At 35.4% G+C, this 144,179-nt stretch overlaps 1 non-coding gene across 1 annotated transcript; it reads right to left on the bottom strand.

Moving 5' to 3' along the window:
• Positions 1-38,435: 38,435 nt before the first annotated feature.
• Positions 38,436-38,541, bottom strand: LOC131161117 (small nucleolar RNA R71). The gene has a single exon (XR_009138276.1). It is a non-coding gene; the product is annotated as a small nucleolar RNA R71 (small nucleolar RNA).
• Positions 38,542-144,179: the final 105,638 nt, after the last annotated feature.

The following is a 144,179-nucleotide window of genomic DNA, read 5'->3' as shown; positions in this document are numbered from 1 at the left end:
AAGTTTATACAGATTTACAGAATTATGATTATATAGTTTTTACAGAATTATGATATACAAATTATACAGTTTTATTTACAGAACTGTGACTATACAGTATTTTACAGAATTTTAGTTTACATGTTTATACATGATCATGACATACAGTTTGCACAATTCCATGAAATTTAGATTATAGGATCATGAATATAAAGTATTTTATAGAATTATAGTTTACTCGTTTATATAGAATTATGACATAAAGTTTGCATAGTACCATGAAATTCAGATTAGAGGATCATGAATATACAATATTTTACAGAATTATGAATATACAATGTTTTACAGAATCATGATTATACAAAGTTTTACAAAACCATGATTATATAGAGTTTTATAGAACCATGATTATATAGAGTTTTACAGAACCATGATTATATAGAGTTTTACAGAACCATGATTATATAGAGTTTTACAGAACCATGATATACAGAGCATAGAACCATGACATAGAGAATTACAGATGATACAGTTATACAGTTATTATAGCGTCATGGTTAATACAGTTGATACAAAATCATGGTAAAACAGATAGATATTATATAGAAATAGTATTATATAGTATCAGACCCTGATGGAACAAAGAAGTTTACAGATCACGATACTGTAGCTATACAATATAGAAAGTGTAACCATACGTCTTAGATAGAGTATGGTATTGGAAGCTGATTGTGCCACAGGTAGGGTAGAGGACTCCCTAGCATCCAGACCAGGTGGAGCAGGCCTTTCGTGCTATATACATGTACATAAAAACAGTTAGACTAGCACTGGTAGGCCAACCAATGTTTAGTCCCGCCTACAGGCCGCACAACCCTGTGTCATGAGGGGTTAAACCATGACATACAACCATCTAGGGAAGTTTTCAGAACTATAAAATAGAGATTATATATTACAGATAGAAGTATGATTGAATAATTAACTCAGAATTACTATATTTTAAATGACATAGATGTGGGTTATAGTATAGATACTTTTACATGATATCTCATTTATAGTTTTAATAAAAGACTATGTTTTGCATATAAACTCATATACCACACACTGGTATAACATGTTTTTCCTTACTAAGAGGTGTCTCACCCCAGCATTATAACATTTTCAAGTAACCCAGAGAGATGTGCAGGGCTGGCTCAGAGATAGAGAAGACAACTGAGTCGACATGGCTCTAGGGTGAGTTTTGGGCTGAGTTGTAGATCCCTTAGCATTTTGGGATTTTTTGAAAAGGTGTACATACATGTATATGGTGGATCTATAGTACTCTGGTATTATGTATTTTGGGTTATGGTTTGGATATTTATGTTTTTCCGTTGCATAGGTATTATATATGGAATGCACAATTTACCACGACACCCACTCTGGGCCCGTGATGATGATATGTATATGTATACAGGGTATCAGATTTATGAAATACAACTTGACTGTGTAAATACAAAAAAAAAAAATGGTATGAATTTTTGGGTTGTTACATCAACATTATAGATCTTCACGAACTAGATGTTGCTAATCATCTTATTATCTCATTTTGTTGTAAAACATGTCCTTACATAGGCAAATACATTGGCATCTCAAAAGTTAACCACATAATGAACCATTATGTGGGCATACCAAAGATTGTAACCTATTATCTAGATAGTCATCCACATAAATGTACGTGTGTTACAACATTTCCCCTTGGATGACTATACACTATGAATATGCCTCATTAAAATCTTTGCTAAGGAAAACCTTGCAGGAGAATACGAAGTAAAAAGAGTACAATATTCATACTTCCCCTAAAAAAATACAATCATTTAAGAAATGTCTTTAAGTTGTCGCATTCTAATGTTATGTACATACTTCTTGAAAAGTAAAGTTGACAATGCTTTTGTGAATAGATCTGCTGAGTTGTCACTTAAACGAATTTTGCAAATGTCAACATCTCCTTTCTTCATAAGTTCACAAATGTAAAAAAAATTGCTGAAATATGTTTAGTTCTATCACCTTTATGTACCCACCTTTGATTTGTGCAATACATGCTGCATTGTCCTCGTACAATATTGTTGGCGTGATGTTCTCCAGTGATAATCCACTTGTCCTTTTAATGTGTTGGATTATAGTTCTTAAACATACACATTCACGACTTGCTTCGTGAACCGCCAATATTTTTGAATGGTTTGAAGAGGTAGCGGTGATCGTTTGCTTTATAGATTGCCATGAGATATAGCCTGTTTGTGATCGAGCTTTATAAGGATGAAAAAGATATCCAACATCAGCATATCCTTTCAACTCTGACTTTACTCCCTTTGGGTAAAACAAACCCATATCAGATGTGCCGCAGAGATAACAAAGGACATGTTTTACTCCATTCCAATGTCTCTGAGTTGGTGTAGAACTAAACCTTACTAGCAAATTTACCGCAAATATTCACTTAGACAATTGTACCACATTCGTCCAGATTGCTTCAATCCATACAAGGATCTTTGTAATTTAACAGAATACATTTGCCGTTGTTTTGGATTACATGCTTTAGGCATTTTAAATCATTCGGGGATTTTCATATATATATATATATATATATGTCATTATCTAATGAGCCATACAAGTAAGCTATTACTACGTCCATGAGGCGAATGTCAAGTCCTTCACAAATCGTTAAAATAATTAGAAATCTGAAAGTAACTGCATCCATAACAGGGTAATAGGTCTCATTATAATCTATACCAGGCCTTTGGGAGAAACCTTGTGCTACAAGACGTGCCTTGTATCTAATAATTTCATTCCTTTCATTTTTTTACGTACAAAAACCTATTTATACCCAATAGGTTTGACATTCTCAGGTGTTTGGACTACTGGTCCAAACCTTACGTTTGGCTAATGAGTCTAGGTCAGCCTATTTTGCTTCTTTCCATTTTGGCCAATCATTTCGATATCGACCTTCTTTTACAATTTGAGGCTCAAACACATTATCATTAATAATTTCTGAAGCAATCGCATATGCAAACACATTGTCAACAACAACTTCATTTCTTCTCTGCATATTTCCAAATTTTAATGAGATCTCATAATTTTCCAATACTGGAACCACTTCTGGTGTTGCTTTTGTGGAAATATGGGTTGTTGATCTATATTTCTTTGAACCTCTTCTTGAGTGTTAATGAACTCTTTTGGAGTGTCACTTTTATTCATTTCCTTTTTCTTTCAAGGAACAGTATCCTTTGCACCAATTGGTCTACCACGCTTTTGGTGCACTTTAGATTCATTAGCTGCTATTCCTATTGGGTGTTCTTTATGAACAATCAACTGGCAGGAATGTTTGCAACCGGAACAAGTGATTGAGTGACCCTTTTGGTGTCTGTAAAAACATTTGGCAATTGATTTGTAGCATTCTGCAAATGAATTATTCTTTGAACTTCAAGTTCATATTGATTTGTGTGTGTATCAAGATTAGAAAAAATTGGTGCGTTCCAACAAATTTCTTATGTTTTTAATCCTTTACCTTTTCCTTCTCTTAATGACAGGAAAACTGATTCATCAAATTGACAATCTTGAAATCTTGCTCTAGAAAGATCACCTGTTAGTGGTTCAAGATATCTAATGATAAAAAGAGAATCAAAACCAACATAAATACCAAAACGACGTTGTGGTCCCATCTTACTTCATTGTGGAGGTGCAATAGGAACATATTCAACGCAACCAAAAATTCTAAGATGAGATATATTAGGTTGGTGGTTAAACACAAGCTGTGAAGGTGAAAACTTTTGATATGCAGTTGGTCTAATTCTAGTCAAAGATGCAGCATGCACTATTACATGACCCCAAGCATATGCAGGAAGCTTTAATCACATAAGCATAGGTCTAGCAATAAATTATAAACGCTTAATGAAGGATTCCATTGAACTATTTTGTGTATGAACATGTGCAATAGAATGATCAACACTTATTCCTATTGACATGCAATAGTCATAAAATGCTTTTAAAGAAAATTCACCTGCATTATCTAAATGGGCAGTCTGAATGGGATGATAAGGAAAACTTGATCTTAACTTTATTATTTGAGTAAGAAATTTAGAAAAAGAAACATTATGAGTTGAAAGTAGACAAACATGTGACCATTGAGTGGAAGCATCAATTAAAACCATGAAATATCGAAATGGTCCGCAAGATGGATGGATTGGGCCATAAATATCTCCTTGTATTCTTTATAGAAAAATGGAGACTCTAAAGATAATTTAGATGGAGAAGGTCTAACAAGTAGTTTTCCTTGAGCACAAGAAGTACAAAAATAATCACCAGGTAAAAGAACTTTTTGATTCTTTAATGGACGTCCATGTGTATTTTCAATGATTCGTCGCATCATAGTTGAACCAGGATGGCCGAGACGATCATGCCAAAGTATAAAACTTCTAGGCTCGGAGCACTTCCTATGAAAAAAATTTGATTCAACCATCCTTATTTTTGTGAAATATAGGCTAGATGAAAAACTTGAAAATTTTTCTAATATGATCTTTTGGTTTGAAACTGTAGATGTAATAAAAAGATATTCCATATCTCCTTCATTTTTGGTTTCACATGATATCCATTACAACATATATCTTTAAAACTTAGTAGATATCTTCGGGATCTACTAGAATACAACGCATCATCAATATACAATTTTGTCCCATTTGAAAACATAATGTAAACTCTTCCAGAGCCCTCTATTACATTTGCAAAGCTAGATATTGTATTAACATTAATTTCAGTTAATGTTAATTGCAAGAAATATTTTTAACACGGAGAATTGTGTGAGTTGTGTCACATGTCATCCGCCATTTTATCAAGTTTATTTTGTATGATCTAGTAAATGAAAAGTAAAATTTAAGATTTAGGAAAGATAACAAAATATTACCAAGTATATTATATGTAAAACTTTTAATAAAAAAAAATTACATAAGTTAATTTTTTTCAAAATAAAATAAACATGAAGATAATTTAATAGTAGACATTTCTATCCCCAATCAAATGATCAATTTTGCCACTAGGATCCTTAAAAAAATCAGAAACATCAAAATCAACATCCAAAGAAGACTCATACTTAGCATCAATGGGTTCAAACAAATTCACTTCAGCATTTTTCCCTTTTCCTTTTAATATGATGCCTTGTAAAAATCAACTAGGTGTTTAGGAGTGCAACATATTCGAGACCAATGATCTTTTGTTCCACACCTATAGCAAATATTCTCATTATTTTGCACTTTGTTATTTGTTCAGAGCTTTCTTTATTCTTTGCCCATATCTTTTGTGTCTTTTTAGCACCTTTACCTTCAAACTTTGAAGGATGATCATCACAGGTCCAACAATTTTTCCTACCACGACCCCTTTTACCACCATGACCTTGTCCACAACCTTGAGGAAAAGCCACATTCACTTCAGGGAATGGTGTTGAGCCAGTGGGACGAGATTGATGATTTTTCAACAAAAGCTCATTATTTTGTTTAGCTACAAGTAAAAAAGAAATTAGTTCAGAATATTTTGTAAATCTACGCTCTCGATATTGCTGTTGCAAGAGCACATTTGAGGCATGGAAAGTCGAATATGTTTTTTCTAACATATCATCATCGATAATTTTTTTCTCCACATAACTTCAATTGAGAGCTAATTTTAAACAAGGCTGAATTATATTCACTTACAATTTTAAAATCTTGCAGTCGCAAGTGTATCCAATCATATCGAGCTTTTGGAAGAATTACTATTTTTTTGGTGTTCATATCTCTCCTTCAAGTTGTTCCAAAGGACTAATGAGTCCTTAATAGTAAGGTTCTCGATTTTTAATTCTTCGTGTAAATGGTGTCGAAGGAAAATCATTGCCTTTGCACGATCCTGCAAGGATGCTTGATTTCTTCAATTGTACTTCCAAGATTCATAACATTAAGGTGAATCTCAACATCAAGTACCCATGGTAGATAATTTCTTCCAGAAATATCAAGTGCAACGAATTCAAGTTTTGTGAGGTTTGACATCATAAAGTCACTTTGAAAACAAATAAAAATTCAAAGTTAGGTAAATATTAAATGGAAATGTTATTCTCACATATAACGCAACATAAAAATATTGAAGGACACATACTCAAGATAAGAGATATAGTTAACATATAAATATAGTTTGACAAAAAACTAAAGTTATATAGATAACAAATGTTAAAGGAAACAAAATTCTTACTTTAGAATAATACCAATGAAACTTGCTATACCATTAGAGACTTCATCGTGCTGATAACGTGTTGTAAATAAAAGAGGAATACAAAAAAATTTTGAAACTATAAAAATTCAACAGTCTAGTTCTTCTGCAACTAGATGTTGCTAATCATCTTATTATCTCATTTTTTTTTTTTTTGTAAAACATGTCCTTATATAGGCAAATACATTGGCATCCTAAAAGTTAGCCACATAATGAACCGTTATGTGAGCATACCAAAGGTTGTAACCTATTATCTAGATAGTCATCCACATAAATATACATGTTTTATAACATGAAATTAAATTTAAATTACGTGAGAAAATATAATCTAAACTTATATTTCTAGATTTACATAAATTTAAATTTCAAAATATATGCTTTCAAAACACAACCTAATTTCAGCTCTTTTACCATTAATTTACTAGCTATAATTTAATATAAAAATATATTTTCTTATTAAAGTATATTGAATTAGCCCATCTCATCATTAGTTTTTTGTATTACTTTATTTATTAATTTTTTACAAAACATGGAAGGAATATTAGCTTAAATGAAATTAAAAAAAAAAAAAAACAAGGTAAAAACAAGAACTTCACAAAATTTGCTAAATCTATTAAAACCAAAGAGTCTTGAATGTCATTCATAATATAAAAGACTACCTAATTAGTTTTAAAATTCAACTTTTCAAAGACTATTATATTCTTAAATCTTTATATATAATAGACACATGCAACTAAAGTAAGTTTGGCAATATCAATTGAAGGGCAAACATCTTAGTAAATCGGTCTCTTTGTTGAAGAGTTGAGGTATAGGTTGTGTAGACACCCTATTTTTGCTCGAGCCAAAATATAACAAAGGGATTACTTTATTATTATTATTATTATTATTATTATTATTATTATTACTTCATTATTATTAATTTTATTATTTTTATTTTATTATTACTTTACAATAATTATTTTTACTATTTCTATTTATTATTATTGGTTCTTAGTATTATCATTATTTTCAAACCTTAATATTATTATTATTAGCAATATTAGTATTATTATTATTACTATATTTATTATTACCATAAAAATATAAAAAGAAAAAAAGAAAAAGAAGAAGAAAAGAAAAGAAAAGTTTAGGGTTTAGGAAAAAGCCTTTAAAAAGGCATTAGAGGCATAGGAACATTGGGTGGGGGGGCGGGGGGGGGGGGGGGGGGGGGAGGGGGGTGAGATATCAAAGAAAAAAAAAACCTAACTGTTCTCTGATCTTCATCTTTTTCTCACGCAGGGGCAGCGGCACAGCCACCATTCCCGCTTTCTCTACACCCTTATTGACACCTACTCTCCTCTCTCTCCCTCAGTCTCTCCCTCTCCCTCTCCTTTTCCAATGGCAGCAGGCAGCCACCCTCGCCCGTCTCTCTCTATCTCTCTCTCATACCATCTTCATGACCTACCAGCTTCAACCGCGGCCTAGCCGCTGCTCTGCTGCCACATCATCGGCGTCTGTCTGGTGGCATCTCCACCGGTAACTCCACTCCATCACGACCACAACTGCAACTCCACTCCAGCAATCCAGCAAACCAGAAGTCTCTAGCCACCCTCACGCCATCGCTCCCCGCAGACCAGCACAACCATGCTCCGGCAGCCCCATCAACTTTGACCCTCATGACTCTGGCCTTCGCCTCCATCTTCTGCCATAACTTCGGCAACTCCCTCTTGTGAGCTTCTCCCTCACTCACTCACGCATGCATGTGCACTCACATCCACACACACACACACACACACAATTTTTTTTTTGGATTTTTTTAAATTATTTTTATTTTTATTTTGTTTAAAGGCTTTCTCCTATTATACTTTATGTAAGATTCATGTTTAAGTTTATGGGTCTATCAAAAGTTAATATTTATGTTAAAAAAAAAGAGTTTTATTGTTGCTTAGTTTTTATGTTTGGTGAATATTGATTGATTTCTTCTTCTTATTGCAGGTTTTTTTTCTTCTCGTAGTGACAATATTTATTCGGGTTACGTATATATATATGTAATGTATAGATATATATATCTGACATCAATTTGTTCTTATTGCAAGGTTTTTCTTCTTTCTGTAGTATTATTTATTCAAGTTTTTATTTTTTTAGGGTATTTACTATGCATGCTAGATAATGAATACATATTAGGATGCAATATTTAACATATGTTTAATGTTTAACGTTAATACGTTTAGGGAGGTATATTAATTTTGGTGACCATATTGAATAGGTGTATACTATTTTTAGAAATAAATCATTTTCATAATTTCATTATTTCCTTGGCCCCTCATTGGTTTTCATATTATTAAACCTAAGTTTAATTTGTTTCCTTAGTTAGTGGTTTACTAATATGTGTAGTGTGCATATCCTTAATTGCATGTTAGTATTTGTTAGCCTTAGTGGCTACACCATCATTGTTTAATGTGTTTTGATGATATTAACCTATGTGTTGTTCCTAGTGTTTTCCTATCTTTGCAGATCATGTTTAGTACAGGTACTCGTACATGAATTATTGGATCGAAGGCAAAGATCGGACCGAGTAGACATCAAGAAGGAAAGATCAAATGGACATGTACTCGGAATGACCCAAGCACAACCAAAGAAAGCTTAATTGTAGAATTATTTGTAATAAGAGTTGTGTGAGGTAGTATGTTTTGTAACTCTTGCGAGTGTGTTTCTTGCATGATTTCTGAGCAAGAGTTGAGCAAAGCACATGCATACTAGGACACATGAGTTTATAGGATTGCACTAAAGACATAAACACAAACTCACTTTTCATAGCTTTCTAAGTTAAAACAAGAGTTTGTCAAATGAATCCTAAAACTCAAATATGTTTTCAAAGGGACAAGTTTTTAACATCCTAGTTTTAAGAACATTTTTATACTTAGTCCCGATTATGTTAAAACAAGTTTAATGTCCTAAAGGTTCAAAGAAAGTCGAGTATATTTACAAAAGGACATACTAAGCATATAAGATATCAAAATGGGTTTTCAAACGTGTTTTTTTAATTAAAATATCTATATTCAAAAGGAAACTCATTTGGACAAGTTTTAATCTTCATTAGACTTAATATATTTCATATAATTTTGTCCAAGAATGATTTGAGTCATTAAAACACTTTTTGACAAGGAAAAATAAAGTAATCGTCACTGCCGTAGTGCAGTCTTGAGTCCTGAACACCTTACGGTATTTTGGGCATAACTTTTTCTAAAAAAGTCTAAATGAGACGATCTTGGTGTCCCTGGAAATATAAGACAAAATTCCACAACTTTTATATTGGTGACTTTTTCTGATTCAGGGACTTCGTCGACAAAATTCAGATTTCGTTGACGAATTATGGGCAGAAGCGCTCCAACGGGCGGAAAATAGCTAGTTTGCCAAATAAAATATTTTTTTCCCCCCCAACGGCTAGTTAACGGCTCCTAAGGTTCTAGGGCTATAAATAAAATCTTTTAGACTTGTATTAATATGGTTTTGAGCATTGTTGATCATATTTGTGAAAAATATCATTTTATCCAAAACCTAAGCTCTTTGCACTTTGCATTTTAGTTATTCTTTACAAGTGCTCAATCCTCTCTTACTCACTTATCTTGTAAGATTCATTCCTTGAGAGAATAGAGTGAGGATTTGGTTGTGTTTCATATTGGCTCATTTAAGGAGCATTAAATTGTATTTCCAATCTCTTATAAGGTTCTTTGTGAACCATTGTTGTAAGGTTCTTTGTGAACCGAAGCGAAGGTTCTTGGTGAGCGCGGTAGGGGTTTGTTCCCAGGTATAGGGATTTGTTCTCGAGTTGTAAGGCTTCTCCACAGGTGAAAGAGTATCTTTAGTGGATTGTGGAATCCTTGGCTTGGTGCTAAGACGTGGACGTAGGCTTGGTACCGAACCACGTAAAAATACCGGTGTTGTTCTTTCTCTCCCTTATTTTATATCTTGTGCATGATTTATATTTATATTGCTATATAATTTCTTCTATCTTGCCGAGAGTTTTTATTTTGTAGAAAAATACGTATTCCGCAAAAAGAGTATTCACCCCCCCTCTAGACTATATACTGCGGGTTGGGACTTCCAACAGTATTAAAGGTAGCTATTATATTGTTAAGACATGTATATTATCTTTATTACCATTATTAATAATATTTTTTATTATTACTATTATTATTATTATTATTATTATTATTATTATTATTATTATTATTTATCATTACTATTGTTGCGTTTATTAATGTTATCATTATTGTTACTATTATTATTATTATTATTATTATTATTATTATTATTATTATTATTATTATTATTATTATTTATTGTTATTATCACATTTATCATTATTAGTAATAATATTGTTGCTAATATTATCATCAGCACTATTATCATTATTATTATTATTACTATTATTAGTTTTTATTATTATTCCTTTTTGAAATATATGTAGATTCAATTGCGTTATTTTTAGTACTTGTATTAATTTGTTATTACTTTAGTATCATGATATTTTTATTAAATATTTTCGATTTTTATCCCTATGATTGCAATAGAAAGGGGTACGAGCTTTCAGACTTCACGTACCTTTAGTTCTGAGGGAATAATAATGTATATTTTTGTGATTAATTTCTTTGCTTGTATATTTTATAAATTCATAAAAGGAGTAATTTTAAAGATTTTTTAAATTTATCTTGGGATAATTTCATAACTAATTAGGTACCGTTCGTAAGAACGGGCGCATAGGAGGTGCTCATACCTTCCCCTCGCGTAACCGAGCTCCCGATCCCAACTTTGGTAACGCAGACCAATTTTACCCTTAACTGGGTAGCAATTAAGTGTTCTAACCACACTAAAAGGTTAGTGGCGACTCCAATATTCATATTTTTTCCTAAAAATATAAACCACAAATTTTATTTCGTCAACCTCGGGGCACCCGCACTTTGGGATATCGCGACAGCTTGGCGACTCCACTGGTGTCCATAGAGAGTCGAGCTAGTAATTAATTATATATTATCCCGAGTTCAAATTTAATAAATTTTTTAGTTGGTCCTCATTTGGTGAATATTAGTTGTAAATATTTTCTTTTCAAATTTTTAGGCAAGAATATTAATTGTAAATACTTTCTTTCCAAAATTTTTAGATAAGAATATTAATTGTAAATATTTTCTTTCCAATTTTTTTTAGATAAGCAAATTTTAATTGCAAATATTTTGTTAGCAAATTTTTAGAATAAGTGTGTTAATTTTAAAAATCTTGTTTCCATGTTTTAAATAAACATGTGATTGAAAACATTTTATTTCCATGGATGTTTAGATAAACATGTGATTAATCATGAATAAGCGTGTGACATGCATGTGGGGATAGAGGGATTACGCTAAGCTTATAAATTCACACACTTTCACTAGCCTTCTACCTGGTGTTCATCCTTTATGATTAGAAAAGAGCATAATACCGTTAGCCCTCATGGGACAAGGTCATTAGGGGCGCGTGAACCACTTTGCTCCGTTTGAACTTTGTCCAAGCCCATTGAGTGAGGATAGGGGACAGGTTGGGAACCTTTATTTCTATTTTTAGAGCCTACCCACAAGTACTTGTCCATAGTTTTCCCCTAACTAGGGTAGAGCCATGAAGAAACCCTATAAAATAGGTGTATCTACCTTGGGTTGGGATAGGATCCTCATCCTTCTCCATGTGACTTAATCCGTGTCTTTTGCATATATGTTTGGTGTTGTGTTATGCATCTTGCACCTATTTTAGACATGCATACTACTTAGCCATTATTCTGGAAAAGTCCAATAATGAAACCATGACCCATCCTTTCAAAAAAATAAAGCACTTGGCCCAAGCATTTAAAAATATGGGTCCGCCCAACCCTTTTCAAATAACACGGGCCCAATTTTTTTTTTTTTAAAACAAACCTAGGCTTGACCTTTTTCTAAGCAAAAACTGGGTTTAGGCCTGATTTTCAAAAAAGGGCCAAACCCAGATTTCAAAAGTGGGCCTCGACCTTATTACCTAAAAATCCAGGCCAACATTTTCTAAGCAATCCAAGCCCAACTTCTTTTAAACTAGGGCCTGATCCCATCATAAAATAGCTTGAAACCCATATTTTAAAATACTCGAGGTCCAAGTGAACATTTAAGTCCACAAGCTTGCATTGAACAAATCCAAAGGATTGACTAGCCTGGGTCAACCCCAAACTCATATCATTATCTAACCCTTCATAGGATCTAAGGTACATGGATCATCATCAAGGAAAGGAATGGTTGAGGGAAGAGTTGAATTAAAATTGTGGCCCATCAATGGTCATCTTAATCTTGAAATCTTTCATTAGTGGAATTTTTTCTAGAATTTTGGCAAAGTGGTTATCGAGGTAGCATTACATTCATGCATTCATGCATAATTTCATATATAGCCATGCACGATAGGCTGCATGCATTTCCATATCCCTATTTATATGTATGTTTGCATTAATTACATCCATGCATAAACACCCATTGCATCCCATGATCTTGCATTAAATACTCACATAATCATGTATTCGTGGTTCTAAAAAAGGAAGTTTTGATCCGCAGCTCGCTTAAGGAAAGAAGTCGTCCGAATAATCAAAAGCAATATTGAGACCACTACGCACTCGTACAACACTAGGCAAAAGGCAAGAGAAATGAGTGAAAAACTAGAAAACGAAGTTATAGGCTTGGAACAGGGACAAGAAGAAATAAACGATAAAATAAGTAAGGTACTGGAGCTGCTGATGAACAAAGGAAAGGTAGTGCAGGTTGATCCCAAAACAGATGCAGACGCCACTTATCCTCCAAGGTTCACCCCAGATCATGGACAAACACCAGCCCCACCACCTGGCGCCATGGGGGGTCCAATGCCAAATATACCTCCATTTATCCCTACTGTGCTAGCACAGGGGTTCCAAGTCGTAGGAACTCCCCCGTTAGTAGTTTCCGATATGGGGATAAACAAATCTGAGGCTGAGCGTCACTGTGAGTATTGGAAGAGCACTTGAAAGTAATGGAAGGGTCTAATACTTTTGATTCGGTTAATCCTAAGGACCTTTCCCTGGTGCCAAAGGTCACTCTGCTGCCAAAATTCAAAATGTTAGACTTTGAAAAGTTCAACGGAACTCGGTGTCCTCGAACACACTTAGTGATGTACTGCCAAGTGATGGCAGCTTACTCAAATGATGAAAAACTAATGTTGTACTACTTTTAAAGCAGTTTGACTGGGTTTGCTATCCGTTGGCACATTTAGCAAGATAAGGCACAGGCCTGCACTTGGAAAGACTTGGCCAATGCCTTTGTCACTCACTACCGCCATGTGATGGAGATGACACCTGACCGAATGACTTTGTAAGAAATGGAGAAGAAATCCACTGAAACATTCAAAAAATATGCTTATAGGTGGAGGGATATGTCGATCTAGGTGGACCCCCTAGTAAGTGACTGAGAGGTCATTTCTTTGTTTGTGAGCACACTAAAAGACCCCTACCGTACACATCTTCGGGGAGCCATCCCTATGATTTCATGGATATTGTGGCTGTAGGAGGGAGAATTGAAGTCGACATCAAGACAGGCCTAGTCAAGGATGGTGGCGCAGAAACCGGTATGGGGAAAAAGTGAACCAATAGGAAGAAGGTGGAAGAGGCACAAATGATATAGGGGTAGTTTAATTGGAAGAATCAGTACACAAGAGGTGCAAACCAATGGCCAAAGAGAAACTTTGTTTTTGAACCTACGGTAAATCAAACAGTGCATACGGGCATGAGGCCCTAGTTCATGGTTCCTAGGCTCATGCCAAACCCTCAAAATCAGCTAGCATGATAAGGGAACATACCCAGAAACTTTTGAAGGGTGGACCCCATTCCCATGACATTTGCCAAATTGTTTCCTCAGATGCAGGAAAGAGGAATGATATCTGCAACTCTGGGATGCCTATTGCGAACCCTTCTCCACAGTGGTATGATCCCGAGGTTCGTTGTAAGTACCATGCTAACTCTCAGGGCATACTATTGACCAATGCTGGGCCTTTAAGCATAAAGTGCAATCATTAAGAGATGTGGGATGTTTAGCTTTTGACGGCAAGCAGTTGGGAGTCCAAGGGAATCCTTTACCCAATCACAGGCAAAGAAGTAGTTAACATATTTGGAAGATTCCTGAATCAATGGTCTTACTCATCGACCATAGAGGCTAAAATACTGGATTAGCAAGCTTTTGATTATCCAATCCTTTTCATATGATGTTCTTTTGTTTTCCTTATTGTTATTTTCCTTTTGTAAGCCATTGATGCCTTTGTCTCGGAAGATTTTCTTTCATTAATAAAATGAATTATGCATTTCATTATATCACTTGCATCATGAGTTCGGTTGCCAAATTTTGTTTACTTATGTTTCATGCAGGAATAGGGAAAGTAACATTGCTAGTATTCATGAGCCGGAAAAAAATGTTAATTTTGAAAATTTAACCCAAGAGGCGGAAGTAGAGAAGGATGAAACAATCATCCTCACCCTATTGAATTTAGATGTCATAAAGAAGTATTTTACTCTCCAAGGGATTCAACGAAGTGGCTATGCTGTTCCGACAATTTCATGTTAGTTCATCACTCATGTTTTGATCAAATGATAGATGACCATCTTTGGCCGATCAGTTATCCCTAAAAAGAATCAAATGTTGATTTACCATTTGTTAACCCAGTTGAGCTTGATTGTTAAACCAATTTTTCTTAAAAGTCACTTCACCAGAAATTTAACTTGGGTTTGGGCGCCTTTGCATTTGGTGAGTCATTTGAGATAATAATCATTACCAAAAGGATGACAGACTATTTTTTCACTACCACAAGAAGTTCAAAAGAAAAATAAGTCCCTTGCTAGCCCTTTTAAGCCTGAAAAATTCAATTCTTGATTGACCTGTCAGATCACACCCTATACTAGGAAAATTTTAAAAAGATCAGTCCCAAATGAGGTCCAAATAAAATGCTAAAAAATTCCTCCATGAAAGGAAAAGCAGAAAGTGTAGTAAAAGAAGAATATGCAGGAAAAATAGAGAAAGAAAGAAAGAGAAAGAAAGAGAAAGAAATAAAAATAAGGGACATGATTCATATGTGATCTTTGACTAGAAAATACCTATGATGAGATTGATAAATTTTGAACCTTTTATAAATCTTTTTTTCTTTAACCCATACCCCTAGTCCACATTACGATCCAAATGAAAGTCTTGACCAGATTGGTATACATTGTTGTCTCAAATGATTTGTCAGACTCAATGTTGAGTCTGAACTATGTAATGACCTTATCTTAAAAAGGTATATAGGCAGCTTGTTTAAATAACAAGTTCAGTCAATTTCTTGCAAAGTGCCTCAACTCAAACTGGGGCAGAAAATGTTATTATGGGAGGGGATTTTTTAGCCTTAGTTTCCCTTTTCTTATGAAAACCTATATCCTTAAAGCCTACGTTTTGTCCCGAGTTTTAAAGACCATCTTGAGTTCAAAACATGGATTGAACCTGACTAAACTAAAGGCAACAGTTAAATAAGAAATTTATAGTGGTTTCATAGCAGAATGAGACAAAAAGGGGAGAAGTTTGCCCTCGATAAAACTGGAGCAGTCGAAGATCAGTCATTCAGTATGGTAAATTGACATCAATGACATATGACTTTTGAATACTGGTATGAATTTTCCTTATAATAATATTGGAACATGGTAAAACATTTATTTTGTGCATATGACCTTTTGATTTAGCAAGTTGATGTCATAATTGCATAATCATTCATCATTTCCAAAAAAAAAAAAAACCTTCTTACTCTTCAAAGCATTAAAAGAGGATGGATAGTTAAAGGATTGCAAAATTACTAGTAGTTTCTATAAAGAAAATACATGTGGAGAAAGAGCGGTCTAACTGGGGCAAATATCTTGTCAGGTTTCAGAGATCTGCTAACAATAGGGTCAAGATCAGTGGCAGATAAATTCGACTGGGGCGAATTTCGAGTTGAGTTTCAGTAGGTCTCATTCAAGCACCTTCTTATTAGATTGGAATATGAAAACAGGGTCAAGATCAGCTATAAATCCATTTAACCGGGGCATATTTTGTGATTTTCATTTGAGCCAAGTCAATCACCTCTATGATCGGATGAATCAAGAAAATTGAGTCAAGATTAGTTACAGATCCATTCAAGTGCGGCAAGTTTCATCTAGAAATTCGAAAACATGATAAAAGATGAGGTTATTGATCACAGGTGCTCTGGGAGAAAAGATTTATGCATTGCCATGCATTTTATACATTACCATACATTTCATACATTTTGTGCACTGCATAGAAAAATGAATGCATACATATAGCAACATATCCTTGCACTCTAGCATCACAAGTTAGAAACATATAGCAACATATCCCTGCATTCTAGCATCACAAGTTAGCAACATGCATACATATAACAACATATCACTACATTCTAGGATGATAAGTTAGCAATATGCATACATATAGCAACATATCATTGCGTTCTGGCATCACAAGCGGCAATAGAGCACCCTTCACACTTGTCTTGTTGAATAACCTTTTGCATGGTTATTTGACATCCTTGACTGAGCAATTCCTATTGTGCTAATACTCGAAACTGGGGCAGCCGAACCCAGGCATACACTACCTGGAAACTGGGGCAGCTGACCCTAGACACATATTTTATTTATTTTAAAACTGGGGCGGCAGATCCCTGGGACAAGTGGGTTCATTTATTGACATCAGGACCCTACACCCGAGTCCATTTCCCCAATAGAGTAACCATTTTCCAAACTTTGGTTTCACACCTTACTGCTTGAAGTGGCTTGGATCATCATATCCGCTATGACTCAGATTCTTACATTTGAAGCAAGCCATTGTTGTGTCATGAGGCTCGGATCATCGTATTCGCTACGGCTTGAATTCTTACATTCGAAGTAGGCCATCATTATGTACTGTGACTTGGATCATTGTATCCGTTACAACTCGGATTCTTACATTTGCAACAAGCCATTATTGTGCTTTGTGGATCGGATCATCGTATCCGCTATGACTCGGATTCTTACATTCAAAGCAAGTCATCATTATGTCTTGTGGCTCGAATCATCGTATCCACTACGGCTCAGATTCTTACATTCGAAGCAAGCCATCATTGTGTCTTATGGCTCGGATCAGTGTGTCTTGTGGCTTAGATCATTGTATCCACTATGGCTCGGATTCTTACATTTGAAGCAAGCCATCATTGTGTCTTATGGCTCTGATCATCATATCCTCTACGGCTTGGATTCTTACATTCGCAGTGAGCCATCATTGTGTCTTGTGGCTCGGATCATCGTATCCGCTATGGCTTAAATTCTTACATTTGTCGCAAGCCATCATTGTGTCTTATGGCTCGGATCATCATATTTGCTATAACTCAGATTCTTACATTCGAAGAAAGCCGTCATTGTGTCTTATCGTTTGGATCATCGTATTCGCTACGACTCGGATTCCTACATTTGAAGCAAGCCATCATTGTGTCTTATGACTCGGATCATCGTATTCGCTATGACTTGGATTCTTACATTTGAAGCAAGTCATCATTGTGTCTTGTGGCTTGAATCATCGTATCCGCTACAACTCGGATTCTTACATTCGAAGCAAGCCATCATTGTTTCTTATGACTCGGATCATCGTATCCACTACGACTCGAATTTTTACATTTGAAGCAAGCCATCATTGTGTCTTATGGCTCGAATCATCGTATCCTCTACCACTCAGATTCTTACATTCAAAGCAAGCCATCATTATGTCTTTTGGCTCGGATCATCGCATCCGCTACAACTTAGATTCTTACATTCAAAGCAAGCCTGATTATGTCCTATGGTGCGGATCATTGTATCCACTACAACTCTGATTCTTACATTCAAAACAAGCTATCTTTGCATTGCTTGACTCGAATCCTTGTATCCGCCTCGGCCTAGATTCTTACATTCAGTGCAAGTCAACCTTGCATAGTTCTGTTTGGATTCTTACATTCATTGCAAATCATCCTTGGTTGGTAGAAATAAACAACTCTTGATTAACCTGAAAACCATAGGTAGTTGTTTGGTCTAGCTAAAATAGGTGTCTTTTATCTTTGCGTGCTTGTTGCTACAAAAAACGTAAGAGAGTTCCTACCGTTACATTGAAGCAACAAAGCCTACAAAGAGGGGCAGCTGTAAACACCCTACTTTTTCCCGAGCCAAATATAACAAAGGTGTTACTTTATTATTATTATTATTATTATTATTATTATTATTATTATTATTATTATTATTATTATTATTACTTCTCTATTATTATTATTATTTTATTATTACTTTACGATAATTATTTTTACTATTTCTATTTATTATTATTGGTTATTAGTATTATCATTATTTTCAAACCTTATTATTATTATTATTACATTATTATTATTATTATTATTATTATTATTATTATTATTATTATTATTAGCAATATTAGTATTATTATTATTAGTATATTTATTATTACCATAAAAATATAAAAAGAAAAAGAAAAGAGAAAGAAAAGAAAAGAAGAGTTTAGGGTTTAGGAAAAAGCCTTTAAAAAGGTATTAGAGGCACAGGAACACCGGGAGGGGGGGGGGGGGAGAGACATCAAAGAAAAAAAAACCTAACTATTCTCTGATCTTCATCTCTTTCTCACGTAGGGGCAGTGGCACAGCCACCATTCCCACTCTCTCTACACCCTCACCGACACCTACTCCCCTCTCTCTCCCTCAGTCTCTCCCTCTCCCTCTCCTTTTCTAATGGCAGTAGGCAGCCAACCTCCCCTGTCTCTCTCTCATACCATCTTCATGCCCTACCACCTTCAACTTCGGCCTAGCTGCTGCTCTGCTATCCCATCGCTGACGTCTGTCTGGCGACATCTCCATCGGCAGCTCCACTCCATCATGACCACAACCACAGCTCCACTTCAGCAATCCAGCAAACCAGAAGTCTCTAGCCACCCTCACGCCTTCGATCCCCGCAGACCAGCACAACCACGCTTTGGAAGCCCCATCAACTCTGACCCTCATGGCTCTAGCCTTCGCCTCCGTCTTCGGTCATAACTCCGACAACTCCGTACTGTGAGCATCTCCCTCACTCACTCACGCATGCATGTGCACTCATAGCCACACGCACACACACTATCCTCACGTATAGCATGCACACACACACACACACACACACACACAAGTATTGATTTTTTTTTTTTGATTTTCTTTTTGATTTTTATTTAGTTTAAAGGCTTTCTTCCTATTATACTTCATGTAATATTCATGTTTAAGTTTATGGGTCTATCAAAAGTTAATATTTATGTTAAAAAAAAAAAGAGTTTTATTGTTGCTTAGTCTTTATGTTTGGTGAATATTTGATTGATTTCTTCTTCTTATTGCAGGTTTTTTTTTCTGCTTGTAGTGACGATATTTATTCGGGTTACATACATATATATATATATATATATAAAATGTATAGATTTATATTTGACATCAATTTGTTCTTATTGCAGGGTTTTTCTTCTTTTTGTAGTATTATTTATTCAAGTTTTTATTTTTTTAGGGTATTTACTATGCATGTTGGATAATGAATATATATTAGGATGCAATATTTAACATTTGTTTAATGTTTAACGTTAATATGTTTAGGGAGTGTATTAATTTTGGTGACCATATTGAATAGGTGTATACTAATTTTAGAAATAAATCGTTTCCATAATTTCATTACTTCCTTGGCACCTCATTGGTTTCCATATTATTAAACCTAAGTTTGATTTGTTTCCTTAGTAGTTTACCAATATGTGTAGTGTACATATCCTTAATTGCATGTTAGTATTAAAGGTAACTATTATATTGTTAAGACATGTATATTATCTTTATTACCATTATTAATAATATTTGTTATTATTACTATTATTATTATTATTATTATAATTACTTTTTATTATTATTTATCATTACTATTGTTGCGTTTATTAATGTTATCATTATTGTTACTATTATTATTTTTTATTGTTATTATCACATTTTTCATTATTAGTAATAATATTGTTGCTAATATTATCAGCAGCACTATTATCATTATTATTTTTACCATTATTAGTTATTATTATTATTCCTTTTTGAAATATATGTAGATTCAATTGCATTATTTTTAGTACTTGTATTAATTTGTTATTACTTTAGTATTATGATATTTTTATCCCTATGATTGCAATAAAAAGGGGTATGAGCTTTCGGGCTGCACGTACCTTTAGTTCTGAGGGAATAATAATGTATATTTTTTGTGATTAATTTCTTTGCTTGTATATTTTGTAAATTCATAAAAGGAGTAATTTTAAAGACTTTTTAAATTTACCTTGGGATAATTTCATAATTAATTAGATACCGTTCGTAAGAACGGGCATAGGGGGTGCTCGTACCTTCCCCTCGCATAACCGAACTCTTGATCCTGACTTTGGTAATGCAAACCAATTTTACCCTTAACTGGGTAACAATTAAGTGTTCTAACCACACTAAAAGGTTAGTGGCAACTCAAATATTCATATTTTTTCTTGAAAATATAAACCACAAATTTTATTTAACCAACCTAAAGGCACCCGCGCTCCGGGACGTCGCGACAGGTTGATCCATCTCCCTCTTGAAGAGTTAGGATATAGGTTAATCAATCTCTCCATTGAAGAGTCAAGGTATAAGTTAATCAATCTCCTTTTCTTTCAACAAAGAGTTTAGCTAGCAATTTCTAAAGGAAAAGCATAAAAACTTATGATTCTTGATTCCCTCTCATTATGACAAAATAATCAATATAGAGTGTTGGCCTAACAAGGCTTAATCTTGGTTTTGATAGTAAGAAACAAAGGAATCTAATTGTGCTTTCAAGTAAATTTGCACGTATTCTTACAAGCACAATGGTTCATATTTAAAGTTTAAAAGCCATGAAGAAAACAAGTTAAATGAAGATTGGCTAAAGTTTGGATGAAGATCAAGCTTCAAGACAAGAAGACTTAGAATTTATTTCATGTATAATGTAATAGAAGTCTCATGTAAGTACTTCTCAAGTTTAAGTTTTTTTATGAAGCTCTTAGGATAAACAATTGGAGTTAGAGACCTGTTTTAAGAACTTGAAAATATTCTTTCAAAGCTCAAATATATATATATTTTTAAATGAATACATTTGATTTCTTGAATCAAAAATAAAAATAAAAATGAATTTCAACATGTTCGAGCGACCGACGCTCAAGGTCAGTTGACCAAATGCATGAAACTAAACAACCTAGTCTGGCATCAGTGAGTTCGGGCGACCAATCTTATTGTTCAGTCGACCAAATGGGTATTGCTATTGTTAAAAGCTCAGATAGTGTTGATTCGGGCGACCGTACCAAAAGTTCAGTCAACCGAACCTAAAGTTCAGTCGACTAAAAGACTATTGCCTATTTGAAATTCATATTTTTAATTGGTTTGGGTAACCGAACTACCAATTGTGTTAATCGAAGTGTGTGATTTATTTAGCAACAATGCGATATCTTTCTGTTTTCAAAAGATATTATTTCTAAAATGATTACGCACCGAAACTGCGTAATTGGACGTTTTCAATTCTGCTTTACGGTTTATATTTTTAATTAAATGTCCAAAATTATTCAATATTTTAATAAAGTGCCAAAATCATCATTCTTGAACTTTATTGCACTATTTATGAAGTTTTGGTAATTTTTTGTCGTAGGAAAATTCCCAGGAATCAAAACCGACACCTGTTCGTATTTTGTGTATGAATTTTCCATCCAAGCTCTGATTGAGATGATTCAAATTTATAGAGAAAGAGAAAAGGATTATCTACAACTTTCATGTTTTGAGTTTTATGAGATACAGGCTCCAGAAGAGCATAATTTGCAATGAATATAGAATAAAAAAAATGAAAAAAATCAAGTTGACAGGTCAATCCTTTCCATCCGGGTCTAGGGCACCCAATGCCTCCTATTTAAGCTCCTCTATTTCTTCCCCCTAGGCAGGCAGCCCCCATGGCTCCCCATTCTCCTCTTATCCTTCTTCTTCTCCTTCTTCTTCTTCTTCTTCTTCTTCTTCTTCTTTTTCTTTAGTTTGTTTAATTTGTTCTTTTCAATTCTGCTTTGCTCTCTTTCTCTTTTCTCTATTCTCTATTCTCCTTCCCTTTATCCCTCTCTCTCTTGCTCAAACCTCTTTTACTCATTGTTACCGCAGCACAAAAAGCTCTTGCTGCACTTTGTTGCTTTCTCCGGCGGCCGCCAAGAGCACCAGCAGATCCGTGAGCCACTCTCCCGCTGTTCCTTGCTCCATGCCACAGCCGCGAACCAACCCACACACAGCCGCAGCTGCTGCCATGGCTCCGTGGATTTGTTTCTCTCTCTCTCTCTCCTTTCGTTTCTTTCTTTCTTTTATTTACTTTTCTTTGAATCTTGGAATATTGAAGAAAGTTTAGTTTTTTTTAATGTTATTGGAGTTTTCTTTCTTTTTGTTTAAGTTGAGTAATGTTGAGTATTTCATTATTTTTAAATTAATATCTTTGTTTATCTAATTGATAGTTATTTTAATTTAGCATTCTTAATTAAATTCAGATATTTTTTTTGTCGAAATTCGATTTAGTTAGGGTCTATGATTAGTAAAGGTTGTGTTTTTATTGTGTTCCGTTATTGTTTATGTCTTTTAAATTTCCGTTGAGTTCACGTTTACATTTAAATTGTGAGTCTTGATTTGATCTCTTAATTGTGCTAAAGGTTCGATTTTTAGTAGGTTCGGTTTTTTTTTAGTGTGTCTCTAATTTAGTTTCCATTGTGTGTTTTTAATTCCATGTTCTAGGTTGCCATTTTTAATTAACGCGTGTCCCAATGTTTCCTTGAGTAGATTAGAGTTTCCGTTTTTGCTCTCAATTTCATTGCATGCTAGGTTTAGAGTTTTGTTTGTTTCGTGTTTAAATTGTGATTGTGGTTGCGTATTTTTAATTCCATGTTTAAGGTTTCCATTTTTAGTTAGTATGCTTTAGTGTTTCCTTAAGTAGATTAGGGTTTTTATTATTGTTATTTAATTCCGTGCGTGCTAGTTTTAGGACTTTAATTTGTGTTTTCATTTAAGTTTCCACAATCTTGAAAACCCGAATCTGAACCGAGTTCAGTGCAGTTTTGTTTTCGATTGGACGAACGTGAAATTGAAATTAAAACGCATTCCCTGAGGAGACGATCTAGCCCTTGGGCTTAATATTACACGATGTAACTCCTATACTTGGGATAGCTTTCGGGCTGCTCATTTTTCGAGTGAGTCAAGTTTTTGGCGCCGTTGCCGGGGAATGTTGTTCTTAGTCTCAAATTTGCGTTTTTCCCGTCATCTTTATTAGTTTTAAGAAAAAGAAAAAAAAATAGAAAACAAAAACGAAAAAATTCTGAGTTCTGAAAAATGGCTGCACCTGCATTGCGCACGATAATGGATTTTTTGCAGCTTGAATATGCCACTGCATCCTCTTCCACTGTTTTGCCTTATGACGAGCTTAATTTCATGATGCAGCGCGGGAGGACGTCATTGCTACCCGAGTTTTACGGGACGAAATCTGAGTGCCCTTATCAGCACCTAGCAGAGTTTGAGTTAACCTGCAACATGTTCTTCTCTCATGCTAAAACTGATGAATCTATTCAACTGAATTTATTTCTTGCTACTTTGCAGGATAGGGCACTGATCTGGTTTCATTCCTTGAGACCTCACTCTATCATTAATTGGGTTGATATGGAGCATGAATTTCTGCATGCGTTTTGTCCCTCACAGAGAACTCAATTTTTGCAGGAACAAATTCTTAATTTTGTGCAGCATGATGACGAGACATTTGGGGCTTGTTGGAAATGATTCAAGGATCTGCTAAGTACTTGCCCACATCACGGGTTTGACTCATGGAGGTTAGCTGATTATTTTTATAGTGCTCTTACCCCTGATTGCAAGTGTTTTGTCCAGACTATGTCTAATGGAGAGCCCGTCAGCGAGGATCCAGATCAGGTATTATCATTCTTTGATTACGTAGTTGACAATATCCCACAGTGCAACACACGATACACTCAGGCACCCATGATTGCACACCCTATCAGCACAATTAGTGGCGGTGATGCATATGAGCCACCAAAATACCTAGATATTCCTCCGCCTCATTACCAGCCACAACAGATCCCTCAGAGTTGTACGCCGTCAGAATTTCTGGAGGATAGCATAACTCAGATGGCGAACATGCTCCAGCAGTTCATGCAAACTCAAGTCGATCATAATAATGAATTGCGGGATACCATTAATGCGATAAGCACACAGTTGGACATCTTAGAAAACGAGGAAACACTCGTAGAACTTCAGCCTAGTTCTCAAGAGTACCAGCAACCGCAACAATAAATACATGATGTTTCTCTTGAGACAGCAGAGGCCACCATCACCTTCAGTAGCGAGAAAGACGATCCCCAATCTGAAATGCTCATCGCCGAGCAAAAAGTTGTCCCCACACCGGAAGTTACGACTGAAACAGAAGAGGTCAAAGAAAAATTAGAGGAAACAGGGCTAGAAGTGGAGCAGTTAGTTGATGAGGAGACTGATACTCATACGGAGTACCAACCTGTGGTACCTAATACTCCAAGCTCAGAAACCATGAAACCGTCACCCCCACTTGAATCAGATGTTAAAGAGCCTAATGTGGAGGCAGACTCTTGCAGTGGTATGATGATATGAACACCCGATAAAGAGGGTGACCAGTCTGGTGAGCATATAATTTTCAAAGAACTAGATAAAACCTTTAATGTTAATGCTTCTGAAGAACTGCAGGTAATTATTCCGATCACTTTCTCTTAACCGTTAGTTCGTAAAGAAGCACATTTCCTGGACACGATGTTGAATAAAGACCCTTTTTTGTCCACACATGAGGGTCAACCTGCACACGTATTGGTTGGTATTTTGACACGCATTTATTTATTTGAGGCTGATTTTCGTGCAAGTATGACGACTGATCGATTGTGGCGGCTCAAATTTGGAGAACCACCGATGCAATTTATAGACCTGCGGCCACCAGACGAAATTCCTCCAGAGCCTCCGCCAAGACAATTGTGATGTTTTTGTTTCCCTTATTTTCCTTTATTTTATCTTATTTTATTTTTAGTTAGTTTTCAGGTTTATTTTCTCGTAGTTTGATTTTTGTTATTTCGCCACTCAGGTACGCTTTACTTTTCCCGTGCACAGTCCTTTCTATTTCCCCTATGCTTTCACATTGAGGACAATGTTCCATTTTAGTTGGGGGGGATGAGCATTCGCATGTAACATTGTGCACGTACACGTACCGGGTTTTATATTTAAAACAAAAACAAAAAAATAAAAAAACAAAAAATAAAAAAATCAAAATCAAAAAGAAAGAGAGAAAGAAAGGAGGAGCACTAAAGAATTACATTGCATTATGCCATGCTTAACACTGACTCATACCTTTTGCATACTTGCGTATAACTTAAGAATGACACACTTTGAGTCAATCATGCGTAGTTTCTCTTTATATGACTTTATGACTCTATGAAGAACTGATTGGTAGTACACTCGTGTTAATTTGGCTATATAATTTCTTGTATTTACACGGCATCTCACGAGGCTGAATAAGCACATTCACGTGATTCATTGCACTTAGGGTTTCCTGTGAGCACTGAGAGAGCACCCGTGGCGACTATGACACCTTGTGAGATATCCTTGAGCTATTTATCGTCATTTTGAGCGTTAATATCAAATCAGAGTTCATACAACTCAGTTCTCTTTTTTTGGATGATTCCTTGTACACTAGTCTCTGTTTTTGATTTGCTAGCCTAGAGGTGACACCTAGTGGGGAGATAGAAACCTAGGTCTTGTAGCCTACTCAAGATGTGAAGGCTAAGCCACCCCTAGAGATAGACTTAATTCATAAACTTCTATTTGAGCTCAATTCCCATTAATGGTATGAAGATTACAAAAGAAGCGTTATGATTGTCCTAATTGATCAAGAAAAGACAGAAAATGAAGAATGAGAAAAATAAAGAACAAGAAATACATATGCGCATGAAATGAAATGTCAATGCCGGCCCACATACATATCACAAAAAAGTCAAGGACGACACATATTTTCCACGTATGAAGATGCTTCAACCGGTTAATGCCTCAGATGTATTCATGACAAGTTTGTGAGTAAGTTGATCTAGGGTGGTCTCAGTTGGATATGGCGAGTAGGTGAGAAGATGCTAGGGTGAAGGACCCGACACCTCATAGATAGGCTAGATCCTTTCCAGACTAGTCCACTCCATATACTTAGCGTTGTTCTTTTTAATATGTGGGATGTTTGATCGCGACACTCCTCCTCACATATGATGAGTGAACCCATTTTCTTTGAGTGTTCTTGAGGGTATAACAGTTAGGCCGAGTCAAAGCGACCGTTCTGTAGGTGTCCACTGGCGTCCTAGGTGTACTGAGTCACACACATCACACACACCTCGAGAGTTTACCTGTTTATACTCGAACTTATATGATTGCATTAACTCTGAATGTGCCACTGATTAACTTCATGTGAGTATATTACTTTCAAATCACATATAAACGATGAAACTTGCATGAGTGACGTGCTTTGGAGTCATGTGCATTGAATATGAATGAGCTTGTGTGAAATTCAGTTATGTTCTTGTGTGTGAAGTGGTATAATTGTGCTGCATGTGCATTAATTTCATGATCACCGGAGTTTGTAGTTGTAGACACCGCCCTGAAATTCATTCACGTTATTTGCTAGAGACTAGCAAAATGTTAGTTGGGGGGGGTGTGATTACGCACCGAAACTGCGTAATTGGACGTTTTCAATTCTGTTTTACGGTTTATATTTTTAATTAAATGTCCAAAATTATTCAATATTTTAATAAAGTGCCAAAATCATCATTATTGAACTTTATTGCACTATTTATGAAGTTTTGGTAATTTTTTGTCGCAGGAAAATTCCCAGGAATCAAAACTAACACCTGTTCGTATTTTGTACATAACTTTTCCATCCGAGCTCCGATTGAGACGATTCAACTTTTTGGAGAAAGAGGTTATCTACAACTTTCGTGTTTTGAGTTTTGTGAGATACGGGCTCCAGAAGAGCAGAATTTGCGATGAATAGAGAATGAAAAAAATGAAAAAAATCAAGTTGACGGGTCAATCCTTTCCATCCGCGTCTAGGGCACCCAATGCCTCCTATTTAAGCTCCTTTATTTCTTCCCCCTAGGCACGCAGCCCCCATGGCTCCCCATTCTCCTCTTCTCCTTCTTCTTCTTCTTCTTCTTCTTCTTCTTCTTCTTTAGTTTGTTTTATTTGTTCTTTTCAATTCTGCTTTGCTCTCTTTCTCTTTTCTCTATTCTCTATTCTCCTTCCTTTTATCCCTCTCTCTCTTGCTCAAACCTCTTTTACTCATTGTTATCGCAGCACAAAAAGCTCTTGCTGCACTTTGTTGCTTTCTCCGGCGGCCGCCAACAGCACCAGCAGATCCGTGAGCCACTCTCCCGCTGTTCCTTGCTCCATGCCACAGCCGCGAACCAACCCACACACAGCCGCAGCTGCTACCATGGCTCCATGGATTTGTTTCTCTCTGTCTCTCTTTTCCTTTCTTTCTTTCTTTTATTTACTTTTCTTTGAATCTTGGAATATTGAAGAAAGTTTAGTTTTTTTTAATGTTATTGGAGTTTTCTTTCTTTTTGTTTAAGTTGAGTAATGTTGAGTATTTCATTATTTTTAAATTAATCTCTTTGTTTATCTAATTAATAGTTATTTTAATTTAGCATTCTTAATTAAATTCAGATATTTTTTTTTGTCGAAATTCGATTTAATTAGGGTCTATGATTAGTAAAGGTTGTGTTTTTATTGTGTTCCCTTATTGTTTATGTCTTTTAAATTTCCGTTGAGTTCATGTTTACATTTAAATTGTGAGTCTTGATTTGATCTCTTAATTGTGCTAAAGGTTCGATTTTTAGTAGGTTTGGTTTTTTTTTTAGTGTGTCTAATTTAGTTTCCATTGTGTGTTTTTAATTCCATGTTCTAGGTTGCCATTTTTAATTAACGCGTGTCCCAATGTTTCCTTGAGTAGATTAGAGTTTCCGTTTTTGCTCTCAATTTCATTGCATGCTAGGTTTAGAGTTTTGTTTGTTTCGTGTTTAAATTGTGATTATGGTTGCGTATTTTTAATTCCATGTTTATGGTTTCCATTTTTAGTTAGTATGCTTTAGTGTTTCCTTAAGTAGATTAGGGTTTTTATTATTGTTATTTAATTCCGTGCGTGCTAGTTTTAGGACTTTAATTTGTGTTTTCATTTAAGTTTCCATAATCTTGAAAACCCGAATCTGAACCGAGTTCAGTGCATTTTTGTTTTCGATTGGACGAACGTGAAATTGAGATTAAAACGCATTCCCTGAGGAGACGATCTAGCCTTTGGGCTTAATATTACACGATGTAACTCCTATACTTGGGATAGTTTTCGAGCTGCTCATTTTTCGAGTGAGTCATAAAACTTGGGCAAAAGGTCCAAATTCAAACCTGACTATTTAAGGATAACCCTAAATGTGCTAGGGCAACCTATTCGCACAAAAATACATTAATTCATCTTTCAAAAACTATTGTGTGCCATTCTTCATCATTGCAAAATATTTTTTGGTTTTGTTCTTCAATTTCTCATCTTTCAATCTAGAAAACCTAGAAAACCTCTTGAGCTTCGTTAGCAAATTGTCTTTGAGGGTATACTATTGATTTTCAAGTGTACAAATTCGCTCTTTGCGAGAGTTTCATTCTTGTACGAAAATCTGCTACTGTTTTGTTTGTAAACGATCGATTCGGGTGTGAATTGGTGACAAACAAGAGGATATTCTTTCTTGGGAGGTGCTCCACCCACTGAAAGGAGAGAGGTGCTCCACCTACTGAAAGGAGAGAGGTACTCCACCTATTGAATGGAGAGAGTTAGTAAAATCCTCACAGTGGGTTGCTTGAGGCAAGGACGTAGGCACGTTGCCGAACCTTGTTAAAAATCCTGTTGTTATTCTTTCCCTCGTCTCTTTACTTTCTCGCACTTATATATTGATATTCATCTACTGTGAATGATTCATTGTGATTTGGGAATGGTATGAATGTTTAGTTTGATTTTTGGATGTCTTGAATGATTTAAATATCTATTGTGACCAAACATTACTATAGCTGCAAATTCAGACTTGGTTTAATTTGATGGGATTGTTTGATATTATTTGATTAATTATTCAAATACAAGATTAAATATTTGTATCGTTAAACATCTTATCATCAATATTAATATACTGGAAAAATAATAAATCTCGTGGTTTGATTTCATATTTAGGATTGTTGATTGGTATAGTTGTTTGCTGAATAGTTTCTGTGGTGATTAAAATATTAAAGCACGTGAAAAATATGATTTTTTATTAAGTTTCCACATAAAATTTTTAAATACCCAATTCACCCCTTCTTGGGATTACACCATTACTTTTAATTGGTATTAGAGCATAGGTTGCAAGAAGTCCTAATAGGTAGTTGCACAAAGATCACAATGGCAAACCTAGGTGTGTCCCCATTTGGTGAAGGACAATCCTCTAGTAGACCCCCAATCTTTTGTGGTGTAAATTACACCTTCTAGAAACAAAGAATGAGAATATTCTTACAAACGATGGATTGGAGAGTTTCGAGAGTTGTAGTCCAAGGAAACTATGTTCCTACAAAAGTCACCGAAAATAAGGAAATTCCTAAGGAAGAAAATGAAATAAATGAGGTTGACATGAAACAAATGCAGATATACTCTAATGCAATGAATGCCATGTATTGTGCATTAGACACAAACAAGTCTAATAGGACAATGGGCTGCAAGACTGCCAAGGAAATCTGGGAAAATCTAGAAATAACCTATGAGGGAACTATAGATGTTAGGGATGGCAGAATAGACATGCTCACTAGTGACTATGAAGCCTTTAAGATGAACCTACAAGAATCTATATTGAGTATGTACACTAGGTTCACCCATATAATAAATTTCCTAAATGCACTTGGGAAAAACTACCCAACATATGAAATGATTAGTAAAATACTTAGAGGACTTCCATCTATTTGGGAACCCAAGGATCCATAGCCATAATTGAAGATAAAAACCTAAAAGCCATGACCTTAGATGAACTCATTGGGTCACTTCTCACATACAAGATGGGCATTAAAAGAAAGAACAACTGAAGTTGGCAAAGCTAAGAAATCTATCGCACTTCAAGCTTCCAAAGAAAGCTCGACTGATGAGGAAGATGAAGAGATGGATGATGAAGACCTAGCTTTAATCACCAGGCAACTAGGTAGATTCTTTAAAAAGAATAAGAAATTCACTAGAAAATTTTGAGGATCTAAAATAGGCGAAGGAGAAACAAGCAAAAAAGAAACTAAAGCAGAATTTCCAACATGCTATAACTACAAAAAGGTAGGTCACATTAAACCTGATTATCCACAGTTTAAGAAAGAGCCCAAGAAGAAAAAGAAAAAGGCAATGAACGCCACAACTTGGGATGACTCCAACTCAAGCAGCTCGGAAAGCGACTCAAGTGATCAGGAGGTGGCAAACTTCTACCTCATGGCGTTAAATGATGAGGTAAATTCTTATTTAAAATCGTTCATTGACTCTAGTGATGAATATTGCAATGAATCCTGTGATAGCATGTCATCACACACTAAATTGCAAATCGAATTATTCAAATTGCATAAAAAGTTTTGTTAGGGTGTCCAAAAGAAACACCACACTAAAAAGTGAGAATCACATGTTAATAAAAAATTAAAGTCAACTCACTCTATTGAAAAAGAAAAGGACTCATATATTGCTAAACTAGAAAGTAAAACTAACAAGATATCAAAAGAACTAGAGAACTTGAAATCATAAGCCACTTGTAAAAATGAAAAATATTTAAAGATCACAAGTCTAGAAAGAAAGGTAGAAGATTAGTCTAAAACATTCTGCAACTTCACAAGAGGAAAAGATAATTTTGACAAACTAGTAGGGTCTCAAAAATGTCTTTAAATAAAGAAGGCATTGGATTTAATGGAATAAAAAATATGAGGAAAAAGAATCTATACATGGACTGTTTTGTGAGATAATTTAAAAACTATGCGAGCGCATCCTCAAACAATGCATACACACACACCACATGTTTCTTATGTAAAGAGAAGGGCCATGTAAAATTTGAGTGCCCATTTAAAAGAAAGCATGTTAAAACCAAAAAGGTGTGGAAATTCAAAGAAACCTATAAAACTAACCTAAAAAGACCAAAGAAGGTTTGGGTATCTAAAGTAACTACTTGAATCCTTTTGTAGGGATGTTTTAGGTCCATCCCTTTGAAAGATAAGTGGTGCTTGGATAGTGGATGCTCAAGGCACATAATAGGAGATAAGTCCAAGTTCACATCATTAACCCTAAAGCAAGGTGGACACATCACTTTTGGAGACAATGCCAAACGTAAAATTATCGAAATCAGCAAAGTCGGTAAGGAACCTTCCTTTATAATTGAGAATGTCTTATTAGTTGAATGTTCAAAGCATAACCTGCTTAGAATTAGTTAACTTAGTGATAAAGGGTTTGACATAATCTTTAAAAAGGATAAGTGCACAATTGAAAATATGGAAAAACACAAAATACTCTTCATTGCAAATCGGGTTGAAAACGTGTATAATATAAACTTTGAAAACCTAGTATCTCAAGACGTAAAATGTTTTACAGTCTTAAATGAATCCAGTTGGTTATAGCATAGAAGATTAGGACACGCTAGCATGGACCTCTCATCCAAGTTAGCTAGGAAGAACTTAGTTAAGAGCTTACCCAACACAAAATTCACAAAAGACAAAGTTTGTGATGCTTGCCAACTCGAGAAGCAACTAAGACAAGCTTTAAAAAGAAGCAATTGATATCCACTAAAAGGCCATTGGATTTTATTCATCTAGATCTGTTTGGCCCCACTAAAACACAAAGTCTGTGCCTTCGTCATACTTGATGACTACTTCAGGTTCACTTGGGTTTTATTCTTAACCTCCAAAGATGAAGTGTGTAAAATGCTTACCAACCTATGTAAGAAACTCCAAAATGAAAAGGGTTAAGGTATTTTACACATAAGAAGTGATAGAGGTGGGGAGTTCAAAAATAAAGATGTTGAAAACTTTTGTAATGAAAATGAAATTTCACACAACTTTTCAACACCATGAACATCTCAACAAAATGGAGTTGTTGAGAGAAAGAACAAATCCCTACAAGAAATGGCTAGGACTATGCTAAATGAGCATAACCTACCTAAATATTTTTGGGCAGAAGCAGCAAATACCACCTATTATGTTATGAGTAGAGTCTCCATTAGGGCCAACCTAATTAAACTTCCTATGAGCTTATGAAAGGAAAGAGAGCAAACATTTCATGCTTCCATGCCTTTAGATGTAAATGTTTTGTCCTAAATGATAAAAGGGACCTAGGAAAATTTGATGCAAAATCAGATGAAGAGATTTTTCTAGGATATGCTTTGAATAGTAAAGCATTTAGAGTTTACAACAAAGAATATTATCTGTTGTAGAATCCATTCACGTTGTATTTAATGAAGCCAACCCATTCTCTTCTAAAACTATTGATAATGATGATCCAGATATAGTAAAGGGTTTATAAGACTTAGCAATTCATGATAGCAAAGAAGAGAGCATTGAAACTAAAGAACCATCTAATGATGACTCTTTTGAATAAGCTGAATTACCAAAAGAATGGAAATTCGTGAAGAACCACCCTAAGGATCAAATCATTGGTGAACCATCACGAGGGCTGTTCGCTCTACTTAACAGCTAGTAGACCAGATATAATGTTTAGCGTTTGTATGTGTGCTAGATTTCAAGCATGACCTAAGGAATCACATCAAATTACTGTTAAAAGGATTTTAAGGTATTTGGTAGGTACTATAAGCTTAGGTTTTTGGTATCTTAAAGACACATCTTTTGAAATGATCAACTGCTTTGATGCGGACTATGCAGGGTGTAAAATTGATTATAAGAGTACAAGTGGTACATGTCACTTTTAGGACGATCTCTGGTATCTTGGTTTTCCAAGAAACAAAATTCAATGGCATTATTTATCGCCAAGGCTGAGTATGTTGCTGTAGGCAGTTGTTGTGCTCAAGCATTGTATATGAAGCAACAACTTAAAGACTATAATTTGAATTATGAGTCTATGCCTATGAAATGTGATAATACTAGCGCCATTAACATTTCCCAAAATCCAATATCTCACTCAAGGATAAAGCACATCGATATAAGACATCATTTCCCTAGAGATCATGTGCAAAAGAAAGAAATCACTCTTGAATTTGTGAGCACGGATGAACAATGGGCTGATATATTCACGAAACTTCTTCAAGATGACCATTTCATATCTATAAGATGTAAATTAGGCCTATTGCATGCTCGGGAAATAGTCTAAGGTTGTTCATTAATTTTAGGGTTATGGGAAAAATTTTGAGTTATTCAAAAACCTTCGGACTTCGGGCGACTGAAGGGTATAGGTCATTCGACCAAACCCTCATTAGAGTGGTTGTTGAGAGTATCAAGCAGTTTCGGCAACTGAAAGCTTAAAATGTGTCAACCGAAGACTTCGAGCGACTGAACTCCATGTTTAGGCGACCAAATGCTTACTATGTTAGGAATTTTTTAAAATCCAGAAAGTTCGGGTGACCAAACGTGTAGTTTAAGTGACTGAACCGCGCAAATATAAAATCTGATTTTTGCGAAAACCCTAACTTTTAAGCACTTCAGCCACTCGAAACCTATTTCTTTCTCACCCAAAGTTGTGTCTTACCCCCTTCGACCCTTCTACCACTCGTCTTTGCTTCAAATAATCGTATCTAAGCCTAAATCTTGCTTCTCATGCTTGAATTTCTCAGTTTGTTGTGCTCTTCAGCTGTGAAATCATTCCAAGGTCAAAGAACAGCTCACAAAAATGCCTCTTCAGGGCACGATGACACAGAGAAAATCCATCGCTGGCTCTTGACTCCGGAAGCAAAGAAACTCTACAACTAACATCTTCGTTCCATAGATCCTATTCTTGGTAAGATTTTAGTCATGCATTTTATGGAAGAAAACTTCCCAAATATTCTTAAGATGTTTGCTACTTTTGGTTGGGTTCGTTTGATCCGTTATCAACCCAGAGGGGTTTCGTATTTATCTTTGTTTATCCTTATTTTACTATGTATTTGCCCAGAGTTATCATTGTTCAGAACTATGCAAGGTTTGTTTGTATTTTTAGGAAAAATAGGTTAAAGCCATGGAGTTAGGCAGTACAAGAAGCCAAGGGGGATTTGGAAGACTCAAAGCTCAAAATTAGATGCTTAGCCAAGCTTCGGAAGCTTCAGATCATTAGAGGACAAGAAGATGATGCTCGACTATGTGGTGTGACCAGCAACACACAGGGGCAACTTAGTATTCCATTGTAGGCTCCAAGGTTCAGACTGAGATCAGAATGTTGTAAGGTTTGACCAAGTCCTCAACCAAGTGACTCTCCAAGGCAACCACGTTAAGATATTGAGGCGAAACTGAGAGCAGAAATACTAAGAGTCTCGACGAAGTGTTCGACCAAGAAACCTTAATTGGCGACCATGTCGAGTTCCTGAGAATTCTTGAAGATCGAGATCCTACAAGTCTTGACCATCATCTTGACTAGCAAGACCCTGAGGTGTGATATAGTCAAAAATATAAAAGATTCGAATGCTTGATTTCCCATGAGTCTCAACTAGGGCGCACACAAGAATGACAGATGCTTGACTTGGTCAACAGCGACGATCTTCTATGTGAGATTTGCTGCAAACTTTCCTAATGTGTAAAACAAACCTTGTAAACCCTAGAGCCTATAGGTATTCGCTATGAACACAAGCTCTGAGTTCCTCTTTGGCCTCTCTTAGGTTAGTGATATACTTAAGATGTCAATGAGAGCCACTTTAGATTAGGAGTAGAGTAAATTTCAATTCCTATTTTGATTTGTGCATGAAGTGTTTGACAGCATGTGACAACCGGTGGCGTTCCTATACTTCTGTGGTTAACATCTTTTACATTTTATAATAAGGGTTTGGTAAACTAATTTGGAAGAGGTCTCATAATTACGCTTCAAGTATCCATGGATCGACACCCGACTTCCACTTTCTACAAAACTTGGGATAGTTAGGTAGTATAAATTTTATTTTTAGTAGTTAAGGAACCAAGCCTTGGGGAGCCTACAAATTTTGGCGCCGTTACCAGGAACTTGGCTACGGTTGTGAACCAACTTCTAAATTAGGGTATTGTTGCCTTGTTCTTTTGATTTGATCTTCTTTTATTTTCACTTTCTTTGTTATTTGTTATTTTTCTTGTTTGTTGTTTTTGAAGTCTGAATATTTGTGCTTAAAAGTGGGTATGTTTGGTCTACGTTCTTTGGAACCTAAGATAAGTCCCCTAGATCCTGAGATTGAAAAATCCCGTAGGTCCCTTAGGAAATCTATCTCTAATCCAAAGAAGGTTGAGTTGTCTAAACTGAAATCCATGGCATAAAATAACCCACCGGTTCCCATTGAACAAATCCCAAAAACCCAAGATCCCTACCTACCTGTGGTAAGAGTGCAACCCCTTCGACCTCTTAGGGACTACTTTGTATCTAACACATACACATCGCTGTCCTACATCCAGTTCTCAGATGTTTAGGTGGCACAATTTGAGATTAAGACTGTTAGCTTTATCGTGATCCCAAGAGGGGGGGGGGGTGAATTGGTATTTTTAAAATCTATCCCCTAAATATTCCTCCTAACAGCAGTATGTTCACAATCCTACGGTCAATCTAGTATAGGTAATATTAGAAGTTAAATAAAGTAGATTAATCAATTTACACAAACACCAGAAAGCGGTAAAGAAAAGGGTGACACACAGATATGTTATTGAGGTTCGGCCAACTGCCTACGTCCCCGCCTTGGCTAACCAGCACAAGTATTATCACAATAACTTGCTCACTTAAATGGGTGGAGCGACACCTATACAAACCAGGTCAAATTATCACAGGGCTGACCTCAACCTTAACCAATCCTTACCGGGATGGATTACTGCCCCCTCAGGCCACGCCTGGAATTTCTTAGATATACAATCAAAAGGTACAAAGTAAGAGTGCTTTCACGTAAAGCAAATTTGTACCACACATGTGCATAATCACAAACACCACAGATGATTTAAAATGTAAGCTCAGTGTGGTCTAAGTAGTTCAACTCTCAAATAGATTTTCTATCAGTGTAGTACGTATGTGAGAGTGTCAATAATAATCTGTGTATTTCAAAGTATTCAATCAAACGTGTTCACACAGAATATCAAACAAGCCTCCAGAATGTCAATCAGTAGAATATCTCAATCACACAATTATGTATATGCTTGGACTTGCAAAATATATATGATCTTTGTTTTCAGTAAAAATATATGAGTGAATAAATATTGCAACGATGTTTCACCTCAAACATAAATATGTCCTCAAATGGTTTTCAAAATAAAGAGCAATAGATATTTGTAAATGATTTTGAAAATATTTCGCAACCAAAAGCAAATATGAGCTTCTCAAGATATTGCAACGAATATGCAATCTTAGAAGACCTAGTAAAGTCTTCTTAGGAAGAACTTATTGGCTAAGTCCCCTACGAATCCTTTTGGTTCAGCTCTCAATAAAAATAGATCAATCTCACAATCAAGAGAGAGCAAACCTTCCTATCTAAACACTCAAGAACACTTACAGATGATTTAATGAGTCTTGAATGTAAGCTAGAGTGTATTTGGAAGAGTATGAGCAAATGAGAATCAAGAGAGGGCATTTTTGCTTGAGAGAAATTTTCTTAATCTTTTTGCTAATATCATCCTAATTTTCCTAAATGAAGGGATATATATAGACATACTAAAATATTTGATCGTTGGGGACCTATTAGGGATTATTAGAAAAGTTTAATGATGTTTAAAACATTTTAACCCTGTTTAAAAGTTTTAACTGTGGTAAAAAAAATAGGTGCAACTCGAGAGGTCTGGTCGACCAGAACAAGTTCGGTCGACCAGGACTCATATGGTTCGGTCGACTAGGGGAATTTTGAACTAAGTGGTCGGTCGACTGAAAGGCCTTTTCCAAAGGCGATTTTTCATTTCTTCAAGGTTCGATCGACCAGCCCTTTTTGAACTGGCTGGTTCGGTCGACCAGACCGCTGGAATTTCTCCCGAGGACCCTCTAGTCGACCAGGTAGTTGGAGAACAAAAGTGCTCGGTCGACCAGATGGTCAAAATGTTGACTAGGGGGGTTTTGATCAACTGGTGCTTTTTGAACTGAGTTGGTTTGGTCGACTGGGACCTTGGTCAACAGTTGACCCAGGTCTGGTTCGGTCAACGAGGCCATAATGAACTGAGTTGGTCGGTCGACCGAAAGTGCACCAAGTGTGCATTTCGGTCCTATCTTGACACAATCAAACCTTATTCGAGTGCGTAACAAACATATATTCAAATTTGTGTATCTTAGGGTCATTTATGTCCAAACTTAAGACACCGAAAAAGTCTGGTGTCGGTCGACCGAAGGGAAAACCCTAAGGTCACTCTAAGGTCATTTTGCATTATAATTGGTTTGAGCTCACAAAATAAACCATACATATGATGTGTATGCTTATTACAAAACGAATACCCTAATTACTATTACAGACAAATTTCACTACAAAAATATTACAATTAAGAGCATGAATTTGTCTTCAAACTTTGAGCTTTCACGTGCCATTGATGATATGCTAATATGAACCTGCACATGAACTAGATATTTATTAAATACAAGAGTATTTGTCATTACCAAAACCAGGCGTGACCTATAAGGTCAACAAAGACTTCAATCATCTTAATGTTGCCCAACTTTCATGGGAAATTCAATGAATATCCTTATCAAAATCTAGATGAGTTCTTGGAGATTTGCTTCACCGTCCATATACCTAATTTTAGTGAGGACGTCCTTCATCTTAGACTTTTTCCATTCTTTCTGAAGGATAAGGCCAAATATTTGTTGACATCCTTAGAGCTTAACTCGGTGACCAATTGGGCCACCATGCAACATAAATTTCTAAAAAAGTACTTTCCAATAGGGAAGACTAACTAGCTGCGGCGGGCAATCACAAGTTTTGCACAAATGGATGGGGAACTTTTCTTTGAGACCTAGGAGCGTTTTAAGGACCTGCTCCGTAGATGGCCACATCGTCAGGTTCCTAAGTGGCAATTAGTTCAAACTTTTTATGAAGGGTTAGCTGAGAGAGATAGGTCCATGGTTGATGCATCGTGCGGAGGTACTTTCCTCACAAGGCATGAAAACGAGGCTTAGATTCTCTTTGAAAATCTGGCTGAAAATTCTTAGCAGCACATGGTTGCCATTTGTAGAATGCCCAATCCATGAACCTCTAAACTTAAGGGAGTCTACGAGTTGGCTACAAGCCAGGACCTAGCATCTACCTTGCATGCCATATCCAAAAAATTACACCAGTTCTTGTCCTTAGGACTACCAACAATGGTGTGTGCAAAGGTTTGTGCAATCTTCTTTGACCCTTCTTATACATGTTATAATTGCCCCCATACGCATTCCCAGCTTGAGTTTGTGTAAGAGGAAGTGAAGGCCATCCACAATTGGTATGATAAGCCATCTTATGACCCTTATTTGAATACCTACAACCCTGGGTGGAAACAACATCCTAATTTCTCTTGGAGGCCGCAAGCTCTATGTTTTCAATCCCAAAGACCTCCACAAGCCCCTAATGCTTTGCCTACACACCCATACCAAAACTTCCAAAATCATTCTGATTTAGCCCCTAGATCTTCAACCGTTCAGCACCCTCCTCCACCTAATTATAACACATTTCAAGAGATAGTGCTGAGAATCCTTAAGAACATTGAGGCTGATCGCTAAGTAGACCAACAATTCCTTCACTCTCACTCCCAATCCATCGTGAAGCTAGAAGCCACCTTGGGGCAACTAGTTGCTACCGTGAGCTGGAGAAATGAGGGCAAGTTGCAAAGTCAGCCCATAGTAAATCCTAAGGGACAATATGAGGTGAAATTTGAACTAGATGCTGGTCCCTCATCATATCCTAAAAAAGCCCAGGTGGTAACCACCCTCCAGAGTGACAAAATGATAGATAAACAAGGCAAGGAGCGACCAAGCAAGGGAGAGAATAAGGATGATAAGAGGGTGGTGCCTAACGCTGACTCATGCACCCTCTCTTCCTCTAATTGGGTACTCAAACCCTTAATTCCCATATTTGCAGCTGGAAGGACCAACCCTCACTGTGCCCCCCATAGGGATTTTCGTGGCTCCTCTATGGCAACTCCCGCAACCACCCTTAAACCTTCTATATTTAGGAAAGAGGCATCAACTGAGTCCATGTGGGACATGTTTCATCAAGTAAGAATTGACAAGCCTCTCCTAGATGGCATTAAGCAATCACCTACATTCACAAAGTTCCTTAGGGACTTATCAACGCAGGAGCTAGGGTCAAGGGTGCACATGGATGGTTTAGTTAAGAAATCCAAGCACATGAGCTCCATGATACTAGGCACGTCGTTCCTAAATTGAAAGACCTTGGGTCGCCTACTATTTCGTGTGTAATTGGCAGTTACACCATTGATAGGGCTCTTTTAGATTTAGGAAGGAGTGTGAATATCCTTTCATACTCGGTCTATCAGAAACTTAAACTAAGAGAATTGCAGCCCACCTCAGTCACTTTGTGTCTTGTTGATTGATCTCTTAACCAACCCTGGGGTGTGATAGAAGACGTGGTAGTCAAAGTGGGAGATTTCCACTGATACTGTTTACTTCATCATTTTAGATATGGAATCTTCCACAAATCGGATCTCTATCCTTCTAGGATGGCCATTCCTAGCCACAACTAATGCTTATATTCAATGTAGGACAGGGATTATGGACATATCATGGGCCCATAAGCAACTTAGGCTGAACATATTTAATGCCTCCCACCATCAATTTAATGCCATCCAAGCTGTGGGCGAAGACATGATTCACTTAAGGAAGCAGCCTCTTCAATGCTATGGAGAGACCCTTTGGATAGTGCACTTCAACTTAGCCATCCCACCACTTCTGGATTAGAGGACCTTTTTGAGCAATTTACAGCAACACATGATTGGGTCCCCAATTTTAATAAGAAGTTAGGGGTATACAACTTCGGGTGTGAGGAAGAGAAGGTGGAAACCATTTTTAATTTTGAACCAGGATGAGTTCAGAATGAGCTTTAATGCGTCTAGATGAAGATGGTAAACATAGCACTTCCGAGAGGCAACTTGATAGTTTTTCTTTTCTTTTTGAGTCCTTAGGTTGTTTAGGATAAACTAACTAGAAAGCCAAAGCCCTTAGAGCAGGTTTTAGATAAATTGGGGGTGCGACTAATGGGGCGACCATTACGCATCCAATCCCTGCACTGTATTAAGATGTGAACAATACTGCAAAGGTCGACCATGCCCGCGACCAGCAATGAGCTGGGTGTGCCATGGTAAAAAACATCGAGAAATCGTTTAAAACCTGTTCCGCACCTGACCCTTCTTATCTCGCCTCTTTCATAATCCTTCGTCTTTGTCATTATATTCCATGCCACAATGTCTTCCCCACCTACCCTAGGGCAAAGTTCCTCCCCAAACTCCTCTTTAGACTGGTCCCATGCTCTATCACTGACTCCTCCTATATCTCAGATATGGGAGGAACTATGCCTTCTGTGCCAGGAATTTGAGTTCCCCCGATCCTCCATTCCTCAATCCTACACCGAGTTATGGGAGTGGTTTGCACAGGGGATTCAGTCCATCCTCACACTTATTCATTATATTGGCTCCAACTCAACAACACTGAACCCACCCTCGTCTCTTGTTTCGATGGAGGTGACTATCTGTGGGTCGGAGGAAGCTCTGCCTGCTCTTCGTGATGGGTCTAGATAGCTTTATTCAGATAATGGGGTAGGCCACCAATCTGCAGACTTCAAGGATTTAGGAAGTAGGGATTTGAATGGCCATTCCCAAAGGGCAGCTGACGATGAGTAGGATAGAGTCCTGACAGGTCGGTTAAAATATTATGTGTATACCTACACTATGTACTATGCTTCTGCGGCACACTTTTGTTTTGTTTTCTTTTCCTTTATGGTGTCCCACCATGATTTTGTGGCATCTTCAATGCTTCTAATGATTTTATCTACTTTGTAATGCCGTTTTGGAAATGAATGAAAGTTTTCATGGTGCTTTTGGCTACCACGTGTCATTTGTTCTATAGTGTATTTTTGCATGCATGATCTTTCTAGGTATTATAATTCGTAGGTAGGGCTAAAAACACACTTACATGTGATTTGTAGCACTTAGTGTTCTTTGAGAGCACTGAGAGAACAACCATGGCAACTATGACACCTTGTGAGGTACTGTTGAGCCATTCATTCATTTCTCGAGTTTTCGATGTCAAACTATAAGTTTATAAAACTCAACCTTCCGTCTTTTGGTGGATTTCCTTTGTCAACTAGTCTTTGTTCTTGCACTTGCTAGCCTTGAGGTGACATCAAGTGGGGTATAATCTATCTAGTTCTTGTAACTTACTTAAGACATAAAGATTAAGCCACCTCTAGAGACAGAATTTTTCCATGGGCTCTTATTCGAGTTACATTCCCATTGGAAACATGAAGACAATATATGAGTGTAATGATTATCTTAGCCGACCATGCAAATAAAAAGAATGAACGAGGAAGAAAAAAATGAGTAGAAAAAAATGAAAACAAAAACATACACCTGCTCTGGAAAAATACAAATAGGTCAAGCTAAAGACATGACACCATAATTCTACACGTACAAAGAATCTTCTGCTGACCAATGCACTTGCTAAATTCACGCTTAGTGTGGGAATAAGTTCATATAGGGTGGTTTTGATTAAATGTGGCAAGTAAGTGAGAGGATGCTAGGTTGAAGGACCCGACACCTCAGTAAAGGGTGGATTCCTTTCCTATAAGATTAGTCCACTCCACATTTCTAGTGATAGTTCTTCAAATATATGGAATGTTTGATTATGACACACTTCCTCAGATATGAGAGTGAACCCATTTTCTTGAGTGACTTTTGAGGGAATAAACCAGTGAGGTTGAGTCAAGATGACCATTCTGTAGGTTTCCCAGAGCACTCTGAGTGAGACAAATGATATACCTTACACATGCCTTGTGAAATTGTCTATTCATACTTGGATTTACATGCTAATATTAACTCTGAATTATAATCATGGGTTAATTCTCTGTGAGTTATGTCTTGAGATAGTTGTGTTGTGTAGAGCTTTGCATGATTGAATTGTTGAGGAGTGTGTGTATAATAGAGTCATATATAAAGGAATTTATGTGTAATAAGGTTATATCTCTGTATGTAAAATGGTATGATATGCTGCATGTGTTCTCATCTTTTATTTACCAAATGGGTGCTTATGTGTATCGCCCTAGAAATTCTCACGAGACTAGAACTCGTCCACTAGGATCAACCTAGGGGTTTAAAGCCTTATTGCATATGGTAAATGCAACCGTATTTCCCGCGAAAGAGAATGTAGGTAGGATTTGGTAGTTTTCTTAGATTTTGATTTGCTCGAGGACTAGCAAAGTGTAAGTTGGGGATTGTGATGAGTCCCTAAATACATGATTCTAGACCCTCATTTATATTTTTTTATCCTCATTTTACTATGTATTTGCCTAGAGTTATCATTGTTTAGAGCTATGCAAGGTTTTTTTGTCTTTTTAGGAAAAACATGCTAAAACCATGGAGTTAGGCATTACGAGAAGCCAAGGAGGATTCAGAAGACTCAAAGCTCAAAATCAAATGCTTCGCCAAGCTTTGGAAGCTTCTTATCATCAGAGGACAAGAAGATGATGCTCAACCATGTGGTGCGACCAGCAACACACAGGGGTGACTTAGTCTTCCATCGCAAGCTCCAAGGTTCAGACTGAGATTAGAATGTTGCAAGGTTCAACCAAGTCCTCAATCAACTGACTCTCCAAGGCGATCATGTTGAAATACTAAGATAGAACTAAGAGGAGAAATACCGAGAGTCTCAGTGTTCGACCAAGAAACCTTAAGGGGCAACCATGTCGAGTTCCTGAGATTTTTAGAAGATCGAGATCCTGCAAGTCTTGACCATCATCTCGACCAGCAAGACCTTGAGGCACGACATAGTCAAAGATATAAAAGATTCAAATTCTTGATTTCCCACAAGTCTTGACTAAGGCACACACAAGAATGACAGAGGGGTGACTTGGTCGATAGCGACAATCTGTTGTGCGAGATTTGTTGCAAACTTTCCTAACTTGTAAAACAAACCTTGTAAACCCTAGAACCTATAAGTATGTGCTACAAACACAAGCTCTGGGTTCCTCTTTGGTCTCTCTTAGGTTAGTGACAAACTTAAGATGTCAATGAGAGCCACTTTAGATTAGGATTAGAGTAGATTTCAATTTCTATTTTGGTTAGTGCATAAAGTGTACGACGACCTGTGACAACCGGCGGCCTTCTTGTGCTTGTGTGTATATTACACGATCTTCTTTTTTACTTTTTGGTGTTAGTGATAGACATGATGAATGCAAAGGGATGATGTTTTTACTTGCTTTCATTTACAACTTTCCTTTACCGCTTTCATTTATGGTTTAGATCGTGATTATGTTTAGTGACAAGATTAGCACCTCTATTGCTTCAGTCAGGTGCGCGTATTAGGCTATAGTCTCCCATAGAGGTTCTCGTGATGGCTTGTGATAGAGTATACTCCAATTCCCGATCGTGCTTCGGACGACTGGTGCATCCTTGCTACTCTATGCCATCGAATGACTCCTTGGATTGTTTAGTCGGGTTTCGGTTAGTTTAGTATGGTAACCTCACCGAACTTGGAGTAAGAAAAACAACATCTTAAACTATACTCATGTCTAAACATTGCTTAGTAGGAGTAGAGTTAATTTAGAGTTACATGTTTTCATTTAATTGATTTTTGGTAGTGGGATAGAAAACACCTTAGAAAATATCATCTTTTATTTCTTTTCATAATAAGGCTTTGGTAAACTAATTTGGAAGAGGTCTTATAACTACTCTTCAAGTCTTTATGGATCGACACCCGACTTTCCCACTTTCTACAAAACTTGGGATAGTAAGGTAGTATAAATTTTATTTTTAGTAGTTAAGGGACCAAGCCTTGGCGAGCCTTCCACCCACAAACAATAGCTTAGAGATTTCACATTCAGTATGGGGATTTTGAATGTCCAAACCTAGAACAAACTTGGTTAATGGATCAAGGGTTTACACCCAAGCATTTTTGCCCCTTATTTTATCTGAACTGCCTATTTCTTTTGGTCATCCGCCTTTGCATAGGCAATTAACTCTTAAGGCCAAGATCGTCCACTTGCTTATAATATATAACATTCTATCCAGGAGTTGGTCAAGAGACCATATTTCCTATTTAGACTGTTTTGTTTTGTGGTGTATTTATAGAGTCAATCATCTTGATCTTCCTACTCTTATACTAAAATGGATGATCACTAAGGAAGAAATTAAATGAGTCATACTCCCTTATGGAGGGATTCTAAACCTTATTTTTGAGAACCTGGGTCTAGTTCGTTATTTCACTCTCTTTGTCAAATGGAAAAACTCGGATAAATTTTTATCAACCACCATAAAGCTAATGGGATATGAGCATGCTGAAGCACTTGGTTGGATTCCAAAATTTCGACCACATACAAGAGATAATATAAATGTAAACATGGAGGGACATGAACGTGCTCAAAGGAATGCTTCATCCCAAGAAGTGCCAACTCCTTCTATTGGTGCTGCTATTGATCCTCCTATATGGTTTTTTGATTATCGTTAGGACATGGATGCACAATTTAGTGCTATTCTTATAGATATGGAATCTAAATACCCTGCACTTCAATAGACATTCCAATCCAATATTAGTTTATTTGATAAACGACTCACTCGAATTGAAAGCAACATAGGTAGTGTTTCCTCATCCTGAGGAAAGGCTCCCATGGAAGTGAGTTATTGACCCTATGAGTCTTATCCCGTTTTGATAATGACAAATCACATAGTATCTTACCTATGCATTGAGATTTTTAACAGGACCATTACCTAGCATGCACGAAAGGTAAGGATGTCATGGAAGCCATAAGGAACTTAAAGCATATACAACTTGGCACACTTCATGGAATTAGAAGAGTAAAAGGATGAAGAAGCTTCAAGTTTTTCAAGTGTAATGGGTATTTAGTATTGCTTGTATTTACATATCTCATATGATGTAGTTGGGAGCTCAAAATAAAAAATAGATGGCCCTTAGGATACATGCATTTTATGAAAATTTAAATTCACTTATGCTAGGTTGAATCGAGCTAAAAATAAGGTAGCTCATCGACGAATCCTTGGCCTCGTCAATGAACACATGAAGGCCACACGGTGATGAATGTTTTGTTCTAGTGACGAGAAAATACTGAGACCTCTAAAATTTCAAACAGACCACTCGGCGACGAACCCATGCTCCCATCGATGAATGAGTGTAGAACAATCATTGATGAACATGTGCACTCATCGATGAGTCCGTCGGGTAGAATGATGCTCTAGTGTGCAATGGGAAAAATTTTTCTTAACAAAAATATACCCAAATTGATCCAACGATCAAGATGCTCCCATTTGCCGACCATGCATATATATATATATTTCAACCTAAAACCCTAGTTTTGTAAGATGGTCAAAGAGAAGAACGACAAGAGCTAGAAGAGAACAAGAATGAAAGATTTTTGCTATGCTTGAACCTCTTGCCTACACACTATTGTATTTATATTTTTGGGCATTCATTACTCTCACGATCAAAGGTTCTTTGACTTATATTTTCGTAAGCAAGATCGTGTCACACCCCATAAATTCTGCTATGAATTTTTTTTTCTTTTCATATAATAAAAATAATAACTCTGATACCATAAAACATAAACAAAGTCATCCCGGACCCAAAGGGATACCGGGGATATACATGTCCATACATACACGTCAACTTTGCAGTGGAAACCATGATATACCTAACCTTATGAACAATACCAGAGTTTTACTATACTCATAAATTCACATATACAACCCCGAAAGGACTATAAATATCCTAGGGATTACACAAAATCCATCCTGGTCTCAACTCAATTACTTATCTTATAGCTAGGGTAGTACTAAAACCTCTTCTATGTTGGAGCTCGCTCCGCTCGTCTGTTTGAGTTTCCTATAATATTTAGATTTTGGGGCGAGACTCCTCTCAGTAAGTTGGATATGTTAACATCAGTGTGTGGCCATATAAGTAATATTGTGTTATAATATATACTGTACATAATTAACTGCATTTGGCAAATAAGGTAAATCTATTATGTATAAGTATGAGCAAATCATATTTCAACATAACATACTATGTCATACTAAATTTCTGTATACATATAAATCATCTGCTATATTTGTATAATACTGAAATCAAACCTTGGATGCATAGCTAGCTGATGCCATGTATTACCCCCACATGACTGGGTTGTGCGGCCCGTAGGCAAGACCTAGCAGTGGTTGGCCTACCACGCTAAGCCAAAACTAAATAGTCTGTTAGTACGATTAACCTACCCAGCTTGGTTCGGATTGCCAGGGGGGCACATTACTACACTGGCTCAATCGACTATCTACTCCCACACTCTATCTGAGACGTGTGGTGGCACTATCTGAACTTATAGCTATGGTACCGTGCTCCGAAACTAAACTAAGCCATCAGGGTTCTGCTATCATATAGTATATTTCATAAATAATTGTAATATAACTATTTTATGATTCTGTGTAAAATATGTTATAATAATATTTATGAATAAATTGTTATAAATATATCTAGTCACGACATTTGTGCCGGCTGAAATGTCATGGCATTTGAGCCACCTGAATAATCATAGCATCTGGGCCGACTAATTAAACACGGCATCTAGGTCGGCTGAAAAATCACGATACACTCAAAATATAATAATTTTCTATACTTTTTATGACTTTCTAAAAATTCGTTATCAAATCACGCCTATTCTGTTTAACCATAAAATATTCTGACATGATAAAATCTGCAGTAAAAGTATTTATATTCATGCCACACAGTTGAATGCTACACTATATTATTCTATTCATATGGGAAAGTGTGTTTTTGGTGAAAAATAATGTTAAATCTGTTTCTAGGGTTTTCTCAAATCAACATTAGTATTAAAAAAAAAACTACATTAATTCATATATATATATATATATATATATATAATTTCTGGATCAAATACTGTATTTAAAAAAGTGCACTTTCTAAAAATATCAGACTTAACCTATCCCCTTACATGTTTCTTGAGAGGTCTGCTAAAAACCCTAAATCCACGCCTACGACATTTGGAACTCCAAACCCTGAAATTACATTTTCCCTAGTTCAATCAACTCAACCCTAGAATATTTATCATTTAATACATTTCCTAGGCCCACATACTCCAAAAAACCAGGGAAACCCTAAAATATCTTACTTGCCCTTGTTTTATAGTGGTGCCCACGAAGCCCAAATTAAGAATTTGCTCTGATTAACTTGTAGAGAATCATCCCTAGATCTTCATGGTGGAGTTTGATCATTGATTCAGGCTGAAATCAGGCCAAAATCGAAGAGAGAAGGGTGAGGGGCTGACCCTAGAGAGAGAAAGTGAAGGAGTGATAATTTTTCTGAAAAAAATGACTTTCAACATATTTAGAGGCTGTTGGTCCATGTGAACTCGTTGATGAGAACAGAATATTCGTTGACAAGTTACAAAAGTACATTTGTTGCCGATGACAATGGGTTCGTTGATGAGTCATTAAACCTGAGATTTCCTGGCTCTCAGGATCTCCTTATCAACATGCACAGGGCACTTGTCGATGAGGCCCTGCTGTGTTCCCCCTTCAAATTTTCCTCCTTCTCCTTTTCTTTCTTTTTCTTTTCTTTTTATTTTTCCTTTATTATTTTTATTGTTATTGTTTTTTCGGGTCTCTACATCCTCCCTCCTTATAAAAATTTTTTCCTTGAAATTTGTAATTTTTCCCTTGCACCAATTCCTTAGAGAAAAAAGTTGAAATTTTATTAATTGCCCTCACCTATGGTAGAGGAATACCGTGATTACATTTACGGTCCTGAGATATTACAATAACAAAAAAAAGCTCTCCCAAAACCATCAAAATAGAAAAATACTACATACAATTGATTAACCGGCACAAAAATCTACTTACATGATTTCTTACCTGAACCAGTACCTTCCTTTTTGACTAATGCTGGATCCCACTAAATAGTTGTTGGTACTTCTATTGCATTTCCTCCTATAACTCCCACAAGGCTTCCTTAACTATATGGTTCCTCCAGAGTACTTTCACTAATGGGATTTTCTTGGTGCATAATTCCCACTTTTTATGATCTAAGATTTGAACTGGTATTTCATCATCCCACGAGGCTTGCTCAGCGCTCGTCGATGGATATCTGCATAGCATTTATGTCGGCTCTGAGCTGTTTTAATCCTTTCCTCAATAAGCTTGATTTTCTCATAAGCCCACTGTACCATATTTGGCCCCACTATCCGCTTTTCTTCAATTTCATCCCAATATAATGGAGATCGACATCTCCGACCATAAAATGCTTTGTACGGGGCCATCCCAATACTGGTCTGGTAGCTGTTATTATAAGCAAACTCGACTAGTGGCATAAACTGTATCCAACTACCCCCGAAGTCCAGCACACATGCTTGTAGCATATCTTTTAATATTTGAATAATCCTCTCAGTTTGTCCATCGGTGTGAGGATGAAAGGTTGTGCTAAAAGCCAACTGGGTTCCCAAAGCTCTCCATAAGCTTTTCCAGAACTGAGACGTGAAACGCGGATCCCAGTCATAAACGATGGACACAGGGACTCTATGCAATCTGACTATTCCTTGTACATATAACTCTGCCAATCTATCCATGGAGTAGTTAATTCTGATAGGAAGAAAATGGCCAGCCTTCGTCAATCTATCAACAACTACCTAGATGGTCCTGTCCATGCAGTGCTAGAGGTAATCCCGATAGAAAGTCCATAGAAATATGCTCCCACTTCCATTATGAAATGTGAAGTGGTTGCAATGGCCCTATCGGTCTCTAATGCTTAGCCTTCACCTGCTGGCATGTCAAACACTACTCTACATAATCAGAAATTTCTCTCTTGACATATTGCTCCACCAGAAGGATAACCGCAAATCCCTATACATTTTTGTACTTCCTGTCTGTACATATAGAGAATGGTGCACCTATTCTAGAATGGTTTTTTTAGTTCTGGTATCATCAGGTACACACAACCTACTATGAAACATTGGAGCTCCGTCATCAGAAATATTAAAATCAGCTCCCTATTCCCTTTGCACTTTAACTCTGATTTTTCATGATTCTGCGTCTCACATCTACGTTGTAATGACCCAAACAATATTGATATTTAAATAATAAAGAGGGGAGAAAATGGAAATAGTAGTAGAAGGAGGCAGTGTTCATCGACGACATTGCATTTTGGAGGTGATAATTCCAAAAAATTTCCTTGGCCTCATCGACGAGCACAGGGGTTTTGTTGACGAGGGTTCTTTAGGATCTCGTCGATGAGGTCCCGTCTCATCGACGATAAGATACTAAGAATGATCTTTGGAAGTCTGAAATTTGTCAACAAGAGTGCAGGTTCATTGATGAACTTTCTACAGGAATCGTCGATGAGGTGACATGGCTCGTCGACGAATCCCACAGTATAAATAGTGCTTAAACTCAGTTTTACGCAGAAATTTTAGCAAAGACTCTCTCTTCTCTCTCCTCTATGGCCCTTCCCCCTTCTCTCTTCAATTTCAGCCCCGTCAATTGCCGGATCAATGATCTGAGGCCACCATGACGCTTCTGGCGGAGTTCTCTTCAAGTATGCTAGGGCGGATCATCGGTGGAATCGAGTCGAATTTCATCCCAAATTCAGGGTAAGGCCTTTTAGTCCATTTTTGGCCTTCTAGCAATTGTCGGAAATGATGCAGGAAAAGAAAGAATGATATTCTGTTCTAGAAAATGTGGTTTTCAAGGTGTTGAGTGGAGAACCCTACGGGTGTAGGACCCACTATAATAGGGAGATTTTAGCAGAAATTAGGTAAGGGAAATATGTTATGCTAGGTTATTCAAGTATGATTTCAGTATAAAATTATATATATACAACCATATTATTATTCATAGTAGAAATTTATACAGTTTATCAAGTATTATTAATATGTATTAAAAGTACTGTGTGGCTTGAGAATATAGATATTGTACAGAAATATGCTTTACAATATTTTTCAGTGTTATGTTTTACAGAATATAGAGACAAAGGAAATATTTTATAGTATTTACAAAATACCATGATTATATAGTTGATACAGATACAGTTTTTAGTACCATGACTTACAGATTATAGTTCAGTTCAGAGATATAGTTGATACAGTTACAGTTTATTACAACGTCATGGTTTATACAGTTATTACAGAATCATGGTAAAACAGATAGTTGTATATAAAGATGTATTATATAGTATCTGACCCTATTGGACCATTACAGATTACAGAGCATGGTACCGTTGCTACATACAGTATCTAAAGTGCAACCACCTATTCAGATAATACGTGGTATAAAGGTCGATCGTATAGAGCCCACGAGTGGACAAGCTCCCCATCAGATATGGGTTGAGGAGGGCTGATTAGACCTATGGAGTATAGTGATTTATTCCTGGTTGGCCAGCTAGGGTAGAACCCGCCTTCAGGCTGCACAACCCTGTCATGAGGGGTTAAATCATGACACACAGTTATCCACAGGGAAGTTTTCAGTTGTTACTATGTTTATACAGATTTACAGAGACATAATATATATATATATATATATATATATATATATGTATTTGAAGTATTTTGAGTAGAAACCTAAATTAAAGAAATGTTAAGCAACAGGAGAAAAGTGATGGTTATATTACTGGTATTGTATTTTACAATTTCAGTCATACATGATTATATAGTAATAGATTTTCATAGTATTGTAACTCATTTGCCACACACTAGCAATAACATATTTTGTCTTACTGAGCATTGGCTCATCCCATTACTTTAACATTTTTTAGGTGATCCAGGTAGGCGAGCAGACCAGGCTCGTAGATAGAGGGGCCTCAGTTTCGCCCTGACAGTAGAGTGAGTACATTGGGAGTATTTTTGTTTAGCCTCAGCCAGTTGAGGGTATTTTGGGAACATTTATTTATGTATATTGTGGGAAACATTTTAGCACTTTGGTATTGTATATAATTATATATGGATATGTTTATTTGATTTACGCTTCTCGCTACTAGGTTGATGATTGGGTTTAATTCAGTTTGGTATCAGAGTATTATAAATGTTATAAAAAAAAATTGACAGAACTAGAAAAAAAATAGCAAGTCGATACATACGCAATCTTAATTCTTTCCAGTAACGTCAGCTGAAGTACCAGCTTGGCAATAATTTCTTGGTGATTACCCTCAACAAGCTCCACCCCACTTTTTTACAAATCCATTCTGATTTGATGTGCATTACTATCGACGATACAGATGTGCACCCTGATTTACAGCTCAACGCATCAACTACCACATTTGCTTTTCCTGGGTGGTCACTAATGGTGCAATCATAGTATTTAATTAACTCTAACCACCTGCTTTTCCTCCTGTTCAGCTCCTTCTGCTTGAAGAAATATTTAAGTCTCTTTTGGTCTGTGAATATCTCACACCTACCACCATATAAATAATGCTTCCAATTCTTTAGTGCATAAACCACCGCTACTAACTCCAGATCATAGGTAAGGTAATTCTTTTCATATTCTTTAAGCTGTCGTGAAGCATAAGCCACAACCCTCCCCTACTATATCAAGACACAACCAAGCCCTTTATGTGACGCATCACTATAGATTACGAAACCCTCTTCTCCCGAAGGAATTGTCAAGATTGGTGTAGTGACGAGTCATTGCTTTAATTCCTGGAATCTTTGTTCATACTCATCCATCCATTCAAACCTTACATTCTTCTTGGTTAGCCATGTCAAAGGCCCTACTAGCCTAGAAAATCCCTCTATGAACCAGCAAGAATATCCCATTAGTCCTAAGAAACTTCTAATCGCTTGAACATTTCTTAGTTTCGTCTAATCTACTACTGCTATCTTGCTTGGATCTATAGAAATACCATCCACGGATACTACATGCCCAAGGAATGTAACTTACTCTAACCAGAATTCACACTTCTTAAATTTGGCATACATTTTATTTTTTCTAAGTATCTGAAGTACCAGCCTTAAATGTGTCTTATGCTCCTCGAAACTCCTCGAATAGACCAATATATCATCAATAAAAACCACTATGAACTGGTCCAAGTACTAATGGAAAACTTTGTTCATTAGGTCCATGTTCATTAGGTCCATGAATGCAATAGGAGCATTCGTCAGTCCGAATGGCATAACCAAAAACTCATAATGGCTATACCAAGTTCGAAACACTGTCTTGAAGACATCCTCTGCCTTGACCCTCACTTGATGGTACCCAGAGCATAGATCAATCTTAGAATAGACCTGTGTCCCCTGGATCTCATCGAACAAGTCATCTATACGAGGAAGAGGATACTTATTCTTAACTGTTACTTTATCTATTTCTCTGTAGTTGATGCATATCCTCATTGTCACGTATTTCTTCTTTACAAATAGAGTTGGCGCTCCCTAAGGCGATACACTGGGTTTAATAAATCCCTTATCTAATAATTCCTACAACTAATATTTTAACTCTCTCAACTCTGCTGGAGCCATTCTATAGGGAGCTTTAGAAATTGGTGCCGTCCCTAGTAGAAAATCAATAGCAAAGTCAATTTCACGGTCGGGAGCCAATCTAGGTAGCTCCTCTGGAATGACATATGAAAATTCCTTCACCATTGGAATATCGGTAAATTTCAATTCTTTCTCTGGCACTTCCTTTACACAGACTATATATCCCTAACATTTGTCTAGGAGTAGCCTCCTCACTTAAATGGCTAACACTAGTTGTGGTGAGGAATGCACGCGTGATCCCACAAATATAAACTCCCGCTTTCTAGGAGGTCTGAATATCACCTCTTTCTGATGATAGTTGATGTTGGCATAATTAGTAACTAAACAGTCCATTCCCAAAATCATATCAAACCTATGCATATCCAACACTACGAGGTTAGCTGGTAGCACTTTCCCCTGAATCTCCACTAGATACCCTTTAAGTACTCTTCGACACCTCACTACTGACACTGTTGGTGTGGCTACTGATAATTCGGTGTCTAACAATGAAGTTTCTACCCCACATAATTTGACGTACCCCATAGACACAAAAGAGTGTGTGGTCCCTGAGTCAAATAAGACAATAGTTTTAATTGAAAGCATTTTAATAGTACTTGTCACCACATCGCCAACTACCTCAACATCTCCTAGTGTCAGTGCGTAGACCAATGCCTGCATGATATTTCTTTGCTGGCCGCCTCGGTGTGCCTAGATGTTTCCCCAAGACTGTAGGGGAGCGGGAGCATTACTAGGCTACACATGATAGTCTTGAGCCAAATGACCTGGTCTACCACACTGGTAGCAGACATTTCTCCCCACTCGGCACTCTCTCACATGTCTCTTACCACATCTAGGAAAAAAAGGATAATTTTGCTCGCCTTGAAGCTCACAGCTCCTTATCTCTTGCCTTTATGCCCCTCTATATCCACCTTTTCTCCATAGGCCTCGGCTAGAACCCGCCTGAAATCTAGGAGGTGTGGGTCTTTTCCTTCTAGCCCTGCACCTCAGCACTCCTCTGCCTGCTCGCCTCTGCCATGACGACTCTATCCACCAATTCTACAAAATATTGAACTTTCAAAACTACCACCTGCTCATTAATTTCTTGCCTCAAGCCTCTCTCAAATTGTATGGCCTTCTTTGCCTCATCAGAAACTATATACAGGGCAAAGTGGGACAGTTCAATAAATTTTACTGTATACTATTGGACTTTCAAATGCCTTAGTTTAGGTTCAAGAACTCCTCCACTTTAGCTTCTTTAGTGGTGGCAGGGAAATATCAGTCAAAAAACATCTCTTTAAATTGGCTCCAGGTCATGGCTACAGGTACCGGTCCCTATTCCTCAAAGAGTCTCACAGCAAACCACCAACGCTCAACCTCCCCTATTAGTCTGAAGGTGGCATACAATACTCTCTACTCATCGGTGCAACGTAGTACAATCAGTATCTTCCATTTCTTGTACCTAGATTTTTGCCGTAGTCAGGTCTGAACTCCCTGAAAAAGGCTAGAGGATTCATCCTGGTGAGCTGCTCTATAGTGTAGCTCTAGTCCGCTGTTCAACATCCTTACTCCCTAGAGCTTCGTGCTATCTCAGCCATAAACTACTGAGCAACACCATGCATGACTGCATCTGAATCACTGCCGCTCACACTAGAGGGCCCATCACTATCATCACCACTGGCGCGAGCGTTGCTATTCCCAAGGTCCATCCTAAAAAGAGAATAAACATAGTCTAAGGACCCTATCTTCATAATATAACTAATACATTTATCTAACGAAGAATCTCATATCACATATTAACCTAACGCCCTTATTCTCAATTTAAGATTCAGTCCTGAAATTTAGAAACAAACCCGACGATAGTTTACCATGGTTTTCCTGAAATCGTCATTCTAGGGAAAACACAGAAACCACCACGAAGTTCCCACCTTCAGATTGCAGAACCAAAATCCTAAATTCTCATATTAATTTCAAACATAAACTCACTAAAATCTTGATCTACTCATCTCCCATCCTCTTTAAGATCTATTCCTACGCTCTGGTATTGTTTTCCACTGTGCACTAAAGTCTACAAAACCTAGCAACCTAGGCTCTGGTACCACATTTGCCACATCTGGTAAATTTGGCTATAATTTTTTTTTATTTTCACATAATAAAAATAATAACTCTGATAGCATAAAACATAAACAAAGTCAACTCGGACCCAAAGAGATACCGGGGATGTACCTGTCTATACATATACGTCAACTATGTAGCGAAAACCATGATATACCTAACCTTATGAACAATACTAAAGTTTTACGGTATTCGTAAATTCACATATACAACCCCAAAAAGGACCATAAATATCCTAGGGATTAAATAAAATCCATCCTGGTCTCAACTCAACTACTTACCCTGCAGCTAGGGTAGTACTAAAACCTCCCATATCTCAAAGCTCGCTCCGCTCGTCTGTCTGGGTTTCTTGAGATGTTTAGATTCTGGGGTGAAACATCTCTTAGTAAGCAACATATGTTAACATCAGTGTGTGGCCATATGAGTGTTATTGTGTTATAACATATACTGTACATAATTAACTGCATTTGCCAAATCAGGTAAATCTATTCTGTATAAATCAGAACAAATCATATTTCAACATAATATACTATGTCATACTAAATTTTTGTATACATATAAATCGTCTGCTATATCTATATAATACTAAAATCACACCTTGGGTGGATAGATAGATGATGTCATGTATTACCCCCACATGACTGGGTTGTGCGGCCCATAGGCGGAACCTAGCAATGGTTGGCCTACCACGCTAAGCCAAAACTAAATAGTATGTTAGTACAATTGACCTGCCCAGCCTGGTTTGGACTGCCAGGCGGGCACACTACTACACTAGCTCAATTGACTATCTACTCCCACACTCTATCTGAGACGTGTGGTGGCACTATCTGAATTGATAGATATGGTAACATGTAAAATCTGCCATAATAATATTTCTGAATAAACTGTTATAAATATATCTAGTCACGACATCTGGGCCAGCTGAAATGTCACGACATCTGGGCTGGTTGAATAATCATGGCATCTAGGCTAGCTGAATAATCACGGTGTCTGGGCCGGCTAAATAATCACGGTATTTGGGCTCACTAAATAATCACGGCATCTGGGCCAGTTGAATAATCACGGCCTGTGGGCCAACTGAATAATCACGACATCTGGGCTAGTTGAATAGTCACGATATACAAAAAATATAATAATTTTCTATACTATTTATGGCTTTCTAAAAATTTGTTATCAAATTATGCCTGTTCTATTTAACCATAAAATATTATAACATGCTAAAATTTGCAATAAAATTATTTATACTCATGCCACACAAGTGAATGCTACACTATATTATTCTATTAGTCTTGGAAGCCATATTTTTGTTGAAAAGTAATATTAAATATGTTTCTAGGGTTTTCTCTTATCAACATCACTATTAAAAAAAAACTACATTAATTTATATATATATATATATATATATATAATTTCTTGATCAAATACTGTATTTAAAATAGTACACTTTCTAAAAATATCTGATTTAACCTATTGCCATACCTGTTTCTTGAGAGGCTTGCTAAAAACCCAAAATCCATGCCCGCGGCGTTCAGAGCTCCAAACCCTGAAATCACATTTTCCCTAATTCAATCAACTTAACCCCAGAACATTTATCATTTAATACATTTCCTAGGACCACATACTCCAAATAACTAGTTAAACTCTAAAATATCTTACTTACCCTAGTTTTGGAGTGGTGCTTAGGGACCCCAAATCAACAATTCGCTCCGATTAACTTGGAGAGAATCATCCCTAGATCTTCGTGGTGGATTTGATCATTGATTCAGGCTAAAATTGAAGATAGAAGGGTGAGGGGCCGAACCCTAGAGAGAGAAAGCGAGGGAGTGATAATTTTTTTTGAAAAAGATGACTTTCAGCATATTTATAGGCTGCTGGTCCACGTGGACTCGTCGACGAGAATAGAAGATTCGTCAATGAAGACAATGTGTTCGTCAACGAGTCATCAAACTTGAGATTTCTTGGCTCTCGGGATCTCCTCATCGACAAGCATAGGGCACTCGTCAACGAGGCCTTGCTGTGTTCCCTCTTCAAATTTTCTTCCTTCTCCTTTTCTTTCTTTTTCTTTTTCTTTTTTCTTTTCCTATATTGTTTTTTTGGGTCTCTACATATATAGATCTTTATTTTCAAAGTGCTTATACTCTCACAATCATATTGTTATATATTTTGAGAGCAAGAACGTGAGTTGTTCATATATATATATATATATATATATATATATTAAAGGGTTTATTAAAGCTTAAATCTTTGAAAACATTCAAGTTTATATTTTATTCAAAGATTTTATCTCAGTTTCATTATTGTAAAATTGATTTGATTTAGATCTTTGGAGCAAAACTATTTTACATATATTTTTATAAAGATCATATAGTTGGATCAGATCTTTGGAACATATTTGTTATACATCTTTTCTTATACAAAGATCATTCAATTTTTATTACTAAATATTTCATCAAACATCGTACATACATTCAACTGAGCTTCGAGTTATATCATTTGTGTAACGACCCGGATTTTAAATGAAATTTAAATAATAAAGAAAAGGAAATTGGAAAAAGGAATAGAAGGAAGCTGCCAAGCTTCGTCGACGAACACAAGGTTTCGTCGACGAAGGCTTTAAGAATTTCATCGAAGAACATAGGGCTTTCTTGATGAGAAAATATCGATAGGGGGAAATGAATCAACTGAATTTTGTCAAAGAAATTAATGAGAATTCGTCGACGAAGGTCGGGCTCGTCGACGAATTTCGCTGTTCTATATATATGGAAATCCGGATTATTTAAGCTTCTTAAAGAAGCTAACACTCTCTCTCTCTCTCCCCTTCGGCTCACTCTCTCTCTCTCTCTCTCTCTCTCTTCATTTTTGGATTATTTTTACGCCGGATCGACGATCCGAAGTCACCACGACGCTCTTGGCGGAGTTCTCTCTGAATCTACTGGAGTGGATCATTGGTGAAAGCAAGGTGGAAACCATCCCAAATCCAGGGAAAGGCTTTATACTCAATTTTTGGATTTGTGACAGTTGAGAAAAGTGTTTTACGCGATAAAATATTGAAATTTAATACTGGGAGTTTTCGTTTCCAGGGGTGTTGATTGGGAACGTAGGAAATCATCCCTGAGTTGAGGTAAGACTTTTAAGCTGAATTGGACTTAATGGTAGTTATAAGAAATGTTATACATGTTGAAATACTAAAGTTTAATTCTGTGAGTTTTCATTTTCAGGGTGTTGAGTTAGGAACCCTGTGGGTGCGGGGAGGATTTTCTTAGGGGCTGTTCAGGAATCAGGTAAGGGGATAAACTAAACTAGCTCTATTTTTGAGAAAATGCTTATATATATACTTAGCATTTGATTTACAGAAAATGTATATGTTTACATATATGTCCTATATTTGCAAAATAGTGTGAAAACGATCGTTTGATTTAATATGTGAAAATCTATTGTGTGGCATGAGTAAAAATGTTGTGAAATACTGTTTTCTGGGAATGTGATTACGATATGAATTTTTATGATGGAAAACTGGCGTACGGGCCGAGATGTTTATATATATATATATATATATATGTGTGGATATGTTTGCCGGCGTACGGGCCGTGCTATGTGGATATGTTTGCTGGCGTATGGGCCGTGCTATGTGGATATGTTTTCTGGCGTATGGGCCGTGCTATGTGAATATGTTTGCCGGTGTACGGGCCGTGCTATGTGATTTGCCCGCGTACGGGCTGTGCTATGTGATTTGCCGGCGTACGGGCCGTGCTATGATAAAATGTGTAGTACCGGCGTACGGGCTGATGATTTTCATGATACACGTATATATGTGAAATGATATGATTGATGTGAAAATAAATGATATGAGATATATATGTATCACGATTTTAGTATATGTATATGATATCAGAACCTGGTTGGCTTGGTTTAGGCTAGTACTTGCACGGTACCACTGCTATGTGTCCATGGTCTTCGTGATCATGATATCTGTGTTAACACTGCTGTACGGAGTGGTGTGAGATTGGATGGTCGATGTGGTTATTTTCAAGTAGTGTTCTGTTATCGCCCCTGCTGTACGGACCAGTCTGGGTAAACCCATCGGACCTACAGACTAGACTATTGACTTGGTAGTGGTCGGCCAACCATTGTCAGGTCCTGCCTTTGGGCCACACAACCTAATCATGTGGGGGTAATACATGACAACAGCCAGCTAACCTACCAGGATTGTTTTTATGTTATTATTATTATGATATGAGATGAGATATGCTTATGAAATGCAGTATGTTCTGCCATATTTTGATATTCATATGTTTTCCCAGATTTGATAAACAGTACTGGATATGATATGTATGGTATATGTAGAACACGGTGTACTCATGTTGCCACACACTAGTATTAGTTTATTTCCCTTATTGAGAGGTGTCTCACCTCTAAATCTTATTAACTTTTCAAGAGCTCGGATAGGAGAGTGGGAAAAGCCCCGCTGATATAGTGTGGTTTATCTGCCCTTTTTGAAGCATAAGTTTTTGGTAGGGATAGTATGGTTTTGTGGGAATTGTCCCTAGATTGCATTTTGGGATGTATATATATGGAAGTACAGTGATTGTAGTAACTCTGGTACATTATGATGTATGATATGATGGTATGAATATGATTGTACATTTTCTGCTGCGTAGGCTTCTGCTGTATGTTCTAATATATCCTTGGTACCCACGGGTCCAGGTGGATTGTGACCTGCTGAGTTAGAATGTGAGATGTGTAGTATTGATTTTATGATGATATTATTATTATAAAAAAAAATTGAAAAAAATAAGCAGGTTGTGACAATTTGAGTATGTATTAGGATTTCAATTGTACTCATTAGCTTGTCATCAAGCATTCAAGTTTGTAGAAAATTGTAATCATATTATTGTATTGACGGTTCAGGTTGTGAACCAAAGTGAGGAGGAAGCTACGCCTCTTGTAAGTAGCGGACTATAACGTGAAGCTCTGTCCCAGTTAAAGGAGTGGGATTAGTGGAATCCTTGAGTGGGTTGCTCAAGGCGAGGACATAGGACGAGTTGGATGAACCTTGTAAAAAGTTTGTTTGCTTCTCTCTTTCCCTTAACTCTTTTAATTTTCGCTTGTACTTAATTATGTGGGTGTTGTGTATGTGTTAATTGTTTAGTACGTCAGTAAAGTAATTGGGTAAGATTGATTGATTAATAAAATCACACATTAAAATTGATAAGTTGAGAAATAATGAATTGCTTGTCATCTAAGTTGTATGTGTATGGTTGTAAAGTGTTCAAAATTAAAACTTGAGTGACATAAATTTTAAAATACCCAATTCGCCCCTATTGGGATTACACCTAAATTAACATTTGGTATTAGAGCGAGGTTACACTAGACTTAAATGTTCTTTTTATAAAAGATCATGATGAACACATTGGTGTAAACCCATTCGGTGAGGGACACTCATCCACACGACCACCCATATTTTGTGGTGTTAATGACACATATTGGAAACTGAGAATGCAAATCTTTCTACAAAACGTTCATTGGAAAGTATGGAAAGTTGTTTCTAGAGGAAATCATATTCCTATGAAAATTGTAGATAAAGAAAATATACCTAAAACTGAAGATGAGTACACAAATGAGGACATGAAAGCTCTTCAAATAAATGCTACTGCAATGAATCTGCTTTATTGTGCTTTAGATGTAAATGAATTCAATAAGGTCATGGCATGTATAACTGCTAAAGAAATATGGGATAAATTAGAAGTCACATATGAAGGCACTAAAGATGTAAAAGATAGTAGAATAGACATGCTAACAAGTGAGTATGAAGCCTTTAAAATTTCTTCTAGTGAATCAATCCAATCTATGTACACCGTGTTCACTCACATCATGAATTCACTGCATGCTCTTGGTAAAACTTACCCCACTTATGAAATGATCAGGAAAATTCTTAGGGGATTACCACCGATTTGAGAGGCTAAGGCTACAACCATAGTAGAAGGAAGGAACCTGAAAGCAATGGTACTAGATGAGTTGATCAGGTCACCTATCACATACGAGTTGATAATAAATGGAAGGCTGAGTGAGCAGAATAAAACTAAGAAAGTAACAGCCCTTAAAGCATCATCTAGCAATTCTAGTGAAGAGAGCTGCTTATAATCAGAAGATAACATGGCTCTTCTAACAAAGAAGTTTGGAAAGTTTCTAAAAAAAGGATAGGAAGTATACGAGAAAATTCTAGAACTCAAAAATAGAAAAAGGAGAGTCAAGTAGAAGGAAGCAAAAGGATGATTCTCCTATGTGCTACAACTGCAGAGAAGTTGGGCACATCAAGCCAGAATGTCCACAACTAAAGAAGACTTGAAGAAGAAGAAGAAGGTGCTAAAGGTCGGTTGGGACACTCATAGTACCAGTAATTCAGACTTTGAATCTAGCGACGACCAGATTGCAAATCTATGTTTGATTGCTCATGAAGACCACAAGGTACAATCTTTTTGTTCAGCTTCATCGTATTACTCTAGTGACTCCGATAATGATGATAGTATAATGTCGTATGATGAATTGCAACCGGAATATCTGTATACTCTTAAAAACCTTGAGAAAATGACAAAAAAAAATTTTGATTTGAATTTAAAGCTAGAAGAATTTTCAAAGTTGTTGGAAAGACAAATTGAATCTCATACATCTTTAATGAAAGACAATGATTTGAAAATTAAGAAGTTAGAAATAAATTTGGAAGGTAAATCTAAAATTATTTATAAATTCACAGAGGGTCAAAATAATTTTGAAAGACTCCTTGGATCTCAAAGAAACTCCCTAGATAAGGAAGGTCTTGGCTTTAATGGAAAAGAAAATGTTAAAGAGAAACACTTTTACACGGGTCACCTTGTAAGAGAGTCAAAATTTTATGTTCCAACTAAAGAGTCTTATAGATATATTACATGTTTGAAATGTAAGAGGTTAGGTCACATAAAATTTGATTGTCCATTTAAAAACAAAGATGTTAAAATTAAAAAGGCTTGGAAAGTCAAAGGAGAGTCTAGCACTAACCCCGATAGACCCAAGAAAATATGGGTACCAAAATTAGTCAATTGAATGTATACTGCAGGTGTGCTTGAGATCATCCTCTTCAAAGGATAGATGGTATCTGGATAGTGGATGTTCTCGACATATGATCGGAGATAAAGCCAAGTTTGCATCCATCACACTTAAGGATGGAGGGTTCGTCACCTTTGGCGACAATGCAAAAGGTAGAATTATTGGAGTTAGTAAGGTTGGTAAGGAACCTTCCCTTGATAGTGTTATTAGTAGATGATCTAAAACATAACCTATTAAGTAATTCAATTGTGTGATAAAGGTTATAGAGTTTCTTTTGAAAATGACAAATGCACTACAGAGGAAAAATCTGAAAACAACATATTGCTTACTGCTAATCGTCATGAAAATGTCTACACCACCAGCTTTGATAATCTTGCTTCTCAACATGTAACTTGCTTTTCTGCTATAAATGAAGCTTGTTTGCTATGGCATAGGAGATTAGGAAATGCAAACATGGACTTATTATTAAAACTAGCTAGAGGAGAATTAGTTAAGGGATTACCTAAGACAAAATTTGCTAAAGATAAAATATGTGATGCATGTCAACTAGGAAAACAAATAAAATCTAGCTTTAACAAGAAGAAAACTATCTCCACCACTAGACCACTTCAAATATTGCACCTAGATCTATTTGGTCTTAATCCACCTCAAAGTCTATGTGGTAAATTATATGCTTTTGTCATTGTTGACGATTATTTTAGGTTCACATAGGTACTATTTCTTATACATAAAGATGAAACTCGTGAACAATTTATTGGTCTTTGCAGAAAAATCCAAAATGAAAAGGGACACAAAATAACATATATTAGAAGTGATAGGGGAACAAATTTAAAAATGATGGTATAGAGAACTATTGTGACATAGAGGGTATATCTCATAACTTCTCAACACCTAGGACTCCACAACAAAATGTGATAGTTGAGAGAAAGAATAGAACTTTACAGGAAATGTCTAGAACTATGCTTAAGTATTTCTGGGCTGAGGCAGTCAACACTGTCTGCTATGTATCAAATAGAGTTCTGATTAGATCCACTATGAATAAAAATCCATATGAATTGTTGAAGGGTCATAGACCAAATATTTCATATTTTCATGTCTTTGACTGAAAATGTTTTATTCTTAAAGATAATGAACACCTAGGAAAATTTGATGTCAAATTAGATGAGGGTATCTTTCAAGGTTATGCCTTAGATAGTAAAGCCTACAGGGTGTATAACAAAATAACGTTAATTATTATTGAATCCATCCATGTAGTGTTTGATGAGTCCAATCCCTTCGCCAAAAGGCATGATGAGGATGAAATTGAGATAAGTAAGGGATTAGAAGAACTATCTATTGAAAATAATTTACCTAGGGAATGGAAATATGTTAGGAATCACCCCATTGATCAAATCATAGGTGAACCATCACGTGGAGTAGCTACCCGATCTTCACTTAGAAGTATGATTAGCCATTTTGCATTCTTATCACAAGAAGAACCTAAGAATGTGAGTGAGAAAATTGAGGATGAATCATGGGTGATATCTATTCAAGAAAAATTAAATCAATTTGAGAGAAATAAAGTCTGGACATTAGTTCCTCAACCTAATGATCAAAATGGATATATATGAACAAAAAATATGAAAATGGAATAGTAGTTAGAAACAAAACTAGACTAGTAGCTCAAGAATACAACCATGAGGAAGGAAGAGATTTTGAGGAAACATTTGCTCATGTAGTTAGAATGGAAGCCATTTGGATGTTATTGACATATGCTGCTTTTCAGAATTTTAAATTATATCAAATGGGTGTGAAAAACGCATTTCTAAATGGCTATATGAATGAGGAAGTCTATGTTGAACAACCCCTAGGGTTTGAAAACCACAAATTTCCAAATCATGTCTATAAATTGACTAAAACTTTGTATGGATTGAAGCAAGCTCCTTAAGCTTGGTATGAAAGACTTAGTGATTTTCTTCTAGATAATGGGTTTACTAGAGGGAAGCTTGACACAACACTATTCATAAAAGTTAAAAATGAAAATTTTCTCCTAGTACAAATATACGTAGATGATATCATTTTTGGAGCAACCAATGAAGAGTTGTATAATGAGTTTGCCAGCTGCATGCAAAGTGAATTTGAAATGAGCATGATCGGTGAACTCAACTTTTTTCTAGGACTCCAGATCAAACAGGCAAAACATGGAATTTTCATAAACCAATCAAAATATATTAAAGACATGCTCAAAAAGTTTAACATGGAAGATGGTAAAATTTTAGAACACCTATGAGTTCCTCCATAAAATTAGATCAGGATGAGCAAGGTATACTAGTGGATGTTAAACTCAACCGTGGAATGATAGGTAGCTTATTATAATTGACTGTTAGCAGGCTTGATATTATGTTTTTGTGCGCAAGATTTCAGGCTGCACCTAAAAAGTCACATTTGTTAGTAGTTAAAAGAATAGTTAGATACCTTATTGGAATTATTGAACTTGGATTTTGGTATCCTAAGTACGCTTCTTTTGAGATTGTTAGTTATTCTGATGCTGACTTTGACAGTAGTAAAGTGGATAGAAAAATCACAAGTGGCACTTGTCACTTTTTAAGACAATCCTTAGTTTCTTGGTTCTCCAAGAAATAGTATTTAGTTGCATTGTCCACAGTTGAGGCAGAAGACATAGCGGTTGGAAGTTGTTGTGCTCAAACGCTATACATGAAGCAACAACTAATGTACTATGGATTGCCCTATGAATCTATTCCTATAACGTGTGACAATATGTATGCAATTAACATCTCAAAAAATCCTATATCACATTCATGAACTAAGCACATAGAAATTAGACATCATTTTCTACGTGACCATGTGCAAAAGGGGGATGTGGAACTTGAGTTTGTGTGCACAGATGAACAATGGACAGATATATTCAAGAAACCACTTTCTGAGGATAGGTTTATCCAAATTAGATGTGAATTAGGCTTGATGCACATTAGAGAAGTTGCCTAGACATATATTAGAATACATAACTTAGGGGGAGCAACTTAAATATTTTATGGATATATGATACATGTTGATGTGCACATGAATTTTAAACTTTAATGAACTGAATTGCTTGCATGTATCAGTGTCAATTGGAATGTTGGGAAGGGATAAATTACTTAACACAGGGGGAGAAATAAATTTTTTTTTTTACAAAGGGGCGGAATATTTAACGTTGTAATATCATTGTATTCCTTTTTAATTGATGTCAAAAGGGGGAGAGAATATTTATTAGATCAAAATGTTCTTTGTAATATTTTCTGGATTACATTGCCATATTATCATAAAAGGGGGAGAGATTATTTATTTTTTCTCGTGTATTTCTCATCATAAAAAAGGGGGAGATTATTGACTTTATGAGTCTAATCCCGTTATGATAATGACAAATCACATAGTATCTTACCTGTGCATTGAGATTGTGAATAGGATTATTACCTAGCATGCACGAAAGGTAAAGATGTCATGGAAGCCATAAGGAACTTGAAGCATATACAACCTGACACACTTCATGGAATTAGAAGAGCAAAAGGATGAAGAAGCTTAAAGTTTTTCAAGTGTAATGGGTATTTAGTTTTGCTTGTATTTACATATCTTATATGTTATAATTGGGAGTTCAAAATAACAAATAGATGGACCTTAGGATACATGCACTTAATAAAAATTTACATTCAATTATCCTAGGTTGAATCAGGCTGAAAATAAGGCAGCTCGTCGACGAATCCTTGGCCTCATCGACGAACGCAGGAAGGCCACTCATTAATGAACATTTTGTTCTCGTCGATGAGAAAATACTGAGACCTCTAAAATTTCAGATAGGCCACTCGGTGACAAACCCATGCTCCCATCGGCAAATGAGTGTAGAACACTTGTCAATGAACGTGTGCACTAATCGACTAGTCTATCGGGTAGAATGACGCTCCAATGCACAACGGGCAAAATTTTTCTTAACAAAAATATATGTAAATTTTTCCAAAGATCAAGATGCGCCCATCTGCCAACCATGCATATATATATATATATATATGTATATATATATTTCAACCTAAAACCTTTGTTTTTGTAAGAAGATCAAAGAGAAGAACAACAAGAGCTAGAAGAGAACAAGAACGAAAAATTTTTGCTGTGCTTGAACCTTTTGCCTATGCACTATTGTATTCAGATTTTTAGGCATTCATTACTCTCACGATCAAAGGTTCTTTCACTCATATTTTCGTAAGCAAGATCATGTCTTTGAGGTTTGGTAAATAGAACATTTTTACATATATTTTTATAAAGATCATATAGTTGGATCAGATCTTTGGAACATATTTGTTGTACATATTTTCTTATACAATGATCATTCAAATGTTATTACTAAAAATTTCATTGAACATAGTATATACATTCAACTGAGCTTCGAGTTATATCATATGAGTATGTATTAGGATTTCAATTGTTCTCATTAACTTGTTGGGAAGCATTCGAGTTTGTAGAAAATTGTAATCATATTATTGTATTGATGGTTTGGGTTGTGAACTGAAGTGAGGAGGAAGCTACGCTTCTTGTAAGTAGTGAACTATAATGGGAAGTTCCATCCTACTTAGAGGAGCGAGATTAGTGGAATCTTTGAGTGGGTTGTTCAAGGTGAGGACGTAGGTGGGGTTGGCTGAACCTCGTAAAAACTGCTTTGCCTATCTCTTTCCCTTAAATCTTTTAATTTCTGCTTGCACTTAATTATGTGGGTGTTGTGTATGCGTTAACTGTTTAGTACGTTAGTAACGTAATTGGGCAATATTGATTGATTAATAAAATCACACATTAAAATTGATAAGTTGAAAAATATTGAATTTCTTGTCATCTAAGTCATATGTGTATGGTTGTAAAGTGTTCAAAATTAGAAATTGAGTGACACAAATTTTAAAATACCCAATTCACCCCCCCTCTTGGGATTACACCTAAATAAGCATGAGTTCAAATGATGAGGACGACGATGATGATGAGGAGGATGAGAGCTCATTTGGTGGAGATGATACCAAGGAAGACTAAATGAGAGTTGTTATTAGAAAGATTTTTTGAAACAATGCAATTCTGATTGTAATTATTATTATTTTTTTCTAGTTTTGCAAACAACTTTACTAAATATGTTTGCATGCTGAATATTGAATGATTGATTATGAATTTATACTGATTGTCATCTCTGTGAACTGCATGTTGGCTGTTGATGATCTTTTGCTTACTACTTATATTTTGTTAAGTATCTTTTCGCTTATGTAAAAAGGGGGAGAACAAGCAAAATGTGTACTATATGTACTATGATGAATTGACAACAAGCAAAATATATAACTATGAACTAGGAGAACAAGAAAAAGGAAAGAAAATTAAAAATATGTTTGTACTGAGTAATATGATTATACTGAAAATATGCTTGTACTTGTAGTTTCTAAAGGGGGAGCCTTATCAATGCTACCTTATTTTGCTCTTTATTTGTCATCATCAAAAAGGGGGAGATTATTGGCCTAACAAGGCTTAATCTTGGTTTTGATAATGACAAAAAAAGGAATCTAATTGTGTTTTCAAAGTGAATTTAAAGGTATTATATCTTATAAGCACAATGGTTCATATTTAAAGTTTAAAAGCCATGAAGAAAACAAGTTAAATGAAGATTGGCTAAAACTTGGATGAAGATCAAGTTTCAATACATGAAGACTTAAAGTTTATTTCATATATAATGTAATAGATGTCTCATGTAAGTACTTCTCAAGTTTAAGTTTGTTTATGAAGCTCATAGGATAAACAATTGGACTTAGAGACCTGTTTTAAGATCTTGAAAATATTCTTTCAAAGTCCAAATATTTTTTAAAAATGAATACATATGATTTTTGGAATCAAAACTAAAAATAAAAATGAATTTCAGAATGTTCGGGTGATTAAAGCTCAAGCTCAGTCGATCGAATGCATGAAACTAAACAACCTGGAATGGCATATGTGAGTTCGGGCAACCAACCTTATGGTTCAATTGACCGAATGGGTATTGCTATTGTTAAAAGCCTATTCAGTTTTGGTTCGGCCAACCAAACCTAAAGTTTTGTCAACTGAAAGGCTACTGCCTATTTGAAATTCATATTTTTAATTGGTTCGGGCGACCAAACTATTGGTTGAGTCGACCGAAGTACATAATTTATTTAGCAAACAATGCAATTTCTTTCTATTTTCAAAAGATATTGTTTCCAAAACTTGGGCAAACGGTAAGAATTCAAGTCTAGCTATTTAAGGCTAACCCTAATCGTGTTAGGGCAGCCTATTCCCACAAAAATACATTGATTCATCTTTCAAAAGCTACTGTGCACCGTTCTTTATCGCTGCAAAATATTTTCTAGTTTTGTTCTTCATTTTCTCACTTTCAATCCTGAAAACCTAGAAAACCTATTCAGCTTCATTAGCAACTTATCTTTGAGAGTATACTATTGATTTTAAAGTGTACAAATTCACTCTTTGTGGGAGCTTCATTCTTGTATGAAAATCTATTGTTGTTTTGTTTGTAAATGATTTGGGTGTGAATCAGTGACAAACAGGAGGGTGTTCTTGCTTGAGAGGTGCTCCACCTATTGAGAAGAGAGCTCCACCTAATGAAATGAGAGAGGTGATCCACCTACTGAAAGGAGATAGGTACTCCACCTATTGAACGGAGAGAGTTAGTAAAATCCTTGTAGCGGGTTGTTTGAGGCAAGGATGTAGGCACGTTACCGAACATTGTAAAAAATCTCGGTGTTATTCTTTCTCTTATCTCTTTACTTTCTCACACTTATATATTGATATTCATCTGTTGTGGATGATTCATTTTGATTTTGTAATGGTATGAATGTTTAATTTGATTTGCGGATGTCTTGAATGATTTAAAATCTATTGTGATCAAACGCTGTTGTAGCTGCAAATTCAGACTTGGTTTAATCTATTGGGATTGCTTGATATTGATTGATTAATTGTTCAAATACAAGAATAAATATTTGTATGGTTAAACATCTTATTATCAATATTAATCTACTAGAAAAATAATAAACCTTGTAGTTTGATTTCATATTTAGGATTATTAATTGGTATAGTTGTTTGCTAAATAGTTTCCATGGTGATTAAAATATTCAGAGCATGTAGAAAATTTTTTTTTTTTTTTTAAATTAGGTTTCCACATAAAATTTTAAATACCGAAATCACCCCCTCTTGGGATTAGACCATTACTTTTATAGAGAATGGAGATTATTCCACTTTGAGGCACTACTTAATTTCTTCAATCTATTCCAAGTGACCAACCATTAAATTGGTTCTTGCATTGCATTACATAGAGAAGAACAATAATAATGTAAATTCACTTGATTCATATTTTTTCTTGACAAGCGTCTGCGCAAAATTAACTTAGGGTAATTGTGATGAAAAGTGTGTGTCTATGCACGTATGCGTATATAACAAGGGGTTTGGTGAGAAGTGGAAACTTTTCATTTCATTTCATTTCTTGAAATACAAAGTTTTGAAGTAAGTTAAGATTTAAGTTAGGTATTATTTGGAAAAAAGCTAGTTTAGCTAATATCGGGGTAGTTTTTGTGATGTTTTAATCGGGGCGATTTGAAGATGCTTGTTTTCTAGAATTATTATCTTATACATAGATTCTTTGTATTCATAAGTGATAATAGAGTATTGTTAGAGTAATCAACAATGGCCTTACTCAACTCTTGTTTTTACCCAACTTTTCATGATTTCTAGCCTTCATATTTCTCCTCATTCATCTCAATATCAAAGAAAAAATGCTTGCAAAGTGTTCAACAAATCATTAAATGCATAGGATGCAATTTCAAAATGAGTACAATAGTGAAACATATTAGAAGAACTCACAGATTTTGTTGACTTTCCAAATAAAGTAATGATTGGGAGATAAAGATGAGCAAAATTTATACATTTCTTTTGTGGAGTTTGGTTAAAAAAAATGGCATCTCTATCTTTTTGTAGCATTTTATCTTAAAATGTTAGTAAAATAGGGGTAGCTTTTGATAGTCATTTTTTAACCAAACATTTCATAACTGAGCTGAACAAAAGGAGAATTGAGTTAAAATAGAAAAGAGAATTTTGCATAGGGCAGTCAATTAGACACTTAAAGGTTATCGACTGTGATAAAGTTTAAAAATATTTAAAGTAAAATTCTTAATACTTTTGTGAAGAATATTTCACACCCCTATTACAAATGTTTGTATGGAAATATATACAAATATACAAAATTTATTGAGGAATGAAAGTAAAAAGTAAGCCTAATTGTTACAAAACTTAAACTCTTGATTTGTTTAAATGTTACAAAGCTTTAACTCATGATTTGCCTAGTTTTTACAAAGCTTTAACTCATGATTTTTCACTGTTACAACTAGATTTACAGCCTAATAATCAGGTCGTATGATCTTGTGCTTGATTTGAGGACACCTCCTTTATACGCCCTCGCAAGATGGAGCTGCCATTCTCTAAGCCAATCATGTTTTTAAGAGAATCTGTGTATTGTCGTGACCCAAGGGCTTTGTCAGTATATCTGTGAGCTGATCTTGAGTGTTAACATTGAGAGGAATGGTGTATTCCCAAAAGGGGGGTGAATTGGGTATTTAAAAATTTCTAGGTTAAGTATGTCCAATTTTAAGCCATAATTAGTATTACAAAACCTAGGGTCATTCTAAGTAGTCTCAATATCACTCAATTATTTATGTATGCCAATATTTAAAACAAATATTACATTCACAACAAATTAAACATAAGCATACAAGTGCATAAAATGAATAGCGTAGGGAAAGAGAAAACAAACACAATTTTTTTATCGAGGTTCTGCTTCTCTTGCTTATGTCCTCACCTCAAGCCAACTTGCTTGAGGATTCCACTACCTTGCTCACTTAACCGAATGGAGCAACACCATTTATAATACTCCTTACAAGGTGGAGTTCCCTTAACTCACTTAATCGGGTAGAGCCAAACCGTTTCTCCTTACGGGGTGGAGTCCCCCTAACTCACTTAACCAGGTGGAGCCAAACCGTTTCTCCTTACAAGGTAGAGTCCCCCTAGCTCACTTAATCGGGTAGAGCCAAACCAGTACACACCTTACAGGATGGTGCCCTCCTCTTCCAGCGATACCCTATGCTAGGAATAAGAAGATATGAAAATAATTTTCATACAAAATAATGTTTCTTAAATAAGTAGAGATGTACAAATTAAAACACTATATGCACTCTCAAATGAAATGATTTCAAGCTCAGTAGAGTATGTGAATTTTCTTAAGAATATTTTGCAATCTTCGAGTAAAATATATATGATAAGAACTTCAAGGATTTAAACCCAATAAATGTTTCTCCAAAAAATATTTTTGAATAAAAGGTAGGAGAACCTAGGGTTTTGCTTTCAAATGATTTTTACAGTAATATATGTATATGATCTTTGATGAAAAATGAGTGCACAATATAAGACTCCAAAGATCTTAAAATCCCAACCACCTTTTTCAAAAATAAAATTCAAAAATATTGTTCAAGAAAGCTAGGGTTTTTGCTCAAAAATATTTTTACAATAAAGAATATGTGAGATTTTGAATCTTGCAATAGAGATGCAAAAAGATTCCCAAGCTATAAGAAAGTTTCTCCAAAAATATTTATCAAGAAAAATATATGGGAGAAACTCAAGATCAACTCTTTAAAAGGATTTTCCAAATAAATACAAATAGGAGAGTAGATGAATTTTTGATGTGAAAAATAAATGCTCAATGAATGCTTTCTTTAACAACCCTCAAGTGCAATAAAGATTTGCAAGTGAAAGGAGTGAAAGAAAGATAATACTCTGTTAAAAATGATTTTCAAATGAATGAGAGAAAGAGGGTATAAAAGCTTGCTTGAATGAGAGAAATAAAGCCCAAAATATTAGAGAGGATTTTCATGATAATCAAAAGTTAATAAATGAGTTATGAGTGGGCTATTTAACAGAGTCTCTCAAAAATTTGACCGTTAAGGACCTACTGGGTATTAATTAATTTGTTTAATAAAAAATTAATAACGTTTTTGGCTTTAAAAATTGGCCAACTCGAGAGGTCCAGTTGACTAGGGAAGGCACCGGTTGGTTGGCCTTGGGCGATTTTCAAATTATTTGAGAGGCGGCATACCAGGTCAAGATCCAGTCGGCTGGGCCTTTGAAGGCCGGTCGACTGGGGTTCGGTGTGTAAAATGGTCAGTCGGGTGGGGTTGTTCAAACTAAGTCATTTTCTATGGCCAGTCGACTGGTGTTTGATAAGTTTTTAGGTGCCGGTCAACTAAGGTCTATGTAAATTAGTGTTTTGGCCAAGTGTTGAGGCTAGTTGACTAGGCAGATACAAGGCTTTAAGGGCTAGTTAACTAGGCTCAACGAAAACTTGATTTTTACCCCTCTCTTCATCCTTAAAAACATTTTAAAACCCTTGTATGATTTTAGCATTTTGGAAAAAGGTTTTTCATGAAAATGTTGGTCCCCTAAGGTTAGTCTATGGTCCGTTTAAGCTTAGCATCATATAATGCAAGTCATGCATTATTACAGACAAAATCTAAGTGCATTACAAATAAAACGAATGTCTTCTTCTTCTTCTTCATCTTCTTCTTCTTTTTTTCTTCATTTTCCTATGGGGTACGCCAGGAGTATGTGCTTTAAGCGCCTCATGGCTTCCATTTCCCTTTACCTTATGTTTGTGCTGAAATATTAAACCTACTCAAGTACTAGGCACACACATGAGATAATTGTGCTTTGTCATTATCAAAATAGGGATCAGACTCAAAAAGTCAACAGATGTGATGAACATTGAGATTGCCACATTGAGCCATATCATGAACAAAATGTACACCAATCTGAATATGCATCATGTGAGAATGCTATACTGGATTAAAACTAAGGCGAGTTGCACCCAAATTATCACATAACAGTTTTGGTGAAGCTTTCACAAGCAAATTGAGTTCTTTGAATAGTGATAGTAGCCACATAGTTTCTGAAGTTGCATTTTCAAGGGATCTATATTTAGCTTCGGTCGATGATTTTGCTACAACTCTTTGTTTTCTTGATTTCCAAAATATGGGGTTTAATCCAAGAAAGCTTATGTATGCGGAGGTGGATGTACAATCATCAAGATTGCCTGCCCAATCAGCATCGGAATATGTTGTGAGATCAAAATTGAAATTTTTTTATGTGAACGCCGTGAAAGATTGTTTGCTTCAAGTAGTGGAGGAGTCTCGTTACAGCTGCCCAATGAGTTACTCTAGTTTTGTGCATAAACTGTGAGAGTTTGTTTACTAAAAAACGAACGTCTAGATGGGTGAGAGACAAGTATTGGAGACCTCCGGTAACACTTCGAAACTCAGTACTATCAAAAGATGTTATCCTATTAACCAACTTTAGAGTTGTGTTTGTGGAAAGTGGAGTAGAAAATTCTTTAGCACCTGTCATGTTGATTTTAAATAGAAGGTCTTGAATATATTTTTGTTGTGGGAGAAAGAGATCGGATTTAGTAAAAATGATGTCCATTCCCAAGAAAAAATGAAGCTGACCCATGTCCTTTATAGAGAATCGAACTCCGAGCTGTTCAACGATATAAGACACAAAATTTATTTCACTACTAGTGATAACTAGATCATCGACATATGCCAAGAAATAGCCCAAAATAGAAATATGGTTATATATGAACAAAGAAGAGTCCGCTTTTGAATTTTGAAACCCAAGATTCACGATTTCCATTTTTAGTGCTGAGTACCTGGCTCGAGGAGCCTATTTGAGGCCATCGGTGGCCTTAGTTAACCTGCAAACAAGATTAGGTTTTGAGGCATCTTTGAATCCCAGGGGCTAGACCATATATACTGTTTCAGTCAATTTTCTATGCAAAAATGCATTGTTGACATCAAGTTGTCTCAAAGGTCATCCCTGCATCATAACAATTGTCAAAATATTCTAATAGTAGCAGGCTTCACAATGGGGCTAAAGGTTTCCTTGTAGTCCAACACAGGACGTTGATTATAACATTTAGTGGCAAACCTTGCCTTAAATCAATAAACCCATCAGCTTTGCATTTTACACGGAATACCCTTTCGCAATCCACTGGTTTACAGTTATTTGGTGGGGGATCTAGTTCCCATGTACCATGGCGCATAAGTGCTATGAGTTCTTCTGACATTGCTATTCTCTAGTGTGTTTCACGGAGTTCTTGGGCCACACAACTTGGTTCAATGGCATTTGAATGTGATGTTTGGTTGTTGAATTCAGTTGTTTGGGTTTATGTATGTTGTTCATCGACCGAGTGGTCATGGAATGGGTTTGGGTAATTTATTATGTAGGCATGTCGTTGGGAACAGATATGGGATTTATGTGCAAAGCAGTGTCGTGTGTGATAGGAAGCACATGTGAATGTGATGAGGATGCCTCACTATCATGTGACGAAAAGAAACTAGGACACAAAGGAACAAAGTCTATATTTCTAGAATTAGAAGAAGAGAAAATAAAGGCATTGCTTGGAGGTGAAGTGTTATCACCTACCATAAACATTGGTGGAGGTTGCGGTGGAAGCAGTATGTTGATGAGTGGAGCAGTTGCTGAGGAAGACAAAGACTCTGAGTTGTCATGAGGACCATTTTGGTTTTCATAAAAAATGACATGCCGAGAGTGATAGACTCTTTTGGTTTTTGAATCAATGCATTTGTATGCATTTTAGTCTAGAGAATAGCCTATGAACCAAAAGGGAAGGGCTTTGGGATGACATTTGTTGCTATTGTAAGGCCGAGTGAGTGGAAAACATAGACAATCAAAATTTTTTAACTTGAGATAAATTGGTGTTTGTTTAAATAATGCTTCAAATGGCGATTTGTTGTTTAGAAGTGGTGTTGGTTGACAATTTAAAAGGTATGTTGATGTGTCCCTAAAATGCACTATTTTAGGCCCCTATTTACCTATGTTTTGTTCTCATTTATCATGTATTTACCCTTTCTTATCATAAGTCGGAGTTATGCATGATTTGTTCATGTTTCAAGAAAATTAGGTTAAAATCAAAGAGTTAAGTAATACAAGAAGCCAAGGGAGTAATTGGGGTGCACAAAGCTCAAATTAGACGCTCAACCAAATCATCAAAGCTTCAATTCATCAAAGGAATCAAGACCCTGCTCAACCATGTGGTGCGATCAGCAAGCACAAGGGGTGACTAGGTCACAAATTGAAGACTCTAGAGTTCAAATTGAAAGTGAGATGCTGAAAGGTTCGACTATCAGCTCGACCAGGAGACCTTGAGGGGCAACCAGGTTGAGAACCTGAGATTTATTGAAGCTGAGATCCTACAAGTCTTGACCATCGGCACGCCAAGAGATCCTAGAGGCACGACCAAGTCGAGGAAGCCTGAAGTCTGAATCCTAGAATTCCCGAGAGTCTCAACCATGGTGTGACCAGGGGAAACCAAGGGTGTGACCTGGTCGACTGATGCAAACCCAACAATCTTCTATGCAATATTTTCTATAGAACTTTCTTGATTTGAATTTGAAACCTTGTAAGCCCTTTTAAGTATAAAACCTAGCTTCGTCTATATGCCTAGGGTTCCCTTTTGGCCCTTATTTGGTTAGTGATAGACATAGAGAGTCTTTGGGTGCCACTTAGAGTAGATTTTCTACTTTCCTTTCAATTCCATTATTGGTTCATGCTTCGATTCTTTGAAGGCCTATGACAACCTTCGAGTTTTGGGTGTTGTCGTGTAGATTCGTCAGTTCTTGGTTGTATTCTTGATTGCTAGTGACAAGCCTTCAAGCTGCAATTGAAGCCATTTTTAATACATGCTTTCATTTAAATACCTACACTTTAAATACCTTGTCTTTAATTTCCAAGCACTTTTACCTCTCTGATTGTGATGAGACCCTAGGGTAAAGGATAACATAGTTAGGGATTCAGTCACTTATACGTAATAGGCTATGGTTCATGTACGGGGTGTTCTCGTGATCACTGGATAGGGTATACCCTAGTGTTCGATCTTGCTTAGGACAATTAGTGCACCTTTGCTACCCTATGCCACTTGAATGGTTCATTTAACTGTGTGGCCTTATAGGGATAGCTGACCGGATATAGCTATCATACACAACAGTCTGAGCTTGATTCATGATCTAAGATATGCTTTGTATTAGTAGTGTTAATATAATTTTACTTGCTTTCGTAGTTGAAAGAAAAACAATCAAAATCTCACCTTTTTTCCTTTTTACACAAAGCATTGTAAATTAGGCTAGAGGTGGTAAACAATTGTACTTAAGTCGCTGAGGATCAACAACCAACTTACTCATTGTTTTATTGAACTTGGGGTTAGTCAGGTTATAAATTTTATCTTTGGTAGTTAAGGATCCAAGCCTTGGCGAGCCTACCAAATTTTGACACTGTTGTCGGAGACACTGTTACGGTTGTAAGCCAATTTCTCGTTTTGAGTACTACTGCTTTGTTTTTCTTTGTTTTTTTGTTTTTTTTTTTTGTTTGATACTCTGAAGTCTTGATTTTATGGTACATGTGTATATGTTGGGTTTGCACTCTTTGGATCCTAAGTTATTGCCTATAGACCCTGAAATTAAGAGATCCCATAGGTCAGTTAGGAAATCTACCTCTAGTCTCGAGTTAGTTGAGTCATTTGAACTTAAAGTCATAGCTGAATGTCTTTTGATTCCCGCCATTCAAAACCTGGAACCCCAATCTCCCTACCAACTTGTGGTGGAAGAGCAACCTTGTCGGCCTCTTAGAGACTACACCCAACATATACACCTCGTCATCTTGTATTCGATTTTCGGATGTCAAGGCGGCACAATTTGAGATTAAGATTTCCATCACCTCGATGCTTCCCATTTGGGAATTCAACTGAAAATCCATACAAGCATCTTAATGAATTCTTGAAATCTGTTCCACCATGCGTATACCAAACTTTAGTGATGATGCCCTTTGATTGAGGTCATTCCCATTCTTTCTAAAGGACAAAGCCAAATATTGACTTAATTCCTTAGAGCTGATCGGTAATTAACTGGGCCTCCATGCAACATGAGTTCTTGAAAAAGTACTTCTCGATTGGGAAGACTAACTAGCTGAGGAAGGCAATCACCAGTTTCTCCCAAATGGATGGGGAACAATTTTTCGAGACAAGGGAGCGCTTTAGGGACCTTCTGCATAATTTTTTTTTTTCACATCACCAAGTTCCTAGGTGGCAATTAGTTCAAACCTTTTATGAAGGATTAGCTGAGTGTGATAGAGCCATGGTAGATGCATCTTATGGAGGTACTTTTCTCATGAAACATGAGAATAAGCCTTGGACTCTCTTTAAGAACCTCACCAAGAATTCTCAGAAGCATGCTATTACTACTCATAGACTGTCCCAACCTTCCTCTTCCCATCCCAAGGGAGTTTATATGTTAGTAGCAGGTCATGGCCTTGTGCCCACACTGCACACCATTGTGAATAAATTAGATTAGTTCTTGCCCTTATGACAGCAACCTCAGCTTGTGGCATGTGCACAGGTGTGTGCCATCTACTCTGATCCCTCACACACTTGTCATAATTGCCCTCATCCGCCTCCCCCACCTAAGTTTGTGATGGAGAAAGTTAAGGTCATCCATAATTGGCATGACATGGCAACCAATGATCCATAGTCTAACAAGAACAATCATGCGCGGAGTTAGCATCCTAACTTCTCCATGCTCAATGACCTCAGCAATCACCCATTGCCCCACCTCCTCACCCATACCAAAATTCTTAAAATCCCCCTATGTCTACCCCTAGGCAATCAGCGTTTCAACCACCATCTCCTCCTTAGCCCCAATATGATAGATCTTTTTAGGAGACGGTGTTGAAAACCCTTAAGAGCATTGAGGCTAATTGCCAAGTTGATCGGCAATTACTCCACTCTCACTCCTGGTTTATTGCTAAGCTAGAAGCCACCATGGGCCAACTAACTACATCTTTGAGCAGGAGAGATGAGGGTAATTTGCCAAGCTAGCCTTTAGTGAACCCTAAAGGTCCATATGGGGTAGAATGTGAGCTGGTCGTTGGTTCTTCATTGTATCATGAACAAGCCCAGGTTGTGACCATTCTTCGTAGTGGTATAGAGGTAAATAATAGGGCTAGTGAGAAGTTAGACCAGGAAACGGGTAGGGAGAAGATGAGGGAAGAATCCGATGATGAACCATGTAATCCTTCTTCTGCTGATTCTGTAGCTGATACTGAGATCCCTACCCCCTTCAATGATGAAGCACTTCCCCATTATGTCCCTGTGGTGGTATTCCATGCAGCTCTTCATGGACCCTTTAAATCTAAGAAGGAAACCAATACTGAGTCCATCATGGACAAATTTAGGCAAGTCAAGGTCAATATTCCTCTCCTAGATGCTATCAAGTAAGTGCCTGTGTATGCCAAGTTTCTCAAGGACTTGTGCATGCAAAAGCGTAAGTTAAGGGTGCAGATGAACAAGCGAGTGAGGCTAATTGAGCATATGAGCTCAATTCTTTTGGCTCACATTCCTTCAAAACTTAAAGACCCTAGCACTGCCACCATATTATGTGTAATTGGCGATTACACCATCGATAAGGCTCTTTTGGATTTGGGAGTGAGTGTGAACCTACTTCCTTAGTTGGTCTACAAGAAATTCAATTTAGGAGAGCAGAAGCCCACCCCAATCACCTTGAGTTTCGCTGACCGACTTGTAAAAAGGCCCTGGGGTGTGATAGAGGACGTCTTAGTCAAAATCAAAGAGTTCTATTTTCCTGTTGACTTCGTTGTCTTGGATATGGAACCTTCCGACCCAACCATGGATCCAATCCCTGTCCTTGTAGGATGAGCATTTTTTTCTATTGCTAATGCCTGCATTCAGTGTAGGTTCGGGATCATAGATGTGTCTTTTGACAACATAGAGCTCATATTGAATGTATTTCACGCTTCCCAACATCCACCCGATGACATCTAAGTTGCAGATGTTGACATGATTGATGATTGTGTTGAGGAAGTGGCTCCCTCGATTCTATGGAGGGACCCCCTTAAGTATGTACTTTAGCCTGATAGCCCCTCCATATCTAGCCTGGAGGACCTATATAAGCAGATTATCACCATTCATGACTCAGTCTCCAACCCAGAGGGAATGCTATGAGTAAGTGAATAATGGTTTAATGAGGACGTGGTGGAGGAAACCCCTATTTTCAAACTTGGGAGAGTTCGAAATGAGCATTCATTGCGTTTGGCTGAAGACGGTAAACTTAGCCCTTTTGAGAGGCAACCTAATTGAATTTCTTATTTTTCTTTCTTATTTGAGTCCATAGGTTGTACATTATAGAGTAGATAGGGTTTAGGGTCCTTAGAGTAGGTTATAGGTTAGTTAGGGGTGCGACTAGGGCACGACTAGTAGGCACAAGTGCGACTTGGTCAAAGCCTTGAAAGTCTTCTAAACTTCCAAAGTCCCAAGAAACTCGACTAGGGGCACGATCAACACTACCTTGGCCCCACCTAGTTGAACTTTAAACTTTTCTGAACTTTCAAATTACCGAAGAGTTTGACTAGGGTGCGACCAACACTTCATTCTGGCATAACCTGGTCGAAGAGTTAGTTGTCTTGTTCTAGTTGGGGGTGCGACTAGGGCGCGACCAGCCCATGTTTGGTGCGACCTAGTCAAAAGTATTAAAAACTCATTTTAAACCCCTTCTCCCATGAAGCTCGAACCACTCGTTCTCCTTGTTCCTTGGTTTCTCCTCGTTGCACCTCCTTCCGACCTAGTACCCCAAGCATTCTCCACCATCCTAGAGCTCCGGCGACCCCTATGGAGATTTGCACTAGCTCCGCTGGCTTCCCCCTTGTGCGAAACTTCATTCTTTGCATGTGGGGTTTCGACCATTCACATTCCCTATGGCTATGGCTCCTCAATGTCTCTTCCCCTTCTCCTTCCTTCATCTTCCACCTTGCCTATATATCTCGCCACCTTCTCGACTACCTCCATCCAACTTTCATCAAAGATGCCTCGTCGTTCAGAATCTCGGGCTACTTTTAAGCAACCCCAAATCTCATGATCCACCGACAAGCTGAAAAGGGTCCAGGGTTAGTTGAGCGACGAGCCGTCATTTGGGTTTGAAAACACTTCACCTGCACTGGCAACGTCAAGGGGTCGAGCGGCCTAAAGTGCATAGACATAATCTTCTTGGAGGCCGATGGCATTGAGGATGACCCTCTAGTAGCAGATTTGACTACTTCTCTGATTGCCAGCACAGCCGCCACATCGTCTGCTCTTGCCCCAGCATCTGCTGCACCACCTATAGCACATGCTCCACCTTCTTCTTTGTCGTGTGTCCCCACTCCTTCTGCTCCACCGACAGCTCTCGTGTTGCACACTCCATTGGGTGTACCTAGGTTACCACCACCAGCTCCAGCTGTTTGCGTGCCACCCCCCCACTCCAACTTCTTTTGAATCACCAACTGTGTCTGGTAGTTTTTCTAACGAGGAGGAGGTTGCTTCGAGCCTGCACTCTAATGTGGCTTGCCGGTTTGATGAGGGCACTTCTTCCGATGCATCTGGCAATTTGGGGGGCGATGATTCTAACTATGACGCTGGTGGGTCCATTGGGGAGGATTAGGGCTGGTTGTTAGGAATATTTTGTTATGCGCTCTCTTTTGCATATGTACTATGCTCATGCACACTATTTTTTTTATCTTTTTTTATTTTCTTTGTATTTTTTATTTCTTTTGTATCACCATGCTTATGAGTGGCTGTACTTGTGCTTATCATGTATCAATTTTAAGTTGTACTACCTCCGTGCTTAATGAATACATGGTTTTTTGTTTCTATCTGTATTTTGGGCTCTATGTACCATTGCTCTTTTCTTTATATTTCTAGATTTTATGTGGATTTTACTACTGCAAGTACACTTGTTTGATCTTTGTGCACCATGCAGTTCTTCTTTCCCATGCTTCCTAGGTACTTTCTGTCTATACTTCAATAGGGACATTGAAGTTTTAAGTTGGGGGTAGTGGGGTTAGGAAAGCATAACACAACACATGTTGAGAACAAAAAATGAAAGAATTTTAAAAATTTTTAGTGAACATTGTCTATTACATGCCATGTTAACACATTTGATGCCCTTTACATACTTTTATATAGCCTTTATGTTACATGCTTAGGCCTTTAGATGACTTTGTTATGCTCACTAACAATGTAGCTAGTTGCTTGTGCATAATTTCACATGATATAGCCAATTTACTTGTTTTGCCATTCTGTGAGGGTTGACTAGGAGTTCATTCATTTTAATACTGTTGTATAAGTTCTTGCATTCATATGGTATTTCACAAGGCTAGGACGCACTTTCACATGATTTGTACCTCTTAGGGTTTCTTGAGAGAACTGAGAGAACAACCATGGCGACTATAACACTTTGTGAAGTTTTGTTGAGCCCTTCGTTTTTTGTGAGAGTCATTTACATGAACTCTAAGTTCATGGAACTCAACTTTCCATCTCTGGATATTCTTTGCATGCTAGTCTCTGTATTTGCATTTGCTAGTATAGAGGTGATGTCTAGTGGGGAGATATAAACCTAAGTCTTGAAGTATACTCAATAGGTGAATATTAAGCCACCCCTAGAGATAAACATAATTCATGAACTTCCTTTTTGAGCTTAGTTTCCTATCGGTAGCATGAAGATGACAAAAGTTGTGATGATTGTACTAGTTGACCATAGAAGAAAATATTATAAAGAAAAGAATGAGCAAAAGAGAAATAAATGAGAAAAATACATAGAATATGTGAGGAATGGTATAATCCCAAGGGGGGGGTGAATTGGAATTTTTAAAACTTTAACTAATTCACGAAATAATATCCCAATTAAAATAAAAAGTGTGTATGTAAACAACTACAGCCATTTATAATCAAACACAAAAAAAATAAATGTAAACATACACGTGCTGAAATTTAAGTGAGAGAGAGAGAGAGAGAGAGAACGTAATTTTTAATGAGGTTCAGCTATACCCGCCTATGTGCTCGCCTCAAGTAACCCACTTTAGGATTTCCTTTAACCACTCTTTCAACCTGGGCGGAGCCACCCATTACACCATCCTTCACTATGGTGGAGCCTCCTTTACACACTCCTTCAAATAGGGGAGAGCCCCCTTTTCCAAGTGATATCCCCTCACTTGGTATGCTCCTTCTAGGTGGAGCCACCTCTCCAGGCAATACCCCACGCCTAGCATGGTTCACTACCTGAGCCATAGGGATACAAAGAAAATAAATTTTAAAATATAATTAAATGCTTCTCAAAAGCTAATTTGTACAATTTGAAAAACTAGATGCACTCTCAAATTATTTTAAAATGAAGCTCTGTAGAGTTTAGGGATTTCTCTCAAAAAATATTTTTCAAGTAAAACTGAGAGTATGGAAAATGATTTTTCACAAATTGACCTTTTGAAAAATCAAAAGTATGAAGGCTTTCAAGAAAAATTATATGAGTATGAATATATGCTCTAATATTTCTCAAGAAGCTTTTCAAGTGAGTATATATAACTGAATATATGCTCAAAGCTCTCTGAACTAACCCAAAATATTTTCTCCAAAAAATATTTTCAAATAAAAGAATAGTAGAAAGTAGGGTTTTCTTTCTCAATATGATTGACCTTTGAAATATAAAATTGCAAGATGGCTATATATATATATATATAAATGTGAAATATATGCTCAAGAATTACCTGAATAACTTAAAAAAAATTTCTCCAAATAGAATTTTCAAAATGAAAAGTATGGGAGAAATTTGTTCCTTGAAAAATATCACAAGAATAAAAAATCTTTCAAGCAATATATATGAATTGATATATGCTCAAGACTCTTAAGATTAACCTACAAGATTTTCTACAAAAAGGGTTTTCAAAAAGAAAGTAGGAGAAAAAAGAATTTGATGCTTAAATGGGTATAAAAATGTTTTTGAATCAAAGAATACACAATAATAACTTCAAAACATTTTTCTAACATTCTCTAAGTTGATTAGCAAAGTATTTATCGGCAAAAACAAAATCTGATTGTTATTTTTTTGATGGGCGATATCGGAATAATTTATTTTAAAATTTTTTGACCATTGGGAGCTCAAATTGGCCTAAACCAGAGAGGTCTGGTCGACTAGATTGAGGTCCGATCGACCGACCAAAGGCAATTTTCCAATTTCGCGTGCTTCGGTCTGCCGAGGCTATGATCCGGTCTACCAGATCATCTTTCCTTGAAGTCCGATCAACTAGGCTATATGATCCAATCGACTAGCCCCTTTATAAGTGTGAGTTTTGGCCACTTTGTTCTAGTTGGTTTGCCAGCCAAAAGAGCTAGTCTATTGGCCCATTTCTACTATCCGGTCGACTGGGTTTTAACAGCCAGTCGATTGACCCTTTTGAAAAACTTATTTTGTCCTTGTTTAAAGTTTGAAACCACTTCAACTTTTTGGGTAAAAGGTTAACATTTAAAAAAAAAAAGATTTTTCATGTAACTTGGAGTCCCTAAGATCCATCTAAGGTCATGGTATTTTAAGAGAGCTTCAATTCAAACCAAATGATCATGCATGCACAATTTAAACCTAATTATATTAGAACAGAAAAAGCTATAAGGTTTTCAAGCTTTTGCTCTTCACATATCCATGGAATACGCCGAATGATGTGCTCGATTAGGTGCTTCAAGGCTTCCATTTTTGTTGGCCTAACTAGGCTATTCAATCTTGTTTTGATGATAATAAATGAGGGATATAGTAATTTAAGTTGTTGAGTGACCTTATTTCAGGATTGAATAATCAAAATATTCTCATGGTTATCACGGAAGAAAGCTTGCAATTAAAGCCAATCAAATGAAAGCTTCCCAGAGTATAGAAGCAGTGCATGCCAAAGCTTAAAGGTTATTGGGACTTGAAGTCAAGCTGAACCTCAAGAGATGGACAAAAGAGCTTAAAGACTTAGTGCTTAATAAGTTTATGCTTAGAAAGTCATTTTTAAGTATTTCAATTCAAATATTATTTATAAATATGAAGCTCAATAGGATGCAACAATGACTTAGTGACCAGTTTTTAAAAACCATTTGAGTTTTTCAAATAACAAAAGGTTTAAAATCTTAAAAAAAAATAGAAGTTTTGAAAAAATTGATTGGTCAGCCGACTGACTAGAATACACTGAAATTTCTCAACCTACTAACAAATATAAGAAGTTAAATAATTGCCCAGGTGACTGATCATTTTGACCTATGATCAGTCAGCCGACTGATACGACCAGTCGACTGACACTTTTGAACTGAGTTCAGTCAGCCGACTGACAATTTAATGGAATTAATTTCTGGCAGACGAAAAGGTCTCAGCCACCTATCTAGCCGACTAACCCTATATAAAATACTTACCTAGTCACCTGTCCAGCCAACTGACCCTACGGGATTTTAAATTTTGAACCTCAACAGGAAAATTCTAAAAATTAGTTTTTCAAAAGCGAACGTTATAAAAACTTGGTGGACACTCCAAGTAACTTGGGAAATAAGGAAAGTCATCCCAAAAAGTCTATAAATACTCCTTTAACCCAAGGAATCAAATCACCAAGCATACAATCAAGCAATCAAGTATCCTACTCTCAATCTCTCACAAAGCTCACTCTTTCAAACACTCTTGCTGGGAGAACTCTACTGAATTGCTACCGATTCATGAGCCTACGGTTCTAATCTACAATTGAGTTTCCTCAATTTCTAAAGAACCTCTAGTGATATCTAATCTTGAGCTTCATACTTTCTATCTTAATGTTTTATTGAAGTATATTTATTGCTCTAACTTGTACAAACTTGCTCTGTTTTGAGAGTGTTCTTGTACACAGATTCTTGTTCTCTTCTTGTTGTACTTTGACGGTTTAAGGCTGATTTGGATCATTGAACCAAGCCTGGGTTGATCGCTTGGAGAGGTTTCTCTTCCTAAAAAAGAGGGTTTTTGTAAAAGGTTTGCTCCACCCGGAAAGGAGCTTTCATAGTGGAATCCTTTGATAGTATTGGCCAAAGTCGAGGATGTAGGTTGAGGATAAGCCGAATCTCATAAAATCGTGGTGTTCTTCTTTCCCTACTCTTTTAAATTTCAGCACTTTTTATATTGTGTGTATGTATGCTAAGCACAGACTGCAGGGATCATTGCTAAATTAAATAGAAGACTCTTAAAACAAAGAAAGTATGTTTCAATTAATTGTTTGTGGAAACCCACAAGGGAGTACATTGGTTAATCTGTGGAAATATTGATTAAGAGAGTGCAATAAATTCATTCCAAAAACAAGGCTTGCATATCATTTACAAGGCTGCTGAAATTGCACAAAGTGTTGCAACATTGTGGTTGATTGATTGTTTATTTTAAGTTAAATTGTTTGGTTAAGTTTTTGTTAACTTGTGGTGTGTTTTATTTTTTGTTGGTGAATTGATAAAGTCCTGTGTTTAATAAAACAAGAAAATTAAGAATCATTAAAAGGAACCATAAATTTTTTAATAACCCAATTCACCCCCCTCTTGGGATTACTATTCCACTTTCAATTTTGTATTAGACATTTGTGCCTACAAAAAGATAAACTTGTACAAAAACTCAATGCACAAATGCGATGCTGTGCTTTGTCATTATTAAAATGGGATAGGACTCAAAAGTTAACAATCTCTCCCTTTTTGATGATGACAAATACATGAGCAAAATAAGATTTTTCTGAAAAGGCTCCTCCTTACAATATGCATAATTTCTATTTGATATTCAATTTCATGCAAGCATATTTGAAATGAAGACTTTAGAATTGTTCAAATTGAGAATATAAGATCATTTTGGTTCAAATGTGCACTGTGTATTTGAAGCTTTCTCTAAAAAAAAAAATATTTAGTAAAAAGCAAAGTCATATGATACATAAATGATTTCACTTTTGCAATCAGTATTATATCTTATCATTTTCTAAGTTTGAAACACAAAGGCCGGAGAATACAGTTATAAAAGAATTATAATTTTGCTCATAAACCTTCTCCTCCTTTTGTCAACAGCAAAAGGGCCAAAAAAAAAAAAAAAAATACTACTTTGTTAAGAATACTATTTAAACAACAAAGACCTTAAAATTTGTGAATTTCATGAAGAAAGAGAAATAGTTTTTAAACACAAGTCATGACTGCCTTTAAGTATATAATCAAGGGATAAGATATATCCTATATAAGTTCATTTCTTGCCAAAGAAAATTCATTCAAAAAAAAAAATTTCCCTTTGGATATTATCATTAAGTACTGGGGAGTATGCTTGCTAGATATAAAAATTTTAACACTAAGGTTCAAGCAAGCTTAAATTTTTATGATAAAAATTTAATAAAATTTCATATTTTAATTAGAAAAATCAACCATATAGATGTAAAATATTAGATAATTTTACGCAAGATCATATGGCTAAGGCTAGAATAATTGTGCAAGAAGCACCATGTTTCCACTTAAGATTTACTGTGAGAAATACAAATCACCTTGACAACACATGCAATAAGCTTTTAAAATAAGGATCTAAGCCGTAAATGGGTGAGCGCAAAAAGATAGAATCTTAATTTCAAATGCTCCTCTTATTTATCTGAGAGCTTAGATGCAATGAGCTACTTATACCAATTGTGAAGATTCTTTAAGGGTTAAATAGCATAAGCAACCATTTAAGACTTTTAAAACAATTCTATTGGTTATTGATCAAGCATTTTTATCATCCAACCAGTAAAATTATTTCTATAGAACACACATGTACCAGAAACTGCTAACATAAAGTCATGTGTAGTGTTCATATACCCTAACAACAATCCATATCAAATTATAATTTCATGAAAGTAGGATATGATGTCCATGGTTTTCAGAAGAGCCGCAGGACTCAAAAACAAAAACAATAATAACATGATAATATGATGCACATGAGTCCATAAGGTAGTTAGTTTAACGCCTTCTCTTTAAAAATGGAGCTCAGCTCTGTATATTCTTATGCACATTTAAAAGAATTTTTAGTTTAAGAATGGAGTTTATCAATCAAATCATTTGTCATACATTCATCCTTTAAAATTTTCAACATGCAGCATGCAGTGCATTATAAACATTTGGCACACATTCATTGCATATTGCATTCTATTCAGCATATGATAGCTGATCAAGGCTATACTTAATAATTATATAATAATTGTGTAGTTGGGGTTCAACATGATAAAGACACAACTCAAAAAACTCAATGAGTGTGTAAGACATAAAAACTTCCCCAATGTCATGGACTTTAATCAAGGCATGTGGTATCGAATTTAAAATAGTATGATTAGCCATTTAGGTCCTACATGAAATTCAAAATATATGTTTTTGACCAAATGGTGTCTGTAAGCTAGATTTTCCTAGGATTAGAAATATGCATATGATTTAGTCCATTCTAGGAAAATTCAAAGAATTTTAACACTACAATGATTATACGTAAGACTTCTAAAGATGTTCATTTATATGCCAGAAAGCTTATGTAGTGTTGTGTGCGTCGGTAGGTGTGCATGTTTTCAATCTAGCATATAACATTTAGGATTCAACATGCAACAACCTAAATCCAATATCATCATTCAATTCAATAGACATACAAATTTCAATAATAGTTCAAGCCATAATCAATCAGATAAATGTACCATTCATTACATAAATATAAACTTTAAGCAAGAAATGAATAGTAATTATTAGTGCTATGCAAAGGCATAAATTATGCACAAAATAATGTTTGACAACAAGTACAATGCCATTTTTCTTTTTGTCCGGTCGACTATGGATAAGATCGATCAGCTGGGCCTTCAAAAATGATTCAAATTACACAGTCTCGTCGATTAGGGATTTGGTCTGGTCAACTAGAGTGCCACCCAACTGATGGTCCGGTTGATAGAGGGGAAATCAGAGGGGTCCAGTTGATGGGCAGTCGATTGGGGCTTTGATATAACTGAGCCAAGAGGGGTTCGATCGACTGGGCCTCACTAAATTTGAAATTTATGCCTCTTTTTCACCCCTTTTTGCAGTAAACTTTAAGCCAAGAGAATTGCATTTTCAATAATTAAAATTTTACAGTTTATACTTGGACTGAATTGAGCAAAATATTCAAACAATATCCTTTCAATAAATTAATTTTTCCTTTTTGTATCATGTTAAGGGCTTAATTAAATTCTTAAACCTAAGATCTAAGGTGGAGTCATTGGGGTTCTCTTAGGTACCCATTTTTCTTTAAGTCTTGGCGGGTTAGAACCTAGTGTTTCTTTGACTCTCCAGACTTACTTGGGTTTCACACCTTTTCTCTTAAATGGGCAATCAAACTTGATATGACCCTTCTTTTTACAAAGGGAGCACGTGGTGTGAGTATAGGGATTGGAGGAGGCTCTAGCATAAAATTTGGATTCTTTTGCAAAGTACCCTAGATAAAGATTTTTCTTTTTCTTTTTTTCAATGCCATTATATAACCTATGCCTTCTTTGTCTAAGGTCATCTTTTGAGATCCTATTAGCTTATCAAAATTTTCTTTGCCTCTTGTGAATGTGGGTGATCCTAGACTAGTCCTCTATTTTTCTTTCTAGGCCTAATATTTCTAAATCTTTTATGCCCTTGTAATTTGCTTGTAATCGTACAAGCTCTTTGGCCATTTTAATAATTTTGCAATCAAGTTCAGAAATATGAAGATCCTTTTCATTTTCAATAGAAATTTGGGATCTTAGATTTTCTAGCTCTTTTTCTACCTTTTCATTCTTGATTTTTAACAAAGTATATCATTTATTTATTTTATCAAGAATCTTATGAGTCCTAATATATTCTTTTTGTAATTCCTTATAAGTAGGCATGCTATCTCATTAGATTTAGTGCATGATTCATTACTAGATTTATCACAATATATATCATAAGAATCATTAAATGAATCAATAATTGAAGTAGAAGGAGAGGAGTGTACCTCTTCATCGATTAGTGCAATAAAACAACACTTTTATCCTTCATGAACATTTGAGCTCGAATCATCCAGAGTGGTGGTTTTCTGTTTCTCGGTCTCTCCATATTTCTTTTCGAGGTCTTCCCAAATAGCCTTAGCACTATTACAAGTCATGATTTCTTTAAAAACATTAGTATTTGAGGCACAATAAAGCATGTTCATGCCACTAGAATTGATTTGAATTTAACTAAAATTGTGCTCATTCATATCACTTTCTAACTTGGGAATTTCTATATCATTAATAATTTTCATTGGCACAAAATTCCCTTTAACAATTACTCTCCAAGCCCTCTAATCTATAGATTTGATAAAAATACTTATTCATAGTTTCCAAACGGTAAAATTTTCACCATTAAATATTGGAGACCTTGTAGAGATTTGTCCCTTACAAAATGGGGATACACCTAAGTGAGCCATGCAATCTTTATGCAAAAATGGTTAAGCTTATTGCAATCGGGCTCTGATACCAATTGTGATGAATGGTGTAATCCCAAGAGTGGGGTGAATTGGATTTATAAAAACTTTTGTGGAATAATTCAACCGATTCACCAAATAATATCCCAATTAAAATAAAAGGTTTGTATGTAAACAATCATAACAATTTATAATTAAACACAAATAAATGTAAACATACACGTGTGGAAATTCAAGTGAGATAAGAGAGGGAGAGAGAGAGAGAGAGAGCGCGTAATTTTTAACGAGGTTCAGCTATACCCGCCTAAGTCCTTGCCTCAAACAATCCACTTGAGGATTTCCTTTAATCACTCCTCAAAACTAGGCGGAGCCACCCATTACACATGCCTTCACTAAGGTGGAGCCCCCATTTAAACACTACTTCAAATAGGGTGGAGCCCCCCTCTGCAAGTGTTATCCCCTCACTTGGTTCACTCCTTTTAGGCAGAGCTACCTCTCTAGGCGATACCCCACAATAATAACTTCAAAACATTTTTCTAACATTCTCCAAGTTGATTAGCAAGGTATTTATAGGAAAAAACAAAATCTGACTGTCATATGACCATTGGACAATATTAAAACAATTTATTTCAAAATTTTCTAACCATTGGGAGCTTAAATTGGCCTGAACCCGAGATGTCCGATCGATCGACCAAAGGCGATTTTCCAATTTCACGCGCTTCGGTCTGCTGAGGCTATGATCTGGTTTGCGGATCATCTTTGCTTGAAGTCCGATCGACCGTGCTATATGATCTAGTCGACTGGACCCTTTGAAAATATGAGTTTTGGCTAGTTTGTTCTAGTCAATCTACTAGGCCTAATATTCGATCTGTCGGGCCCATATAAATTTTCCAATTTCTACTATTCGGTTGACTGGGCTTTAACAGCCGGTCGACCAACCCCTTTGAAAAACCGATTTTTTGCCCTTATTTAAAGTTTCAAACCACTTCAACCTTTTGGGTAAAGTTTAAAATTTTAAATGAAAAAGTTTTTCGTGTAACTTGGAGTCCCTAAGGTCAATCTATGGTCATGGTCTTTTGAGAGAGCTTCAATTCAAACCAAATGATCATGCATACACAATTTAAACCTAATTATATTACAAAAGAAAAGCTATAAGGTCATCAAGTTTTTGCTCTTCTCATATCCATAGAATACGCCGAATGATGTGCTCGATTAGGTGCTTCAAGGCTTCCATTTTGCATTAGACATTTGTGCTTACAAAAAGATAAACTTGTACAAAAACTTAACGCACAAATGAGATGTTGTGCTTTTTTATTATCAAAATGGGATAGGATTCAAAAAGTCAACAGAATACCTGCTCCAAATACAAAAGGGTCAAGCTAGGGACACAACACACCATATCACTACATGTATGGAGCTTCTTCAGGGTGCTCCGGTGCATTTGATGTTTTCACGCCTGGTTTGTGAATTATCATTCTAGGGTGGTCTTGATTGGATGTGATGAGTAGGTGAGAAGGCGCTAGGGTGAAGGACTTGACACCTTATTACTAGGCTGGATCCTATTCTCCTGAGACTAGTTTACTCCATTTTTAGCGTTAGTTCTTTGAAGTACGAGAGATGTTTGATCATGATGTTCTTCCTCACATACAAGAGTGAACCCATATTCTTGAGTGTTTTTGAGAGTATACTGGCAAGGCTGATTCAAGAGGACCATTCTGTAGGTGTTCGAGGGTGACCTGAGTGCTATGAGTCATTCATCTTATACATGCCTTGTGACTATGCCTATTTGTACTTGAATTTATATGATGATATTAACCCTGAATTGTAATGGCTAGTTAATTCTCTATGACTTATGATTTTCTTGATGGCTATACACTATTGAGAGTTGTAAGAGTCACTTTCTTTGGAGTTGTTTGTATGATGAAGTTATGCATGGAGGGGCCTACTTGTAATTAGGTTATATTCCTGTATGTGAAATGAAATGATTGTGTTACTTGTTAATTTCATTTAATGTCCATTGAGGTTAGTGTTTGTGGATATTGCCCTAGAAACCCTTAGGAGACTATAACTCATCCACTAGGGTCACCTAGGGGTTTAAAGCCTTGTTGCATATGGTAAATGCAATTGTATTTCCCATGAAAGAGGAGGTAGATAGGATTTTGATTATCCTTTTTAGTTTTCTTAGTTTTGCTATGCTCGAGGACTAGCAAAGTGTAAGTTGAGGGTTGTGATATGTCCTTAAAATGCACTATTTTAGGCCCCCATTTACCTATGTTTGTTCTAATTTGTCATGTATTTACCCTTCCTAATGATAGTTAGGAGTTATGCATGGTTTATTTATGTTCTAGGAAAATCAGGTTAAAACCGAGTTGTTAAGCAATACGAGAAGCCAAGGTAGTAATTGGATTGCACAAAACTCAAATCAGATGCTTAACCAAATCCCTAAAGCTTCAATTCATCAAAGGAATCAAGACCCTGCTCAAACAAGTGGTGCAACCAGTAAGCATAAGGGATGACCAAGTCACAAATTGAAGACTTCAGAGTTCAGAATAAAAGTGAGATGCTGCAAGGTTCGACCATCAGCTCGACCAAGAGACCCTGAGGGGTGACCAGGTCGAGACCCTGAGATTTACTGAAGATGAGATCTTGCAAGTCTCAACCATTAGCACAACCAAAAGATCCTAGAGGCACGACCAGGTTAAGGATGCCTGATGTCTGAATCCTAGAATTTTTAAGAGTCTCAACCATGGCGAGACTAAGGGAAACCAAGGGTGCAACCTGGTCGATGGATGCAAATCTAGCGATCTTCTGTACGATATTTTTTGCAGAATTTTTCTAATTTGAATTTGAAACCTTGTAAACCCTTTTGGGTATAAAACCTAGCTTATTCCATGGGTCTAGGGTTCCCCTTTGGCCCCTCTTTGGTTAGTGACAAACCTTGAGAGTCTTTGGGTGCCACTTAGAGTAGATTTACTGCTTTCCTTTCAATTCTTGTGTTGGTTCATGCTTGGATTCTTCGAAGGCTTGTGACAACCTTCGTGTTCAGGGGGTTGCCTCGTAGATTAGTTGATTCTTGGTTGTATTCCTGATCACTAGTGACAGGCCTTTGAGTAGCAATTGAAGCCATTTTAATTGCATGCTTTCTTTACTCTGCTTTCATTTAAAGGCCTACACTTTAAATACCTTGTCTTTAATTTCCATACACTTTTACCTCTCTGATTGTTATAAGACTCTAGGGTAAAGGATAGCATAGCTAGGGATTCAGTCACTTATACATAATAGGCTACGGTTCATGTACGGGGTGTTCTCGTAATCGCTGGATAGGGTATACCTTGGTTCCCATTCGTGCTCCGAATGATTGGTGCACCTTCGCTACCATGTGCCACTTGAATGATTCACTTTACTTTTTGGCCTAGTACGAATAGCTGATCAGACATAGCTATTGTACACAACAATCTAAGTTTGATTCATGATCTGAGATCTATTTTGTAGGAGTAGTGTTAATATAATTTTACTTGCTTTCATAGTTGATAGAAAAGGAATTTCAAAATCTCACTTTTTTCCCCTTTTACACAAAGTGTAGTAAATTAGGCTAGAAGTGGTAAATGATTGCCCTTGAGTCCCTGAGGATCGATACCCTACTTACTCATTGTTATATTGAACTTGGGGTTAGTTAGGTTATAAATTTTATCTTTGGTAGTTATGGACCCAAGCCTTGGCGAGCCTACCACATGCAGTAGTAGAAAAAGCATGGGGCCAAAATTTCAAGGATAGTGAAGCATCAATGTGATAGTGTGAGGATTGTTTCCACTAAGTGACAGTGACGACGCTCAGAAACACCATTTTGTTGTGGTGTATGAGTGGTAGTGGTATAATTGCTTTTTCCATGGATAGAAAAATATTTTTTTAAAGCCACTAATTCATTGCCATTATCCGAATAAATGCTTTTGATTTTTGATTGAAATATGGTTTCAATAAGTGTTTAAATTAATAAAATACTGTTCTAACACCAGATTTTATTTCCATAGGATAGAACCAAATATATTTTGTGAAAAGATAAACCAAAATCAAATAATAACATGATTTGTCAATTCCAACAGAATTGGAGGGGCCCCGAACATCAGTATAAATTAAGTCAAGTGGTGCATGGTGTTGAAGACTAGTGGGCCGAAATGGTTGTTTGTGTTCTTTTGTTAGAATTGGTGTATTCCCAAGAAAGGGGGAGGGATTGGAATTTTAAAAATTATCTCCTAGGTTAAATGAAATACCCGTATAATACAACCTAGGGTCTTTCTATGCAATTCCAAATGCGCCAATAATATAATGTGCGGAAATTTAACTCAAGCGCATCATTCACACCATAACATACATATGCGGTAAATATAAAGTGCAAAAATATAAACAAGGCACACGATATGTTATCAGGGTTCGGCCAACTGTACCTACGTCCCCGTAACTAGCTCACAAGCCCGAGGATTCCAATAAATGCTCACTTAATGGGTGGAGCGGCACCGATTACAACGAGGTAAATTAGCACAGGGTTGACGTCAACCTTTACAACCAGGTTAATTAGCGGGGCTAACCTGAACCTACACCTTAACAAGACATCGATGGTGCACCTAACTTTCCTAACCGGGTCTAAGCCAATCCGTGATTATTTCAAAGGGCTAGTCTCCCTCTTCAAGCCCGTGCCTGGAAATACAACAGTATGTTCACAGTCAATGAAATGGTATAGTGATTTTGCTTTCAAGTAAAGCAGATATGTACCTAGTTACGTGCAATCACATACACCACCAATATGAATTAATATGTAAGCTCAATGTGGTTTAATATATCAACTCTCAGATATATATTTTCCATCGATGTAATCAGTGCATGAGAGTACAAACCAGTATGATCTTTGTATCACAAGATGTTCAATCTAAAAGCTTAAACAAAGATATTAGTCAAACTTCATGTATTTCAACCAGCAAATTTTCTCAATCATATAAAGCTTACGCAACGTATAAATTTGGTTTGCAAAAGGAGTTTAATCTTTGTATTCAGCAAATGATATAAAACAATGAATATTGCTACAAATATTTTTATCACATAAACAAATATCTTTTCAAAGGTATGTCAAGATAAATTACACAAGATATTTGGAAATGTTTTGAAAAGATTTTGCAATCCAAAATCAAATACGAACTTCACAAGATATTGCAATGAATATGCAATACTCAGAAGTTCAATAGAAGTCTTCTTAGGAGAGACTTATTAACAAAGTCCCCTAAGAATATTTAGGTTTGGCTCTCAAGAAAAATCGTATCAATCAATCAGAAACCAAAGGAGAGCAAACCTACTCAACACTCAAATCAACTTACAAATGATTTTCGGCAGTATGGGAAGGTAAGATTGAGTGTATGGAGTTTAGAAATGAGAAGTAGGAATTTTGAAATTAAGAGAGAATTTTTAATTAGGATTGCTAATCCCATCACCAATTATTCCAAATGAAGGGGTATATATAGACTATCCCTGAATTATAACCGTTAAGGACATGGTTGGAGTTATTAGAAAAGATTTAATGATATTTAATTATTTTAAACCTGTTTAACCAAGTTAATCGCAGTAAAAAAATAGGTCCAACTTGAGAGCACCGGTCGACCAGGTTAAGTTTGGTCGACCTTAGTTCTTGGGGTTCGGTCGACGGCGCCAAAAATGAATTGCCCGTTCGGTCGACCGGATATGTATGTTTGGGGATGATTTTTCAATATTTGTGAGGTTTGGTTGACCAGGGTTAATTTGAACTAAACTGGTCGGTCGACCAGACCGTTAGGTTCCCACACGTGGGAACTCAGTCGACCAGGTTGGTGCAATACAAAAAGTTCTCAGTCGACCAGGAAGTCAATTAAGTTGACTTCAGGGAGGTTCGGTCGAACGGGGGCAAAATGAACGTAAAGTTTCAGTCGATCGAAGGTGCACGTTTTGTGCATTTCGGTCTTGTTTCATTCAACAATCACTCTATTCAAAAGTTTAACACATACAAGTGAGTGAGTGAGTGTTCTAGGGTCTTCTCTAAGTCCTATTTTAGTCATGTTCCGGTTTGAGCTTACGTATTAGATCATGCACGTGATGTGTGTATGATTATTACAAACCAAAAACCCTAATTACTATTACAGACCCTTTACATAATTGAAATATATTACAACATAAAAAATTGGGTCTTCACTCTTCACTTTCTTCTATGTGTATTAAGATTTTTCAATTTTAGTTCCCGCACATAACCTCAAACACCCATTAGATATAATGAGTATTTGTCATTATCAAAACCGAGTGTGACCTATAAGGTCAACATTCTCGCCCTTTTTGGTGATGACAAATACAACAAGCAAAAATATGGGTATAAGCCTAAGAAGGCTCCCCCTATCAATGTGCATCCACTTGTTTTAGCCCAATTATTTTAGCCTCTCCATCTCTCGCTTTTGGCAACAACAAAAAGGGTCATAGGAATTAAGAACTCTAGGCAATGGGTAGCTGCAATATTTATAAATTATAAGTTTTGGAAAGTTTTTTGAAAAATTTCGGCAGCGTGCCGTTTGAAAATAAGACTTTCTAAAACAGATGCTGTATAAATAATAACCCGTTTGAGTTTATAAATCCTAATAGTTTATCAACAACTATTCAAATAGTTCCGGTATGATCAAAAACAGTAAGCAGGAGTATAACTATCAACATGCAAGAGATATAATATTCATGCATTTCAAAACATAAACAAATTCACAAAGCATGAAATAAAAGTATAACTTTTAGTCATTCAAGAGATAGAAGAGTCATACAATGCAAAATGAATGACAAAGATAACTTCAACAAATTAGCACAAAAACAATACAACTGGTCATTTAAATGATTTAAATGACATGAGAAATAGAATTAGAACATAAGTATGCACAAACCATTTCAATTGACGCGTATCATAAGACCCATGAAAATTTTGAGCTAAAAGCACACAACATATGATGTCAAAAAGGAAGTTTGAGCATATTCATAGTTTAACTAGTTCGCATGCATTTTTATGTGAAATTACCGAACCAGTTATACAACATCCTTTGTAAATTTTTAAAACAAACAAAAATAATTTTATGACTTAAATTTTTAAAGCATAGATAGCACAAGTCATGAAAGCCTTTAGCACATAAGCAAGAACAAAAACATGTTCAAATTAAAAGCATTTCTTGTTATAATACAGTAAATATATAAAATATATATGTAGGTATTAAAAATATATCCCCTTTGATATTTGCTAAAAAAAAAAGTACTGGGGGTTGCTTGCTGGAAAAATAAGATTTTAATTTAAAGCAAGCAAGTACAAGTTTTCCGGTTTGTCCATTAAGCACATACTAAAATATAACCAAAAAATCACAACCACAATGATCTGAAAGATGTCAAACAATTTAAAGCAATGATCACATGGCAAACACAAAAACATGTGGCATGGAAATATATATCAGCATAAGATTTTCACAAAGATCATTTCGATCAAGCACATGCCACAGTAAGTTCACAATAGATCTAAGCTAAAAATATTTGAGAGCGAAACAAGATAGGAATTTATGCCTAGATGCTCCCCCTTTCAATTTGAGTACGTGCTTAGATTCTTTAACTACTTATACTAACCAAAGATTAATTTCATTATGCTTAGTAGTATAAGCCATCAATCCAAATCTTTAAAATCAACTATATTAAGTACTTGTCAATTGCATTTGTCACTTGATTAGTATAGTTGTCCCTATAGATCATAGATGCATCAAAGAGTATATATTGAGGCGTGCAATAATGTTCATGACCCATGAATATTCCATATCAAATCATAGAACTTTACGTGCAGGATATAATGCTCAGGGATATCAAAAGAGCCTTAATATTTCAATAAACGATAGTGATGCATATGAGTCTTATAAGTTCTTTCTATAGGGTAGGTGCTCAGCTCTCTAAGTGCTTGATGATTATGCAAGAATGAAACTTAATTTCCAAATAGTTTTCACTCATCCTTTCAAAAATATTTTAACATTAATTTTATTATAACCATCTTTAACACAAGGTTTTATATGGGAAAATCCTAACGAAATTTCGGCAACATGTTGTTTGTATATAGGACATTTTTGCATAAAACCTGTACCTGATAGTGAGGTTTTTTCAACAAATAAATTATATAAAGCAAGTAACAACCTAATATCCACAACTAGCATGCAAATACACATCAATTGCATCCGCCATGTAGGAGGCTTTCAATACAAGCATGCAATCTAATAGTAATCAACAATTCATAAAATATAATCTATCCATGAAAGAATATAGAGAGCAAATGATAGATTTGAATTCAGTATAGTGCGGTTATTCATTAAGGCATAAAGAAATAAATGATATAAGAATATGAGAGCATTTTCATTTATATAGATATCAAGGATAAACGCTCCCCCTGAGTTATGCACACAACCAAACCATGCCTTTTCTATTTTTCAAATTCTTTAGCCAAGTGTTTTAAGATTTTCAATTATTATATCTTGGCGGTAGATGCATTGGCTTTAAAGGACTAAAGAGTCACAATCAATATTCTTTTAATGAATAAAGCCTATAACTGCCTCTTTTCTTATGATCTTCAAAATGTGAGAGGCCCAAGTTCAAATGGCTTTCCATTTTTAAAGTTCGTGCATAGGTTTCTTAATCATTTGCATTTCCATGTATGTTGAAACCTATAGCAATTTTATTAGCCATTCAACTTCTTTTCTAAGTACATAAAGCTCTAAAGGATATGACTTAATGATTTGAGAGCTTGTGAAGGGAAGATAAATAAATACTCTTTGAAAATTTTAAATCACTAATGGGTGCAGAAGAGTATTTAGGATAGACAGGACATTTTTCAAAATATTTCTGTGATGGTAATCATGTCCATGCTTGGGCAAAGAGCATATAGGATATGTGAATGTTATGAAAAATGCTCTTTGGTGATTGGAAAGTATCCTTTAGATATTTTCACAGTTTGGAACAAGGATACAAACCAAGGAAAGGATGAATCTATACCTGATATGATCGTGATTTGGTGAAGATTTCCTATGGAGGGATTAAACCAAAATTAAAGGTTTTACAATTTAAACTCAAAGGGATCAATCCCCTAGTGGATGCCTCTAATTTAGTTATAGCTATGAGAAACACTCAATATATATTAGTCATTTATGATCAATAGTGCTTTAAGCCTAGAGTGATGACTTGATTTTGATTTGGGCTTTTCATATTCAAAAGTGAGTTTAGGGTATAGTGATATATGATATAAGATAGAACCCTAACACTCAATTTTGTGCAATAGACAATAGTTGCTTAACTTTGTGATTTTCATGTTAGCATGGGTTAAGCATTTAGAATTAAGTACTAGACATAGATGTCATGTCCATTTGGAAGTGGATATTAATCTTAGTATAACAAAATAATATATAGAGAATGCAAATACTAAGTTTCGAAATTTTAAGCATAGACCACTTTTGAACCTTTTAATCATCACTACCCCCTAAATCTAGTCCTAGGGTCTAAGGAGAAAAATAACTAATTTGATAATTTTAATTTAAATCAAATTTTCCTTAAATCCAACGGGGTTTGCTTTGCTGATTATCCATTTCATTTCCTTTTTTAAGCCTCTAGCACTTTTAAGTAAGCAATTAAACCATATGTGCCACATAGTTTTTCTAAATAAGCAGGTATTTAATATACATAAAAGATTGTGCTTATTTATTCTATTTTTCTTCACTGAGGCTAGACTATTGGATTTAAAGGATGAACCCTTCTTGAAAATGTTTTTCTTTTTAACTCTTAAGGGTTTATTATGATTATTCTTTTCATTTTTAATTTCGAGTGAAGTTCTAGAATAATCATCCATTTCTTCTTCTAAGGAGATAATTTTCAATACCTTCTTAATCTTTCTCTTTTCTAAGATGGCATAATAATCTTTTATTTTTCTTAAATACTTTGCCATGCTTTTGTTTTCATTTTTCAAACTAGATTTCTGCTTAGATAACCTTACTAGAAATTTATTAATTTTCAATAAGGTTTTATCTAGCTTTTCATACGAGGTCATGCTTTCATTTATCAAATTAGCACATGATTCATCACACAATTTGACACAAGAATTATCATATGAATCTGTGCATGAATTTTCAGCCGAAACATCACATGAGCAATCCAATGATTCATCACAAGATTTTTCATAGTAAACATCGCATGACCCATTTACAGTATTATGAACAGATGATTCAGTATATGACACATCACAACATTCATCACAAGAATCATCAAACGAGCTAGAGTGAGAATCTTATACCTCCTCATTGATTTCTAGCTCATGATTTACCTTCTCCTGATCATTTGAGCTTAGAGCATTCGAAGGAGTTACGATCTTCTTCTCCTAGGATTCTTCGTATTTCTTTTCTAGTTCATCCCAGATTTCCTGTGCACTATGACATGCCACACACTCAAGTAGAATATTAGAATCTAAAGCACAGTGTAATAAGTCCATGGCATATGAATTCACATGCATTAACCTAATATCATTTTCATTAAAGGGCATACGAATCCCATTAACAATCACCCGCTAGGCCATCCAATCCATTGATTTTATAATTATGCTCATTCTAATTCTCCAAGTGGTGTAATCGACACCACAAAATACAGGAGGCTTAGAAGGTGACTGTCCCTCTCCAAATGGGGATGCACCAAATTGAGCCATTGCAATCTCTTTGCAAAAAATTTAAGTTTAGTGCAATGAGGCTTTGATACCAATTGTTAGAATTGGTGTATTCCCAAGAGGGGGTGAATTGGAATTTTAAAAATGATCTCCTAGGTTAAATGAAATACCCGTATAATACAACCTAGGGTCTTTCAATGCAATTCCAAATGCGCCAATAATATAATGTGCGGAAATTTAACTCAAGCGCATCATTCACACCATAACATACATGTGCAGTAAATATAAAGTGTAGAAATATAAACAAGGCACACAATATGTTATCGGGGTTCGGCCAAATGTGCCTACGTCCCGGCCTCTAGCTTGCAAGCTTGAGGATTCCACTAAAGGCTCACTTAACGGGTGGAGCGGCACTTATTACAACCACGTAAATTAGCACAGGGTTGACTGCATCCTTTACAACCAGGTCAATTAGCGGGGTTGACCTCAACCTACACCTTAACAAGATGGTGCACCTACCTTTCCTAATTGGGTCTAAGCCAATCTAGGACTATTTCAAAAGGCTAGTCTCCCTATTCAGGCTCATGCCTGGAAGTACAACACTATGTTCACAATCAATGAAATGGTACAGTGATTTTGTTTTCAAGTAAAGTAGATATGTACCCAGTTACGCACAATCACATGCACCACCAATATAAAATAATATGTAAGCTCAATGAGGTTTAATATATCAACTCTCAGATATATATTTGCTATCGATGTAATCAGTGCGTGAGAGTGCAAACCAGTATGATCTTTGTATCACAAGATGTTCAATCTAAATGATCAAACAAAGATATCAGTCAAACTTCATGTATTTCAACCAGCAGATTTTCTCAGTCAAATAAAGCTTAAGCAACGTATAAATTTGGTTTGCAAAAGGAGTTTAATCTTTGTATTCAACAAATGATATAAATCAATGAATATTTCTACAATGATTTTTATCACAAAATCAATTTTCTTTTCAAAGGTATGTCAAGATAAATCACACAAGATATTTGGAAATGTTTTGAAAAAATTTTGCAATCCAAAATCAAATTCAAACTTTACAAGATATTGTAATGAATATGCAATACTCAAAAGTTAAATAGAAGTCTTCTTAGTCGAGACTTATTAACAAAGTCCCTTAAGAATACTTAGGTTTGGCTCTCAAAAAATATCCTATCAATCAATCACAAACCAAAGGAGAGAAAACCTACTCAACACTCAAATCAACTTACAAATGGTTTTCGGCAGTATAGGAAGGTAAGATTAAGTGTATGGAGTTTAGAAATGAGTAGTAGGAATTTTGAAATTGAGAGGGAATTTTTAATCAGGATTGCTAATCCAATCACTAATTATTCCAAATGAAGGGGTATATATAGACTACCCCTGAATTATAACCGTTAAGGACATGGTTGGAATTATTAGATAAGATTTAATGATATTTAATTATTTTAAATCTGTTTAACCGAGTTAACCGTGGTAAAAAAATAGGTCCAACCTAAGAGCATCGGTCGACTAGCTCAAGTTCGGTCGACCCAAGTTCTTCGGGTTCGGTCGACTAGGCCAAAAATGAACTGCCCATTCGGTCGATCGAACATGTATGTCCGAGGGCAATTTTTCAATATTTGTGAGGTTCGGTTGACCAAGGTATATTTGAACTAAATTGGTCGGTCAACCAGACTGTTGGGTTCCCACACGTGGGAACTTGGTCGACCAAGTTGGTGCAATACAAAAAGTTCTCGGTCGACCAGGAAGTCAATTAAGTTTAGTTCAGGGAGGTTTGGTCGACCGGGGTCAAATGAACTAACATAGTTCGGTCGTTCGGGCCGTGGTCAACCAGTTGACTCAGACCAAGTTCGGTCGACTGGGGACAAAATGAACGTGAGGTGTCGGCCAACTGAAGGTGCACATTTTGTCCATTTCGGTCCTATTTCATCCAACAATCACCCTATTTAAAAGTTTAACACATTCAAGTGAGTGAGTGAGTGTCCTAGGGTCTTCTCTAAGTCTTGTTTTAGTTATGTTTCGGTTTGAGATTAAGTATTAGATCATGCACGTGACGTGTGTGTGATTATTACAAACCAAAAACCCTAATTACTATTACAGATCCTTTGCATAATTGAAATATGTTACAACATAAAAAATTGGGTCTTCACTCTTCACTTTCTTCTATGTGCATTAAGATCTGTCAATTTTAGTTCCTACACATAACCTTAGACACCCATTAGATATAATGAGTATTTGTCATTATCAAAACCGGGTGTGACCTATAAGGTCAACAACTTTGTTAACGGAACAAGAAGTACAAAGTTGAGAAACTTTTGCTTTTATTATTGGAAGAGATAAAGAGTTGACAAGATGATGAACAATTTTATTAGATGGGTGTCCAAGACGTTTGTGCTACCCATTAACGGACCTCCGTTCATGCACATTTGCAACCATTTTTGGAGAAGATTTCAACATTGACTCCGGTATGGTGTAAATACCATTTTCACATGCACCATTGAGTAGAACTGTCCCCATGGTCTAATCCTTAATAAGAAAAAAAGAAGGATGAAATTCAACAAAAACATGGTTTTGAGTTGTAAAATGATGGACGAAAATAAGATTTTTTTTTTTTTTTGTATATTAGGAACACAAAGAGTATCATTTAAATAAAAAATTCATATGGGTGAGTGAAGAACCAATGAACCAATGTGTGAGACATGCAAACCTGAACCATCACCAATTGCAACCTTGTTAGTGCCATCATATTCAGAATAAACTAATAAATTAGCTAAATCACCAGTGATATTGTGGGATTCTACCAAATTAATAAGCCATTTTGTGTCTTGGGATGGTATTATTTAGGTATAGTTTGTCGTTTCTTTAGAGAACTACACACGGGAACAATATTCGGTAATGTGACCCAATTGATCATAAATTTGGCATTTTACTGTGTAACGGCGCTATCCTATGGGCTTGTATTTTTGATTGTCTCATGGGCCACCATTGTTTTGGTACTGGGCTGATGAAGGTTTTTTTTGTTGAGACCTGTTGTTATGGCCAAACCCATCTTGCTTTGAGAAGCCCTTAGAGTTGTGACCTCCAGAAGAAGATCTAGAACTAGGTCATCGATTGTTGTAGTTAACAGAGGCGACCAACTTCTTAGATGTGGCTTCAAGACATCACAAGTAGGCATCATGACCTACGAGAAGGTTATGTAATTCCTCGAATGTGAGGGGGCATTCTCGTGCACGAATAGGGGCTACAATTTCACGGATGTCAGTTCCCAATCCTTTTAGGACGTAGAGCATGAGATCATCTTCAAAGATAGGATGATCAATGAGGGAAATTTCATCTGCAAGAGATTTGATGTTGTGTAGGTAATCTTGAACCATCTGATTTCCCTTCTTTATCAAGGAGAGTTCCTCTTTAAGTTGCATTGCATGAGTGCAGGATTTGCTCGCATACATGTGTGTAATTTTTTCCATGATTCTTGGGAGGTTTTGGCAATGGAAATGAATGGTGTTATGGTGGCGGTTGTTGAAGCCAAAATGGCACTGAGAATAAGCTTATCTTGTCTTATCGAGTGGGTTCTTTAAAGGATGGAAGTGGAGATATATGTAGAGTTGGGACATGGTTTATCACTAGTAACATACTCAAGTAGATTATACCCAATGAGGAGGGCTTCAAACTGGGCATGCCATTGTGGGAAGGTTGAAGGTGTGAGTTTTTCGTTTATTTTGGTAGTGATATTAAAAGCAATAAGAGGGATCCTTGTTGGAGAGGGCAGAGTTGTGATCGGTTCTCATGGGAGAAAAGCTTTCATGATACCATGATAAAGTTTGAAAATATTGACAACAAAATTCTTTTTACTCTTGTGAAGAATATTTCACACACCTATTACAAATGTTTGTATGGAAATATATACAAGTATACAAAATTTATTCAAGGAATGAAATTTAAAAAATAAGACTAACTATTACAAAACTTTAACTCCTGATTTGCTTAACTGTTACAAAGCTTTAACTCATGATTTGTCTAACTGTTACAAAGCATTACTCATGATTTTTCACATTTAAACCTAGATTTATAGCCTAATAATCAGGTTGTATGATCTTGTGCTTGATTTTAGGAGTCCTTTTTTTTAGAACGCCCCCTTCCATCCCTAATTTTTGAGCATAAGTGAAGGTTTTTGACGCCAGCCCAATAGCAATTCGATGGGGTGGTTGACTGGTTCAATTGAAAACTCAAAATTTGAAATCATTTAATTAGATTGGATATTGATTTTGGGCATGTCTAGCGTCCTAGTCATTGTCACATGTTAGGCAACAAACTAAGTTGTTGGTAGTCATGGAGGTAGAAATTTTGAATTTGAAATTCAAATTTTTGACCTCCTTTCCTTCCCTTTTGCAAGGTGTATGACTAGACCATGCATGGGCTATTTTTTTAGGCTAGTCCAAGAGAGGAAAGAAAATAAATTTTCTATAAGAATATATGGGTTTTGGGTTCATTAGGGAAGGGGTTAACTTTTTTTTTTTTTTTTTTCCAAAAGAGATACATCTCACATTCTTCATTTCACATTTCAAGTTTGTGTTCATTTTCTGAGTGTTTCCCCACTATAATACATATGGTTATATCATTCAAATCAATCCTCTACACTTTCACGCTTTAAGTTTCAAGTTGAATGTTATACAAGGGTGCAATGATATGATTTTATCATGTAGTTTGTGAAATGAATTAGGATTCATATGAAATGGTACGTTGTCTACTGTTAGTGAAGTCGTACTTTTAAGTTCCGTAACCAAATAAATTCTAGTGTCATTTGTTCTAAAAAAATGTAATATTAAAAAATGATCCAACAAATATTTTCTACCCATTTTCCTATGTTTGCATATGGCTTATTTGAACTTACAGGTCATCTAGGATAGGTGTAGATGAGATTCATGCTTTGATTTTGTAAGATTTGCATTAAAATTATGAGATTTATGAATAATGCATGCAAACGTCAACCAACCTTGAGGGCATACTTGACTAATCACTTGTAAATAGTCAACCAATCATTGAGGCATGGTTAACTGCCAATGGTCGATTGGCCAATCGAGAGACTATTTTCAACCACTTTTTTAAACTTTTCTTGACATTTTGAGTTAAAATTTTGTTTGGACTTTCACTAGTGTATAGTCAAGTCCTCTGGCTGATTAAATGATGTTGGTTTAACAGTTTTCTCCTTAAAAGAAAAAAACCCAAATATGCCATTTTTCAAGGATTTTCTAAAAAATGTTTTGAAATGAATATCAATTATGTAGCTTTTTGACATTTTTTAGAATGTTGTTGATTTAATTTCAAGTGTTTTCAAGGCGAGTTTGTGGTTCTTCCACCAAATAATTAAAATTTCAAAATATTTTTAGACATTAATCAATTTTCAAAAGTAATCACATATGATGTGACTTGAGGGTGGAAAATTGATTTTTTTTATTTATAAAAAACTCAGTAATTTCAAGGTTGTATTCACAAGTTTTCCAAAAAATAAATCATGTTTTTTACTAAAATGTATAATTTGGACTTTTTAAGTAAACCATGAATTATTTTGGAAAAATAACACCCTAGTAAAAAAAAATTTAGTAATTTCAAGGTTGTGTTCATGAGTTTTCTAAAAAAAAAAAAAAAATCATGTTTTTTTTTTTTCTAAAATGTTGTTTTTCCAAAATAATTCATGGTTTACTTAAAAATTCCAAAATATTTTTTTTAAAAATAAAATTTAAAAGTGTGTTGGGAACTTCAAGGGGTTTGATCCCTTTTAGAGGGTATATAGGTAGTCTATCCCATATAAATGCAACCACAATTGTGAAAAAAAAATAAACCAAAATTTATTTTTTCTTTATTTGTATTTCTAATACTTTTTTTTTTTTTTTTTTTTGTGATTTTTTGGAAAGACGATAAGTAGTGGGGTCTCCACGAGGCTTAGACCTCTGCATAGACACCATGAAAGTCTTTTCAAAGGATTAGGATGACTACACCAGATGAAGATATCAAATTCCAGGAGTTCAATTACATGTTTAGAGGCAAGATATTAGTTAATAGCATTGATGAAGAGCAATGTCAATTGAATGTTCTTAATTTTGTGTCGTGGTTGCTTGATAATTGGACCGCTAAGGTCCTATTCATGTATAAGTGATCTGCTAAACACTAGTCATTTTTTTGTTTAACCTATATCCAAGGAAAGACTCTTTGTTGTAAACGTGCTTATCATCTCTTTTTCTTTTGTGTTTGTACCATCCTAGTCTTAGTTTTGTGTTTTTAGAACAAGTTTTCTTTTGTCTTTGTAAAAAAGTAAAACCATTTTTGAAACATGAGAATGTTATTGATAGCAATGAGACTTACCTAATCTTAGTGAAGGAGATGAGGAGTTAGAGCCATTAGATGAACTTTTAAGGATATTGGAGCAAGAAAATAAGTAGATTAAACAACATGAAGAAGGTGTGGAGGTGGTGAATTTAGGAACAGAGGATGCCCCATAGGAGGTGAAAGTTGGTACCTTGATAAGTTCACAAGTAAGGCAAGAAGTGATGGAATTATTGCTTGAGTTTAAGGATGTGTTCGCTTGGTTTTTATCAAGATATGCTCATATTGGGTATAGATATGGTAACTCATCATACCAGCTTGGCTATATTGTAAACTTGTGATATAGTAGCTCAGAAGGACGCATTGTAAATGGTAGGTGAAAATCAAGGAAGAGGTTAAGAAACAGTTTAATGCAAGATTTTTAGAAGTGTGTAATTATGCAAAGTGGGTAGCTACAATTATTTCAGTTCCCAAAAAGGATGACAAAGTAAGGGTGTGCATTGATTATTGGGATCTAAACAAGGCTAGCCATAAAGATGATTTTTCATTACCCTACATAGACATGTTGGTGGGAAATAACATAGGACATAAGTTGTTTTTATTCATTAATGGTTTCTTTGGGTATAATCAAATAAAGGTGATAGAAAAGGATAAAGTTAAAACCATATTCATTACTCAATGAGACATATTTTGTTACAAAGTAATGCCCTTTTGGGTTAAAGGATGTCAAAGCTATTTACTAGAGAGATATGGTGACACTATTCCATGATATGATGCACAAAGAGATCAAACTATATGTGGATGATATGATTTCTAAGTTCAAAAGTGCCTAAGATCTTAAGAAAACTATTTCACCTTTGGAACTACATTTTGGAAATTGTTGTTGTTAGTCAAAGAAGGATTGAGGTGGATCCAGCTAAGATTTCAACTATTGAGAAACTAGAATCTCCTTCTACTCAAAAATAGGTACAAGGATTTTTGGGAAGATTGAATTATATTGCACAATTGATAATTTAGTTAACTGCTACATATGAGCCAGTTTTCAGATTACCGAAGAAAGATAATCCTTGTATTTAGAATTATGAGTGCCAATAAGCTTTTGACAAGATTAAGGAGTATTTGAACAATCCATTAATTTTGATGCCTGTAATTCCTTGGAAGCCAATGATTTTGTACTAAATAGTATTAGAGGAATCAATAGGGTGAAAGTTGTGTCTGAGTGATGAGTTTGAAAAGAAAGAAATAGATATTTACTTCCTCAGCCAGAAATTCAATCAGTGTGAGATTTTTGTTTGGGAAAAATCATTTAAAAAGAAAAAACCCTAGGTTTTTCTATACTTTATTTGAAAAATATTTGGGAGAAAATTTTATTAGGGTTTGAATCTTTGAAGTGCTTTATTATATACACTAGTTTCAAAGATTCCAAAAAGTTATTTTGAGAAAAATCCACATACTCACACTGAGCTTATATTCATATCATTCGTGAGGGCATTTGTGCTTTATTGCTGTACACATATGCTTTTTAGAAGCAATTTGGTTGTACAAAAAATTTTATTGAATATCTGTTGTATTCCCGACGTGTGGTCAGAAGAGGATTGCACTGGCCTGTAACGTGCACCATATTTGTTCATACTCGATTAGGAGAGCACTAGATTGCTTAGACCCAGTTAATAAAGCACCAGATGGTTTAGAATTGGTTAGAAAAACTAGGTGCACCTTTTTAAGGTGTGATTGTAAAGGTTGGAATCAACCTTGTAATCTGACCTGGGGCATTTCCTTGCCCAGTAAGGAAAGGGTAGTGTAATCGATCTCGCTCCACTCGTTAAGCGAGCATTTAGTGAATCCTCTTGCTTGTGAGCATGAGGCAGGGTCGTAGGCAAGTTTTACTGAACCTCAATAGCATTTCTTGTGTCTGATTTTTATTTTCGTAATTTAATTTCTGCACTTGAATGTTTATGTTTTTTTTTATTATTATTGTGAATGATTGGGAAATACAGAGCTTGCTGTGTTTGTTTTATTTATCTGCTCAGTTTTATATTGTTGGGTAATTGGTATTTGCTTCGACAGATCCTAGGTTCTATACTGATTTTGGATTTGAATGAACCTAGGCAAAAAATTTTAAATACCCAATTCACCCCCCTCTTGGGAATACACAAACTCTAACAATTATTTTTTAAAAATAGAAACAAACTTGTAAAGTAAAAAGAAATATTCAATGAAGCAAAATTAAGTTCATGTTTACATACTTAGTTGTTCGTATTTTTCATTATTCTCTTCCTTTGACATCATCAAAACCAAGAAGTAAGGGGTGAAGATATCAATTGTAAGGTTTTTTCAAATTACTCCCCCTTTTTATTTGAAAAAGTGATTTTCCAAGGATAGGTCAAATATGCCCTCAATAAAATTATGTCAATATGCTCCACATATTCAAAACAGAGTTTAAAAAGTTTGCGTTGTAAAAAATTATAACAAGTAAATGATATACTAAGTGTTGAATAGTATATCCAACATAAAGAACTAGTCATGCTTTGAAAATTAGCTCCCTCTTTGTCAATATCAAAAAGAAAAGGTGGGAGGATATGAATTTTGTAATTTAGACCATTATTTCTAAATCAAGTTTAAACCAAAATTTTCTATTTTCCAGAAAGGTTAAGAGCTTCAAAATATACTTTCAAAAGATCAATATTCACAAAAGTAATACAAATTCAATCAAGATATGTAATGTACAACAATGACCATTTTCAAGGTTTTTAATTTTAAAAAAGGTAAAAAATGTAGTGTTTATTCTCAATGATAATTTCATAAGATATTAAAAAATATGTTTATATTCCTCCAAAATTTTCTAAAGTATACAAGAACCTCGATCAACAATATACTCAATTTCTTCAATATCCTTAATATTTCAATATCTCAAAATATTCAATAAGATATGTTAATTTTAGGTATAATCCCGAGAGGGGGGGGGGTGAAATGGGTATTTTAAATTTGTGTCACTCAAGTTCTGATTTTGAACAATCTACAACCATACATGTATAACTTAGAAGTCAAGCAGTTTAGTATTTCTCTACTTATCAATTTTAAAGTGTGATTTTATTAATCAATCAATCTTACCCAATTACTATACTCACATACTAAATAGGTAACACATACACAACAACCACAAAATTAAATGCAACTGGAAATTAAAAGAGTTAAGGGAAAGAGAGATGCAAACATAGTTTTTACAAGGTTTAGCCAACCCGGCCTACATCCTTGCCTTAAGCAACTCTTTCAAGGATTCCACTAATCCTGCTCCTTTAACTGTGATGAAGCTTCCCATTACAATCTATTGCTTACAAGAGATGTGGCTTCCTTCTCACCCTAGTTCACAACCAGAACCGTCAATACAATAAAATGATTACAATTTTCTGCAAAACTCAACTACTCCCTAACAAGCTAATGAGCACAATTGAAATCCTAATACATACTCAGATGATGTAACATGAAGCTCAATGAGTTTATGCAATATGATCAATAAAGTCTTTTCCAATAACAACTATATGATTTTTGTATAAAGATTCAGTCTAATAAATATGCTTCAAAGATCTAAGTCGAATTTATTGATTTTAAAAAAATATTTAAACAATAAGTTTTCTGCAAAGGTCTAAATCAAATATATTATCTTTTATAAAATATTTAAACAATCAGTTTTCTCCAAAGATCTAAGTCAAATATACGATCTTTATAAAATATTTAAATAATAAGTTTTCTGCTAAGATCAAATATATTTAACAATAACAAAGCTAAGATGAAATCTTTGAATAAATAATAAGCGTGATGATTTTCAAAGACTCAAGAACTTTAGCAAATCCTTTTCTCAAATCAGATTTTCACAAAACATATGTTGACTCTATGAGTCCTTCCTATTTTCATTATGAAAAATCCAATAGTTCTTACCTATGCACTAAGCTTATAAACAAGAATTAACTCTTAGCACGCATGGATGGTAAGGACGCAAGGAAGACATAAGGACCACAATGTTCACATCATATGGTGGCATTTGGAGAAGCAACGGAAATGAAGACGAAAAAATTTCAATTGTATTTGTTGTTCATATTATTATTGGTCTATAATATTAATCATGGTCTGTAATAACTAATGCATTGCATGCATGATAAGACAGATAAGCTCAATGACCATAGATTGACTTTAGGGCCCTAAACATCACATGAAAAGTCCCTTATAACTCAAAAGTTTTACCTATGTGAATAGGGGTGACTTCTATTAAAAATCAGGACCTAAAATAAACTTTGAAAGGACCCCGGTCGATCGAACCAGTCTAGTTATACTAAGCTGGGTCGACCAAACCTCTATTGGCTGAAAAGGGTTAGCCACGGTTAACCGAACCTATGGCATTATAAATGCCACGATCGACCAAAAGGTCAAGAAGTCAACACTTTGACTTCGTACGGTCGACCGAACCTATGGCATTCTAAATGTCACGATCAACCAAAAGGTCAAGAAGTCAACACTTTGACTTCGTATGGTCGACCGTTCAACTTTGGAACATAGTGTCTTAGGTCGAACGAACCAGCACGTGTCTAACACCCCAACCAAACATAGTGTAGTTCACCCTAGCTTCGGTCGACCGTTCTTTGACTTGGTCAACCCATGAAGGGGTTCAAAATCGCTCAAAGATGGTCGACCATATTCTTAGTTCAAAATCTCCACAGTCAACCGAACTTGTTAAAACTGTCGACCGAACCTCTCGGGTTGCCCAATTTTTGCTGAAGTTAAATAGGGGTTATTTTTTATTAAACCTACTTAAACTTTTTAAAAAATACCGAATGAGTCCCCAATGACCATATTTTTTGGAGTGTCTATATATACTCCCTCATTTGGTTTGATTAGCACTGATTAGCAAGCATCATTAGCAAAATATTCTTTGAATTTTCAAATACCCATTTGTCACATATAAGCTTACTACTTCCATTCATACTCATCCTCCTTGTTAAATCATTTGGTAAGAGTGTTTTAGAGATCATACTATAAGCTTACACTCTCATTTTTTGTATTTGATTGAGATTAATTTTTATTGAGAGTAAACTTTAAATTTTCCCTTGTGATTTAATTCATAAGTCTGCTTTGGGAAAACTCTCTAGGGCTTCATATTCTTGCATTTTTGTTGCAAGATTCAATAGCTTGTCATGTGTTTTAGAAAACTATCTTTGACAAGCTAGAAATTCAAATATCTCTTATACTCAACACTTGATAAATTATTTTTGAAATATTTGTTTGTGGTATTAAAATATTTGAAACTATAGTTGTGATTGACATTATCTTGTGAGTATTTACTAATATTCATTGAGCTTATAAATCCTATCATATTGAAGTGCATTGATTATACTGGTACACATATTTTCTTATTGGAAAAGCATTGATATTGTACGAAAAATTTATTTTGATTATCTGTTGTATTCCAAGTATGGTCTGAGGGGGTGTTGATCTAGCCTGTAGGGATTGGTTGTAAAGGTTGAGGTTAGCCCTCGTAATTCAACCTAGTGTTGTATTTGGTCTTACTCCATCTGCAAGTGAGCTTTAGTGGAATCCTCGGGCTTGCGAGTTGGAGGCAAGGACATAGGCACTTTTGCCGAACCTCGATAACACATCCGGTGTCACCTTTACATGATCTACTTTGCTATATTGTGCATGCTTGTTTAATTTATTTAGTACAAAATTTATTGCAGTTGTATCTATTGGTTTATTTCATATAAGCTCTAGATTGACCCTAGGTTTGTGAAATACTGCTGCTGGTTAGTTGAACTAGGAAGAAAAATTTTAAATATCCAATTCACCCCCTCTTGGGATTACAGTAAACTAAAAAATTGGTGTCAAAGCCTAGTTGCTTAGACTAAATCATTTTTCTACAAAAAAGATCATAATGGCTCATAATACTGTAACCCCTTTTCTTGAGGGACCCTCATCCACACGCCCTCCTATTTTCATTGGTGTGAAATACACCTTATGGAAACAATGGATGCATATTTACCTTCAAAATATTGATTGGAAGGTGTGGAGAGTCGTCTCTAAAGCAAATTATATTCCCATGAAAACTGTAGAGGAGGGTAAAGTACCTAAGACTAAGGATGAATACAATGATGATGATATGAAAGCTGTAAGTATAAATGCAACTACTATGAATAATTTATATTTTGGACTTGATGTAAATGAATTCAACAGGGTTATGGCATGCACAACTGCTAAGGAAATATTGGATAAATTAGAGGTTACTTATGAGGGTACTGGAGATGTTAAGGATAGCAAAATTGACATGTTGACTAGATAATACGAAGCATTTAGGATGAACACTAGTGAATCCATACTGAGCATGTACACTCATTTCACTTACATCATTAACTCTCTACATGCATGAGGCAAGAAATATCCCACATATGAAATGATTAGGAAAATTCTTAGGGATTGCCACCTTTTTGGGAAGCAAAGGCTACTACTATAGCTGAGGGTAGAGACTTAAAGGCAATGTCTGTAGATGAACTAATAGGGTCACTCATCACATAGGAGATGGCTATTAATGAGAGATTAAATTAGAAAAATAAAGCAAAGAAGGTGATTGCCTTAAAGATATCCACTAACACCTCTAGTGAATGTAGTGAACCAAAATCAGGAGATGATATGACTATGCTTACCAAGAAATTCAGTAAGTTCTTCAGAAAGAATAGTAGACCATATAGAAGGTTCTAGGACTCAGTGTCTAAAAAGGGAGAATTAAGCAAAAGAAAAGAACAATCAAATGCTCCCACATGCTACAACTATAACATAGTCGGGCATATCAAACCAGACTGCCCATTGCTGAAAAAGGAATCAAGGAAAAAGAAGAAAGCAATGAAAGTCGGCACATCGTGGGACAAACATAGTAGCAGTGATTCAGACACGGACTCTAGTGACTCTAAGATTGCTAACTTGTGCTTGATGGCACAGAGTGATGAGGTACTATCATCTTGCTTTTTATCTCCTTAAAATTTGATGATGATTCTAATTATGATAGCATGCCCACATATAAAGAACTGCGGCATGAATATATTCATGTTTGCAAATCGCTTGAAAAATTGACCAAGAAAAATATTAATTTAGAAAATAAATGCAAAAATTGGTCATAACTTTTTGAAATGGAAAAATCTATTCACTCTACTTGGCAAGAAGAAAAGAATTTGAAAATTACTAAGCTTGAAAGAAAATTGGAGGATAGTTCCAAAATTATCTATAAATTACAGAGGGTCAAAACAATTTTAAAAAACTTCTTGGGGCTAAAAGAAATTTGCTTGGTAAAGAAGGTCTTGGTTTTAATGGAATTGAAAATGTAAGACGAAATGATCTTTATTTGGGACATTTTACTCGTAAGTCAAATACACACATCCCACCTAAAGATTCATTCAGGCAAATGACATATTATAAATGCAAAAAGATAGATCATATTCAATTTGATTGTCCATTTAGAAATAGAAATGTGAAAAATAAGAAAGTATGGAGAGTCAAGGGTGAATTAAACACTAACCCCTTTGGACCTTACAAAATTTGGGGACTAGCATCAGTTACTTAAATGTTTTTGCAGGTGTGCTTAAGGTCCTCCTCATCTAAGGACAAGTGGTATATGGACAGCGGCTATTCATGACATATGATTTGTGATAAGGCCAAGTTCACATCCATTGTACCCAAAGAAGGAGGGTTCGTGACCCTCGGGGACAACGCAAAGGGCAGAATCATTGGAGTAGGTAAGGTTGGTGAGGAGCCTTCCTTAGTTATTGATAATGTCTTATTAATTGATGATTTAAAACATAACCCACTGAGTATAAGTCAATTATGTGATAAAGGCTATAGAATGTCCATTTGAAGATGACAAATGTATTGTTGAAAATAAATCTGATAACAAAATTTTTTTTACTGGTGATCGTCACGAAAATGTTTACACCACTAGTTTTGATAACTTAGCTTCACAACATGTAGCAAGTTTATCTGTTGTAAATGAAGCAAGTTGGTTGTGGCATAGACGTCTAGGGCATGCTAGCATGGATCTTCAGCCAAAACTTGTGAAAAAGGACTTAGTTAAAGGCTTTCCAAAAACACCTTATGTGAAAAATAAAATTTGTGATGCATGTCAAATGGGTAAGCAAACGAGGTCGAGTTTTAAGAAAAAGAAAATCATATCCATTACTAGACCACTTGAAATGCTACACTTAGACTTATTTGGTCCTAATCAAACTCAGAGTCTAGCAGGAAAATTATATGCTTTTGTTATTGTAGATGACTATTCTAGGTTCACATGGGTACTATTTCTTACAAATAAAGATGAATCTTGTGAACAATTTACTAGACTTTGTAGAAGAATCCAAAATGAAAAGGGCTACAAAATAACACACATTAGAAGTGATAGGGGAACCAAATTAAAAAAATGATGGCATAGAGAGCTACCATGACTTAGAGGGTATATTTCATAATTTCTTTAAACCTAGGACCCCACAGAAAAATGGTGTTGTTGAAAGAAAGAATAGGTCCTTGCAAGAAATGGGTAGAATAATGTTTAATGAACATAAATTACCCAAATATTTCTGGGCCGAAGTCGTAAGCACTACTTGTTATGTAATGAACAGAGTCTTAATCAGACCATCTTTTAATAAAACTCCCTATGAATTATGGAATGGTCATAGACCAAACATCTCTTATTTTCATGTCTTTGGCTGTAAATGCTTTGTACTCAGGGATAATGAGCACCTAGGAAAGTTTGACTCAAAATGTAAGGAAAGAATTTTTCTAGGTTATTCACTTAACAACAAGGCTTACAGAGTATTTAATAAAAGAACATTAACTAATATTGAATCCATCCATGTTGTCTTAGATAAGTTTAATCCTTTTTTCCAAAAGAGATGATGAAGATGAAATTAATATTAAAACGGGATTAGAGAAGCTCTCCATTGAAAACAATATAGATAAGAATTCAGTCTTAATGACAAATCAATTGAAGATAATAAAGTTGAAAATGAGCTTCAGGAACTACCTAGAGACTGGAAATTTATTAGGAACCATCATTTAGATCAAATCATAGGTGAACCCTTATGTGGTGTTGCCACACATTCTTCCTTAAGAAACTTGGTTAGTCATTTTGCATTCTTATCTAAAAAAGAACCTTAAAATATTATGGAAGCCATAGAGGATGAATCATGGGTACTATCTATGCAGGAAGAGCTAAATCAATTTGAAAGAAGTAAAGTTTGGACCCTAGTTCTTAGGCTTGACGATCACACTATTATTGGAACCAAATAGGTTTATAGAAATACAAACGATGAAAATGGCATAGTGACAAGAAACAAAGTTAGGTTAGTTGCCTAGGGGTATAATCAAGAGGAAGGAATAGACTTTGAGGAAGCAAATGCTCTCATGGCTAGGATGGAAGCCATTCGCATGTTACTTGCATATGCAACTTTTAAGGATTTTAAATTATATCAAATGGATGTCAAAAGCACCTTTTTGATCTAAAAATGATCACATGCTCCTTGTACAAATATATGTTGATGATATTATTTTTGGAGCTACAAATGATGAATTGTACAATGAGTTTGCCAAATGCATGCAAAATGAATTTGAAATGAACATGATGAGTGAACTAAGCTTTTTCCTAGGACTCTAGATTAAACAAGCCAAACATGCGACTTTCATATGCCAATCAAAATATGTTAGAGACCTACTCAAGAAATTTAACATGGAAGATGGTAAAATTCTAGGAACTCATATGAACTCTTCCACTAAACTTGACAAAGATGAGCAAGGTATTCCTGTTGATGTCAAACTTTTGTATCTTATAGCTAGTAGACCTGATATTATGTTTAGTGTTTGTATGTATGCTAGATTTCAGACTGCACATTAGGAGTCTCACTTATTAGTAGTTAAGATGATACTTAGGTACCTTGTTGGGACTATTGAATTATGATTGTGGTACCCTAAGCATACTTCATTTGAGATTGTTAGTTACAAGGATGCTAAATTTACTGGTAGTAAAGTAAATTGAAAAAGCACTAGCGGGACATGTCATTACTTAGGGCAATCTCTAGTTTCTTGGTTCTCCAAGAAACATAACTCAGTTGACTTATCTATAGCTGAAGCTGAATATATTGTGGGTGGAAGTTGTTGTGCTCAAACGCTTTATATGAAGCAACAACTTATGGATTTTGGTTTGCACTATAACATGTTTTCAATCAAATGTGATAACACTAGTGCAGAATCTCATATCACGTTCATGAACCAAACACATTGAAATTAGACATTATTTTATTTGTGATCATGACAAAAGGGGGATGTGGCACTTGAGTTCGTATGCACTAATGAATAGTGGGCTGACATATTCACAAAACCTCTTCAGGAGGATAGTTTTGAATTAGGTCTAATGCATAGTAGAGACGCCACCTAGAAGTATGATTGAATGCATAAACTGAGGGGGAGCTACTTAACTTAGAAAACTACAGTTCTGAAATGATAAACAATCTCTCACGTCAATTATTAATATACCTTATACTTTGTGAGATCATTTTTTTTTATCCATTTTGCACTGCATGTCTTTACTATCTTTTGGATGTTGAAAGAAATGTACCTATTATATAATATGCTTTGACCCCTACTGAACTGCTTGAGTTAATTCATGTGGATTATTGTAATCTATTTGTTGAAGTCTATCAGGTCTTTGATTTTTGGGAAATGCTATATTTTCAAATGGCATGCCACCAAAATTTCTAAAAATCTTTCCAAAAATAATTCATCTAAATAGCTACACCTTGTGTTCACTTTCCTACATTAGACCCTTCATGGTGATGTCAAAAGGGGGAGTAGTATAGTATTGCAAAATTGGGAAAGGGAACTACATGGTATTTTTTTAAGCTTTAATGACAAACTCAAAATTGAATGCATAAATTTTGAAATTCTTGTCTTCGTTCATTATATGCTTGAGTTCCATCATTAAAATTAAATTTTATACATATTCTCAGGGGGAGCCTATTAGGCTTTTCCCACTTTTACTTATTGTATTTGTCCTTATCAAAAAGGGGCAGATTGTTGACTCTATGAGTCTTTCCCGTTTTGATTATGAAAAATCCAATGGTTCTTACCTGTGCACTGAGCTTATGAACAATAATTAACTCTAAGTATGCATGGATGGTAAGGACGCAAGGAAGCCATAAGGACCACAATGTTCACATCATATGGTGGCCTTTGGAGAAGCAAGGGAAATGAAGACCAAATAATTTCAATTGTATTTGTTGTTCATTTTATTTTAGGTCTGTAATATTAATCTTGGTCTATAATAATTAATGCATTGCATGCATGATAGGACAGATAATCTCAATAACCATAGATTGACTTTAGGTCCCTAAACATCACATGAAAAGTCCTCTATAACTCAAAAGTTATACCTATGTGAACAAGGGCGACTTCTATTAAAAATCAAGACCTAAAATAAACTTCGAAAGGACTTCGGTCAATTGAACCAGTCTAGTTATACTAAGTTGGGTCGACCGAACCTCTGTTGGTTAAAAAGGCTTAGCCACAGTCAACCGAACCTGTGCCAATATAAATGCCATGGTTGATCAAATGGTCAAGAAGTCAACACTTTGACTTCGCACGGTCGACCGTTCAGCTTTGGAACATAGCAGCTTAGGTCGACCGAACCAACATGTGTCTAACACCCCAGCCGCTCTGCAGACCAAATGCATAGTTCACTCCGGCTTGGGTTGATTGAACTTGCATAAGTAGTCGGCTGTCCTTTGACTTGGTCAACCAAACCCACAAAGGGGTTCAAAATCACCTAGAGATGGTCGACCATATTCTTAGTTCAAAATCTCTATGGTCGACCGGACTTGTTAAAGTGGTCAATCGAACCTCAACTATGATTGACCGAACCTCTTAGGTTACCCAATTTTTACTGAGGTTAAATAGGGGTTATTTCTTATTAAACCTACTTAAACTTTTTCAAAAATACCGAATGAGTCCCCAACGACCATATTTTTTGGAGTGTTTATATATACTACCTCATTTGGTTTGATTTTACCAAAATATTCTCTAAATTTTAAAATACCCATTTTTCACATACAAGCCTACTACTTCCATTCTTACTTATCCTCATTGTTAAAAATCATTTGGTATGAGTGTTTTAGAGATTATACTATAAGCTTACACTCTCATTGCTTGTATTTGATTGAGATTGATTTTTATTGAGAGTAAGATTTTTTGATTTTTCCCTTGTGATTTAATTCATAAGTCTTCTTAGGGAAAACTCTCTAGAACTTATGAGTCTTGCATTTTTGTTGCAAGATTCAAGAGCTTGTCTTGTGCTTTTAGCAAACTATCTTTGACAAGCTAGAAATCCAAATATCTCTTATACTGAACACTTGATATATATATACATGTATATATTGTTTCAAAGAATCTATCATAACACACTCTCACATATTACTAGATATACTGACATTATCTTGAGAGTAGTTATACTAATCTTCATTAAGTGTATAAATCCTATCATATTGAAGTGCATTGGTTATACTGGTATATATTTGCTTATTGGAGAAAAATTGATATTGTACGCAAAGTTTATTTTGGTTATTTACCGTATTCCAGGCGTGGTCTGAGGGGGTGTTGATTTAGCCCATGAGGATTGGTTGTAAAGATTGAGGTTAGCTCTGGTAATTTGACCTGGTGTTGTATTCAGTGTCGCTCCACCCACAAGTGAACTTTAGTGGAATCCTCGAGCTTGCGAGCTAGAGACAGGGATGTAGACACTTTTGCTGAACCTCGATAACACATCTGGTGTCACCTTTACATTATCTGCTTTGCTATATTGTGAATGCTTGCTTAATTTATCAAGTACAAAATTTATTGCAGTTGCATCTATTGGTTTATTTCATATATGCTCTAGATTGACCTTAAGTTTGTGAAATACTACTGCTGGTTAGTTGAACTAGGAAGAAAAATTTTAAATATCCAATTCACTCCCCCTCTTGGGATTATACTAAAGTCAACAATTGGTATTAGAGCCTATTTTCTCAGACTTAATAGTTTTTCTGCAAAAAGATCATAATGGCTCACAATACTATAACCCTTTTTCCTGAGGGACCCTCGTCCACACGTCCTCTTGTTTTCAGTGGTATGAACTACACCTTCTGGAAACAATGGAATCATATTTACCTTCAAAATATTGATTGGAAGGTGTGGAGAGTTGTCTCTAAAGGAAATTATGTTCCCATGAAGAATGTAGAGGAGGCCAGAGTACCTAAGACTGAAGATGAATACACTGATGATGAGATGAAAGTTGTAAGTATAAATGCAACTACTGTGAATAATTTATATTGTGTACTTGATGTAAATGAATTCAACAGGGTTATGGCATGCACAACTTCTAAGGAAATATGGGATAAATTAGAGGTTACTTATGAGGGTACTAGAGATGTTAAGGATAATAGAATTGACATGTTGACCAATGAATACGAAGCCTTTAGGATGTATATCGGTTGTCTAAGGCCTTGTATGGATTGAAACAAGCTCCTAGAGCTTGGTGTGAGAGGCTTAGTGGTTTTCTTCTAGAAAATGGACTTACCAGAGGCAAGAATGATACTACCCTTTTCATTAAATCTAAAAATGATCACATGCTCCTTGTACACGAGAACATGTCAATTCACTAGTGTTCATCCTGAGTGCTTCGTATTCACTGGTAAAACATGTCAATTTTGCTATCTTTAACATCTCTACATGAGAATAAAAATTTTTTCGCTGAGTGGCCTTCATGCGTTCATCGACGAAGCCAAGGATTCATCGACCAACTGTTTGTTATCTAGCTCGATTCAACCTAGGTTAATGCATATTAATATGTCATGAACAACATGCATCCTAAGGTCAATCTATATGCCATTTTGAGATTCCAACTATATCATATGAGATATGTGAATACAATCAAACCTAAATACCCATTACACTTGAAAAACTTGAAACTTGCTTCTTCATCCTTTTGCTCTTTAAGTTCCATGGAGTGTGCCAGGTTGTATATGCTTTAATCCTCGTGGATTCCATGACTTCCTTACCTTCTGTGCATGTTAAGTAATGATCATGTTCACAATAGATTGAAATCTCAGTAGAAAACTTAGAGTACGGTGAGAATTGATCACGAAAAATTCAGTAAAGAACTTTCAGCAAAGTGTATTCTGTAAAAGAGCTTTGAGAGTACGAGTGTAAGCTTGAATGTTGGTTGCTATTAATTGTTGGTGTTTAATTCTTGCAATCAAATTGTATTTATAGAGTTTAAAAAATAATTTTCATATTGTTTAAGTTACTTGGAGTATTTCACAAGTTTTCACAATGTTTGGGGACCAAGAATCATTTTTGGAAACATTCCCTCACTGTGTAAAATTTAAATTTACGAAGGTCAGTCGCTTGTATCCAAAGGGTCAATCGCCTGTGCCTTTAAACTACAGGGTATTTTGGAAGTCGGTACTGGGTTAGTCACCTAAGCTTGTCTGGTCAATCGCCTTACTCGTTTCTATTTGAATATTTTTACAACCTAGAAAAATGTCAGTCGCTTGAGAAGATTTCCTCAGTTGCCTGTCTCAGTTTTGTTTGCATTCTTAATAAAACATATAAAAGGTCAGTCAGCTGAGCTTGCTTAGTTAGTTTCCTGAGTTGCATTTTTTTGTTTTTAAGAACTTTGTTTCCGAAAAATCTTTAGCTTTTAAACTTGGAATTTTGAATTGAAACTTTTAAAATATATTTTCCAAGGTTTGAAAAACGGGTCTCTAAGTCAATAATTATTCCTAAGAGCTTCAAACGTTTATATAAAAAATGTGAAGTACTTACATGAGACCTTTAATATTTTGAACTTTCTATAATCACTAAAACTTCATATATTGGCTTCCATTCTTTGTATCTCTCTTGAGCTTTCTTTCTTCAATTGTATTTTGCTTCATCATGGGCCAAGTCTTTAAGCATAATCTTCATGTGTGTGTCTTTAAAAACACTTGAGCTTGATCTTTTGGGAACTTGATCTTTTATAAGAACTTTTGAGCTTGATCTCTTTATGAAAGCTTTTGAGCCTTGAAACTTATCTTAACAAAACATGTTAAGTTCCTTTGGTTTGTTATCATCAAAATATGATTCTAAGCCTTCTTAGGCCAATAGTAAGGAGTTTTATTGAAAGTAGGGTTTGATAAGAACTTTGTTCATTACATAGCAAGTAGTGCTAACTACCTCGGCCTAGAAATATTTGGGTAATTTATATTCATTAAGCATTGTTCTACCCATTTCCTATAAAGACCTGTTCTTTCTCTCAACTACCCCATTTTGTTGTGGTATCCTAGGTGCAGAAAAATTGTGGGATATGCCATGTGTGTCACAAAAGTCTTCCATATCTTTATTTCTAAATTCTCTACCCCTATCACTTCGTATTTATGATATTTTATACCCTTTTTCATTTTGAATTTTTCTACATAGTCTGGTAAATTGTTCATATGCTTCATCTTTATATGCAAGAAATAACACCCATGTGAATCTAGAATAATCATCAATTTACAAAAGCATATGATTTCCCTCCTAGAGTCTAAATTTGGTTAGGACCAGATAAATATAAATGCAACATCTGAAGTGGCCTAGTGGTGGAGATGACTTTCTTCTTTTTAAAACTAGATTTAGTTTGTTTACCTAGTTGACATGCATCACACATTTTATCTTTCCCAAATTGTGTCTTGGGTAAACCTTTAACTAATTCACTTTTAACTAGTTTTGACAATAAATCCATGCTAGCATGCCCTAATCTCCTATGCCAAAGCCAGCTAGCCTCATTTATAGCAGAAAAGCATTTTACATGTTGAGAAGCTAAGTTATCAAAGCTAGTTGTATAAACATTTTCATGGCGATCAGCACTAAAAAATTTTTTGTTTTCAGATAGGTTTTCTACAATGCATTTATCATGCTCAAATGACACCCTATAACCCTTATCACATAGCTAACTTATGCTCAACAGATTATGATTCAAACCATCTACAAGTAAAACATTATCTATAACTAGAGAAGGTTCCTTACCAACCTTACCTATGCCGATGATCTTGGCTTTCACATTGTCTCCAAAGGTCATGAATCCTCCATCCTTGGGTGTGATGGATGCGAACTTTGCTTTATCTCTAGTCATGTGCCGTGAGTAGCTGCTGTCCATATACCATTTCTCCTTAGTGGAGGATGATCTCAAGCATACCTGCAATAGATATTCAAGTAACTAATTTTGATACCCAAATTTTCTTTTGTCCATAGGGGTTAGTGTCTGATTCTACCTTAACTCTCCAAACCTTCTTAATTTTAACATCCTTGTTCCTAAAGGGACAGTTAAATTGTATATGACCTATCTCCCCACATTTAAAACATGTTGTATGCCTATAGGAATCTTTAGATGGAAGAAAAGATTTTGACTCTAACAAAATATCATAAGTAAAGATTTTTCTGCCTCCTATTTTCTTTCCCGTTAAAACTAAGGTCTTCTTTATCAAGAGAGTTTCTTTGGGCCCCAAGGAGTTTTTCAAAGTTATTTTGGCCCTCCATGAATTTATAAATAATTTTGGAGTTGTCCTCCATTTTTCTTTCAAGACTATCAATTTTCAATTCTTTTTCTTTCATTGAAGAAAAGTGGAACTCCTTTTCTTTTTCAAAAAATTTTGACAAATTTTTATATTTTTTTTTTCAAATCATCATGTTTCCTAGTCATTTTTTCAAGCAATTTATGAACACGAATGAACTCAAGCTGTAGTTCTTTATATGTAGGCATGTTATCAACATTAGAATCATCACTAGAATAATGAGACAATAAAGAACATAACAAATATACCTCGTGGCCACTGTGTGCCATTAAACACAAGTTTGTGACTTCAGTACTGGTGCTATGTTTATCCCATGAAGCGCTAACTTTCATTACCCTCTTCTTCTTTTTCGACTCCTTCTTCAGTAGTGGGCATTTTGGTCTAATATGGTCGGCTTCATTGCAATTGTAACAAGTGGGAGGATCTAATTTTTTTCTTTCTTTTGCTCAACTCTCCCTTTTCAAATTTTGAGCTCTGAAACTTTTTGGATGGTCTCTCATTCTTCTTGAAGAATTTGCTGAACTTCTTGGTCAGCATGGCCATGTCCTCATCGGGCTCTTGATCACTACCTTCACTGGAGCTACTAATAGAAGCTTTTAGAGCTGTTACTTTCTTTGCTTTGATGTGCTCACTCCTCCTTTCATTTACTGCCATTTCATATGTGATGAGTGATCCGATAAGCTCATCCAACGTCATTGCCTTTAGGTTTCTCCCCTCAGCTATGGTAGTGGCTTTAGCCTCCCTGATTGGCGGTGGACCCTCAAGTATTTTCCTAATTATTTCATATGTGGGGTAAGTCTTACTAAGAGCATGTAAGGAGTTAGTAATATGTGTGAACCTAGTGCACACAGACTGTATAGACTCATCAGAGGTCAATCTAAATGCCTCATATTCACTAGTTAACATATCAATGCGACTATCCTTTACATCTCTAGTACCTTCATATGTGACCTCTAGTTTTTCCCATATTTCATTAGCAGTAGTGCATGCCATGACTTTATTAAATTCATTTACATCAAGAGCACAATATAAAGCATTCATGGCAATAGCATTAACTTGAACTTCTTTCATATAATTGTAGACACCCCATTTTTACCCAGGCCCAATATATTTATTACTATTATTATTATTATTGTTATTTTATTATTATTTTTATTATTTTATTTATTATTATTATTATTATTAATTTTCATTAATCTTATTATTATTATTATTATTATTATTATTTTCTTTATTATTATTATTATTATTATTAGTTTTCATTAGAATTATTTTATTACTTTTAATTTTATTTTTATTTCTAATTATATTTTTTATTAGTATTATTATTATTATTTATTATTTTAATTATTATTGACATTATTTTATTATTATTATTATAATAAGTATTTTTATCCTCATTATTACTATTATTATTATTATTTTATTTATTTTATTATTATTATTATTTTACTATTATTATTTTTATTATTATTTATTTATTTATTTTTGTTATTACTATTATTATTATTTTGCTATTATCATTATTTTTACCTTATTATTATTATTATTATTACCATATTAATAATTATTCTCATATATATTATTTCCAAAAAGAAAAATACCATAAACCAAAAAGGAAAGAGGGAGTTAGGGTTTCAAAATAATTTTTATAAAAAGCCCTTTGCTTCTCTTCTAAAGGGGGCACGGCAGCGCATAACAGGCCATTCTGAAAAAAAAAAGAAACCCTAAGCCATATCCACTCTCGCTCTCTTTCACGCACCCGACCGCCACCCGCTCTCTCTCCATAGCTTCTTCTCGTAGCCGCAACCACAACCCTCTACCACCCATAGCCATTGCAACAATCATCTTCCCGCAGCACAAACCCCTACATAGCAAAGCCGAACCCAGCAGCTCCGGCATTCCATCTCACGGCCACGACACCCACACGCAGCAATCACCCAATCTCCCACAACCCAGTCACCATCTCAAGCGACTCCACGACAAGGATCTCCCATCCTCACGGCTGCACCATCATCCAAGTAGTAGCTCCTCCTCTCCACGGCAACATCATCATCCACGCGGCAACCCCGACACTCACACAGCCACAGATCCCACTTCGCCTCCTCACTTTCATGCACCAGCAACAGCAAAGCCCAGGTCGACAAATCCCCAAAGCCACACCGTCAAGGTGAATTAGTAGCTCCAGCTCTCATCATCACCATCATCATCTCCAGAAAACATCGTCGTCATCGCACAAGAGCCTCATCGCTGTCTACCATCGCCGTTGTCCTCGCCACCACAGGAGCACCCCGTCATCATCACCGGCGTCTGTCTCCGGCCTCTCCAGCAGCCACGGCCAGCCACCACCCAGCAGAGCCACTCTTGCAGCAGCCGTGAACTCCCCCCTGCAACTCCGGCGAACCAGCAGCTCCTCAGCCAGCCCCTGTTTCTGCAACCAGCCGAAGGTCCGGCAGCCACGCCCCACCTCCTGCAACTCCGACGGGATCCCTCTGTAAGTCCCTGCAAGTCCCTGTACCCATGAACACTATTTCTCACACTCACACAATACACATATATATTTATATATTTATTAGTGTTAATATATATATACACATATATTGGTTTTGTTTGGGATTTTAATACTTAAAGTTTAAATTTTTTATATATTTGCATCTATATGTATATACTATATTAACCATATTAGTATTATTATACGTATATTATTGATAGTAATATTGTTATTATTTATATATTATGTTATTATATTGTTTTGTATATCATTATTAATAATGTTATTATATTGTTTGTATATTACCATTATTAGTATTATTATATGATTTGTATAATATTTCTAATATTGTCATCACATTATAGGTGTATTGTTATTATTAGTATTATATGATTTATATATCATTATTAGTAATATTATTATATAGTTGGTTTATTAATATTAGCATTATTATTATATTAGTATTAGTATTACGTAGTTTGTATATTATTATTAATTACATGATTGTGTTATCTTATGTTACTGGTTTGTATATTACTATTAGTAAAATTACAGTATGGTTTGGATGTTATTAATATATTAATTATCATATTGATTTTATTAGTATTAGTATTCTATTGTTTGCATATGGTTGGTATTATTATTATGTAGATTGTTTTATTATTGTTATATGCTATTATTGGGTTTATTATGTAGATTGTTTCATTATTATGTTTAGGTTTATATAGTCGATTTGCAAATATTATATATTGGTTACGGTTAGCATGTTGATATATCTAGTAATATTGTGTTTAGTATTTTAGTGTATTTGGCATGTTAGTTTTAAGGTATGTTCAATATTATAATGGATATTACATATTATATATTTATTACTATCATATTTGTAATATTTTAATGTACACAATATCATTTATCCTAGTAACCTTAGTATTTTGGGAGTAGGTTATTATATTGTATATTAGGGTATATTTAAAATTGCTGCATTACTACTATATATTCTTAACATTGTCTATCATGTTTTGATTTATTGTATTCTCATATTTTGATTTATTGTATCTTGATGTACTTTTAGGGTTGAAATTGTTTCCATACAAATTATGTACTTAGGGTTTTGGTCATTATTGTACTCACTTTGTATTTAATATTTGCATAGTTAGGGTTGTGTATTAATTTTGGCAACCATTTTGTATTTATTATTTTCAGCAATACCTTGTTTCCATAATTCCATTATTTCTTTACTTGTGCATAGGTTTCCATGTTTTAATTTGAATTTTGGTTTATCTTTTTTTTTTTATCAATTATTTCCATATGGGTGTAAAGGTACTTATAGGATGTTAGGGGTGTATACCATTAGGAAGATTATTATTATTACCTTCTATTTATGGTGTATTATTATTATTATCATGTGTGAAATTATTATGTTACCATTATGATATTTAGAATATGTATTTATTGTTAATATGTGCGTATTAATATTATTTATTATTATCACTATGGGATTACTACTATTAATATTAATATCATTATTATTATTATCATTAGTACCATTATTATTATTTTTACTATTGTTATTTATTATTATTATTATTATTGTTATTATTATTATTATGTTCATTATTATAATGGTTATTATTATTTTATTTTACTATATATATATTTTTTATTATTTATTAAATATTTTTGATTTTTATATTCCCTATGATTTTATTGCGGGGGTATGAGCCTTTGGGCATCACATACCCTAAGCTCTGAGGGAATATATGTATATATTTATTTATTTATTTATTTTCCCTATGTATTTATAAACTCATAAAAGGAGTAATTTAAAGAATTATTAGATTAACTTAGGGATAATTTCAAATTAATTAGGTACCGTTCGTAAGAACGGGCGCGTAGTGGGTGCTTGTACCTTCCCCTCGCGTAACCGAACTCCCGGCCCCAACTCTGGTAATGTAGACCGATTCTACCCCTAACGGGGTAGTAATCATGTGTTCTAACCGCACTAAAGGTTAGTGGCGACTCCGATATCTATGTTTTTCCATGAAAATATTAAAATGATTTTAATTTCGCCGCTCGGGGCACACGCGCTCCCGGGACGTCGCAACAATAATTATCAGTAAATTCATCTTCAGTCTTAAGTGCTTTCTTCTCTTCTACAGTTTTCATTAGGATATAGTCTCCTTTGGAGACAACCCTCCACACCTTCCAATAAAGATTTTGAAGAAAAATATGCATCCTTTGTTTCCAAAAGGTGTAGTTAACACCACAAAAATTTGGAGGATGTGTGGATGATTGTCCCTCACGAAAAGGGGTTACACCAACATAAGCCATTGCGATCTTTTACAAAAATGGTTAAGTCTAATGCAGAGAGGCACTGATACCAAATGTGATGACAAGTAAATATAAACATGCAAGTACAGAAATGTAAAAAGTGTAAGGAAAGAGTGACAAAGGATTTTTACGAGGTTCAGCAGACCGGCCTACGTCCTCACCCCAAGAAAACCCGCTTGAGGATTTCACTACCTTGCTCACTCAACTAGAAAGAGCAACTCCGTTTACAAACTCTCCTTTTAGGGCAGAGTCTCCCTCCTCAGACAAAACCCACGCCTGGAACACAACTCACTACCCGAACTGTAGGGATACAAGATATGAAGAGAGATAACTTTTGTGTACAACCAAGTGCTTCTCAAATAAGCTAATGCATACAATATAAAAACCAGTGCACTCTTATATGATGAGATTTATGCTCAATAGAGTATTTTAGGATTTCTCTCTCAAAAGTATATGTAAGTGATAAATGAGAGAAGATACAAGTATTTGATCTTTAATTTTAATAATAAAATATGCGATATATGTTTTTCAAAAATCTTAAGCACCCAATAGATTTTCCTAAAAAAAAAATTGATATTCAAAGATAATAGTTCAAGGGAAGCTAGGGTTTTTGCTCAAAAAGACTTTTGCTCAAATAAGTTAATGCATACAATATAAAAACCAATGCACTCTTATATGATGAGATTTATGCTCAATAGAGTATTTTAGGATTTCTCTCTCAAAAATATATATAAGTGATAAATGAGAGAAGATACAAGTATTTGATCTTTAATTGTAATAATAAAATATGCGATATATGTTTTTCAAAAATCTTAAGCACCCAATAGATTTTCCCAAAAAAAAAAAAAGATATTCAAAGATAATAGTTCAAGGGGCTAGGGTTTTTGCTCAAAAATATTTTTGCAAATAAAAACAAGTGAGCTTTTGAATCTTACGATAGATGTGCTAAAAGATTCACTAGCCGGAATGAATTTCTCCAAAAATATTTATAGAGAAAAATATGTGGGAGAAACTTTAAGCCTTCTCTCAAAAATTGATTTTCAAAATTAAAGAATGAATGAGAGTAAATACTTTTGATGATAGGAATAGATGCCTCAAATGAATGATTGTTTCAACAACCCTTAAATGCAATAACTTTGCAAGTGAAGGGAGTAAAAGAAAATCTAAGCTCTCTTTTAAAATGATTTTTCAAAGGAATAATAAAGAGAGTATGAATTGCTTGCCTCAATATGTAAGAATGAGAGTAATCAAGCACAAATAATTTGAGAGAATTTTAGAGATGATACAACAAAAAGTGGTTAACTGAGCTTGGAGAAGGGTATTTATAGATTTTTGAAAATGTGACCGTTAAGGAGCATTGGATGGTTGTACAAACAATTGCATGTGAAGAGAATATTAAAAGGGACAGCCATGTAGATTAGCGCGACTGCATGTGTGTTGCGCGCATAAGGAAGAGTGGAGGACAGCAATTAGCGGGGCTGCATGTGTGCTGTGTGCCGAATAAAAAAAACAACATGCCCATACGCAGAAGATAGAAAAGCCTCAAAGGAGATGGGGCTGCATGTGTGCTGTGTGCAGAATTAAAAATAAATCAGTGTTGTGTGCAAGAAAAATGTGCTGTGTGCAAAATAAAACAGAGTGGTGTGTGCAGAGAAAAAATGTGTTGTGTGCAGAATTAAAAAATAGTGCTGTGTGCAGAATTTTAAAAAAAAATTAGGTTGCCGTGTGCAGAAAAAAATGTGCTATGTGCAGAATAAAACAAAGTGCTGTGTGTAGAGAAAAAAATGTGCTGTGTGCAGAATTAGAAAAGAGTGCTATGTGCAGAATTTTACAAAAGAGTGCCGTGTGCGAAAAAAAATAGCATGCCCATGGGCAGAACATAACAAGGCTAGGAAGGAGAGGAGAGGCCGGGTGCCGAGGGGCAGCACAAGATGAAGGGCAGGGCTGGTCCACTGGGCCTTAGTAAAAAAGTAAAATTTTAATCTTGTTTTGATCGTAAAACTTTTTCAAACCTTTTGTGTATTAGTATGACATTTTATGAAAATGTTTTCTGTGAACAATTTTGGTTCCCTAAGGTTAGTTTATGGTTCATATCGAGCATCTAATCACATCATGCAAGATATGCAATTACAGTCTAAACTTAATGCATTACAATTCGAAATAAAATAACTTCATTCCTTGCTCTTCACTTTGCCATGCTGCAAGCCAAGTGATGTGAGCTTTCATTTCCTCATGGCTTCCATTGTACCTCGACTCTTCATGCTTTCTAAAAGAAATTTCTATTTAAGCACTAGATACACATGTGAGATACATTGGATTTGTCATAGTCAAAATGGGATAGAACTCATAAAGTCAACAGATTAGTAAACAAATTGCAAGTCATTCACTAATAAATCGTCACCATGCTCCACTATATACCTATAGAGCACCAACATCAAAATATATTAAGAATGAACAGAGCATGAGCAATGACTATAATATAGATGCACACATTCCTAAATTGTCCACACATTGAACAATTCAAGAATAGTTAAAATACAAACATCATTAGTCGTAAATAAAATCAATAATATGTTGAATTGATTATTGAATCTAATAAGATTAATAACTAGTACGACATTAATTAGTATTAATTTTACGATATGACATATGAATGTATAGTAATGATTCTAGAATGGGTCTAAGTTTGAATAAATGTATACATAAAAATGACTGAATATTTTGATGAAAAGGTTGTCATACAAAAGCAAGAAAAAATACAAAAGGAACATTATTATGATATTATGTGGTTCAACAACGTGCATGCATTCTAAAACATGAATTATATCATTGCATACAAAAAAAATATGATGATAAAATCGGGTGAAAGGGAAATGGATAGAAAATAACAAGTGCTGATACATCGTTCCATCCTTATAGGAAAGTCCAAAATTAACCTAGTGAAAGGGAGGAAATTTGAAAACTTTAGGAAATGATAATGAAGATGAAATCTAAGCAATCACACTACGATCTTAGGCAACAAAACAAAAAAATGCATACAGTGATAAGAATATACTTGAGTTACTTTCTATATCATTTCATATAAACAAGTTGAATATGAGCATACTACAAGGAATAAGACTTGGAGAACAAGTTCCTTTAATTACCATGTAAACTTGTGGCCAAAGGCTTTATTTTTCTAACATATTATGAGTTTTTTTTTTTTTTTTAGGTTAAATAAAATCTTTGGTTCCATGTCATTTTCCTCCTAAATTAGTCCCATGTGAAAGTTAAGGTGTAATCCCAAGAATTTTTTTTTTGGGGGGGGGGGGGGGGGGGGGGTGGGGGGGTGAATTGGGTATTATGTAAGGAAGCTTAATTAATTTTAAAACTTACTTAACATGTGCTCTAAATATTTTAATCAGCACAGAGTATTTTCAGCAAAAAACTATACCAATCTCAATATTCCTAAACATGAGAGAGCTTAAACTTATATATCAATTTGTAATCAATCACAAATTATGGATAAAGCTTGTAGCAGATCAATATGAATAATGAATATACTCAGCCACACTAAAATTTATGCTATAGCTTGAGTGAGTAATGAATCAATATAATATGATATTTGTGACTTTTTGTGTAATCCCAAGATACCCGCGGGGGGGGGGGGGGGGGGGGATGAATTAGATATTTTAAAAATCTAGGTCAACTTTTGCCTTATTTTTAAAACACAACCTAAGGTTTTAGGGGTTTCTCAATCAATCTCAAATGCTACAAATATTTAAGCATACAATCAATCTCAAATGCTAAAAATATTTCAAAAAGTAAATATGGAAATTTAAATGAGAGTAGGGATAGAGAAAGCAAACACCGAGATTTTTACGAGGTTTGGCTATTACCGCCTACGTCCTCAACTCAAGGAAACCGCTTGAGGATTTCCAATAAACACTCCTTCAACCAAGGTGGAGCCACCCCATACAACATTCATTCAATCAGGTGGAGATATCAATTACACCACTCCTTGTAGGGGGAGCTACCTCTCCAAACGATATGCTCTCATTTGGTACGGTTCAAAACCTGAACCGCAAAAATACAAATGAGATAAATATTTTGTGTGCAATGAAATGCTTCTTCAAAAGCTAGTTTGTACAATGAGAAACCTAATGCACTCTCACAAGATAAGATTGAAGCTCAGTAAAGTTTACATGTTTCTCTCAAAAAATATTTTTGAAATTAATGAGAGTAGATGAGAGTAGTTGATTTTGATGTGAAAATAAATGCACAATAAATGCTTCAAAGATTCAAGAGCAATAAATGATTTCTCCAAAAATGATTTTCAAAACCAAGAGTAGGAGAAGCTAGGGTTTTCTCCCAAAATGATTTTTTCGAAGAAATGAGTAGGAGAGCTTTGATCTTGTAAAAAGAATGTAATGAATGCTCAAAATATCTCAAGAGTAATAAATGATTTGTCAAAAAGCATTTGCAAAGTGTTTAGGCTTAGTATTTATAGCCAAATTCAAAATATGACTGTTTTATGGCCATTGGGTAATATATTAATACTATATTTTGAATTTTATGGTCATTGTTGAGCTTCGAACAAGATAAAGTAAGGCATGCACATACAATTTAATCTAAATGCATTACAACTAAAAAAGTACATGTCTTCACTCTGTGCTCTTCACTTTGCCATGGAATTAGCCACATAATGTGAACTTTAAGTGCTTCATGGCTTTCTTATTACCTTTACCATATGTGCTTTCTAAAATATAAACCTATTCAAGTGCTAAATGCACAAATGAGATTCTTGGGATTTGTCATTATCAAGACGGGATAGGTCTCAAAAAGCCAACAATCTCCCCCTTTTTGATGATGGAAAATATGGGAGAAAAATGTGGTTAGCCTTACAAGGCTCCCCCTTACAGTATGCATAATGTAAAAATTTATAGTGTATTTCAAGCATATTTAAAATGAAGGCATTGGAATTTTTCAAGTTAAGAAATTTTGAATTTCAACTTAATTTGAATTTTGTATTACCATAGTCACAGTGACCTTTTCTTTTAAAAGTAATCTTCTTTAAATAAATCTAAGCAAAATTGAAAATGAAGAAAAATCGTATTTGAAATTTGCAATTTTGCTCACTTCTCCTGGTTCTTGATTTTGCTCACTTCTCCCAGTTTTTAAAATCAAGAAGCAGGATGAATGAATTTTACAATTTTGCTCACTTCTCCCCCTTTTGTAATCAACAAAAGGACTAAGCTAACTTTAGTAGCATTGAAGCACAAAAGAAAAGTCTTCATTTGAAAAGCTTCCCCTTTTTGACACAAAAACGAGCTTAGATAACAGACTTATAACTGTTTGAAAAAGATTTGGTAATTTTGTACATAAAAATAGTATATGTGGCCATTAGAGTGCAAAATGACATGTTAAGCATGGTAAGACCAGAAATATCCATAAACCATCACAACTTTGACGTGATATAAGGTCTATAAAGATTGGAGTTAAAAAAATAAGGCTTATGTTATCTGAGTGTTGGTTTGAGTATATTTTTAGTTTAGTCAATGGATTAATTTTGTCATGATAACACTTAATCTGCCAATAGTTGGCCGACATGTTGTTCCTAGTTTGTTCATTATGCGATCATGCAATCATCCTAATTAACTACCAGCATGCATTTCACAAGTTCTGCATCAACCATGCAAAGGGTATTCAATATAGCCAAGATGTAATCAACCTAGTCAACTATAGCATGCAATTCTCAAGGTTCTGTGTCAACCATACAGAGGGTATCAAATTTAATCAGCATGCAATCAACCTAATCAAGTACCGGCATACATTCTACATCAACCATGCAAATGGTGTTCAACACAATCAATTTAGTACATCCCAATAATAGTTCAAAATTAACCATCCATCAAACGAATTTAAACATTCAGCAGATTATAGATACTAAGTTGTAGTGCTATTTTCTCAAAATATAAAACATTCAAAAAAGATAAAATGTTCTGTGTATTTAGTTACAGAACCAGAAAATTCAAAATGTTCATAAAAACACATATGCTTCTCCCCCTCAATGAAGCAACCTACTTATCACCACCATCATACTCCCCTAGATTGAAGTGAAATAAATTTGAACCACCCTAAAAATTTGAACATCTCCGTCATGTTTTAGAAATATAATTCCATAAAAGAGGTCTAGGATTTTACTAATGAGGGGATCTTGGCATCAAAAGTGTGCCTCGTATCTTTTCCTCTCGTTGGCGGAGATGTACCATTTTTCCAAACTCTCTCCTGCCTCCTAAACATATTTTCTTTCTCCCCCTGGTCATGATGAAGTGCCGAACCAAATGTGGATATTTGATAGATTTAAGGTCGAAGAAAGGGTAATGTTTGAGAGAGAAGATCAAAACAAAAAGAAAAAGAAAAAAAGAGGGGTTTTGGCTTAGAGAAGGGAAAAAAAATGAAGCATTTGGGCATTCCAAACTATATAAACCTCGACGGTCCGGTCGACTGAGGTCAGGCTTGGTTAACTGAGGTCAGGGCTGGTCGACTAGATCTTCATTAAAATGGTTCATGTTTGTCTTTGTTCGGTCGAGAAAGGATAGGTCTAGTTGACTGGATCTTCATAAATGGTTCATATTCCACTGGTTTGATCGATTGGGGAAGGATTTGGTCGACTAGAAGCATAATAGAAAGTTCAGTTGACAGTATGATCAACTGGATAACATTCTAAATGATTCTAAGGGGCAAACAGAAGGTTTCGGTCGACTGGGATAGGTTCCGGTCGATTGGGCCTATACTCTAGTCTAATGGACTTCACTGATTTTGAGTTTTTTGCTTCCTTTTCACCTTCTTATGCCTTAGATACTCAACCATGAGTTCCTAAACAACTTTCCCAGCATATAATAGGCCTAATTCACATCTAATTTGGATAAACCAATCCTTTTGAAGTGGTTTGGTGAATATGTCGGCCCATTGTTCATTAGTGCATACAAACTTAAGTGCCACATCCCCCTTTTGCACATGATCATGAATGAAATGATGTCTTATTTCAATGTGCTTGGTTCATGAGTGTGAGATGGGATTCTTTGAAATGTTTATTGCACTAGTGTTATCACGTTTGATTGGAAGTGTATCATAGTGGAATTTATAATCCATAAGTTGTTGTTTCATGTAAAGAGTTTGAGCACAAAAACTTCTAGCGGCTATATACTCAGCCTCCGTAGTGGATAGTGCAACTGAGTTCTATTTCTTGGAAAACCAAGAAACTAGAGATTGTCTTAAGAAATGACAAGTACCACTCGTGCTCTTCTGATCATCTTTGCTTCCTGCAAAGTCTACATCGGAATAGTTGACAATCTTGAATGAGGTATACTTAGGGTACCATAAGCCTAAATCAATGGTCTTGATAAGGTATCTAAGTATCCTCTTAACTGCTAGTAAGTGTGACTCTTTTGGTGCAATTTGGAATCTAGCACACATGCATACACTAAATATAATATCTGGTCTACTAGCTGTCAGGTCTAGCAGGCTACTAATCATACCTCGGTAGAGCTTGACATCTACTAGTATACCTTGCTCATCTTTATCTAATTTAGTGGAAGTGCTCATAGGTGTCCCTAGAATTTTTCCATCTTCCATATTGAATTTCTTGAGCAAGTGTTTTACGTATTTTGATTGGTTCACAAATTTTCTATGTTTAGCTTGTTTAATTTGAAGTCCAAGAAAGAAAGTAAGTTCACCCATTATGCTCATTTCAAATTCATCTTGCATACATTTGACAAACTCATTACACATCTCATCATTAGTTGCTCCAAAGATGATATCATCTACTTATATTTGCACAAGGAGCATATTTTTCATTTTCAGATTTTTTGAAGAGAGTTGTGTCAATTTTTCCTCTCATGAACCCATTATCTAGGAGAAAACCACTCAGCCTTTCATACCAAGCTCTAGGAGCTTGCTTTAGACCATATGAGGCTTTAGAAAATTTAGATACATGATTTGGAAGTTTGTGGTTTTCAAAACCTAGATGTTGCTTAACATATACTTCCTCATTTATATAGCCATTCAAGAATGCACTTTTAACATCCATTTGATATAGCTTGAAGTCCTTAAAGATGATTAGGCTAATAACATCTAATTGGATTATATTCTAGCCACTAGAGCATATGTTTCCTCAAAGTCTATTCCTTCTTCCTGGTTTTATCCTTGAGCTACTAATCTGGCTTTATTCCTAATTACAACCCCATTTTCATCCTTCTTGTGTCTGTAGACCCATTTGGTTCCAATGATTGTATGATCATCTGCTCTAGGAACCAAGGTCCAGACTTTGTTTCTTTCAAACTAGTTTAGCTCTTCTTGCATTGACATCACCCATGATTCAACCTCTATTGCTTCATACACATTCGTAGGCTCTTCTTGGGACAAGAATGCCATGTGACTGCACATGTTTCCAAGTTATCAATGGGCGGCAATTCCATGTGAAGATTCACCTATGATTTGGTCCTTAGAATTATTTCTCACAAACTTCCACTCCTTAGGCAACTCGTGAACCTCACCTTCTATTTGAGTTTCCTCATCATGTGCTTCTTTAACTATTGTGCCCTTTTCTACATCATTTTCAATGGTCAAGTTTTCTAACCCCTTTCTTATCTTTAGATCATATTCATTAGTCCTTTTGGAAAAGGGATTGGACTCGTCAAATACAACATGGACAGATTCTATAATAGTTAAAGTTATTCTGTTAAACACTTTATAGGCTTTACTATCTAGAGCATATCCTAGAAATATTCCTTCATTAGATTTTGCATCAAATTTTCCTAGGCTATCTTTATCTCTTAGAACAAAACATTTACACCCAAAGACATGAAAGTAGGAAATATTTGGCCTATGACCACTCCACAGTTCATATGGAGTTTTTTTTTAGAGTGGTCCTAATTAACACTCTATTCATGACATAGCAAGTTGTACTTACCGCTTCAGCCCATAAATATTTGGGAAGGTTGTGTTCATTTAACATAGTCCTACCCATTTCCTGTAAGGATCTATTCTTTCTCTCAACTACTCCATTTTGTTTTGGAGTCCTAGGTGCTAAAAATTTATGAGATATACCATGTAAATTAGAAAAGTTTTCCATATCCTTGTTTTTAAATTCTCTTCCTTTATCACTACGGATATGTGTGATTGTATAACCCTTTTCATTTTGGATTTTTTTACACAATTTGGCAAGTCTCTTACTTGCTTCATCCTTAGATGCTAGAAAAAGAACCCATGTGAACCTAGAGTGATTGTCAACAATTACAAATGCATTGGATTTACCTCCTAGACTTTGGACTTGATTTGGACGAAATAAGTCTAAGTGAAGCATTTGAAGTGGAATGCTAGTGGAGATTAATTTCTTATTTTTAAAACTAGACTTGGTTTGTTTACTGAGTTGACACACATCACAAATTTTATCTTTTGCAAATTCTACCTTAGGTAGGCCTTTAACTAATTCTCCTTTTGCATCTTATGAAGCTAAGTTGTCAAAGCTTATAGTTTAAACATTCTCATAATGATCGGCAGTAAAGAGTGTTTTATGCTTAGATGAGTTTTCAACAGTGCATTTATCTTGCTCAAAAGTAACCCTATATCCTTTATGACAAAATTGACTAATGCTTGACAAATTATGGTTCAAACATTCTACAAGCAAAACATTATTAATAATGAAAGAGGGTTCCTTACCAACCTTACCAAATCCGATGATTTTTCCCTTGGCATTGTCTCCAAAGGTGACGAATCCTCCATCTTTCGGTGCAATGGACGCAAAATTGGCTTTATCACCTGCCATGTGCCTCGAGCATCCATTGTCCATGTACCATTTATCCTTAGAGGAGGACGTCTGAAGCATACCTACAAGAAGAGTTTAGGTGACTACATTTGGTTTCCAAATTTTTTTGGGTCCTTTGAGGTTAGTACCTTATTCTCCATTAACTCTCTAAACCATCTTAGATATAGTGTCCTTATTTTTGAAAGGACAGTCACATTTAATGTGGCCCTTCTTCTTAGACTTAAAACATGTGGCATGCATACAGAAACTTTAAAGGGAGTATAAGATTTTGATTCCCTTACAAAATAGCCCATGTATATATTTTTCTATTTCCTATTTTCTTTTCCATTAAGATCATTTCCTTCCTTTTCTAAAGATTTTGTTTGAGCACCTAGAATGTTTTCAAAATTGCCTTTTCCTTTTGTGAACTTGTAAATGATTTTGGAGTCATCTCCCGATTTTCTTTCTAAACTTGCGATTTTCAACTCCTTTTCTTTTATCAAACTGGAATGGTACTCTTTTTGATTTTCTAAAACCTTTGACAATTCTTTATTTTTATTTTTCAAAGTTTTGTTCTTTTTAGTTATTTTGCTCAAGTACTTTAAGAACACTAAGATAATTCTGTTGCAATTCTTCATATGAGGGCATGGTATCAATATCAAAATCATCACTAGAATAATATGAAATAAAGGAACAAGATGATTGTACCTCAAAATCGCTGTGTCATTAGGCACAAATTTTCTACTTCATTTATGCTGCAGTCCTTGTTAGAACCGCTGGAGCTTGATTTGTCCCAAGTAACGACTTTCATTGCCTTTGTTTTCTTTTTGGAGTCCTTCTTAAGCAATGGACATTCCTTGATGTGGCCAATATTTTTGCAGTTGTAGCACGTTGGAGGATTTGATTCCTGTTCTCTCTTGCTCGACCCTTCTTTTTCTGTTCTTGAGCCCTAATATTTTTTGGCAAATCTCCTATTCTTTTTAAAGAGCTTGCTGAACCTTTTTGGTCAGCAAGGCCATGTCCTAATCACTTTCGCCACTGGAGCCACTTGCAAAAGCTTTAAGAGTCGTGACCTTTTTTGTTCTGCTTTGCTTGTTTATCCTCTTGTTGATTGCCATTTTGTATGTGATTAGAGATCCAATGAGCTTGTCTAATGTCATTTCTTTCAAATTCCTCCCTTCAACTATAGCTGTTGCTTTTGGCTCCCAGATTGGAGGTAGTCCTCTGAGTACCTTCCTGATCATTTTATAAGTAGGATATGCTTTTCCAAGAGCATTTAAATAATTTGTGATGTGTGTGAATCTAGTGTACATGGATTGTATATATTCATTAGGAGTCATTTTGAAAGCTTGATATTCACTAGTAAGCATATCTATATGACTGTCCTTAACACCCTTACTTCCCTCATATGTGATTTCTAGTTTATCACAAATCTCTTTAGCAGTTTTACAAGCCATGATTCTATTAAATTCATTTGCATCTAAGGCACAATATAAAGCATTCATGGCACTAGCATTTACTTGTACTAACTTCATGTCATCTTCACTAAAATCATGTTCAGATTTAGGAACAATTTTACCTTCAACAGTTGCCATAGGTATATAGTATCCCTTGGCTACTCCACACTCTCCAATCTATGTTTCGAAGAAAAATTCTAATTCTTTGTTTCCAAAAAATATAGTTAACACCACAAAAGATTGGAGGGCATGAAGATGATTGTCCCTCACCAAAAGAGGATACACATGAGCCATGTGATCTTTAATAAATACATCTAAGCTTTTTGTAACAAGGCTTTGATACCAAATGTGATTTTTGGTGTAATCCCAAGAGGGGGCTGAATTGGATATTTAAAAAATATTTGTCAAATTTTGCCCTATTTTTAAAACACAACCTGATGTTTTAGGGTTTTGCAATCAATCTCAAATGCTACAAATATTTAAGCATACAATCAATCTCAAATGCTAAAAATATTTAAAAAAGCAAATTCGGAAATTTAAATGAGAGTAAGGATAGAGAAAGCAAACGCCGAGATTTTTAAGAGGTTCGGCTATTCCCACCTACGTCCTCACCTCAAGGCAACTTCTTTAGGATTTCCAATAAACACTCCTTCAACCAAGGCAGAGCCACCTTATACAACACTCATTCAATTGGGTGGAGATACCAGTTACACCACTCCATGTAGGCAGTGCAACCTCTCGAAATGATATGCTCTTGTTTTGTATGGGTCAAAACCCGAATTGCAAAAATACAAATGAGATAAATAATTTGTGTGCAATGACATGCTTCTTCAAATGCTAGTTTGTATAGTGAGAAACCTAATGCACTCTCACAAGATAAGATTGAAGCTTAGTAGAGTTTATGTGTTTCTCTCAAAAAATACTTTTGAAATAAATGAGAGCAGATGAAAGTAGTTGATCTTTGATGTGAAAATAAATGCACGATAAATGCTTCAAAGATTCAAGAGCAATAAATGATTTCTCCAAAAATGATTTTCAAAACCAAGAGTAGGAGAAGCTAGGGTTTTCTTCCAAAATGATTTTTGCAAGGAAGTAGTAGGAGAGCTTTGATCTTGTAAAAAGAATGTAATGAATGCTCAAATATCTCAAGAGTAATAAATGATTTGTCAAAAAGCATTTACAGAGTGTTTAGGCTTAGTATTTATAGCCAAATTCAAAATATGACCATTTTATGGCCATTGCGTAATATATTAATAATATATTTTGAATTTTATGGTCATTTTCTACTCAAAATAGCATTAACTCGAGAGTTCTAGTCAACTGACTTGAGGTCCGGTCAACAAACCCAAGGACGATTTCCCTCTTAGCGTGATTCGGTCTGCTAGGTCGATGATCCAGTCTGCTGGATCATCTTCGCATGAAGACTAGTCAATCTGGCTTATGATCCGGTCGACTGAGCCCTTAAGAAAATTGAGTTTTAGCCTTGTTTTGACTTTAAAAATCATTTCAAACCTTTTGTATAAGTTTTAATTCTTTAAGTAAAAGGTTTTCTATGAAAATTTGATTTCCTAGGGTTAATCTAAGGTCATTGTTGAACTTCAAATTAGATCAAGTAAGGCATGCACATACAATTTAATTTAAATGCATTACAACTGAAAAAGTTAATGTCTTCACTTTGTGCTCTTCACTTTGCCATGGAATTAGCCACGTAATGTGAACTTTAAGTGCTTCATTGCTTTTGTATTACCTTTACCATACGTGCTTTCTAAAATATAAACCTATTAAAGTGCTAAATGCACAAATTAGATTCTTGTGATTTGTCATTATCAAATTGGGATAGGACTCAAAAAGTCAACAATATCAACAAACTTAAACAAACTTAAATTAGTAGCTTCGACAAAGTTTGATTAATATGGATATTCAAGCCATTCACAACATTCACAATATTCCCAAATCAAACCAAACAATTCACAGCATACACAGTAGGTATAGTTTAATATTAATACGCTTCAAAAGTAAACAAAATAAGGGAACGAGTGACACCAAAATTTTTTACAAGGTTCAGCAACTGTGCCTACCTACTTGCCTTAAGAAACTTGCTATGAGGATTCCCCTAATACGTCCTAATAAGCCCTTAAAATGCATGATTTTAAACCCTCATTTACCTTTGTTTATCCTCATTTATTTTGTATGTAAGCCTTTGTTATCATATTTCAGAGCTTTGCAAGGTTTGTTCATGTTTCAAGGAAAATAGGTTAAAAACCACGGAATTAGGCATTACAAAAAGCCAAGGAAATATTTGGGACACTCAAAGCTCAAGTTAGATGTTTAGTCAAATCCCTAGAGCTTTAGCACATTTAAGAAAGGAAGATCTTGTTCGACCATGTGGAGCTACTAGCTACCAATAGGGGCGACCAAGGCAATAGATGCATCCTCCAAGGTGCAAGCCTAAAATAGAACAACTGCATGGTTCAACCAAGTCCTTGACACAGTGACCCTCTGGGGTGACTAGGTCCAGAGGCTAAAGCTACCTAAAGATAGAACTACCGAGAGCCTCGACCAAATGCTCGACTAGAGTGACCATTACGAGCAACAGAGTCGAGTTCCTGAGATTTCCTAAAGTTTGAGATCCTGCAAGTCTTGACCATCTACTTGTCATAAAAGACCTCACTATGTGGCTATGTCAAGAAAAGCTGAATTCAAATTCTTACTTTCCCAGGAGCTCGGACCAGGGCGTAACCAAGGAAGAACATGGACGCGACTTGGTTGAAATTGATGATTTGTGTTGCGAGATACTTGCAGAAGTTGTAGTTTTTGATTTCCAAATTTTGTAAACCCTAATGGGTATATATTGTAGCTTTGACAATGAGCTTAGGGTTCGTCTTTGGCATCTCTTAGGTTAGTGATGGACTTAAGATATGAAAGTTGAGGTGTAGTCCCAAGAGGGGAAGTGAATTGGGTTATTAAAATTTTAATGCCTTTTATGAAATCTTAACATCTTGTTGATTCAATAATCACACAGCAAAGACTTTATTACTTATTCAATCCACAAACCAAAACACAACACAAATAATCAAAACTTGATCAACGAAAAAATAACCAATCAATAACTTAAAGTAAACAACCAAAGATTCCAAACCAAGATAAAACATGTTGCCTTTTGGTAATTTCAGCTTTTGATTATAGCCCTGTACTAAATGAAATAGTTTGCACTCTCTAAACAAAGATTTTCACAAATGATTAAACAACATACTCCCTTTTTAGGTTTCTGCAAACGTTTAATCAAAACGTACTTTCTTTTATTAAGAGTTTTCTTGTTAATCTTAGTTATTAACTTCAATTACCTATACTTTGCATTCACACACAACACAGTATATAGATGCTGAAAATAAAGAGTAAGGAAAGAGAGACACCAGGATTTTTATAAGGTTCAGCTTATCTCCGGCCTACATCCTCACCTTTGGTCAATACCACCAAAGGATTCCACTATTGCACTCCTTTCCGGGTAGAGCAAACCATTACAAATGATTCCCCACACTTAGCCTTCCTTCACCAGGCTGGAGCAATGCTTCTCCAAGTGAAACCCCACACTTGGTCAATGATCCAACAACCTGGAATCGTCCAAGAGCTATAAGAAATAAGAAATAATTTCTGCGTACAAGAATACTCTCACAAAGAGCATATTAGTACAATTTCAAACACTAGATACTTTAATATTCAAATATCAAATTGAAATAAGATTGAAGCTCAAGTAAGAATTCACCAAGTTTTTTCTCCAGATGAGAAATCAGCAATGGGAACTCAGAGAATGGTGATCATCAATACAGAGATTCATCAATTCAGTTGAGCACAAATTTGAGCAAGAGAGCTTCGATAGCAAGATAGCTTGCTGTCGCGACGTATCGAGGGCGCGTGTGCCTCGGGCGGCGAAATTAAAAATCATCTTAATATTTTCATGGAAAAACATAGAATGTCGGAGTCGCCACTAACCTTTAGTGCGGTTAGAACACATGATTACTACCCCGTTAGGGGTAGAATCGGTCTACATTACCAGAGTTGGGGTCAGGAGTTCGGTTACGCGAGGGGAAGGTATGAGCACCCCCTACGCGCCCGTTCTTACGAACGGTACCTAATTAATTTGAAATTATCCCTAAGTTAATCTAATAATTCTTTAAACTACTCCTTTTATGAATTAATAAACACACATGAAAAATGAATAAATAAATAAATATATACATATATTCCCTCAGAGCTTAAGGTACGTGAAGCCCGAAGGCTCATACCCCCGCAATAAAATCATAGGGATAAAAAATCGAAAATAATTTACAAAAATAGCTCCCAGATTTATTTTCAAAATTTATAGATTTTCATAAATAATTCAAAATATTTACCAAAATTCCATAGGAGATTTCAATACATGATAATAGGATAAAAAAACTAAGATATTAAACTACCACAATACATATAATAAGCAATAAAATACCATATACTATATATATGAAGATATTAAAGATACTAAAACAAAATAATACCATATATATTAGAATACTAAAATACATATATATATATATATATATGTGTGTGTGTGTGTGTGTGTGTATACACTAATAATACAAAATA

Source organism: Malania oleifera, chromosome 7, assembly GCF_029873635.1.
Source record: "Malania oleifera isolate guangnan ecotype guangnan chromosome 7, ASM2987363v1, whole genome shotgun sequence".
Taxonomy (NCBI): domain Eukaryota; kingdom Viridiplantae; phylum Streptophyta; class Magnoliopsida; order Santalales; family Ximeniaceae; genus Malania; species Malania oleifera.
Note: the sequence above shows the minus strand (reverse complement) of the source record. Positions and strands in the feature narration are given on the sequence as shown.